The sequence below is a fragment of the Heteronotia binoei genome, chromosome 7 (assembly GCF_032191835.1).
Source record: "Heteronotia binoei isolate CCM8104 ecotype False Entrance Well chromosome 7, APGP_CSIRO_Hbin_v1, whole genome shotgun sequence".
Lineage (NCBI taxonomy): Eukaryota > Metazoa > Chordata > Lepidosauria > Squamata > Gekkonidae > Heteronotia > Heteronotia binoei.
The window spans coordinates 53454515-53576410 of NC_083229.1; the positions used below are offsets into that span (position 1 = coordinate 53454515).

The 121896-nt window shown below is 40.4% G+C and overlaps 1 protein-coding gene across 2 annotated transcripts; it reads left to right on the forward strand.

The window, feature by feature from the left end:
• Positions 1–15340: 15340 nt before the first annotated feature.
• Positions 15341–120776, forward strand: JPH1 (junctophilin 1). Of its 2 annotated transcripts, none has more exons than XM_060243626.1 (6): positions 15341–16023; positions 20107–20863; positions 91909–92027; positions 111452–112089; positions 118170–118265; positions 118395–120776. In XM_060243626.1, exons 1-5 carry the CDS (start codon positions 15645–15647, stop codon positions 118248–118250), a joined length of 1974 nt encoding a protein of 657 aa, XP_060099609.1. In that variant the 5' UTR covers positions 15341–15644; the 3' UTR covers positions 118251–118265; positions 118395–120776. The 2 variants fall into 2 exon arrangements, with proteins under 2 accessions (XP_060099609.1, XP_060099610.1); XM_060243627.1 differs by having other exon boundaries at positions 15437–16023; positions 118441–120776.
• The last annotated feature ends 1120 nt before the right edge of the window (positions 120777–121896 follow it).

The window sequence follows — 121896 nt, forward strand, 5'->3', positions numbered from 1 at the left end:
AGTTTATGTAGGTTTAACAGTCCATAAGCAATACACCACAAAATTTTAAAAATATAAAAACACTGTAAAACAAAAAATTGCTATGTCTACAATGCAGTTTTGGCAGAGGCTACTCAAAAGTAGTCTTAATCTCACAGTACCAGGAAAAGATGACTATTTCAACAACCATTTTAAAGGAATCTTTCTTGTGCTGTTTCATGTTTTTGGAGCAGAAGAAAATATGAGTCAAGTTTTTGGACTAGAAGAAAATACAGTAAGTCAAGTTCTGTCAAAGGGCAATCACAATTGCTCTGGCCTGGGGGTATCTTGAGTAAATGGCCCTTAATCTGGGCTGTTGGAAGTGCATTACAGTGGGGGGGGGGGGTTATTTAATTATCAAAACTTGTATCCTTGGATGTGAATAATGTATTTAAGGAAAGTAGCATAAAAGCCCAAGTTAAAAGTTGGCTACATTTTTTAAATTCAAAATTAGGATCTTGTCCTTCTAAGCTGCAGTCCTATTCAACAGTAAGAGACATTGGTTGCCATCAGACTTAGTCATGTGTTGTATCTCTTTAAGCCAGGGCCAGGCAAATCAGTTGGTTTTTTTCCAGACTCTCTTACTCACTTGCTTTGTAATCTGTGCAAGTCACACAAGGTCCTGTTATGTCTGCAATGCAGGAGTGGTATGTACTGGAACATCTTACACATACATCTGTGGATGCAGACTCAGCTCTGATTACTGATGCAAAAATGGTAGGTTGCTATGTTTTATGTCAATTAAAAAGCAGGAGTTTGTCAAAGTGTAATATTGAAAAGAATATTAAAACCAAATTATGTAATAGCACTTTTTAGTATACTGATAACTTTGCTGTTGTCTTCTTTAAAAAGACAACATCACATTTAAAAAGAAGACATCACTATAGTCATGCAGAATTGCGTCAAAACCTGGTTGCATTTTATCACAGAGAAATGGTGGGAAAGAGAATTGCAGGAGTAGCTTTTGTTACAGTGCCATCCTAAACAGTGCAGGTCTGTGATCACACACACTAAATAATACATTTTCAATCCACGTTCAGTGGATTGAATGCCCTTGCCAACTCGATTTTACTGTGTGAACTAGCAAAATCCAATTGGAAAGTGCATTGAAACTGGATTGAAAGTGCATTATTTAGTGTGTGTGATCACAGCCCAGGTCTACTCAGAATCCACTTTGGGATTTATTCCTGTGAAAGTGTTCCTTGGGCAGCACTGCATTCAAAACAACAGGGGATTGGGTACATTGTAAGCACTGCTGGGTCCCATGCCCCTTATTAGTAAGCATGCTTAAGGACTGCAGCCTAGGGCCGCTGAACTAAAGCTCTAGACATTCAGCCGAATTTTCAATTTTGGATAATGTGGTTGTTTTTGCACAATTTGTGTGGCAGAAAATTGTATTACTTTTTAATGATATCAGCAGAAACCATTTGGGGCAGATCTGCAACACATGTATAACTTTATTCGCTCAAGAGATGATAATTGCATCCATGCTATCACTTCTAATTTTAATTCTGCATTTCCTCGTGAGTGTGGCCACATTTCAAAAATGCATCCCTTGAGGATTCAGAACACAGCTGTTAAGTTTGAATAGTTTTATTTCATTTATTTGTTTTCATATTGATATTCTGATTAGTTACCCGTCGGAAACTTCCAAACAGCCAGTTGAACTGATGATTCAAGTGGATAACTTTGGTGCCTAATTTGATCCTCACATCTCTGCCTCTCTCATTCACATGACTATACATTCCAATTCTCTGTCAAAATATCCCAAGTGTAAAATAATAAGCAATAGCCAAAGCAATTCTACAAAATAATACTAAAGAATTTAAAAAAAAGAATGCAACTGCAACATTACATATTAATATGATCCAAACAATTGATAATTACTTACTGACATCTGGGGAAGGATGGGGGGAGGCGGGAGGAGAGAGAGGAGAGGTATATGTGTGTATCCTCTGAAATCACTTGAGTTTACAAGTACTTCTATGGACTGTGTCCTTTGTTGTTATATTCTACTGCCTATCCACAGTCACTTAGAATGGGGATGGCTACCACAAATGTATTTATTCATTTTAAAAAATTGTATCTCACTTTATCTCAAGTCAGCTAATGAAGCAATACAAGTTACGAATGCATAAAACACTGTATAACTATCAGCAACATAAAAACACCACCCAAAATGAAAAACAGTATGGACATATCTGCCAAGAACAATATACCCTCTACCAAATGTCCATTGAAATAAGACTGCATTTCTTACATACCTTCCCATTCTGGTAAGCCCAAAACTGGACTGTAACCAAATGGGCAGCTCTGAGAGAGGGCACTACAAGGAAAAGACAGCAGTTGGCATGCTGAAGTATACCAGAAAAAGTGGTTTGATATCTATTGTGATTCTAGGCCCTAAACGTTTACAGGTTTGAACAAGGTCTGGAAGCAAACAGGTAGCCATTGCAGTTGACAGAGCACTGATGTTATTTGTTCCAAATGGTTAACTATAAACAGGAAACCTGTTAATTTTGTGCCTCAAATGATAAGATATTGGTCAAAATATATTATTTAAAGTATTTTAAAAGTTTCAAAATATACCATTAAAATATCCATAAACTTACCCCTAGCCACTAGTTGCGAAAACAAAACATAAATCTTATAGAAGAGGGCTAGGACTGGAGAACATTTTCTCCTAAGAATTTCTCAAAGCTGATCATCTGCACCAGGAGTCCCCAAGCTTTTTAAGCCTGCAGGCACCTTTGGACTTCTGACACAGGGTGGTGGAGCCACCTACAACATGGCTGCCGCAGCTTACCTCCAAGCACACAGTGAAGATCCTTGTGCTGTGGTGGTAGCTGCTGCCAAATAAACTTTTTTAAAAATCTGCACAGCCAATCAGAAGCCTTGCTGGGCAAAAATGATCACTTGAGTTGTCTTTGTACTTACCCATTGACTTCTATCACATGGATAGTAAAAAGGTAGGACCTAATAGCAGGTATGGTTTCTAAAATACATAAACATGAGACCCAGTTCAAAGTCAGTACATTGACTCATGACCAGAAGATTACAAGAGACAGGGGCAAGTAAGCAGGAGCACTAATATAATCTTCTCATCAGCTCATCGTGCCCCTGGTTCCATTCAGATACTATGCAAACTATGGTTTACAGCTTATCTATAGTCAGGGATTTTCTTGTAGAAAAAGCCCAGCATCAACTCATTTGCATATTAGGCCATACCTCCTGATGCCAAGCCAGCCAGAACTGCATTCCTATGCATTCCTGCTCAAAAGAAAAAGGTGTGAGGAGAAGCCCTGCCTATAGTTTGGCATGATATCCAAAGAGAGAAAAAAGTTTCTATTCATAAACAAATCAGAATCGAGATCCATAACTGGATTTTGTAATCCTAGTCCTACTGCATTGTTTGTTGGATTTCTTACATTGTCCAGTTGCATTCTTCCCCCACCCCCCATATTTTGCAATCTGCTTTAAGTCTCAGCCAGAAAGGCAGGCTATAAATGGATTAAATAAATAAATAATAAATGCTGCACTGTGATCTGGCAAACCACTGAACTGACAAACCATTTCTGTAACCATTGCTCTTCCTTCAGAGATGACTGCATTTAGATATGTCAACACCTAGCAAGCAGAAAATAAAATCAGGCAAGCAATTCCACACCATGATTTTTCAGATTGTTTGAGCAACCATGACTAGGATCTAAACTATGGTCAGTACAAATCATGGTTGTCTCATTGTCTGAAGAAAGCCATACTCAGTTGCCAAAATCAAGGAGCTAGAGACTTTAGGTTTTCCATTCCAAATCAAATGCTAATAAAATGATTGCACTTGGTTAGTTTGCTGTGGAGACAATACCATTTCTTTGTCTGAGCCCTTTGCTCCCTTTAGTGTAAGCAATGCTTGTAACAAGAGAGTTAACTAGAGCAATAAGTCCTTTTCTGTCTTCTGTTCGCATTATGCAAGGAGTTGTGTACTTCAGCATGCCACAAATAACTGCAAGTTCCCATGCAGCATATGCCTTATATCTTGGAACACCCAGTCAGCTGCTGCTTGAATATATGGCCCCAGAAGAGCTCATACCCCTCGCTTTGAGACCAAAAGCCTGCCTCCCTTTTTGCTTGATATCAGCTTGATCTGGACAGGAATGAAGTCTCTATTAACCACAGCTACATTTGAAAATGTTTTATCAAAGCCTTTGAATGCTGGGCAGCCAATGGCTCTGCCGGGTACTGGGAATGTGATCTGGGTCTCTAAGCAAAGGAGCAGTATGACCATATTTATGGCTGTTGCTATTCTGAGGGAAGTACGATGCCTCCTCGGCACCAGCAGCACACTGCCTGCCCCTTCGTCTTTCAACACTCACTTGGAGCAAGAGGGGATGAACTAAAACTACAGTGTGCTAAAAGGAAAATTACTTGCATAGCTCTGGTTGCTTCACAGGGATGTTTCAGCTATATACAAAACCATTTTTTTAGTGTACTCAACAACATGCTTAAAAGGTAACTCAGATATGCTTCTTTTTTGTATTACATGCCTATAACTCTACCTACAAAATAGAGCTAATCTCAAGTGCTAGGTCACAGTGGCTCAAGGGTGTGTTGGGTTATCACCTCCAACTATATATATTGGCTGGCTGTCATACTCAGCAGACTCTATAGAGTAAGGATCAGCATGCTAGTTACATACTTGATGAAAGCAGCTTTGACTTTTGAACGCTTATATCCCCCAAATCTTGTTGCTTTCTTGAGGTGCTACTGGACTTGAATCTAGTCAGTTTTGTATGCAATACAAACCATCAAAGGTGATTCAAATATAGAAAAATGGCTACATGAACAGCACTTTTATGGCAGACATTTGTAAAATTACACGAGGTAGAGAAAGTGGAAAGAGAACTTTTTTTCTCTTTCCTATAACACTTGCACTAAACTAGTTGATGGTTGATAAGATTAAGGACAGCAACAGGCAAAAGGAAATACTTCAGAGAATTAAAACACAGATTTTGCTCCAAAGAAAATGTCTTACATGGCTTTAATCTGTTTTTCTTACAGATGTTTCATACACATTACTCAATGAGTAAGTGAATTGTGAAATTCACTTTCACTGATATAGTGATGACCACAAGCAACAATAGCTTTTGAAGGGGGCTAGACAGATTCAAGGAGGATTATTCCCTCAATACTTACTGGCCATGGCAACTAAAGGGAACATCCATATTTAGAAACACAAAACCTCTGAAACCCAGTGCTAGGAGGCAGCATCAGGGAAGGCCCTGGCATCTATGCCCTGTTCATTGGCCCTCCAGGGCAATTTGCTGGCCGCCATGTGAAATTAGATGGATTAGATGGACCATTGGTCTCACATAGCAGAGCTCATCTTCTGTTCCTATGTGATCTATTTTCAGATGGCCTACTAATTCCCTCAATAGATGTGCTTTACACAGAGAAAGTTTTAAAGTCTTAATTCTTTGCATTCTTTCTGCTTTATCATTCAATTCTGCATTAGAAGTGTGAATCAAATCTACTATCAAAGCCTATCTAGAGAGTAGTAAAATGAGTTAGATTGGCCCTGTGAGAGATCAAGGAGAGTCAGGCTCCATTTCTGAGGGATAAATAGGCATGCAGCTAGTGAGAGGCAAGAGGTTTGTAAGAAATGACATTTTATGGGGCTGTTCAGACACACAGTATAATCAGTTGTCGCTGCTGTTTCATACCGGATTAAAAGTGGCTGATCAGACAGCAACACCTGCCTCCCAGTATTAACTTGTAGTAGTCCCCCCAATCCTTCTCGGAACTGGAGTATTTTGTTACCTGCTCCTTTCCAGTGTTTGTTGAGATCTCCGGTTTCACCTCATAGTTTCCCCGTCTGGATAGTTCTCGACCAACTTCCAGATGTCTGAAGGCTGTCCCGGAGCAAAAGGAGCCTCAGACATCCAATTTACAGTTAACAATTTTTTTACTACTTAGCGATATGTGCATAACTGCATAACCACATGTTTTAACCTATGTGCATGCACGCATGCGCGCATAATGAGCACATAAAAGTGGAGAAAAAAACTGCATGGTGCAGTCGTGTGGACGGCAGAAGACAGTTTCATCGTGGAATGATTCAAATTGCAGTATGGAAGTCTGATAATATCCGGAACAAAGATATTCAGAACAGAACCAGGTCAGTTTAACATGGACTCAACATGCGGTGTGAACAGGGTCTATACTTATCTATCAGTATATTATCAGAATATACCATCCTTCCTGCAATCAAGGGGCATCTCTTCTGTTCCAGGAGCATTTCTGAAATAACTAAATAAGGAATAGTTCTTTGACACAAGGAACAGGTGTCAAGTCCATAGGGTGCCCTTTCCACAGGAAGTGGATCAACTGGTTTCTAAATGTTCTATGTCATCTAACCACTGAATATTCTTGTTTCTCTATATGTTCAAAGGTTTTTGAAATGTAGGAATAATTTAAGAATTGCACTTATTCAAAGTATGGAACTTTAACTTTTCATATTTTCTTTTATTAGGCAAATTGACCTGGGAATAAAATACTGAGCAAGTTTTAACCAAAAAATAAACCTATTGAAAGTGGTTATTCACCTAACAATGGGACTTGAATGAAATAGAGAGACAGAACTCAATGGAAAGCGAGTTATATATATCTGAAATGGAAAATATATCTAAATCAGCCTTTATTGGTATGTGACAATTAGGATGAACAAGATACATAAGGAATAAAAATAAAGATGTGTTATAATTATAGAACAATTAGATATCTTCAGTTATTTCTGAGGCTTCTCCTGGCGCAACTTTATGGTGAGTTGTAAGAAAACATATAGTAACAAGACACAAAGAGGCTAGTGAGTCAGCGCAAAGGACACTGCTATGTTTCAACTGGGACTGATATTATTACTGGTGCACCCTAGTTTTATGTAATACAAATATTAGGGGTTTTTCACAATCAGAATAATAAATACATAGAATGCTTTCAAAGCCTTCCTAGCAAAGTTACACCCTTCTAATTCCCTTAAAGTCAGTGCTCCTGCTTATGATAGCCCCGTTTGGCTCTTACCAATTGTTTACATCAATAGCTTTGACCATCTGTGAAAAATATTTTGAAAATTCCCATTTACTATATTAAACCAAGTCATATGCAAAGTCCAGACTAAATATGGAAAAGTATTTCATTAATATGGACTGGTTTAGTAAATAAACACATTGTGAAACTCCTAAGTAAATTCTGCTATAGAGAATCAAAATGAATGAAGTTTATACAAGTAGCTATGCTCAATAGATTTCTTTCACTAATCAGAAGTTCAGGATGTTTTTCAAACATGCAGACAATTTATTCCATAAAGAGGTTAGTTTAGATTTCAAGCTGCAAAACAGTTCTACAATCCTCACCATGCATACATATTCTTCTGGCTAAATGAAGAAAGAAATAAGCACTCTTTCAGACAGGTTGCAGCACATTTATTGGAGCCTTATGGCAGCAGAACATATTCTCCCTGTTCAACTTAATACATATTCAAGACTTCAGCTGGGAGCAAGATCTTTATTTCACTTTGGATCAGGGTCTATACTTCAGGCTTAGGATCCCTGATTTAAAAAGTCATTATTACACTCATGTAATAAAAATATATTGAAACAAATGTGCTAAGAACATGTGACACGATCAGGCACTTTTTCCCGCTAAGGAAACCACCATCATGAAAATAAACAGCAAACATAGCACTAGCACTTTTACTAATTTTAATTTAATTAATTTTTAAAACTTAAGCAGAATTTTTAATTAAAATGTTTATAATGTTTAAACATAATTTTATCTATTTCTGTATAACTAAACCTGAATTATGTTGCTAGCCGCCCTGAGCCTGCTCCGGCGGGGAGGGCGGGATACAAATAAAATTTTGTTGTTTGTTGTTGTTGTTCCCTCTTTGGTAAAAGAAAAAGTGAAAAAAAATGAAGTAGGTACAGACAATGGCTGGAATGATGGACAACATGTGACTAGTATATAATAAATAGTGGGGATCTTCAAGGACTAGCAGAGGGCACCCATTTTCTCCTCCATATTTTCTTTTCCCCTTCCTTGAAAGCCCCCATTTCCTCCTTCCTTCTCTTTTCCAGCCCCCAGCCAACCTACCATTTCCTGTTCTCAGCTTTCCCTCTCCCCAGCAGCCTCCACCAGACAAAAAAAAAACAAAACCCTGTGGCCCAGTTACATGGTGCTGGCCACTACGTTGAGCTCAGCTGCACAGTGGGCAACCCAGAAGACTTATGTATGTACCTCATTTACCACTGCATCGCCTTCTGCATACTATTTCTTCTTTCCACTCTTATGGCAATTTCCAATCTCCAGGCATATTATTACCTCCCTCTTCTTCACAGCAAGGACCCAAACCTCTCCTTCATTTCATCCTCACAATTGCTATGAGTTGAGTTAGGCTGATACTACATAAATGACCCAAGATCACATTGTAAGCCTCCATGGTAGAGTCTTGGTTTCCCAGATCCTAGTCTGAAACTCAACTACTCCACCACACTGGCTTTTGTGAGGTGCTGCTGTTGAACAGTAGCAAGCAGCAAGTCCTGAGTGAGGCATGTAAGTTGCAAGGTATAAAGTCACCCAGTGGCTGCTGCTGGCTCTGGCCTTCATAACCCCTCCCTCCAAGGCCATAAAAGCCTTGAAAAGGGCTCTGCTCTTCCCTCATGCTTTTTACTGAAAGAAACCAAGGTTTGAAGGGTGATAATATTGTGTTGTTGCCCAATAACAACCACTGAGGTACTTTGTTTCTTGAAGCTACAGATGCCACATCTATTGGTGAGGCTGTGTTTTCCATAATGGTGAGGGGCTTTGGCTCAGTGGAAGAGCATCAGCTTTGCATGCTGAATTTCCCAGATTCAATCAATACAGGAAAACCTGTATTGTATCTTCATGGCTCCAGTCTCGAAATTTACATCTCCACAGATTTGGCCATGTTAAGAATGATATATACTGCTGTCAGTGAGCAGTGTGTTCACCAATGAACACGTCACTGTTCTAGATAGATGACCAAACATCTGATATCACACCAGTATTTCTATGTAAAATATATATCAGTCAACCTTGTTTTCCCTCTGCAAGAGCTAATTGAAGCAAAAAGTATACATTTAAGTGATTCAATTCAGATTTGAAACCAGGTAAACCTGATCTGGAACAGAGGTGGGATGAAATATCCAGAGGAGTCTCCTTTCGAACCCTGTAAACCTGGTATATGAGGATAGGTAAGACAAAAAATACAAACCATTTTCTATCAAGTGTTTATGTGTCTGAAAAACAGCTATAACCTCTGATTAATGGCAGAATTCACTAAGAACTGCTGCTGTGAAAGTTCCATTCTTTTCAGCTATTCACAGAAGAATTTACCCAGGAGCTTCTCAAGGTGTTTGCCAGGCTAACTAAATATTTGTTAAGGGAGCCCTTTCAAAATTAAAATAAAAAATAAAGCCTGGATCCAGGATGTAACTCTATTTGATCAAGTCTAATTACATCTTGCTTGTATCCTCACTTGGTCATAACATCTGATGCATTACATGTTCTATGGTGGGAACTTAATTTGTAGGCGCACATGGGCCTAATATGAATCAGAACCACAGCACACAGGGAGATTGGCATAAGCCCTGGTGAACTGCTGTTTATCCCTTTGGGAAAGCTTATATGCAATACCATGGGGCAGGTTCAGGGTGGGACAATGGCACTAGGAGAAGGCTTAAGTCCCTTTTTCCTACATGCCACAATTCCAATCGAAATAGGCTGACCCTTGACTGGGAATTAAGTTCCCAGAATGTAACACACAACACACATTGCACAGACTTGTGGAGGATGCAAAGAAAACACAGTGTGCAGTTAGGTCCTATGTCAGTCAGTTTAAATGTTAGTTTAAATGTTAAATTTATGGAATACATTTTGTAAGCAGCACTGTTCTGCAGGTTAACTTTAGCTGCACTGGTGCAGACCTCAGACTCAGCAGGAACTCACAGGAGCTCAGCTCCTGAACCTTTCTGATGGTTCCCCCTCTTCCTCCCCACCTACCTTATCCATTGAATAGTAGGTGCAGCTGCATCACAATCTCTGGATTAGGAGAGCGGGACAGCCAGTCAGCCACCAGGGACTTTGCTACGCCCCTAGCAGCCCTCATTAACCCCCGGAGAAGCCCGTGCCACCCTTTCTCCACTTCTTATGTGATTTTGGGAGGTGCATGGCTTGCTGGTCTTGACTTTGCCCAATATTTTAACCCAACCTCACACAGGTTTTCTATGTAACCAGTAGATGTAAAATCAGATGCAGATGCTGAACATTATCCTTCTGTGTAACACAAGCGACTAGTTTTAAATAATGAACAGACTATCTTGTAAATGTAATTAAATTATGAAAGTAATTACAACTCCATGCTAAGAGCTTTCATGGCTCCTATTCATTAAACATAAATCAACATCCTACCAATAATATTTATAGAGTATATTTCAGACACTCAAAAATTTCCCATTCTTCATCTCAATCACTAGCATACTATAGCATCACTATGCTACGTAGAAAAAACTGTGGCTTCTCTAAGACCATATAATTCATTCATAGCTGAGGCGACTATCACCTCATAGCTCCCACTACCAGCAAATTGTAAACTAGACCATCTCTGATATTCATTCTGAAATATACACTTTGACTCAGTTATTCTGTTACACTGCTATCATTTTACTGATATTCCTTGGGTGGCAGGGGAAACTAACATTTGACTATCATTCTTCTTACAGGATTGTCATTTTAGGTGTAACTGTGATGCACTGCACTTTAAAGAAGCTTAGAAGTGCCGCACAAACAGCTGAAGGACTATGAAGGGCTAAATCTTCACAGAAACACAAAGCCTAGAGTGACAGGCTGGTCCAAGTAATCTGATTGGTTAGCATCAACTGAGCAGAGAAAGTCTGGAGAGAGCTGCATGCTAAGGAAAGAGACAGTCAGGTTTCTGCCTTGAGTGAGTTGAGTACTAAATAGAGATGAGCATGAACTGAATTATGAACCAAAAATAGTCATGAATCAACTTCAATTTGTGTAATCTCACCCCCATGAAAATTCCCAGGTGGCTTTGGGAGGTTTGTGTCAGTAGACAGGACTTGGAGAAGGCATTTAAAGAGACCACAGTCTCTTTAAATGCCTTCTCCAAGCCATGCTGCCACAGTGGCAGAAGTACGGCTTGCAAAAGCCATTTAAAGCCACCCTTTAAATGGCTTTTGCAAGCCATGCTGCATTATGAATCACGAACCTCAAACTGGTTTATTAAATGGAAAGGTTGTGGAGGTTTATGGTTTGTGAGACTCCATGAACCTTCGTGAACCTCCATTTTCCCAGTTTGTTCCCATCCCTAGTGCTGACTAGTCTGATTTCAGCCTTAGCTGAGAATAGTTGAGTACTGACAGTTTCAGAATTAATCTGAGAGCAGTTCAACACAGATGGGAGAACTGTGGGAAAGTCTGCAAGGATGAGCGGGTAGTTAGATAGAGACTCCTATCTGGGCCACTGAAAGAGGGGCGAGAAGAAATTTCCCTACTCAGTCAAACAGGGAGTTAGCTCTGAAGAGGGCAGTTCCCTGGTCTGGTATGGCTAGAAACTGCTTTTAGAGTCAGTTAAAAACTCAATACAAGTACTGGTGTTTCAAGAATAGGGGTTTGGGTACCGGAAAGAGAGTACCAGCCTTCTGGAAACTGCTTTTAGAGACCTTAGAGTCAGTTAAAAACTGAAGATGAGTACTGGTGTTTCAACAGAAGGGGTTTGTGTACTGGAAAGAGAGTACCAACCTTCTGGCAGAAAATACTCAAGGAAAATGTACTGAAATGCTTGGGAGAAACACTGGGGAAAAAACCTCCCAACATAAAAAATTAAGTAACTATGAAAAGCTTAAGAAACTCTCATTAGTTTAGAACATAAGAACTAAAGAACTGATTTTGCCTCAGAATTTCATCCCCTGATTTCACCTGTCCTTTCCTTTCTATATTAAATAAAGCATTTTGTTATTTTTGAATTTCAAAATGCTTTGAGTGCCATTTCAGTTGTTTAAGTTAAGGGGGGCTCCTGATCCCCCCCCTTAAGGTTCCTGGGCTAAGCCAACAGCCAAAATATCATACTGTGACAAGGTGAGACAGAGTGCTTCAGCAAGGAAGAAAACACATAACTAAGGTGGCTCAATCAAGAAAAAATGGAGGAAAAATCTTGCCTCTGAAGGACGGAAGTGGATAGGGCTGTCATAGTGACACTGCCATCCCACTGAACATCCAAGCCTTTTGTTCCCTTGACAACTGCATGTCATCCTATTGTTTCTTGAGGTCCCTTCCTGTAGTTTTTCATTCCAGCTTTATTCCGGTTTTCCCCATCATTGCCTATCAAATGTATCTCTCCCCTTTCCGCTTTTGGTATCCTACTGCTTCAATTGTACCATTCAATTGTTCTCAAGCTAATCCTTTTTCTCCTCTGCTAGTGTTGCATTAGCTCTCATTTACAACCCAATCTTACCTGAAAGGAAGTATCACAGAGTTGAATAGTGCTTTCTTCTCATCGTTCCAAAGGGCAGCATGTTTATTCTTACTATTTTCAGCAGTTGTTCCAACCATTCCATTTTCTATTGTTCTTCTGAGTGTGCCTTCTTATTGTAGGTTTCATTTTGAATGTTTATTAGGAGGACTTTGCTGCTGTAAATTGATGTGGCTATTTACTGTAATGTCTGTTGGAAATTTATGTGATTTTCAGTCTGATGCATTTTTATGAGGCACCCCGAGTCCTTTTTGAGCAAAAATTCTGACTAATTAAAAAAACCACACAATACAAATTATCCCATGAGCTCAATCTTTATGAAATATGATGTTACTATCACAACATAATAACACAATAATGAGATTAGATAAAAATTAAAATTCAATAACAATTTAAAACTGCCGCAAGCAGCCATATGAACATACAAAAACCTGGGTGAACAGTTTAAAAGCCTGGGTGAAAGGGGAATGTTTTGACCTTTTACACCCAAAATCAGTAAGCTGCCAGGCTGAGCTGCCAATCTCTTGGTGGGGCCTGGAGATCCCCTGGAATTAAAACTGATTGCCAGACAACAGAGACCTGACCCCTGGAGAAAATGGCAGCTTTGGGAGCCAGAGTATATAACAATGTACTCCACTGAACTCCTTTCCCACCAACCTCAGGCTCCTCCTTCCAAATCTCCAGGAATTTCCAAATCAGAGCTGGCAATCCTAGTAGCCAGGTGAATCTCCACTCAGAGGGAGTGCCTTAAATGGAGCACCACCATGGAAAATGTCCTTTGTAGTCACCCACCATACTTCAGATGGTAGAGACATCAAGACTGGGGTTTAATTCAAGATCTTCTGTTGGACAGAGCAACCAAGATAAACCTCACACCCAGGGAAATACTGATTGCCATTTTGGGGTCAGTCAGCAATTTTTCTCCAAGTCTGTTTGGCAAGGAATTATTGAGGGGTTTTGCCATATTCTGGGCCCGGAGCAAGGGGATGTATATGGCGGGGGCGAGGGGTTATTTTGTAAAGTTCCTGCATTGTGCAGGGGTTGGACTAGATGATCCTGGAGATCCCTTCCAACTCTATGATTCTATTATTCTAATAGCATTATCAGCTTTTTGTCATTTTTATACCAATGTGGGGGGCAGGCTTATGCATCTTTTAAAACATCCTACAAATACACCTCATCCCTGTATATCCATACTGGAAGAAGTCTTACCAAGTGAATTCCTGGCTGTCATGCAACCATTTACAGCCTGAGAGCTTCACCAGGGGCAGGGAGTGGTGATTCTACTCCTGGAACAAAAGAATGGCCTTCAGTCTACACATGCAGTAAAATGAAGTGCTAGAAAGACCAGTATCACTTCACATTGCAAGTATGATTTGATTTAAAAAAAATTCACTACATAAAAAGAGAACTTTCTGCAAGTAGTTTACAACAGGGCTGGGGGAGGGGAGAGTTCAGTCAATCTTCTGCAGTACTAGTTTTCAACTTGTCTGCTCTGTCTCATATTACATGTAGTACAAGGGTGTCAAATGTGTGGCCCGAGTACGGGCTCAGGCCCCCGGAGGGCTTCTATCAGGCCCACGAGCAACTCACTGTCATCCGCTTCCTTCTCTTTCTCTTGCTTCCTTCTGCAGCATATTTGCTTTGCCAGGAGCTACACAGCAATCACACAGGAGCTACACAGCAAAGCCTCTATTTTCTCCATTGGCTGACCAGCACATGAAGCAACTTATGTACAAAAGCTTGAAATGCCCAGCCATTTCATGTTTCCCCCTGGGTCTTAGGCTCAAAGCATTGATCATGAGATTTCTGTAATGAATGTCAATAAATCAAAAGTAGGCTTGCAACTTATTCCTGAACAACACCTGAATAGCATACTCAACACAGAGATATTGTCTCCTGATTTTGATGCAATAATTTAAAGCAAAAGGTGTCAGTTATAAGAAACTGTTAAATAAACAAAATATTGCAAGAATGCTAATCTTTTAAGCATATTTTATTTTAAGGAGTTTTTTTTTAAAAAAATCTTTAATTGTGTTTGTGTGTGCTCTTTATAAAGTTTATATCTCCACTACCAGGCATTACATTTAATGATACGTATACCCTGGCCTTCATGAGTTTGACACCCCGGTGTAGTACCTTAAAAACACACAAAGAATGTTCAAAAATGAGGTTGTCAGATTTCAAACTGGTCCTTCTGTCTCTTTACCACCAGTTTCAGATGCAGCAATTTCTCAGGGATGTCAATGTCATTTAGTTTTATGCCATTAAATACTTCAATTGCCTCTTCCCCTTGCTGGTTGGCAACTCAGTTAAGAACGCATCTATCACTTGAAGTAAAACAATCCACTTTTCAGACTCATTCTGCTTCTCATGTAGACCAGACGACTGGCAGAGGTTCTGGTGTACTGTAGCTGTAGAGCGACAATGGTGAGGGAAACGCACTCTGCTCATGCTCACATACAACGCCATCTTATTATACACGGTTCACAGCTGTTTCTGGACAAACCTTGCCAAGCAAGTCTGCGACTGAACCCACAACTTTCCTGTGACGAGCAGGAATCCACCCTTAAGCCCTACCCAAGCATACTTCGCTGCAGCTTACAGGCATCGCAACTCGTGCGAAAACTCTCTTCACGCCTTCGCCCAGAGTGAGCCGGGACAGCATCCTCCTCCTCCTCCTCCTCCTCCCCAGGGCGAGGGGAAGGCCCCACGCAGTCACTCGCGCGCCTTTTCTTTCGGACTTCCTGGAGCGACGAGCCTCGCATACCGCCGGCAGCACCTGCCCTCGCCGGGCTCCGCCTCACCCCTCCCCGCCATTTCCTTTCCTTGGGCGTGAGCCGGGCTGCAACGGGGCTTGGGTGTGGAAGGAGGGGACGGCGGGGCAGGCGGAGGGGTGGAGCGGAACGGCGCTGGGGGCGGGCGCCGGCGCCGAGGATCGCTGCCTGGGTCTGAGCCTTGGCATTTGTCTTGGGCGCCTTGGCGGAGAACGCAGCGCCCCGAGCCAGAGTACCCGAAGCGGCGGAGGAGCCGAGCTCGGCCCGGGCGCGCCCCGCTTCCCCTGAATGACGGGCGGCAGGTTCGATTTCGACGATGGCGGCACCTACTGCGGCGGCTGGGAGGACGGCAAAGCCCACGGGCACGGCATTTGCACCGGGCCCAAAGGGCAGGGCGAGTACGCGGGCTCGTGGGCGCACGGCTTCGAGGTGGTGGGCACCTACACTTGGCCCAGCGGCAACACCTACCACGGCTACTGGGCGCAGGGCAAGCGCCACGGGTTGGGCGTGGAGACGAAAGGCAAATGGATGTACCGGGGCGAGTGGTCGCACGGCTTCAAGGGCCGTTACGGCGTGCGCCAGAGCCTCACCACCCCTGCCCGCTATGAGGGCACCTGGAGCAATGGGTTGCAGGACGGCTACGGCGTCGAGACCTACGGGGACGGAGGTGAGGGAGGAGCCAAGGAGTGGCCGCTGGAGGGCGCCTGGGATTGGCCCACAAGTGGGCGTGCAGAGTTTAGTTCTCTGCCACACGTGCGGGTGCAAATGTGGGGGATGCACACAAAGCTGCTGCCGGTTACATTTGTATTTTCCGCCAGAATCTATTCACTCTTGACGCTCTTAGGCAGATGCATGCAGTTTGTGAAACACAGGGAAGAATGATACCCCTGCCCACTTAGCCTTTGAGCATCCGGGACCCGCCTTCCGCTTATTAATTGCTAGGTGTATTTTTGAAACGCTCGAAGTGATACACACTGATTACTCTTTTTGTCTTAAAACTGCTAAAAGGGCCAGCGTTCTCTTTCTCCATAAATATAAAGCTGCCCTAGTCTCCCCCCCCCCCCGTAGCTTTGGACTGGTTAACTTTCTGTGATCTAAGGACAGAGGATGTTGCTGCTGATACTCTTGGCTGTTACTCTCCTAATTCTGGGATCGAAACACAAGACTGTGGAGTTAATGGGCATCTTTAACATGTTTTTTAGTAATTTTCCTGCCCAGGTTTTCTGTGGCACATCCATGTGGTCTTTTGTGCTCCACAGCGTTTACTCAGGAAAGATATGGAAGCAGGTGAATTCCCAAAAGTGAATTAGAATCCCCGCTTTTCCTGCAGGCAGGTATTGTCAACAAGGTGGGGAAAAGGAAAAATGTTACCACCTGACTATGTGATGGTGTGATTAAAAACTTTAATAAAGGGGGATGTAGCCTGTATTATGCCATGTTCAGTAATGCGCTCTTGGTCCCTCCCACTTATCTGTTTGGACACACTTTCCATTTAATGATAGGGGATATGCTAGCTGCTTAGGTTTCTTTTGAAAACACTCTGAGCTAGCTTTTTGGTTTGTTCCAAAAGGCAACCAGCTCAAAGCCTTTTTCAAAACAAACCATAATGGTTTTGTAGTTTCAAGACCACCACTGTTTTTGCACAGCAGATAGGATTATTTATAAATTTTACCTTTCTGGAACAAAGTAGGATTATTGGAATTTGGAAATCTGTTGTCTCTGTTGGTGGATTCCTACATAACGTTTGTAGTAGCATTGACACTGATGTTCATAGGCACAGTATTTAGGAAATCTCACTGATTTACTGTAACTTTCTAAAATGTAGAGGTGGACGTATTGTATGAAGATAAATTTTGATGGGTAACTGTGTTGGTCTGAAGTAGCAGAACAAAGTTTCAGTCTGGTGGCACTTTTAAGACCAATACAGTTTTATTCAAGGTATAAGCTTTTGTGTACAAGCAGTATTCTTCAGATACATGTATCTGAAGAAGTGTGGACGCACATGAAAGCTTATACCTTGAATAAAACTTTGTTCATTTTAAAGATGCCGCTGGACTCAAACTTTATATTGTATGAAGGTGCAATTTGCTCTAAATCGTTTACAGTACCAAGTGATACGGAGAAGTTAACTGCTTATCAGTTGCCAGTATGAGGGCATAGATGAAATGGGGTTCCAAGTACTGAATACCGAGATGTGAAAAGCTTGTACTGCAAGGATATTAGGATAGTTGACTTGTGGTATGTTTATGGCAAAATAGTATTCTCCAAAAATAGTATTCTCCGAATGCCTATTCAAAATATTGTATATTCTGTTAAATTTGTAGCACATGTTAACAGCCTAGCTGCAATGATTAAAAAAACTGACTACTTCTTACCTTTTTTAATACTTCAACAAATGGCTGAAAAATTCTGAGTTTTAAAAATCACACGTATGGGTGTAATTGTAAGTAATAAGTCCATATTTTTAGAATAACTACTTGAAATATCCACTCTGAACCAAGCATATGCTTGTCTAGTTTCTAAAACTGTCAAGATAAATGGGCTGGACATTAATCTTTAATCTTCTGACATCAAAGTAAGCACAAGGGGTATCAGAAGTTCTTTCAGGTCAATTAGAAGTACATCTTGTCCACTTTCACTGACATACTGTACTTCTGTCATTTTGAGCACTGTACAAAAAAAAAGACAATCCCTGATTATTTATACTGAAAAAATTTCTTCGAAATGATAGAGTTGATTTAATCAGGAGAAATATGTAATTGGATTAACCCTTTCAACATTATTCAATTGCAGATGCAATCCTACCTCTTTTTGCTTTGTGAGAGGCTGCTTATGCATGTTTAAAATGCATTTTTTTTGCTTGGCAGCTAGGATGTGTGGCTGCAGTGCACTGTGAGACCTAAATCTACATATTGGTCTGCACTCTTAACATAAATGAATGTTTCAAGTGGCTCTTTAATTTCAAGAGAATTTACTTCTAGGAAACATTATTTAGGTTTGCCCAAACCTCTGCACATTTACTTGAAAGTTAATCCCCCTGATTGTGGAACAAATTTTGAGCCCAGTGGCACTTTTAAGACCAACAAAAGTTTAATCAGGATCTGAGCTTTCATATGCAGGCTCACTTCCTCAGTACCTCAGATACCTGCACACGAAAGCTCATACCTTGAATAAACTTTTGTTGTTCTTAAAGGTGCTGCTGGACTCAAAATTTGTTCTGCTGCTTCACACCAACGTAGCTGTCCACTTTGATCTACCCACTGATTGTGGTTGGACTTACTTCCAAATGTACATAGGATTAACTTCCAAGTGAACACACAGAAGATCAGAATGTCTAACCTGAAATCTAACTTGATTTCAGCATACCTCACAGTAAAATCAGTTATACTGGTAAGTATTTTTACATTTGGAAATTATAAACTGGGCTTGTTTTACTGCCAGATCTTTAAACAGAACACTGAAGTGGATTTCCCTACATAAAAATGTAGAACAAGCCATGGGTAGGGATACCTTCACTATCTTTGTTAGTTTCAGTCCAGCAGAGGTTAGCCATGCCTGTGTCCCACTGAAACCTAGCGAACATTATTTGCTAAGTTGTGCCATTGAAAGCAGTGGATGCTTCAAGAACCTTGTCCCAGACAGTGGTTTATTTTTAAAAAAGAAAGATTGATAGTATTGGGTTTAGAAGCAACAAGTAATAACTGGCTCATGGTGACCCCAGGCATGGGTTGTTCAAGCAAGAGATAAGCAGAAGTGGTTTAGCATTATCTTCCCTTGCATTTCAACCCAATCTTCTTTGGTGGTCTTCCATGCAAGTACTGGCTTGTGGCCAACTCTGGTTAGCACCTAGCCCTCCCAAGCTTGGGCCAAACTCTGCTGTTTTGGCTAATTCAAATCCCAGGTCAACCCCAAACTATCTTTATGACTAATTCATTTTACAGCATTTGAGGATAAACTAAGACATTCCTAAATACAGCATATTAAGAGCCATTAACTTTGCAAAGAAATATTCCATTTTGATCTGATTTATGACAATATTAAAGCCCTATTTTTTCATTTTAACTGGTCAGCATCTGGATATGCTAAGAGGGCCAATGGTTTAGAGCTAACCTGTGCTGCAAAACCCACAAGCAGAACCAAGCCTACTGTCCTCTACTCATCCAGTTCTGCCTTTTCCCGCTTCCCAGTTCAGCGAACTGGAGATGAAGCTCTTTCAAGGCCCAGTATATGCACTATGTCATAATTTATGCTTGGTTTGTGGCACACTTACAAAAAAGATTGACCAAACTTATAACAGTGGATTTTTTTTTTGTTCAGCAGATCCTGTTATATAATAAATTGCTGTTATGGAATTACGTGAGAGTAATATCAATAATATTAGTATTCTTAATGTTTTAAGTTTACTCTTGTATACCAGGGGTGGCCAACGGTAGCTCTCTAGATGGTTTTTTTTTTGCCTACAGCTCCCATCAGCCCCAGCCAAAAAAAATGTAGTGGCTTTGGTATTAGTGAGCGCTGGGGCTGGGGCTGTTGGGAGTTGTAGGCAAAAAAAACCATCTGGAGAGCTACCGTTGGCCACCCCTGTTGTATACATAAGAATTCTTGGGTGGTGGCTAGCTATTTCAGACTGTCCATATACTTTAGTGAAAAAAACATTGGAGTTGAATATTCATCACTGTTGAGTTACACATAAATGTAAAAAAAAATTAAGTGTTTATTCAATCCCTTTGCTTTATATTTCCTTTAAAAGGTACATACCAGGGACAGTGGACAGGAGGGATGAGACACGGTTATGGGATGCGGCAGAGTGTTCCATACGGCATGGCAACTGTGATTCGCTCACCCCTCCGGACATCTCTGGCTTCGCTCCGTAGTGAGCAGAGCAATGGCACTGTTTTACATGACATTACCTCCGACAGTCCAGCTGGTACAAGAGGAGGGTTTGTCTTGAATTTTCACAGCGATACCGAAAGTATTGGTGGTAAGAAAAAAGGAGGCTTGTTCAGAAGAGGATCCCTTCTTGGTAGTATAAAACTTAGAAAATCAGAATCAAAATCATCTATTTCTAGCAAACGTAGCTCTGTCAGGAGTGATGCTGCTATAAGCAGAATTAGTTCTAGCGATGCCAATTCTACTATTAGCTTCGGGGATGGGGACTGTGATTATTGCCCAGTGGAAGACCATGTTGATGCTACCACAACAGAAACGTACATGGGAGAGTGGAAGAATGACAAACGTAGTGGCTTTGGTATTAGTGAGCGCTCAAACGGTATGAAATATGAAGGGGAGTGGCTAAATAATAAGAGACATGGATATGGATGTACCATGTTCCCAGATGGCACCAAGGAAGAGGGAAAGTATAAAAACAACATTTTGGTCCGTGGAATAAGGAAGCAGCTAATACCGATAAGGAACACAAAAACTAAAGAGAAAGTGGAGCGAGCATTAGAAGGTGCCCAGCGTGCAGCTACCATGGCCAGAACCAAAGTGGAAATTGCAACCTCAAGGTATGTACACCCCTTCCTTTATTTTCACAAACCAAAATCCTGTTTTCAGCTGTACTTTTGCATTGGTAAAAATACAGTTATGTAAGCACAGGTTTAAATTTCACAAGTGGTGAAATTGTATTGCCTGTAGTGGAATTGCACATATGACTTGAACCAGATAATTTAGTTCAGTATTTTTGAGAAGAGAAGGATTTTAGGGTTTTGAAGTGAAACAACTTGGAATTATTGACATCTATTTTTAGGCATCTTGGTGGCATAGATGCAGTTCAGGTAGGGTCTCCAACTCCATTTTGGGAGATTCCTGGAGATATGCGGGCAGTACCTGGGGAAACCAGTGATTGAAGAGGGGAGGGAGCTCTGTGGCCATGTGATGCCATCGAGTCTATCCTTAAAAGCTGCCATTTCCTCTGGGGGATCTGATTTCTGTAGCCTGGAGATCAACTATAATGCCAGGATAACTTTAAACTCCACCTGGACATTGGCAGCCCTAGAATCTGGCCTTGTTTGCCATCCCGATCTGCTGAGTGTAATCCCCTGGCATGTGACATACACCTGTGAGAAAGAAAGGTGTCTCAGTTGGTTTGGTTAAATGCCCTGGCATATTCACCTTGTCCTAACTGGAATGGTACATAACCTCCTGTCCATAGTTATGATTTAGTGGGTTATGATTTAGGGTCTGGGTATCTTTCTGGAATTACAGAGGAATGTACTTTCAGAAGATGAAGCAAAGCAGGCATGTTACATTTTTTAAAAATACTCAATAATTGCATTGCTATAAAATATCTAGGAAAGTAAATTAATAGTTATTTTAAATGTTTCTTCAGTTTGTTGTTTTCCAAGTACCACGTCATAAGAAAGAATATGTTTCTCACAACTCAGTTGCAGCTGATACCTGGCAGTAAATGGATTTGCATGAAATGGTCTTTTAGGTTCTCTAATGTAACACCATGTGTTTAATGTTAACAAGAACATAATTTCCATCAATAGCTTCTTTCAAAGAAATGTATTAATGTTTTCAACTGGTAATGGATATTATTCTTGTGGCAAGCTGTGCAACAGAATCAAATGATTCCAGGATCATGTGAATGGGAAATGTTTGTGCAGATTGTTTAACTTTTGGATATAGTTTGTTTAGAATATTGTAAGCAATACTTAGAAAGGAGTTTTATAGAATAGATACATACATTGCAGTCTTAACAGCAAGAAAATATTACACAATATAAGCTGAAAGGAAATGTTTATATTTCACTTTTTAAAAAATGATCTTGTGCAACTGACTCTCAACTGTTTTGATTATAGGCAATAACTCTTACATTCACTGTATATACGATACTAATGTTCACTATATATTCACTGTATATGCAATACTAATGATTTTCAGAATTGTCAAGGAGCAGGGAAGAAGCTTCATATCTGAATAATATGTTTGGAAAAAAGATTTAGGCATATGCATAAATAAGTTGTATATTATAGAACTCAACTTTAAGATTGCACCTAGAGTGGGAACGTACTTGGTTACACAATTTGCCCTCCAAAGAATGTTGGTATCTGAAGTCTATTAAAAAAATAAGAACTTGGCAAGCTTATCAGCTAGCTGTGTTACATCAATAACTTACTCTCAATGTGTTCAAGGAACCATCCTATTAGACAACAGGTTAAAAACGTTTTCAAATCTCTAGAAAAATGCATCACACTTGAAAAACTAGACTGTACTTTTGGTGAGCAATCATGGCATTTTAAAAAAGCTATAACATTTTAAAGTCTTATTTAACTTTTACTGGTTTTCTTCAAGAACAGTTAGTTTGTGAACTAGTTCCTAGGAAATTGTCTTCTAATGAGTCATATTATCGGTCCATCTTGCTTAGTATCATCTACTGACTTGTGGTTCTTGAAGGCCTCAGTCCTTGTACTCAGCCAAGGGCATTGCCATCCAGCTGAGGGAGAACAAGCTAAAACTAAAGGTAAGGCTGGTGCTCTAAGTGTTGGCAAGGCTGGTGTTCTAGCTGTTACATATTTTGGATGGTTGAATCTTGTGTTAGTTGACTTGATTTAAATCTTGTGTTAGCTGACTGACTTAAAACTTAGGATTGTTTCTTGACCCAGCTGTATTATTTGAAAGGCAGGCTAATATAGTTAGCAGGTAATGCCCTTTTTAAGTGCACCTGGCCCAGAAATCCCATCTAGACACAGCTGACGTAGTCACACTGGTCCATGCTACTGTAACACCAAGGTTGGATTACTGCAGTGTAGTGGGGCTGCCCATAAAGGTGACTCAGAAATATAGTGGAATCATTCAAAACCCTGAGGAGAAATCCTTAACTAATGTTGATCATGGTCTTCATATGAATCAGTAGACTTAGAAAATGGGGCCAGGTTCAGACAGGGGGCATTCTTTGGCAGACCTGGAATACTCTCGAGGTTTGTGGGAAATGAGACAACCTACCCCACAGGACAGAGGATGATTTAAGTGCCCCCCCATCATAAAGAAAGGAAAGTTATCTGTGTTTGCACAGACAACATAAACCATCTATTATCAGAGACAGGCAAAGGAGTCCACCGCTGATGCCAGTTCTGTTGCCTCTCCTCTGCAGCTTCGCAAGGGAGGAGGAGGAGGAGCTTCTGCCCATAAAGTTCTTTCAGCTATGACTGCTCCATTCCAAATTTTTTTAAAAAGCTTGAATAGTCTGCTGTAATTAAACCACTTGGGGGGGGGGGGGGGAAGAGACCCAGAAGTGACAAATGCAATAGATAGCATTGCTGAAACAGTGAACATGGCCTTCAAAACAACTGGAGAACATAAGAAAACCTCTTCTGGATAACAACAATGGTCCGTCCATTCCAGCATCTGGTTCCCATAGTGACCAACTAGATTCACTAGAAGAAGCATGAAGCGTTTCCTGCTGTGTCCTGGTAATAGTTATTTAGAGACATATTACACCCTAGTACAGAACTCTCATTTAGCTATTAAAAGATCTTTCTTGAATGGATTTTCTAATCTCCTTTTGAGGCCGTTTTATCTAGTATACATCCAGTGGCAACAAGTTCCAAATGTTAATTAACTGTAGTATGAGATAATGTTTTCTTTTATTTTGGGCCCCCCCAAATTCTAGTATTTTAGGATTTAGTATGTTGCTTCTTGGAGGAATCCGAAGCATACAAAGTTATCTTTCCAACTTTCTTCAGATGACTTTAGCCTTTCCTCACAAGCAAGGTTTCTAGCTCCCACACATATACACCTCATTGGAATTGTTCTTTCCTGCACTTTTTCAAATATTGTGATATCATTTGAGGGGATTTCTCCTTTATTTTGTAGTGGTGAAAAAGATGCCCTTTCACCTATACTGTTCCTAATGCATGTTTACCCAGCAAAGTGGGCAGCTCATGTAGTAGTTGCTATTTTCAGCTCCAGTGAGAAAAGGCTAGGGGCTGATATACATAGCTTTGTGGATAACTGAAGCCCATTGAAGAAGCACTTGTGATTCTTGTGGACCAAACATGGATTTATAAGTGGCAATCTGCAGAAGCTTTCTTGTGGAGAGAGATGCAGTTGGAGTATGAAGATGTTGGAGGCTCGATTAGTGTGGACTGATAAATCTCATTGACACTGGGAGAAATAAACGGGGGGGGGGGGGGGTCTTGAACCTGGGTCCATATAGACAAAATTTGTAGCAATCAATGTAAGCCTGTCTTAGCATGATGTGTATCCATACCAAATCCACTGAAATAGTTGATTGCCATAATTGTTGGCAGTACAGCTGACTTCTTGGAGGAATCACATCATTTAAAGATAGCATGATATGAGCAATTTCATTCTTATCTTTGTTAACGTCAACTGCTTTTTTAATGCACATTTTCAAAGGGGGTTCCAAAAGCTTCCTTCTCTAGCAGTTGCAGCACTTTATAGAACATGGAAGCAGAAGTATGAATTGGTGAGGAAAGAGAACAACAATCAGGATAAGAATTGGTTCAGTCCACGTGTGTAGTTCAGACATGCAGACTCTATGTACCTCATACGCTCAGACCCTTAAGGCTAGAAGTGTCTTACTTTATTTTCCCATTTCTTAATAATATTCCATGTTAATTACGTGCAGAATGTGAAGTTTAGTATTTTCACCAGAGTATCTGGTAAGGAAAAATAAGCAGATTCAATACAAAGCCAAAGTGTTTCTGCTGCTGGAAACAATATTGGAAGTTACCCTTTTTTCTTTCCTCCAGAAGGTGATTAGCAGTTAAAGGGCAGAGAGAAATGCACATCCTTTCTCTGCCATCCATTCTAATCCAAAGTTAAAAATCAGAATTCCCTCTTCTTTTATAGTTGTGTTAAATGATCAAGTAACAAATTAGAAATTGTATTCTTGTGGTTCTGTTGAGCTCTGAAATAAGTCATTACATAAAAATGTGCAGTGACAACTCAAACAATATTTATTTTATGGCACTTCTGAGTAGCCCATGAATATGCGTTATCACACCTGTAAGTTTCATAATTTAAATCTGAACCCTTCTGCCTTTTGCATTATATACTGGCATGCTGGCAGTGTGAGTATTACAGTGATACGCTCATTATACAAGGTAGTAAAAATAATTTTACAGGCTATCTAAACCCAGTAATATCCAAGTAAGGTTGAAACATGACTACATACTGAAACTAAGCACTTTTAACAGGATTTTAAAAATACATTTCTCCAATCAGGGCATATATTGTTGAAGTGGGGGGTATGGTTACAAACGTATGTGAATAATAGTAGCAAAAGAGCATTTCTTCTCTAATATTTAAGTAGGTATGCTTGGGTGATGTGCTAGCCTTTGGCTGTACAGTCCTCATTCATACAAAGACCAAGGGATCCAGAGATAGTAACAGTGCAGATGTTAGCAAGTAGTGGGAGAGAGTCTATAGCCACAGCTTTTGTAGCAGAAGTCTCTGCTACATATTTGGCATACAGCATACATATAATAGAAAGCTCCTGGCAACTGCAGCTTCGTGATGAGTGTACTTCTAAGATATTTCTTTCACGTTTTACATTTTTAGATGTACACTTAAGCTGATTTGTGTATACACCTAAAATTTAGTGTGTGATGTGGCCCTTGAGCATGACATATGAAGCTCTAGTGTAATTTCAGGCATAAGTGAGTAATGATGCATCCCCAAATGTGACAGATACTTTCATGCCAAATTAATGGAGAATTTTTTCTACTTCAGGAGTTTATCTAAGAAGTGAAAAAAGATGAAATATACAGTACAACGGGAAGTAGATAGACGAGACTTTTTTCAAAATCTTTCTTTCATTCCCAGATATAGGGGACCCCAGCGTTTGAGCCTGTGAACACTATTGGAATTCTGGCAAAGAGTGGTGGGTGCAGTCACCAAATGGTTGCCATAGGAGGTTGAGACACAGAGACAAAGTCCAAAACTGTAGTGTAGAAGAGAGGAAGTTTAACCAATGCACTGGGAAAGAAAAGTGAAAAACAGAAGAAAACCAGCACTGTGGTGGCAGCTTCTACCAAAGCAGTGTTATTTTAATCTGCACAGCTAATCAGACCTTTAGTGACCAATCTAAAGCCATGCTTGTGCCCTGAGCTGCAGGACAAATCCTGCCACTAGGCAAACTGGGTGATTGCCTAGTGCACTGGCCTTCTGGGGGTGCCAATTGGCCACACCCCCCCAAGTGACTCTGTAACATTATCAGTGTGGGGGGGCACCAGAAGTTAGCCTTGCCTAGGGTGCCAGCAAGTCTAGGGCCAGCCCTGCTGACTTGGATAGCCCAGGCAAGCCCAATCTTGTCAGACCTTGGAAACTAAACAGGGATGACTGTGGTTAGTACTTGGATGGGAGACTTCCTTGAAATTGGAAGGACAGCGGCAGGCTGTATTCAGCTGCATCTCTTGAGTACCCCCCAGGCCTCCAGTAGGAGTCAGTCAACAGAGGTCGATATGACTTCCAGGTGCAGAGACACCCACCCCCACACAAATATATACCCCACTCACCCCCCCCCAATAGCCATGCTGGTGAAGACCCCTACCTAGCACAGCCAGCTTTTTGAAAACTCTTGACAGGTGCCAGGTAAGGTGTCACAATGTTGGGGACCCCTGCCCTAAACAGTACTACCGTAGGACTCAACAAATTCCAAGTGTAAGGTTGCCAGGGTATCTAGACGTTTCATATGGTGTGTAATGTATCTGCCCTGCATTCTGTGAGGCTGGAGAAAAAAAAGTTCTTCACCTGCCAGGTAAAATCAAGACATTGCAGTTGCTACAGCACCCACAACATCTTAACTTACACCAGCAGAAGGCTCAGGTGTCTTGCTGAAGAAGGCTTCTACCTGTGGAGCATCCCAGAGCCAGTAGAGATCCTATGGTTGCAACACTTCAGGCTCAACTAGTTAGCAGTAGTTTGTCCTCCAAGTTACAGTGGATTGGGTTCAGAAAGGAGAACCAGTTATGAGAAGTGTTTTGGAAGGCTTAAGCAGCAAGAATTTGAATTTTGGTGGCTGGTGGAGCCACTGTGTCACTGCCTCAGCATGCACCCAGATTGTTCATCACCACTCTTAGAACATCAAACTACCAATTTTTGGAAGGTTTACTATAGTATGCTAATGAAATACAGAGTTGTCAACTTATTTTATCTTCTCTAGAGTTATCCTTTACCCTGTGTGTCCCATGCTGCTGTAGTAAGCTCATGTAGGCCATTATTGCAGCAACTTGTGATTGCAGGAAGTCATGTTTGGCCCCTAATACTTGGATATGACATGCTACACTTGCAAATGTGTTGCAGTTTTCCATTGCCATGGACAATATACAGGGGAAATGTGCATTGGACCTACTTGTTACTAAAGTGCCTTGTGCTGAGGCCACACTTTTGCTGCAGTTCTGTGTTTGCGTGAGACTGAGTGTTAAAATGCAGAGGACTGAGTTATCCTGAGTTTACTTGAGTTATCATATTATCTTAATTATATTGGAAGTCTCTAGTTACAATTATGCAATCCTTTAATTTCAGAGTTATGGAATTTGGAGTTAACACAGTATAAACTGGTATTTTCTTATAGCTGGTTACAGTACTGTGTTCTTATTACTGCTTTATGATTTATTGCTTGAGAACTAGTAAGCAAAATCATATAGCTGTCATTTTACTTTACATTCTCCCCATGAACATTAGCAATCAACCCTTCTGAACTGTGTGGAATTATGTGCAGGGCAGACAATTTTCCACTCTGGATTAAGCTGACGCTACTAGTCTCACTTTACGCAAGACACTAAACTGGGCACTTGCAAGTCTAGTGCCTTGCAAATCTTTAAAATGCTTTACTTATTATAGATGCAATATGAACATTGTGTTTAGGAATAGGATTTGGCTGATGCCAAGTATATTAATATGTATACTAGCCTGCTTTTGTACTAAGATGATGGTACTTCTGAGTTCAACCCCTTTAGGTGACAAGCTTTAATTGGTGAGGCTTTTAACAAGCAAAATGGATCTGCATGTCTTGAAGGATCTGTCACCAAATAGGCCTCAAAGGATTGTTTATGTATAATTCGCTAAGACACCTGTTTCATTTTAAATTATTTTTAAGTCATTAAAATGAATTGTGCCAAAGACTGCCAAAATATGAGTAACAATTATCTATTAATTTTTGCATATTCAGTTGCCTGTAAGCCAGTTGTAGTCTTCCGATCTGTCAATAGTGATTTTTTTTTTACAATTCATTTATTTAATAACCGTAGAAAATTCCACTGTAGAAATCATTTGTTATTTGTTAGTTATCCATACTTTTCAGTTGTTTTCCCTGAAATTTGAGGAAAACAAATTGACCAGGGCCAATAATAAATTGTATAAATTCTGACTTAATTCACTTAATATCCACTAGATTGAGTTATTCCTGTACACATAAACTATATTAATGATGACCATGTAGCGGTGAGATATAGTAGAGTGGTAGGTAAGGATGCCAGCCTCCAGGTAGGACCTGGGGATACACCAGAATTACAGCACATCTCCAGACTGCAGAGATCAGTTCCCCTGGGAAACTGGCTGCTTTGGAAGGTGGACTCTAAGGCATTGTACCTTACCAAAATCTCCAGAACTTTCCCAGTCTGAATCTGACAACCATACCCTCCCATCACCCACTGGGGGGGGGGGGGGAACCTGGCAGTTCTAGTGGTAGGCTTGCAAGGGATTCATATGTCCTTGAATATTGTGGTATTGTAGATTATGTTGCAACTCATGATCTCCAGTCATACAATTCAGAATATCTTAACTTACTCTATCTCTAATTTTTTCCCCCTTTGAAATATCTTCTTTCCGCCTCTGTTTGTTTTAGTTGTGGTCTACATCTTGCACAAGGTGCATACTACTGTTGCAGAAGGTACACTTTATAGTAATAGTTTAGTATAGTAATAGTTTATAGTATAGTTATAGCATATGTTAATCTTTGCACTGATATTCTTTAAATTAGGTTTAGGTTTTAGGTTTTAAATTCCATAATTGATTGATTATGGCATCTTACAAAACTTGATGTTAATCTACTTGCTAGGTTTCCTATCTTTTAAGTTATTTTTTATACGTAATGTGGCTGTTATGTTCTTGTCCAATATGGTTTACAGCTTGTTTATACATACTTAGCTGTAGTCAGTATTATTTAGTGCACTGCAATGTTATTTACATCCTTGTTCCTTGGTAATGTTGTTTCTTTTTTATTGGAAAACTCCAATAAAATGTTAAATACCAGAATATTATGGTAGAGCCAGTGTGGTGTAGTACTTAGAATGTTGGACTAGGATCTGGGAGACACTGGTTCGAATCCCCACTCTGCCATGTAAGCTTCAACATAAGGATATGTTGAAAATTTTCCTAAACTTTAGCAATAAATTGGGCTGCAACTCTGCATGAAACTTTAGTTCAAGATGCACGTCTGCTGTTTTTTTCCACAGTAGCAAGCTTTTCCATATTCTTTGTCATTTTACAGGGTTTAATGCAGTTCCAGCATTAATGTCTGAAAAAAGTACCAAGTATTTCATGCTAGCTTTTACAGAACACATTTTTAGTCTAACTTTGCAGTACGAATCAGCTTAGAGATTTTATAGTATCAATCCACTGATCACTCATACAGGGATGCTCCTTTTTTGTGTCAATGAAAGTGGTTAATAATCTCCTTTCAGAAACAGTGTAAAGAGATTTTGAAAACAAAAGGCACTCTTACAGCAGTATTGCTAGCAATGGGCTCATACTTTAGGCAGACACAGATTAGCTGCGTGAGTAACTACTAGTATGCTTGTCTTATCTGCTTGCAGCCCAAAATGAAGGCCCCTAGTACATGGCTGTGAGAGACAGTAATGCCCTCAAGTAGAGCTGACATTGATTTTTGTTGAAGTTGCTCATGCATATGTGAGGACAGAATGGAACTACTGAACTGGAAGAGTAGAACAAGTTAAAAAGTATTTTCATGCCATAGATGTCCAGGAATTGACTGGTGATGGTTACATTTTCATATAATAAAGTGGGTTGGTTGCACAATTTGAGTCTATTTTACCATTTCTCTGTATGGGCTTTGGAATTCCAATCCTCTCAAACTGCCAAATCCTTATGTTCATTAAGAGCAGGGCTTTTTTTGAGCAGAAATGCACAGGAATGCAGTTCCAGCTGGCTTGGCATCAGGGGGTGTGGCAATTGAACATTGATATCATTCTATGTTACCATTCAGGACAGGTAATTACTGCATGACCATAAATTGAATAAATAAGAATCTGTAAATGCTAATGTATATATAGGTTTAGATATGATTTCAAAATTTATATAAAATAGACATTTGGTTGTCCAGCATTACATTTTCCTTCAGCTAATGACACTTCATTGATGCATCACTGAAAAAGTTATAGTTTGAATTAATAATGGATTATATCTGTGATCTTCTTATATAAAGATTTAAGTCATCACATAATGAACAAATGCTGAATCTTTCTTTTTTTTGGAGGTGGGGTAATGATTTTCACCTGCCCCAGTCTTGCTGTGTTCTTGATTACAGGAATAAACGCATGCTGTGTGACCACTCAGTGTTTCATGTACATACAAATTCATATTCAAGTTGGTTAGGTATGGTTAGAAGGCATGTACTAGCAACCTTGCTGCAAGTAAGAAGATTTGGGTCAGGTCAGTGCTTGGATAGAAGACTTCCTAATAAGCTTATGTATATGAGTTTGAGTTTTGTGTTGGAAGAATGCTAGAATATAAATAAAATACATGGTACATTGGTTTGTGTATCTTGTGTGAAAGAGCATTTAACATACAAGGTAGAAATAGTAGTAGTGTATTTTAGGACTTCATGTATTCTAGGTATACAGTTAGGATTTTTGTTTTCATAACCAGTGTTGCAAATCTGGATTAATTCGATGCTGTAATATTTTAAAAGAATCCCATTGTGAGTTGGACAGATTAAGAACCCCCATGAGTATTGCCCTCCAGTGTTGCCCACAAATGTGTGACCCATGTGACTCAAGTGAGAAGCCGCAGCTGTATAGAGGATAGCCAGTATAGAAGCTTGAGTTGTGATCGTTTGTAGAGCATCCCTCCAATTATAATATCTCTGCATCAAATTTATAACACAAAAGTACCACAGAGGTGCTTTAATGGCAGTCCTGTGATAGACTCTTGTGACATTCTTTTACTTTGGAAACCTAGCAGAATCAAAGGATTTGATCCAGCAGCTCCCTTTTGCCAAACTTGATCTGATGGCTTTGTCTGATTGAGAAATACTTTGGTGCAAGGAATCCTTGGATCGTATAATATATGTGGTTATCTTCAAGATCTGTTAGCAATTTTTATATTTCAGTATCTTAATCTTTGTGTTATGCATTTAGATTTTTCACTGACTAGATAAGCTTTCTGTTTATCTAAGAGCATCCAGATCCAGCTTTTAGCACTGATTCCAAAGGTAGCGGCTAAATCCTTCTGTGCTAATCTAAGGGGAAACAAATCAATTTAAGTTATCAAAAGAGGATTTAGAGGTCACTTTACTTAGAGCACTGCAAGTTTGGGGAATGTTTCTGAAATGCGAGATTGTATCAGTTTAGCAAATGGAAGGAAGGAATTTACTAACTGCACAAATGGAATTTCTCTTTCCTGGCTGTAGCCAAAAGTCTTTCTCTAAGGTAGATATATATGACATGTGTTAAAAAACAAACAAACCCACAGTTCATTATATTTGAGGGTTGGAATGCTTGATTAACAAGCAAATGTCTCATCAGTTTAACATAACTGTTGACATGTATATCCCATCTCTTTCATAAGAAAACTTTTAAAAATCAGTTTAAAACAATTAATTTAAAAATTAACAGAAGAACATTTTCATGAATGTACAAGAAAAATAAATGTTTAACCTACAAAGGCCAAAACAAACAAAACCATCTTTATAGACAGAAAATTTTTCAGGCTGATCTTGTTCAGCCATGGTCCTTATTTTCTGGTGCATTTGTTTGGACAGCTTACATTATTCTTCTCTCTTCTTTGTGAGGTAGTTTAGACTGAAAGTAAGTGACAGGCCCAAAACCACTCACTGAACTACCACAGCAAGATGGGAATTTGAACCTGCATCTCCTAGACCCAAATCTGAAGCTGTTTTACACCACCTTGGCTTTCATAGGATGACTGCTGTTGAACAGTAACAAGCAGCCAGGTCTCATTGAGTCATGCAAGTTGGGTCATCATTATCATCAATCATATGACATTGTGCGTAGTAGAGCCAGAAGATCCTAAGATTGTCTAGTAGCCAGAAGTTCTAGCTCTATGAACCACTAGGTGGTAAGTGAAGACAAATGACATTTCAGAGGTGATTTACCATTGCCTGTCTCTATGTCCTTGGAGTTCACCCTTCCAAGTACTAGCCAAGACTGACCCTGCTTAGCTTCTGAGATCTGACGAGATCAGGCTAGACAGGTCAGGGCTGCAAGTTGGGTGGTATCAAGTCACCCAGAGGTTGCTGCCAGATCCTAGGGTTGCCAGCCTAGGGTTGCCATCTGGAGATCTCCCAGAATTACAGCTGAACGCTAGACAATAAGTCTCCCCTGGAGAAAATAGCTGCTTTGGAGGGTGGATTCTGTGGCATTATATCCAGCTGAACCCCCTGTCCTCCCCAGACTCCACCTCAAAATCTCCAGCAGTTTCCCTCCCTGGAGTTTGCAACTCTAGGCCTGGCTCCAATGAGTCCTCCTTGTCCTCTCCCACTGCGTTTTATTGTCAAGCCTAGGATGTTTGGTTGCCCACTAACAACCACCAAGGGAATCAGTTGCTTAAAGCTACAGACAGTCCATTTGTAATTTTGAATTTTTTAAAACCCTCTCAATGTGTTTTTTTAGATTTCATATTTTTCTGCAAACCTGAGATGGTTTTCAGCTTCATAGAAAGATCTGCCTTGTCCATTCACAGCTCCAGTCATTGGATTAGAATATTATTATTAGAATATACAAGTGTAGGCCCATGAAACTCATGGGGCTGGAAATCCCATCTCCCTACATTTTCTTCCTAGGCTTACCATGGCCCCTGTGTTTCCTGCAGCCACCACTGGGTACAGCCAAGCCCTTCCATCTCTTCCCTAGTCATTCTCTATGGCTCACTCAAAGCAGCTCTGGCTGAGCCAGCTGATGCTTCCATCCCCACCACCACTCTTGGCAGTTTGCCCAGAATTGCTCTGGGCCGGCCTACCAAGGCTTCCCGCTTGCAGCTCTTGCTAGCTCACTTGGAGCTGCTGCAGGCAGACCTGCCAAGACACTACCACCTCTGCTTTCAGCGGCTCACCAAGAGCTGCTCTGGGCAGGCCCGTTGAGGCTTCCCTGCCCTTCTCACTTTTGATGGCTTGCCTGGAGCAGCTACAGGCAGGCCACGTCTTGCAATAGCTGTCAGGTTCCATCACCGCTTTAGTAGCAGCCCCCACCAGGAATCTGAAAGGTGAGTTGTCTATGTGTGTATAGACAACGCATATTTATTTTGGGGGGGGGATTTAAACTCCCATTTTAAAAAGTCAGATATTTCTGCAAACCTTGGGGGTTCTGCACATTTGCAGAAACATCGGTTCAGTAGTGTTCATTGCTCAGATATAAGCATCCACAGATGGGGTCATACTTGAAATTAATTATAGTTATATGGATGATATTTGAATTTTTGTCAATTTGTTACAGTAATTCCAAGATAAAATCTTGTGTAGCCACCTGGCTTGTGTATCAGCTAGTGTAGCCACCTGGACTCATTCTGCTGAACTCCCTGAAGTTTAGCTTAAAAATAAGATAAAAGATTATGGGTTATGTTTCTCTTTCTGTTAGCATATTTCCCAGGGTGTTTATATGGAAGAGAATCTGGATGTTAATCTCAAAGGGGTAGAAATCTAGAAACCTCCACGTTATTACTTTGTTTATTGATACTTCTAAGACTAGGGTTATTAAGTTTATTTTTTACTATGATTAAAAACACTTTGTGATGCTGCTCCATGTTTTCAGGTTTACTTTTAGGTAGAAGTAACCATCTGATTGTTTCTTGCAAAAATTAATCTCAAATTTCTCACCATGCATGAATCTTTGCAGGTTGGATAGGGTCCATTTAATTCCATCTTGTTAAGGATACAAAAATATATAGAATAATTTTTTTAAAATCTTTAAGTGTCCTTTTGTTAGAGCAAGTAGATGGGATGGGAGCATAGCTGGCAGCCATTCTTCATCAGAAGACCAAATTCACACTCTAGTTCACAGCATTGATTTTCGTCTCTGGACAGCAAAAGATGAGATGGCTGGACAGCGTTACTGATGTTACAAACACAAATTTGAGCAGACTTCGGAGGACGGTGGAAAGACAGGAGGGCCTGGTGTGACTTTGTGCATGGGGTCGCAAAGAGTCGGACTTGACTGTGCGCCTGAACAACAACAACAACAACACATGTTTTGTTTTGTTATTCACAAGATTGTTTTGTTATTCACAAGATTAGCTACCGGTTGGTTGAGTGGAAGCAGGGAAAGCGTGGTGGTACCTGGAAAAATCCAAGAGTATAACAGTGGTGAACAGTTTCCTTAATAGCAGATACTGCTTACTAAAGGTTTGTCTATTGCAGTAGTACTTCAGTAACCTTAACCTTAATACACTTATTAAGATATAGATATGTGCTTGTATGTGTATTTTATCATTGTTTAAAACAAAAGCTCTGCCTTCCTTGTGACCAGGAAATGTTCCTGGAAGGCTGCTTGAAAAATTTCCTGGGTCTTAAAAATTGTGATTTCACAAAAACCATGTTTAATTCCTGAGTTCTGTCAGAAGCACAGATAGCTCAGAGTTAGTGTCCATTTATTTATGTTAAATATATATACCTGATTTTTACTTCTATTGGGTTCCCAGTGCATATATTTTAACACTCTTGGACTTGAATCTCAACCTGAAGTGCACCTAGTTAGCCACATAAAGAGAGGGAAGGCCTTTTTATCAGCTTGTGTAGCCACCTGGACTCATTCTGTTGAACTCCCTGAAGTTTAGCTTAAAAATAAGAGCAAAGGAGAATTATTCATATTCACCACCACCACCACCACCTCATCATGGAGGAATTACATGCTGATCTAAAAAGTGTGCATGCATTTTATTTCACATTTGTTGTGCCAATAGTTATATTGATTCAATAGGATCATTAGGAACATAAAGCAGCACTCCACCCTGGAACCTATAGAGCCAGCAAGGAATCATTAACATTTGACAGATCCACTGAGAAACACCTCCCTACTTTATGCCAAAGCTGTTTATAGCAGGTGAAAATTTAACCCTGCATTGTGTGCAGTAAACCCAAAAATGTGTGTGTGTGTCAGTATATAGGTTGCAGTTGTCCATTTTATACTAGTTTAAGGCTTTAAAAAGAGCCCCGTCGCGCAGAGTGGTAAAGCTGCAGTCCTGCAGTCAGAACTCTCTGCACATGATCTGAGTCCGATCCCGGTGGAAGCTGGTTTTAGGTAGCCAGCTCAAGTTGACTCAGCCTTGCATCCTTCTGAGGTCGGTAAAATGAGTACCCAGCTTGCTGGGGGAAAAGTGTAGATGACTGGAGAAGGCAATGGCAAACCACCTTATAAAAAAGTCGGCCTTGAAAACGTTGTGAAAGCAACATCACCCCAGAGTCGGAAATGACTGGTGCTTGCACAGGGGACTACCTTTACCTTTAAGGCTTTAAAAGCCAGTTTATAAATAGAGCTATGTTACAGTAGGTTTTCATTTCCTTAAACACAATGCAAACATAATATTATGTTACTAAGCCAATGTTTTTATTTTATAATATTTGAAATATTTAATAATTTTACAGTTTATGCATATTATTAAGCTGCCTTTTCTTTCTTCCTTTTCCAGCCCACCCAGAAGCAAACCCCTTTCCCCCCCCAAAAAAACCTCTACCAGCTTTCATAAGTTTCAAAGTATACTGAGTTAAAGTTAGCCAATTGTAAAAAATAAAACAAGAGGCCAGGGAAAGAGGGTATTTCAGAGGGACCAGATGGATGTAATTCATGATAACATTTGGTGGAACATATCATTAGGCAAAAAAGAACAGAGACCATATTTCTTCTGCGTTTGCTTGTACTTCCATTTCTCTTCTGTACAAAGTTGGGTTTTTTCCTTCAATAAATTCAATAAATCTTTATTCTGTTTGAAGCATTGGAGGGTCTTCAGTACTTCAACACTGAAAAAACTAATGTTTAAGTACAAGCTGAACAGCCTGTGTGCTTGTCAGTGTTCTTTGGTGTGTCACTGGAGAAGCCTGACTAAATAAGGAAATGAATGAAATTAGCTTATCAGTGTTTGACAGGAATATAGTTCACTAGCAGCTGATACAGTTGTCCATATGCTTGCCTGATATCTTCGGCTCTGTTCCTTACACCCAAATGTATGTTTTATCTGCTTCTTTCTAGTTGAACTGAAAGTTTCCTTTTCTGCTTTTTAGAACTTAAAAAATGAAGTAATGCATCTCCTCTTAAAAGATTAGTCCATAAAAAAAAATCCAGACATTTAAAAAATCAAATATAAATCCAATAGCTGTCATCACTAGTTTTCCCTTGTATGTATTTCTAAAGAATATAAAGTGGATCAAATGTATGATTATATATATTTCAATACTGACTAAAATCAGGATACACTCAGTTTCTCTTATTTATAATATATACCACAATATGAAAGCTAGAAGTGGAAAAGATCTGTTTCTGTTTTATTCCAGCGAGTTTGATTCTTAACCAGTAACTTCCATTAAAAAGTATTAAAGAGTTTATATAAGAAACACCTTTGTTTAGTCAGCATTTGAATATTTTTGCTTTATCTTGGAGTTTTAGTCTGTGTCATAACACTGTCCCATAGGGACGCCAGATCTGTGTCAGAAAATACCTGGAGACTTTGGGGGTAGATCCAGGAGAGAGTGGGGTTGGGGAGGGGAGGGGCCGCAGCATGGTAAGTGCCATAGAATCCATCCTTCAAAGCAGCCATTTTATCCCAGGGGAGCTGATCTCTGTCAGCAGGAGATCAGTTGTAAACATGGGAGATCTCCAGGCCCCATCTGATGGCTGGCAACCCTACAGAGTGAGGCCAGACTAAAAGAAGAAGAAAAGATTGGATTTATACCCCACCCTTCACTACCCAAAGGAGTCCTAGAGAGGCTTACAATCTCCTTCCCATCCACTTCCCACAGCAGACACTCTGTGAGGTAGGTGGGGCTGCAAGAGCTCTCCCAGAACTGCTCTTGAACAGAACAGCTTTGAGAGAGCTGGTGGCTGACCCAAAGTCACATCAGTAGGTGCATGTGGAGGAGTGGTTCTCCCAGATAAGAGTCTGTGCACTTAACCACTACGCCAAACCAAGAGATTGGATTTATACCCCACCCTTTACTATCTGAAGGAGTCTCAGAGCAGTTTACTATCTCCTTTCCCTTCCCTTCCTCACAGCAGATGCCCTGTGAGGTAGGTGGGATTGAGAGAGCTCTCCCAGAACTCATCTTAAGCAGAACTTATGGCTGACCCAAGGTCACATCAGCAGATGCCTGTAGAGGAGTGCGGAATCATACCTGGTTCTCCCAGATAAGAGTCTGTGCACTTAACCACTACAAACTCCCTACTCACATTCAAAAGTTTATTACCTCTGATGCTTAACAATTTATTCTATTTATAATTACATTTTGATTTACCATAATAATAATAAAAAACATACAGTGGCAGTATAAAAATACCACGACTTGAAGCTATCCATCCTGTGTCTGATGCAGAAATACTCTATAGCAGGGGTGGCCAACGGTAGCTCTCCAGATGTTTCTTGCCTACAACTCCCATCAGCCCCAGCCAGGATTTAATGCAGGCTGCTACCTCCTCCCCCTTCCTCAGCACACACATAGGAGAATAGGAGGCCTGGTGATCTTCCTAGGTTTTTTCCTCTTACCACCACTTGATCAAAGAGTACAAATTCTGAACCTGGCAATTCTTGACTGAGAGGAGGCAGGCTTGCTGGAGTTACAGGCTTCCAGCTCTTCCAGCTCTTCTGCTGTACTGTCCATTCAAAACAGTCCTAATTAATTCAAGTGGGTAGCCATGTTGGACTGAAACAATAAAATAAAATTTGAATCCAGTAGTACCTTTAAGTTTAATTCTGGGTTTAAGCTTTTTGTGCCAGAATTAAACAGAATTATAATACCCAGAATTAAATTGTTGGCCTTAGAAGTACCACTGGACTCAAACTTAGTCCTAATTAATGTAGTTGTATAGAAAATACATTCCTCAAAATATTTTGAGAAAACAGGTCTTGTAGACCACACTTAGAAGATGACTTCTAAATACTAATACCACCAGAAGAAAAGTGTCTCTAACTGGTAAACTTTCTTATTATAGAAGTTGCGTTTGAAGTGGTGTCTATCTAGTTGATATGTGGGAAAATATACCCCAAAATCTGGACCTGTTCTAAAGTTCACACTTGGTACCTAAACTGAAGCTTGAGCACACACTTTTTTCTGTGAAGACTCACGTGTCATCGAATGACCTGCCTAAGCCTATTAGAAAGGTCCCCATGCTTCTGCTAAGCAAAATTATTTTGGAAGGCATTCTTGTCAAAATGGTGACAACTTTGATTCAGGGAATCAGAATGTGACCTGGGGAGGTCAGCAGGGATTTGTCCCCAGCTGGTCCTATCAGACCAACCTCATTTCCTTCTTCGATCAAATGACAAGTTACTAGATCAAGGGAATGCTGTTGATGTTTTTTACTTGGATTTCAGTAAAGCTTTTGACAGGCTTCCCCATGAAGTTCCGATGTGTAAACTAGAGGACTATGGACTGGACTTCTTGGATAGTTAAGTGAACTGGTTGGAGAGCCACACTCAAAGAATAGTTGCCAATGGCATTTCATCTGAATGGAGGGAATTGTCCAGTGGAGTGCCACAGGGCTCAGTTTTGGGCCCAGTGCCTTTCAATATTTCTATCAGTGATCTGGATGAGGGTGTGGCTACTCATTAAATTTGCAGATGACACCAAATTGGGAGGGGCAGTGAATACACCAGAAGATAGAACTAGAATTCATCAAGATCCGAACATGCTGGAAAAGTGGGCAGAAGTGAACAAGATGCATTTTAGCAAGGATAAGTGCCGAGTTCTATAACTGTATAACAAAAATGAGACGCACACAGGACTTCCGGGGGAGGAAAATGCCGAGCTTAGCTGCTTCTCATAATGGGAGCAGGCTGGAACTTCTGTTTGGGGTAGTGGAAGGCAAATTAATGCCTACTGCCTACTTTTCTCAGTTAGAGATTAGTCCAAGATATGCACAGAAAACTGAGGAGATTTACCTTGGCTAAAAGGGAGTCCCGGGGGGGCTCCTTTGAGGGGTCTCCGGAGAAGAGTTGCATTTTCATCATCTGCAGAAGTTCTCAGAGTCATTTATTTGACATAAGCTCGACAGAATCCTAACCTTCTTGGACATTGCTAAACATCTAAAGCTACAGAAGACTGGTGTGGATCTGAATAATTGGCAGAAAAGGTACAGATTACTATCTTTCATTCCGGGACTATTTACAGTTAAACAGAATAAACTCAGAAGGTGGGAAATGGAAATCTAGAAAGCTTGGAAGAAGAAGGGAGGAAGAGGTGAAATTTGGACTTTGTAAATTTAAAGGACAGAGCTAAAAAGTGGAAAGGAATTTATTGTTTGGTCTACTTGCAGTTTTGAAAAAAGAGCACCATCGTCACAGACCTGCAGCATTTCACTTTTTACCAGTGAAAACGAGATTTGGTGGCAAGCAAAGCAGGAAGTAGCTGACAAAAAGCCTACTCTAGGACTATAATACCATTGAGAAACATCGGCGACCATTGCAAGGAGGTCAAAATTAAAATAATATTTTTAAAGTGTTCGGGACATTAAAATTGTTGAAAATAATTGAGATGATGATAAGAGGATAAATACTATTGGGCATATTGCTTAGAATGAACTTTAGAAGCCTTTAAAAGAAAAAAGAGAGAAGCAAAAAGTTGCGACCGCCCTTTTGAAGGATTTAAAAACTTTAAAAGTTAATATCTTGGTCTGGGAAGCTCTGAGGATGGTGAAATTAGGCTTGTTGTAAAAAGCAAGCTCTAATCTTTTGAACTTGATAGTCAGATTTCAAATTGGTGAGATCAAAATTTTTGGTGTTTTTAAATGTCAGAACACAACCAAACCCATACAAGGGCTACTTCATTGGAGAAAATGCAGGACCAATTAGAGGCAATGGAGGTCAGAATGATGAAAGGCATGAGAGAGATGATAACTGCATCAAAAAAAGAAATTATAGAAGAGATTAAAAAACATATGGAAGATCTCAGAAATGAGACAGAGAAAACATCTAAAAAAGTGCAGGAGGTAGAAGGGAGAATGAAAGTACATGACTCCACCTTGTTGAAAATACAAGAAAAAGTGACAATCCATGACTGCAAACTGATGGAGACTCAGATACATCTGAGAGGAGTACCTGAAAAGGAAGATGGTGACCTGAGAGAATATATAATAAAAATAATTGTAGAATTTTTAGAGGAAGATCCTGAAGAGACCAAAAATATGTATGATTATAAGTATAGGGTGAACTCACTCTATGCTAAGAAAAATAATTTACCAAGAGATGTTGTCATAAGATATATGACAAAAGAAATGGTGGGAAAGATCATGAACAAAAACTTTGAAAAGACATTGATAGTGGGAGGCAGCAGAGTAAGAATTATAAAGGAGTTGCCAAGGCAAGTGATAAATGATAGAAGAGCATATTAAAAACTGACAAAAATTATGGGACAATGAAATGAGGTTTAGATGGATAATGCCTGGAGGTTTGAGCTTTGAACTTCAGGGGAAAAGAGTCACAATTACAAATGCACAGGAACTGCGTAGATTTTATGAAGAACATAAAGAATTTGCACCATGATGGATTACAAATTATTGTCTTGGAATGTAAATGGACTAAATTCACCACAAAAAAGAAGGGCAACATTTCATTGGATTAAAATGCAAAATTGTAATATAGTTTGTTTACAAGAAGTGCATATTAAACAAAAGGATTACAAATTTTGATGGAATAAACAATTGGGGTTAGAATTTTTTTATTGGCTGAACAGAAGAAAAGGGGAGTGATTTTTTATATTAAACAAGAATTGGAACCAAAATTAGTGTTTAAAGATAAAGATGGAAGATTTGTAGGAGTAGAAATAATATTAAATGCAAAAAAAAGTTGTTATTGGGACTAATGGTGCAAAGGATGCTTTTTTTAAAGACATCATACAACAACTTGATGAATTGACCTATGACCAAGTTCTGATAATGGGAGACTTTAATGGAACAATTAAGAACTGATTGGATAGGTCTTGGGGGGGGGGGAAATAATAATAAAGAAGGAAAATTGACAAAGTCTTTTTTTTTGAATTGGTCAAACAAGAAAATTTGGAGGATATATGGAGGAAATTTAATCCTGAAGTGCGGGACTACACCTTTTTTTCAGCAAGACATAAAACTTTTTCAAGAATTGACATGTTGTGGGGCACTAAAGACTTAGGTCTTATATCAAGGAAAATAGAGATTTTATCTAAAATTGGGTCTGACCATAACCCAATAATGTGGATTACAAAATTGTCTAAGTAGATGAGAAGATGGAGATTGAATGAAGATTTACTACAGAATAAAGAAATAGTGACATACCTAGAAAATGAAACTAAAGCTTTCTTTCAAATTAATAACAAAGAGGATATAGAATTTCAGATGGTCTGGGATGCCTGTAAAGCAGTAATGAGAGGAATATTGATTACTTTGAACAATAAAGATAAGAGAGCAAAGGAAAAAAAGTTTTGGACATTCAAAATGAAATAAAGAAAAAAGAAGGGGAGTTGAAAAAAGGCCAGGGAAAAAGAAAATTATAAAGGAAATTGCAATACTACAAACGCAAATGAGACATTTGTTTAATAAAGAATTGGAATGGAATTTGAAAAGATTGCAGCAGAAATCTTTCAGGGTGGTGAGAACCAGAGAGGATTGTGAGGAACTCCAAAGGGATCTGTTGAGGCTGGGTGAGTGGGCGTCAACGTGGCAGATGCGGTTCAATGTGGCCAAGTGCAAAGTAATGCACATTGGGGCTAAGAATCCCAGCTACAAATACAAGTTGATGGGGTGTGAACTGGCAGAGACTGATCAAGAGAGAGATCTTGGGGTCATGATAGATAACTCACTGAAAGTGTCAAGACAGTGTGCGTTTGCAATAAAAAAGGCCAATGCCATGCTGGGAATTATTAGGAAGGGAATTGAAAACAAATCAGCCAGTATCATAATGCCCCTGTATAAATCGATGGTGCGGTCTCATTTGGAGTACTGTGTGCAGTTCTGGTCGCCGCACCTCAAAAAGGATATTATAGCTTTAGAGAAGGTGCAGAGAAGGGCAACTAGAATGATTAAAGGGCTGGAGCACTTTCCCTATGAAGAAAGGTTGAAACGCTTGGGACTCTTTAGCTTGGAGAAACGTCGACTGCGGGGTGACATGATAGAGGTTTACAAGATAATGCATGGAATGGAGAAAGTAGAGAAAGAAGTACTTTTCTCCCTTTCTCACAATACAAGAACTCGTGGGCATTCGATGAAATTGCTGAGCAGACAGGTTAAGACGGATAAAAGGAAGTACTTCTTCACCCAAAGGGTGATTAACATGTGGAATTCACTGCCACAGGAGGTGGTGGCGGCCACAAGTATAGCCACCTTCAAGAGGGGTTTAGATAAAAATATGGAGCACAGGTCCATCAGTGGCTATTAGCCACAGTGTATGGAGCACAGGTCCATCAGTGGCTATTAGCCACAGTGTATGGAGCACAGGTCCATCAGTGGCTATTAGCCACAGTGTATGTGTGTATATAACATTTTTTGCCACTGTGTGACACAGAGTGTTGGACTTGATGGGCCGTTGGCCTGATCCAACATGGCTTCTCTTATGTTCTTATCTTTTGAGGGAGCAAATAAACCTGGAAAGTATTTGGCTTGGCAACTGAAGAAAAAGAGAGAAAATAAAATTATTAATAAAATTGTGGTAGATGGAAGAGAGGTGATTAAACAAGAGGGAATAAAAAGAGAATTTTTTAAGTATTATGCCAAGTTGTTTAAAGGTGTTATAATAAAGAAAGAAAAGATGGATGAATACCTACAAAAGATAAAAATAGAACCCTTAACAGAAAATATGCGAAAAGTTTTGAATGATCCAATTGAAAAAAATAGAAATTGAAGCAGTAATTAATGCAATGAAAAATGGAAAGGCACCTGGGCCAGATGGATATACAGCTAAATATTTTAAATCTTTAAAGAGGAGTTAATACCGAAATTGCAGAAGTTGATGAACTTGATAAGAATAAATGGGAAAATACCAAATACATGGAAGGAAGCTGTTATTTCGTTGATTCCAAAGGAAGATAGAGATGTCACGAATGTAAAGAGTTATAGACCAATTTCGCTATTAAACAATGACTATAAAATATATACAAGAATCTTGGCAGAACGGCTTAAACAACATTTGATAAATTTTATAAAGGAAGATCAAGTGGGGTTTCTTCCCAAAAGGCAAATAAGAGACAATATTAGAACTGCTGTAAATATTGTAGAATATTATGAAAGACATCCAGAAAAGGAAGTAGCATTATTCTTTGCAGATGCAGAGAAAGCATTTGACAATTTAAATTGGGATTTTATGTTTGCAGTAATGAAGAAAATGGAGCTGGGAGAAAGCTTTATAAGAATGATAAAAGCAATATACACTGAACAACATGCAAGGCTATGTATAAATGCAGATCTTACAGAAGATATGATAATTAGCAAAGGAACAAGACAAGGATGTCCGCTTTCCCCACTGTTGTTTATAATGACTCTTGAAATATTACTGATGCAGTTTCAAGAAGATAAAGAAATTGAAGGATTAAAAATAAAAGGATTTATTTATAATTACAGAACATTTGCAGATGATATAATGTTTATAAATGAAAATCCCATACAAGTTACACCTTTGTTGTTGGCTAAAATACAAGAATATGGGGAGTTAGTAGGACTTTGTATTAACAAAGAAAAATCAAAACTTTTTTGTAAAAATATGCAAACAAACAAGTAACAGATCTTGCAGAGAATGACGAGCTGTGAAGTTACCTCTAAGGTAAAATATTTGGGTGTGGAGATAACAATGAAAAATATTAATCTGTTTAAAAATAACTATGAGAAGCTATGGCATAAAATGGATGAAGATATGTTAAAATGGAATAAACTTAATCTGTCATTGCTGGGTAGAATAGCTGCAATTAAAATGAATATTCTACCAAGAATAGTGTATTTGTTTCAAACTATTCCCATTGTGAAAAACAGCAAACAATTTGATAAATGGCGAAGAAAAATTTCAGAATTTGTGTGGGCTGGGAAGAAACCAAGGATCAAAATGAAAATTTTGACAAATGCAAAAGAGAGAGGTGGATTTCAACTACTGAATTTAAAATTATATCAGGAAGCAGTTTGTTTAGTGTGAATAAAAGAATGGATAAATAAATAAATAAATAACTCTTAGCGCTGGAAGGTCATGGAAATAAATTTGGCTGGCACGCATATTTGTATTATGGAAAAAAGAAGATGGACTTTTTTTCTCTCACCATTACATAAGAAATAATTTGCTAAATACATGGATGAAATATAAGAAATATGGAGATGAGAGAAGACTGTTATGGATAGTGCCAGCTGAAATAATAAAAATAACGGCTGAAAAAGGTGAAGAAAAGTGGTTGTCATATAATCAACTATTAAAAATACAAAGTGGCAAAATAGAATTGAAAACTGCTGAAGAGTTGAATAATAAATATGATTGGTTCCAAATGCAACAAATAAAGAGTTTGGTGGATAATGATATCAAAACTGAAGGAATAAGAAAAGAACAAACAGAAATGGGGAAAGTTCTGCTTGGAGATAATGAAAAATTGATTTCAAAAATATATAAATTACTTTTGAAATGGTCTATGGAGGATGAAGTAATGAAATCTCAAATGATTAAATGGGCAATTAATGTAAATAAAGAAATACAGATGGAAACTTGGGAATACTTGTGGAAGAATTCTCTGAAGCTTTCTACATGTCATAGTATTAAGGAGAACTGTTTTAAAATGATGTATAGATGGTATATGACTCCTAAAAAATTGGCAAAGATGAACAATAAGATGCCAGACAGATGTTGGAAATGTAAAAAGCATGAAGGTTCTTTCTACCATATGTGGTGGACATGTGAAAGGACAAAAAAGTATTGGCAGATGATTCAACAAGATCTTGGGATATGAATTTAAGAAAATTGCAGAGACTTTTGTGTTGGGATTACAAATGGAAAAATTTCCAAAAGAAGATAGAACTGTAATTTGGTACTTGTTTTCAGCTGCTAGGACATTATATGCACAGTTGTGGAAGCAAGAAAAAATAACAGAGAAATGGGATTGGATTATAAAAGTTATGACATGGAGTGAAATGGACAAATTAACAAGAATATTAAGAGACTATGATTTGGAAGTTTTTAAGACGGAGTGGAAAAAGTTTAGAAGATACGTAGAAAAAGAGTGGAAAATAAAAGGACATTGGACAATTTTTGATAATGATTAAGTTCTAGAAAGAAGAAGAATACAAATCTTTGTTTTACTAGTTAAGGGTACCTTTAAATATTAGCATTTTAAGTAAATAATACCGGCGGGGGTCAAGTAACACGGGGAGGGGTGGGTAGAAAGTAATATATGGGATAGATAAAAGTTATTAAAGATGTAAGAAATAGATTTATTACCATATGTTACCAATAAAATTGTTTTAAAACAAAAAATGAGACGCACACATACTGGATGGGGCATACACTTCTGGGTAGCGGAGTGTGTATGAACAAAATATTGGGGTATGGGTGGATCATAAATAAGAGCAGCCAGTGTGATGCAGTGGCAAAAAAGTCAAACGCCATCTTAGGGTGTATCATCAGAGACATAACATTCAGATCACAAGATGTCATAGTTCTGCTGTACACTACATTGGTCAGGCCACACCTGGAATATTGAGTGCAGTTCTGGAGGCCTCACTTCAAGAAAGATGTGGATAGAATGGAGCAGGTGCAGAGGAGAGCAACAAGGATGATCAGGAGCCTAGAGACGGAGCCCTATGAGGAAAGGCTGAGGGACTTGGGAATGTTCAGTCTGGAGAAGACGAAGTTGAGGGGGGACATGATTGCTCTCTGTAAGTATTTGATGGGCTGTCACTTAGAGGAAGGCAAGGAGCTGTTCATTTTGGCAGCAGAGAAGAGGGCTCATAATAATGGATTTAAATTAAAGGTTGGAAGGTATCGACTGGATATTAGGAAACACTTTTTTACAGTAAGAGTTGTTCAGTGGTAGGATCAGCTACTGAGGGAGGTGTTGAGCTCTCCCTCACTGGCAATCTTTAAGCACTTATCAGGGATGCTGTAGACTGATTCTGCATTGAGCAGGGGGTTGGACTAGATGACCTGTATGGCCTCTTCCAACTCTAGGATTCTATAAGGGTAAATTGCTTTTGATTGCTTTTGCTGCCTTAGACAATTTTTGTTAGTTTGTATTATTTTTCCAGTTTTTCAGTCCCAGCCCCACAACATTATTTTGATTTATGATTAATCTTTGGTGGTAGACTGAATTTTTAAATGCACTTTGTAGTATACTTGCTGATTGACTGGATAGTTCTTAACATATTTTAATCCATCTTGAGTCCCACGGAGAAAGGCAAACTATATACAATGTTAGTAATATATTAAACTGGACAAAGCTCTGGAAGAATTCGCTCTACAAGTGAGAGATGCACAAAAGCTTTCAGAGCGCACATCACCTCCTCCATCCTCCCTATTTTCTCTTTTGCATCCCTGAAAGCCCCCATAGATTCTCCCATTTTCCTGTTTCATTCCAACCTACCAGCCAGTCTACATTTATCTACTCCGATCTTCAGTGTTACCTCCTTCTCTCCTACTGGCAACCTTTCCTTTGGAAAACTCTGTGCGGTGCTAGCAACCAGGCTGGGCACAGTTGCACAATAGGGAGAACTTACAGGGGGCACCTTTCTCCTCGATCTCCTCTCCTCACACTATTTTCTCTTTTCCTGTTCTTGGCACTCCTATATTCTTGCCTTGCTTCCTTCTATTGCTTTCTTCCAACAAGTAATCAGTTTCCATCTTCAGCCTTATTTACTGTTTATCTTAATTACACCTAAGAAGAGGGAAGTATGTCTTGCATGCGTATTTTTGACTAGAAATTGTTATTCACTGATGATGGAGAGGCCAAGCCAGGGATTCTTTTGTTGCTTTTCACTTCACATATTCCAGAACTGAGCTTCTTATACTAAAAGAAAGTTCATGGGCTATAATTTGGTAGGCAGCTTCCAAAGGAAGAGATATGAAACCCTGGAGGAGGAAAAAATCAGTTACTGAACCACTGGCTTGCCGACGCAGGGATTAGGGGGCTGGCCTTACAGTGGCTTTCCTCCTTCCTTGATGGATGGGGACAAAGGGTGGCAATTGGGGGAGAGCTGTCCCAGAGGCACTCACTAGATTGTGGGGTGCCGCAAGGGGCAGTTCTCTTTCTGATGTTATTTAACATCTACATGCACCCCCTTGCCCAGATTCCCTGGAGGTATGGGCTTGGGTGTCATCAATATGTAGATGACACCCAGCTCTATCTACTAATGGATGGTCAGCCTGACTGCATCCCACAAAATCTGGACCTAGCATTGCAAGCTGTGGCAGGTTGGCACAGGCTGAGTAGGTTGAAGTTGAATCCAATGTAGACGGAAGTCCTTTGCTTGGGTCGTGGCGCTCCAGGAAGAGAAATCCCCCTCCCAGTTTTTGACAGTGTGTCACTGAAAGCGGCACATAGAGTCAAGAGCTTGGGAGTTCTACTGGAGCCTTCATGGTTAATGGAGGCCCAGACAGCGGTCACTGCCAAATCCACGTTTTTTCATCTGAGACAGGCGAGGCAGTTGGCCCCCTTCCTGGAGTGTCATGACTTAGCAACAGTGATCCATGCAACGGTCACCTCGAGACTGGATTACTGTAATGCCCTCTACATGGGGCTGCCTCTGTGCCAAACCCGGAAGCTGCAGCTGGTGCAGAACGCGGCGGCTAGGCTGTTATTAGGGCTCCCAAAGTGGGAGCACATACAGCCGGGGCTGCGTGAGCTGCACCGGCTGCCAGTTGTATATTGGGTTCGTTACAAAGTTCTGGTTATTACCTTTAAAGCCCTATATGGTCGAGCGCCTGTCTACCTTAGGGACCGTCTCTCCCCATATGAGCCCCAGAGAGTACTGAGGTCAGTGGGGAAAAAACTGGTTGACAATCCCTGGACCGAAGGAGGCCAAATTGAAGACCACATGAGAACAGGCTTTTTCGATGGTAGCTCCATACTGGTGGAATCAACTTTTGGATGAAGTGCAAGCCCTGCGGAGTCTTGATCAATTCCGCAGGGCCTGCAAGACCACTCTTTTTAAGATGGCCTTTGTCTAAATATGGAGTTGTTAGATCCGCTATTGATGTTTCCACCACTATATTCACTGAAGGTCTGAGATGTAGCACCATAAATGTTAATGTTAATAGTAATGTTGGTTTTAAGTTATGGTTTTATTTAATGTATTATCTATTAAATTGTATGAATATTCTATTGTATGTTGAATTTACATGCTGTGAGCCGCCCTGAGCCTGCTTCGGCGGGAAGGGCGGGATATAATAATAATAATAATTATTATTATTATTATTATTATTATTATTATTATTATTATTATTATTATTATTATTATTATTATTAAAATGTGATGAAAATAGTTTTCCCCACCCCACCCACAGAACTTGAAAAATTTCTAACAGAAAATGGAAAATTGCAGGCAAGAGGAGAATTTTTATGAAACTATGAAGCATTTTGCCTTTTAGAAAGTGTGATATGCATTTTCAGATTTTATCCATTTAAAATGCGCAATGTAACAATCCATATAAAACAATATACAGTATCAGGTAATGAAAATTCTGGTACAGATAGCATATTTTAAAGGTAAGTTAATTTTTGTCCATAATTTTGCTGTATGCATGAGAACACAGTATTGAAAAGAGTTCAGCGTTTTCAATATTATAAAGCATTAATTTGTTAAGCGAATGTGTTTCTGGTTCTGTTGAGATGCATGAGATGGCTTCTGTTCAAATAAAACCCTTTTGTTTACTACAGCAGTCATTTTCAGTGCTCTTTTTTCTCCTCTCCCATATACCAGGTGACAGAAGCTTTAAAATATGTTCTAAAGTAGTGCAGGGTACAGTAGTTTGCAGCTATTTTTCAAGTTTTAGTTACATCCACAGTTTTGCTTACAGAAAACAAAGGCAGTTAAGTCTCTTAATAAAATAAGTAAACCAAATAGTGCAATATCATCTGTTGTTATTTATGAATTTTAAGTTACCATGATAAAATGGTTTATCTGTTCATTGTTCACTATGGTGCACTGTTTTGGATTACGTTGGTTGATTTATGACAGATTTATAGGTAGGTGGTCTTGCCTTTCAGCATTAGATGACCTGTATTCCACCCAGTTTATAATTATTATTTCTGTTACACAAAAAGCTCATTAGTGTAAAGGCAAAAGATGTCATCAAGCTCTGGATTCACTTTGTGTATTTCCTGTTTTTCCATACAGGAGATTTTATAGTTTTTGCCCTAACTCTTTTGGTGCAAAGGAGGAGTTATGTATATAGTAGAATATTTCAGCATGTTCACTTCTGTCTTCTCCATGTACCTTTTAGTTAGTTTAGTTGTCTTGCTCTGAGCTTGAAGGAAAGTGTGGAACAGGAAGTTTTACAAATTAGTTAACATTGAAACAATAATGTCCATTCAAACTACAGAAGGCATCAGTATATTTCGGTGACTAAGTATTTCTGGTTTTCAGCTTTTATGTTACATTTTTGCCATGTTATCCAGTTTAATGCCAAATCCAACTGAGTTCTTTTTGGTATTGGTTGTACTGTGAGCATATTTATTTATTTATGTGGCTTATTTATCTATGTTATTAGACTTCTAGCCCACCCTTCCATGTGCAGCAATGCTCATGCGGGTAACATCGTTAAAAACTGTATCATACATTAATTGTTTAAAGTCAGAAATTTAGATCAGATGGTGACTTAAGCACTAATAAATTTATCTAAAGTGAGGTTGTACAGACTGTGTGTCAGAGGAGACTGGTACAGTGACTGAGTGGATGGTGGGGAGGTGGCTGGTGACTGGGGGAAGTCAATTTAAACTGAACTTTGCAGCCTCAGCCATATGCCTGGTGAAATATTTCTGTTTTACAGGCCCTGCAGAACTGAATCAGATTCTGTAGGGCCTGAATCCCCTGGGGAACAAAAGGGTGTCTCATTGCCACCTTTTGTCTCTGGCTGTGGAAAAATGAGACAAACCATTATGATTAGGGGCCTAAAGAGTCTTAAAGCTTTTTTTATACCATTGAAGTGGGACTATTTTACTTCCAAAACATCTTAATTGTGATTCATTGTTTTCATCATTGCAGTAGCTGGTCACTTTGCTCTTATTTTAACATCACCTCTGCCATTGTTAGCACTAGGAGTCAATCTTACAAAATTTTAACACGGTATCTTACTCCCCATCAATTATTCCAAATGAAGCAGTCACCCTCACTGCTGTGTTGGAAACAATGTGGTGAAGTGGGATCCTTAAATCATTGTTGGTGGCATTGTAAAGTCATACATCAATTTTGGGTCTTGGTATTGGATAATATTTTTCAAAACAGGTTTTGAAATCTCGCTTAGACCCAAAGTATTATTCCTAAACTTTTGGCAAGATCTAGCTATACCAAAGATTAGAAGAGAACTAATTTCAATCCTATTAGCTGCGATTAAAACGGCCATTGCTTCAAAATTGAAAACCAACCGAGCTCCTAAGCTTTGGTTTAATAAAGTTTGGAATATCTACGTGATGGCTAAGATCACTAATTGTTTATTACAATCTGAACTATTTCCTAGATCTTCTGATTTCACTGGGAAATGATCTTATGTCATCTTATGATATGATTCTAGAGAAATTAAGCTATATGTTATTAAGAGACTCTTGTAATCGTGTTTGCAGCTTTTTATCTGATGCTGTTAAATTGTAAATAGGATTTTTCTTTGCACGATTATCACTACTTTCTATATTCCATTGGTCTGTATGTTTCATTAGTGTATGTTACATGTTGTTCTAATCTTATAATGTTCCTATTTTTGTACTTATTTTGAATTCAATAAACTTTTTAAATTATTTTTTTAAAAGGCTGAAATAGTGTTGTTGGCCAGAATCACTGTTGGACTTCATGGCTGTGTATAGAATTTTGAGTGTGCTGTCAACACAGAAATATGTAACTGTGGTTTTGAATTTCTCAGGTTCTATACCCTTGAAATAGAGCTGGTATTGGCACGCATTTAAGACAGTTTCTAAATAAATGAAAGCTTTGTGTTTTTTTCAATTCTAAAAATACCGGGAGTACAAACTAGTTTTCCGTTCCATGCTAGAGAACCTTGTCAGAGCTCATGTTCTGCTGATGTGTGTGTGTGTGTGTGTGTATGTGATAGCACTGAAGGTTATCAAAATATGTTTCTTACATATCAATATGAATGTTGAATTCTGTGGGTGTTAAATGAATATCTTCCTGTGTGATTATTTTGCATTTGCAAGCTCAAGCTATTGTTTTATAAGCAACTCATGAAAAGCTCCAAAGACAGGTGCTGACTGAAAATATCCAAAAATCTTTAAGTGAAAAAAGCCAGAGCATGGAGCTGTGTGCTGCAACATACAACCTGCCTAATTCTCTGGCTGGCACAATTGTTATTGCTTTCACTGTTCATGGTTTGCCACTGTGTTTTCTTTTAAATCTTACGGATGCTCTATTCATTGTCCTTTTGCATCTCTCTGCTAAATAAATCACATTTTCAGGATTTGTTTTGATTTTCTCTCCCTGTTAGTTTCAGACTTGTGTACGTGACCTTGGACTTGATTTTGCTGCGTCTGTGCTAGGGAACGCTTCATCTGTGCCAAGACTTTGCTGCAACTCCTGAAGTACAGTTGAATTAAGGTGATTCAGTGTGCAAGGAAACCATGAAGCATAAAACATACTCCATACCCAAAGAGGAATGAATGAGCTGACAGTGTGAAATGAGGGAAACTGAGATGGGGATATGCTTCATCTAATCCAGTGTCTCAAAAGTAAAGTGTTGGAGAGCTGAAAAATTGCTGCTTAAAATCATTAGAGATGATACATCTGTTCCTGTCATAATATATATACTGAGGTGAACTATGGCAGGGCTTACTGTTAAGCAGCCTTAGATCACTGTTTAGTGTAGTTCATTTGGTATTGTGGTTGATTTCTTTCCTACACCATTTTAGTGTACATGCTGCTGCTCAGGATGGGCAATAGGTTTGAGGCATGGATAGGTGAGCCTGTTAGGATCAGAGAAGGCAGTGCTTATTAGAAAACATAAACATGAGAAAACAATTGTAAAGGTTCCAAGAAACTTGAAAAGCTTGCTGCAATGGGTAAAGAGAAGCGACCAACCTCAGATTGCTCTGCAATGGGAGGAGAAGGAAACCCTGGGTCAGCAGTAGTTTTGTTGACTATAGATGTGAAGAAGTTCACTGTCAATATATTCTCTAACCTGGAGAAAGGAATTCTGTTCCTCACTTCTTGAGCGCAATCTGTTGAGCCTGTATTTACAGTCTTGGCCAACACCTGGATATTTTGTAATGCAAATAAAGTGTGTGTTTTTGAAGTAAATGTGTTCCATATTCTGGTACTATATTCTAGTTTTATACTGAATTCCAATTCTAGAAGGAATTTTTAAATACCATTTCAAATATAGTGTTCATTGTAGTAAGTGCAGTAAATACCTTTGGAAGAATTAGTCTTGTTGTGCATATATCTGTAAATGGCAGTGTAAAGAATCCTGTAGTTTGCCTCTGAAACTTGGCATGTGATCAAGATACAACACACTGTGAACACAGGCCAAGCTCTGGCATGGCCGTAAGCTAGAATTAATATAGCCTGAACGTCACAGCTGAGCTCCAGTTAAAGTAATTCAAGCTTTTTATGTTATAAAGATGAGGATCTCCAGTATCCACGGGCATCAACAGGTGAGAAGCCAAATATTTATCTAAGTACTAACTGGAAGGATTCTTTCCAAGATCCATCTTGCTGAGAGAGAGGAAAGTGTCAGTGTCCAAAATCCTGTACACCTAAGTGAGACCAAGTTCCACTAAGTTTAACCAGCTTTCCTTTTGTGGGAATATGTGCAAATTTGTGCTATAAATATGCTACAGATGCACAGCATGCACCACACGATTGTGCAGCCAACCTCCCTGTTTTGTTCTTTTACAATGGGAGTCTGAGCTGGTTGTCCCAAATCTTGGATTTTGATTTGGACCAAGCCTTGGAGCAACTTCTGTTTGACTTCCAAGCCTCAAAAAAATGGCTCTTCTTCATGGATATTACCTTTACTGCATTTATGGATTTATTTATTTCATTTGTATCTGCCTTTATTTCATTTGTACCTTGCCTTTCTCCCCAGTGGGGAACCCAAAAGCTTACATCATTTTCCTCTCCTCTATTTTAGCTTCACTGCAATCATGTGAAGTTAGACTGAGAGGGGGTAACTGGCCCAAGATCACCCAGCAAGCTTCCAAGACACAAGTTGGTATTTGAACCCAGGGCTCCCAGATACTAATCTGATATTCTTAACTATTGATTCAGGTTTTATTTCCACCACCCCAATTAAATGGTTTATTCAAGTAAGGTTTCAACAAATTATACAGATTTACAGTAATATTTCAAAATTAAACTGAAATAATACAGAAGTACAAGTGTTGAATAAATTAAACCGTTAACATTGAATAACTATCAGTTATACAGTAATACAGTCAGGTTATGCTTAGATATTAAATTTAGAATATTTGTATTGATTAATTAAACAGATAAAGATTTTGAGTTTTGTTTGATAATTGGGAGGAGTTGGATAAATGGTCAGGAAAAGCATTCAGCCATACAGACCATTTACACATTAAATTATGTGTAGTAGATATGCTCTCATGCCATACAACTCAATCCATAATTTTACCTAATAAGAAATAGTCCCAAACAATAGTCCTTGTGCTGTGGTGCCAGCTGCTGTCAAAGCAATCTTCAATGGGCAACAGCCCCAGCTGGCCTCTCCCACTTTCTAAAAACACCTGGCAGGCACCAGGGAATGTGTCAACAATGTCCACAGGCACCATATTGGTGACTTCTGCCTTACAATAACCCTCTGTCAGTTAGACAAACAATGCACAACTGACCTGAAATTACCCAGTGACTTTGTTGCAGAATAGAATAGATAGGCTACACAGCCAGAGTAAGTTTGACTCTGGATATATGGTATAATATGTATACAACTGCTTTACTGTGTTGCCAAATTTCAATCATCCTATGATCAAGGAACCATGAATCAAAGCCCTGTTTCAACTTTGCATTCAGTAATAAAGCTCATTTTAGTCACCTTGGATCAGTTACTAATGTGCAACCTACAATTTAAAATGGGGGGAAAGAACCATCCACAGGGTTTGAGTTCTTTGGAGAGGGGCAACATGAAGAAATAAAACTGATAACTGGTTATGATATTCCAAATTTTATTTTATAAAATTTATGGTCTAGGTCAACAATTCCATGTGATATTAGAGACCTTATTTCAATATTATTAACTGCAGCAAAAAGTGTCTTAGCATCACACTGGAAGAAAAAGTATAAAGTGTGACTGAAATTAAGCTCTAAGACCAGTTTTCTGTATGGCTTTGCCTCCTGTGTCATCCATTTTGTGACTGTGCCCACAACACTATGTCCAAATTCCAAAGCTGCCAACAGGCTCAAAAAGATTGGAGACTCTTGTGGTAAATATTAAAAGAGGAAGGAAAAGCCATGTGTGCTGCTCTGAGCTTTCTGGAGCGGGGGTAGATAGATTCGTGGTAATTTATCCCTTCCATCTGTGAAATTTCTGATAAAATCCAATCATTTTTAAATTTAAAAATTAGGTTCAGGTATAGGCTTTAAATCAAAACCTACTCTTACTACTTTATACATTTTGGTTTGAAAAACATTTGTATGTGAATTTACAATGGATGAAATTATATTTTTAAATCTAAAAATCAGTTTGCACCATGTTTAGTATATCTTCCTTTTAATATACAGTGTTTTTTAAAACAAGGGCATTTTTTTAGAAAAAGGTTGAATCTGAATGAAACCTTGAAGGCTGTTTTGCAATTGCTGCAGAATTACCAAGTTGTACGGTAACTAAAAGAATTATAAATATCTGAGCTAGGATTGCCAGATCTGAGTTGGGAAATACCTGGAGATTTTGTGGGTAAAGCCTGAGGGCAGCTTTTGGGGAGGGTAGGGAACCCAGCATGGGACAATGCCATAAAGGCCACCCTCCGAAGCAGCCATTTTCTCTAGGGGAACTGATCTCCATCATATGGAGATCAGTTGTAATGGCAGGACTTCTCTAGTTGCCACCAGGAGGTTGGCATTGGCAACCCTAAAAATCCTAGCTGTGTACTGCATTGCATGTATTCTTTTCTGAACTCTTTGTTGTTCCTCAAGATGGTATATTCAGTTCAGTTTTGTGTTTCTGCCTTTATAAAACTTGAAGACATGTTCATATTTTTCTACACACAACACTAAAATTAGGTTGACAATGCGCATAATGCTGGGATCTGAGTTTGGATCCCACACAAAAGCTGGTGGAACTGACAATAGGTTGTTACTACAGTGTTGGGCAAGAGTGGTGATGGTGGAAAGTGCAGTCTAGTTGCAGCTGACATATTCTGAACTCTTACAGTTCTGAAAACCTTAGAGTTTTCAAGGCAAGAAACATTTCAAGGTGGTTTGCCATTTTTTGCGTCTGTGTAGCAACCCTGGACTTCGTCAGTGGTCTCCCATCCAAGTACTAACCAGGATTGATGCTACTTAGCTTTCAGGATCAGATGAGATTGGCTGGGCTATCAATGTCAGGGCTGGGGAAGAGTAGCTTAACTTTTCTTCCAGCATTTTTTTCTACAATTGGAAAATTTACCTGAACAGATCTAAGCCCCAAGAGAGGGGAAAGAAAGCATAATAAAAATAGCAACCTTAGCCATCTGCACAGAGACCAAGGAGAAATGGGGAAGGAAATATAGCTCTAGTTTGGGTGGGGGAAAAGTAGTGGAGAACTCACTATTGCATCCTTGGGACAGTCTCACTAATTTCAAATCTAAAGTCCTTTTGCTATAAATTGGACAACTTCATAAGGTAGCTTGTCAACTGTTCTGCCTTTGCCAGCAAAGTCCTGAGAACATATTTGGAAGCATCAGTTGGTAATGCCACCCAGTAAGATTTTGCAGTGTACCCAGGGAAATTATGGCAGAGGGCAGTAATTACTAGACTCTTAGTCTGTCAAGGCAGTTATGATAGGTACCAGCCCAATCCATTCCTGGGATGATTGTGAGTATTGAAGGCTAGCACTGAGTCCCTGTGTGAGTTGACACCATAGATGTAGACTGCAAAGGAATCTGAAAGAGTAGATTGTTTCAGCCCATTTGTATAAATCTATTATTAAGTAGCTCCCCAGTTCTGCTCCCTGGGAATTTTCTTTTTATTTGGAAAGAACAGGCAAGCATATTCATTTATTTCAATGAAGCTAAGAACAATTTTCAGTAGGGACTAATTATTGTGACAGTGTGTCCTTTAATTTCTTTTTTTAATTAGTTTTTTCTACTAATGTGCAAGGCATTTTTAGTGTGTCAGCTTGGGGACCATTCCACTTCCTATTCAACAAATTCTGATCACATCTGTTACAATTATATACCAGTTTTGTTTCTGGAAATGTTCCTATTCTATTTTATTTACAATGAAGTAGGCTCTACCAGTTTTGTTGTTGCTATGTCTCATTTTAAAGATTGCATGTATTTACATTAATTACCATATGGAAATGAATAAGGATTAGGATTATTGTCACTCTAATTCTTTAAAAGAGTTAGCAGCCCTGTTTTCTACATATTATTCAAGTGACAAGACACTTTTAAATCCTTTTAAATCTACATATATAATTTAAGTGGCAAGATACTTTTTAATCCTTCCTTTCCCTGTGGTGAGAAATAATTAGAGGCTGGTTGTTTGAAAGTGTTTAAGAACTATATAGTACAGAAAGATTTTTTTCCAGATAAGCCTGGAATACACAGATTTGCTACAACTGAGGTTTGTTTGTTTTTTCTTCACTTGCTAATTAGGCTATATTTAAGCATTGCCAGAGTTTTTGGCCATATCCTGTTTGCAGTCCAGTCTAAGAAATGTACATGAATATTATAGCTTTGTCTCTTTTGCCATGCTGTATGTCTATAGTGTCTTAAAGAAAATGGGCATGATCCACTGCACTGCAGGTGGAGTATCCATGCTTAAAATATTCTTAGGGCTCAGTGGAGCTGTTAGGTCTCCCCTCCACCGATGACAGCAGAAATAATTTGCATCAGGGCAGAAAGAAGAGCTGTATGGAGTATAGAGGGAATCAGGCCTTCTTTTCTGTGTACGCAGCGGAGCAGAATTCTAAAACCTCTTTGTGGAAACAGAATTCTAAAAAAAAAAAAAAGTTTAAAGGTTCATGAGGGGACCTTTATTCTCCTTCATTCCCTCTTGAGAGTTCCAGCACCTCTTTTTCCAGAAAAAGAGCCCTGGAGAGAATCAGCTTTCTTCTATAATGGCCCACTGCCAGGCTTGAATATGTTTTCATGCATAAGCAGGGAATGCAAACAACATGGAATTCACAGAGTTAGAGAATTATGTCTCTCCAGTGATGGCATTTTTTAAAAATAATCACACATTATGTATACTATGCCCCTAAAGCTTTTATGGTCTTTAAATTCTAGAACTGTATCTTTAAGCATAAAAAAAATGAATTTTGTGACATCTTAAATAGCAGAATTCCCCAATCTTTAAAAAAAAAAAAAAGGACATGTAATGCTGGATGGGAAGGCTGATATTTTAGAGGTACTGAATCTACTTGTCTTAGAGTGATTTTGGCTTTTTCAGAGTAATTTAAAAGCCTTGCTGTTGGAAAAGCAGGTTGGCATGGTGCCCAGGAGCACATTCTGTCTGCTACATGTGATTTCTCAATGCTTTCATTACCTAGATTCAGATGATCTGGCAATGCTGATCCATGCTTCTATAACCTCACTGATTTCCTGCAATGTGCCCTATGCAGGACTGCCCTTGAAGACAGTACAGAATGTGGTAGCCCAATGACAGTCAGGGGATAGCTGCAGGGAAGCAGGGCCAGTGCCAGGGTTTTTGGCACCCTAGGCAGCAAGGGAAGGGCCAGTTCCAAGTGCACATGCCGCCCCGCTGCCCCTGCTCAGCCTTCCTGGGTCTGTGCTTCTGAAGAAGGGATGGGGCAGCACGTGTGCTCGGGGGCACTTGGAACTGTCCCTCTCTTGTTGCAGTGCACCCACCCCACACCATCCTGCTGCCTCCACTCAGCCCCTTTCTCACTGCTGCTGCCCACCTGCAGGCCAGCTGGACAGCTAGGTGGGGGAGGGCAATGGAGAGGTGGCAGCAAGGGTAATTGCAGTGGTGGCGGGGAAGGGGCCCTAGATGGCCACCTACTGGGTCGTGCCAGCCCTTTTGGGTATATTTGTTGCCCATTTTGAAACAGTTTAATTGGCTGCCAGTCTGTTTCCAAGTTCAGTTCATAGTACTGGTTTTGACTTTTAAAACTCTTAACATATTTGATGGACCAATATGGTCATCAGTCAGCCATCTGTTGGCCATCCCACTACTTATGGTTGCCCACCTAGTATTTTCTATCATGGTTACGGCTCTGTGGGATGAAATTCCTGAAGAGGTGGGTGAGGAGATCTTCACGAGGCACTGCAAGGCCTGCCACTTTGCCAGGGAGAAGAGATTTTGATATTTTATCTTTGATTTTAACTGGAAATTTTTATCTATTATTGTACCCCATATGAGCCCCAGAGAGCGCTGAGGTCAGCTGGAAAGCACCAACTGAATATCCCTGGGCCAAGGGAGGCCAGATTAAAGACCACCAGGGATCGGGCCTTCTCCATTGCGGCCCCACTGCTGTGGAATCAACTCCCGGAGGAGGTACGGGCCCTGCGATGTTTAGACCAATTCCGCAGGGCCTGTAAGACCTACCTCTTCAGAATAGCCTTCACCCATACCGAGTCAAGATAGTGTCGCTGTATATGTTTTTTCCTACTGAACTTTTCCTACTAACTTATGAAAGATCTATTTTAGCACCTTAATGTTAATTTTAATGTAACTTGTAAATTGATTTATGATGATTTTATTGCTATGTATGATTTTATTGTATTGCACTTATATGTTGTGAGCCGCCCTGAGCCTGCTTGTGCGGGGAGGGCGGGTTATAAATAAAAGGTATTATTATTATTATTACCCTGCCCAATTACACGTGTATGATATATGAAGTATCAAATGCATGCAGCTGTGTGGCCCCACTACTTCACAGGTCTGTTGTGGCAAGGGGAAGGGAAGGTGATTGTAAATCACTCCAAGATTCTTTCGGGTAGCAAAGGGAGGGATATCAAATCAACTCATAGCTATATTTATTGCTCAGATACTTATGCATCTTGACTCTTAATTAGACCAGCTGCCCCCCCCCCCCATATGTAACGTTTGAGGAAATCTGTTTCAGTCAGGCCCATAGTCAGCAGGGGGGACACTGTGGGGAGCACCCCCTTTCATCTTCCAAGCTTCTCCCCCAAATTTCTCCTTCAGGTTGCCACTGCTCCCTCTTTTTGCGGATTGCCATTTCCCCTGCTGCTTTTGGATGCAGGCTGGTGCCACAGGGCCATCAGGCTCACTGGGCCTCTTTAAAGCGCACTGAGAAAGGGGGAGAGTTGCTGGGGAGACCAAATGGATTCTGGAACATTTTTTGTGATTAACAAGCATTCACCAGGATTTCTTTTGGGAACTTAAGCCTTTAACAGGTAAATGCCAAAAAAGACGGGGCAATTTGCGACTATATGCCAAGTCACTACCACCACCTTGTTTGGGCATAAAAGTTAACCTCCAACCATGAAATCTTGCAGTCTTATGTAATTTAATTAGTGCTCCCTGAGACCCCCTCCTGAAAAAAAATCCTGGCTATAGGGCCAGTTTCAGTCTATCTGAAGGAGTGGGCATCTGCACATGCTGAGTCTCTCAGTTCTCTCTTAGTTCCCTCAGAGGTGAACTTGCTGATCTCGAAGGTGCCACTGGACTCCAACTCAGTTTTCACATCTGTTAATTCTTGTATTTGTTTTGTATGCTAATTTACTGTCATTCACAGATCCTACCAACCGCCTTAATCCACTCTCAGCTATAATTGCCCACTTACTTACGCATCTTGACTCTAACTAGTCCTTCCTGGCAACTAACCTCCTCTACCTATATGTAATGGTTGAAGAAGTTTTGTTTCACTGTATCTGAAGAAGGGTGCATGCACATGAAAGTTTATACCTTGAATAAAACTTTGTTTATTTTAAAGGTGCCACTGGACTCAAACTTTCTTATGTGATAATGTGTTGTGATTCAATATGATTCAATGTCCAGTCTTTTCAAGTTCAACAAAATCCAAATATGCTAGTAGCCCCTTTTTATTGTGTGAGACTGTAGCTGCTTCCTCACAAGTGTAGGCAATACGTCCCACTGTGGAAGCAGTGGGCAGTGGGCAGCAGCCTGAAAACAGACAGAAATGGTAACTACATGCCTCATCCCTGTGGTAGTCTCTGCTTTTATTTTATTTCCACCATCCATTCTGCTTTGCCTCTGTTGATCAGCACAGAAATGACAATATAACTACAGTAATGCCAGAATGCCCAAGGCCTTTTCCCTCCCCAGGTGAACTGCTGTGTAAAGCTGCACCATGGCTCAGCTGGGGAAAGGATAAAAGCCCTTTAAAAGGCTAAATAGAGAGCAGAGCTCCACCCCTTCCTGAATCAGCTACAGGCAGATTGGCCTGTTCTGACTAGGGTTGCCAGAATTGCAGCTGATTTTCCCTGAAGAAAATTCCAGCTCCAGATTTTGGACTCGTTTTTGTTCAGGCAGTAGAGGTTTGGGTTTGATAGGAAGGCAAGTTGCGTATATTTAAGCACTCCCCGCCCCCAAATCCAGTCCCTCCCCGCCCTCTGCAGTTTCAGAATGTCAAGAAATTTCACATAACTGGTTTTCAGAGGATAGTTGATTCTATAGGGCCACAACTGAAAAAAACTAACCCAAGTTTATAATGAATTTCACCGATGGTACGAAGGAAATTTGCATTGGAGATACCAAGAAACTTTTGCATTGTTGATAACTTGTAGATGTAGGCCAATTGAACAGCGGAAGGGCCTAGCTGTAGGTTAATTGAACAGGGGAAGATTTTTCACAGCTGTTTATGAAAATAGCAGAAGGCCAGCATCACACATACAAATTGAACTTCTTGTATTCATTTGAAAGCACAGTTGGTGGTGGTTGTCTATTATTATCTCTGTATGCTAAAATCCTTTCTTTGGAATATAGAGTAAAAACCAATTTAGTTTTCTCCTGGAGCATTCATAGATAATGTTAGGAGTATATCTCAACAAATTGTCCTTGTAAGGGCTTGTGGATTCCCTGAAGTACTTTTCCTGGATTTCAGTTTGGGAAGTACTGCCCTAAATGTCTGCGTGAAACTTGACAGACTTCCCACTGTGACTGTGTTAAGACAAATCCCTGCAGGCTAGACTTGCTTTTGTTGTGTGTTTGTAGTTTGGTTTATATTTTTAATGTATATATAAAGGAATATTCACAAACAAAAATTACAGACAAAAGAAATCAAGCACTACTGATATTAACCTGTATCTAACTATCCATATACCTTGCAAAGTCAACAGTGTTGTTGCTTGGGTTTATCAGACTCTCAGGAACACCATAGAATACACAGTTGGAATCTACTGTGGGAGGGAGAATTAGCAGTACTCTCCAGGACTGCATACATGCCAATAAAATTAAAATGTTAAATTACTTTAAACACTTTGAGTAAATAAGTAATACACTTTTTCTTCTCCCACATTGCTTATTCTTGGTTCTGAGAAATATTTCTTTGCCTCACTTCTGGCTCTGTGGAGTATAAATAAGGATTTGTATCCCTTTTTGTTTGCATCTTATCTTATGTTTATTTTTTATATTAAAGGCCTCTGCGACTACATTACTTGGCTGTCCTTCTCCTGAAATTTATAGTTTTGGTGGCATTACAGGATGCTGATGTCTAAAATGTCAGTACACACTCTAGTCCTCTTTCTATTTAACTAGTGCTACTTTAAATTGTAAACACAGAATACTAAAGGAGATTATCCAGTGGATTACAGAAATTACAATATCCATGTTTTGGGAAAATTATTGACTGAGAAATTCTGAAATTGCTGACTGCTTTCTCTGAATTGCTGCCAAGTCTGTGTCAGTATAATTATCTGCATGTGCATTATTTCATAGATGAGAGGTGGGTGTACAGTTAATTGGGCAGTTTAAAAATTCCTTTTGGTTACCTGAAGAAATAAGAAACAGTATAGTTGAACAAGATCTAAATTTCCTTTCTGACTTGGTGAATCCAAATCCCTATCTTGACCTCAGGCATCTTACAGTTATATCCACCATGTAACCACTGTCTACTGCAGTGAATGGCTAATACAATCCTCAAGGACTTGTGGGGGTTGCCTTCCTTTCCATGTATTCACCTTCCCTCACTGACAGTTAATACAGTGGATAGTTATTATGGTTAATACAATAATAACACATCCTGCAGTTAATACAGCTGTCTCCTGTAGTGATTGTTAATGGATTACTCTTTGGAATATATTCTCAAGTTCTTCCCTTTCTGTATGTAAATTTAGCACTGGTGTAGGTGAGGGCTTGTCACATACTGGTTGTGATCACATTAAATAATGCACTTTCAATACACTTTCCAACTGGATTTTACTGTGTGAGCAAAATCCAGTTGGAAAGTGCATTGAAGGGGCATTAATTAAAAATAATAATAAATTTTATTTATATCCCGCCCTCCCCACCTAGGCAGGCTCAGGGCGGCTAAGCATTTCATAAGATATACAATAATAGATAAAACCGTAAATTTAACAATATAAAACATTTCATTTAACAACATTAAAAACCAGTTAATACAATTAAAATAACTTGGTCTGACAGTGCCAATGGTGTTTGATGCTAGTTCTGTCAGTTTATACAATCTATACAGTTTACACAGCAGTATAGTCTTTGATTAGAACCGCGTTAGCGGATCCTTAGTTAACAGCCTTCTTCAGCAGTCCGAATATGCAAGTTTAAAGAGGGTAGTCTTGCAGGCCCTGCGGAACTGATCAAGGTGCATGTGATTGCAGCCACAGTGAACTACAGAAAGGGTCATATATTATCTTTTCTTACCAACTCCAGTAACTGGTCAGGGAGTTAGCAATAGTTTCAGTTAGCAGATAGTTTTCAGTTAGACATTCCAAGATTATTTCTGTTCTCAGTCCTGAGTAATTATGTGTGATATGCAAACCATATTTTTACAGATGGTTCACAGTAATGTCCTGTTCAGTGTTCATACTTGTCTGTGCATGCAAAGGGCATCTTTATCTTGCTGTAAACAGAGAGACACACTAAGTCCACATGCACCTGTGTCAGCGCACACTGAAAAAACATCTTTTCCACATGAAGTTCCTGGGAGAAAGGCCCAGTTTCTGGTGTCTCATTCTTTGTGATCTGGAAAATGGCCAGTGGAGTCTGTGGGGAAAATAACAACTTAGTCATCCTTCCTCCTCTTAAATTTTTTGTGGTTGTTGTCTGATATAACTCTGCTTAGAGAGTACAGCACCACTATCTTGTTTGTGTGAATAAACATCTTCACACAATATCTTGACATTCTGAGACCTGGCATGGGTGTAGTGTTTGGAATGTTGGACTAGGATCTAGGAGAACAAAGTCCTTGCTCTGATTGACCCAGTCACCCTGCAAGCTTCCATGGCAGACACTCTCAATCTGAACTACCTCACAGGGGTGTTGTGACACTACAACAGGAACTAGGAGAATGTTATAAATCGGTTAGCCAGTTTAGTGTGTTGGGGCAAACAGATTACATAGTCTCGAATTGAGGCAGTGCACAGGTGCTGTTTACTTTTAAAAAATTCTGATATTGGCATTTCTTCTGCTTAGACCCTGGAAACACCTTTTGAAATCAGTGAGCATTGGAAGTGAATGAAACAGACCTAGGTAGATAATAGTCATCCCTCCTAGCAGTGTGCATTACATAAATTCCAATCAAATTTTTATGGCAGTCTCACGCGCAAATCTGTTAAGCCAGTTTGGTTGGATTTATTCTGTTTTTAAGGCATTTAGTCAGTAAAACAAATCCTTGTGGCATTTGTTTTTACATGTTTTATTTTGACTAGTAGACTACAGTCATCATCTGTCACATAGAAATTTATGAAGAATTTTTTAAAAAATGGCAAACACAAAAAATGGATTAATTATATTCACAACAATATACATTTTGTATACAGCAAAGGTATTTAATCCCAGTACTCAGCAAATGTGCCATTTCCTAGTGTTTCCTGCATCACAGCTGAATGATTTGTGTATGTTGTACGTTTAATAGGATTCATGCTGTTCTGGTAAGTACAACATATACACTGTAGTGCGTGATGTCAGGCATGCCAGTGATGTGGTCTCCATCATATTTTTGTCATGCCAAAGTGGAATACTTGTTATAACATTCCTATGTGACTATGAACAGTTTATATCAACTACTTTGGGGTTTTTTCATGACAAGGTAACCACTGTCATAACACTTATGATTTCCAAATCTGGGATCCGAATGAATCTGTTTATAGAGGCAAGGACCCAAAGGCTTTGCTGCGCTTCCTCGCTTTTCTCTCCTAATAGATAAATTGTTGCTATGGTGATTCCATCTCATCAGCTATAACCTGGTTTTCCGCATCAACTGAATTGCTGCAAGCAAAACATGATCTTTATTCAATCATTAAAAATAATATTGCTTTATTACATAGTTGTCTTGGAAATTGTACTTTAAATATGTATTTTCTAGCCTGTTTTTTTTTCCTGAAAGAACCCAAATTAATGCAATGGAACTTTTAACCTAGAGTTTATGAAAATAAATTAAATGATTTCCTGTATCATAAAAATGAATCACTAGCAAACCAAGAGAAGGGGAACACTAGGCTCAGAACATTTTTCTTTAGTTTCTAAAAGGATTTGACAGCACTAAATGGAATTGTAGAAATTATACACACACATACACATATTATATACACATTACATTTTAGCTCAAATTTTATGTTACATTTATGTGTTATAAAGAACTGCTGTAGGAAAATAAACAGCAGCCTGCATGCCAATCAACATCTGTGACCTACAGCTCGAAGTCATTTCCATCAGTGTAATCTTGCCACTTGAATTGAAACACTCTATCACAGACTATTTTACTTTCAACAGTATTATAGAAGAGTTCAAGAAGGTGTACTAGTGTACTAAATATGCCCTTAATGGGAGAACTGAACAGTGAGCAAGCTCCTGGTGGGGGGGGGGGGGTGTCACTGTTTTTTCCCAAAAAAACAAAATGATGGAGCTGCTTTACTCTGATGCTGGTGTACATCTGTCTGTTGTGACTGGTAGCAGCTCATTGAGAGGCCAGATGAGGGAGAGGTCTTTCCCCCAAAATTGATTTTTTAGATTGGCACCACCAACATCTCTGCATTACATCTCCTTATGGTCGTCCAGGTGAGCTACTGAAGAAATAGGAGGTGCTTTAACAGTAGGAGCATATGACTGGTAGTAGGAAGAGCTGTCCAAACACAGCCAATTAATGGCAACACTGTAGGGCTGTCAAGGCAACAGACAAAGTGAGGTAGTTTGCCTTTATCTCCCTTGGCATAGCAATTCTGGATACTCTTGGTGGTCTCCTATCCATATACTAATTAGGGCCTACTTTGCTTAGTTTGCAAGATCTGGTGAGATTGGCCTAGCCTCAGCAGTCCAGGTTAGGACAATATCTGACTAAAGGTGTACAATTATAAATTTTGAGGCCATGGGGAAGAAAAACTTTTTAAAAGAAAAAATGGTAATTTGTGAGAAAAACAAATGAAATACTGATCTTTCTGTTAAAATTTAAACTTATTTTGCTGCTTTAGAAGCTACGCTGAGCTACAAGAAAAGGCAGGATTGTAAATATTTTAATTAACATAAAATGAACTTATACTAATTGGCATATTTATTGGACTTAAAACTACAAATGACTTAGTTTTCTACAAGCAAATTGAAAAACATGTTTGAAAATGTGTTGCACATTTCTGCAGTATATCTAGAATTATTATCTAATGCTATAAATTGTCTTAAATAAGTTTTGTATTGTGTAACTCTGAAGTGAATAAAACTTTGCCTTAAAAATGTTTCACTCATTCCAAAAGTAAAAAAAAAAGGAGTTTTTTTACCAGTACTACTTAAAACTTTTTAAAAAAAAAAAAATCCATTTGAAAACATTTTTTAAAGATTTGGAAGAGATCACTTTTTTTTTCCTCTCTAGCTTCCACCCTTCTTTCAAAAGGTAGAGTCGGTAGGACTAAATTTGAAGTGTCATGACAGAGCTTCCAAAGTTTCTGGTGACTGGATTATACTAATAAGATTGTGTCCTGCTTTTTCAATCCCTTAGTGTGTACAATCTCTCCATTGTTTTAGGAGAAAAAAAGAACAAGGTTGCAAGGTGGAGCTGTTTACTAGACCCTTTAGATCGCAACACATTTAACTATAGTCTTTGTCAGGGAATCTTAAAAAGGTAAAGGTAGTCCCCTGTGCAAGCATCAGTCATTTCCCACTCTGGGGTGACATCGCATCATGATGTTATCACAGCAGACTTTTTTATGGGGTGGTTCACCATTGCCTTCCCCAGTCATCTACATTTTCACCCCAGTAAGCTGGGTACTCATTTTACTCTAAAATAACACAGAGAATTAATCAATTGCATTTATGCTCATTAAAAGCATAACCTGTTTCCAGATCAGCTAGCATTTTTGAATGGCACATATTTCAAAGGATACAAGAGTTTGTATCTGTTAAAATGTTATTGCAGAAGTTTAGCATTCTGCAATCATTGTATAATTATTTGTTGTTGCCAGTTGTTACCAGTGTGATAGATTGCTATTTTTAAAAATCCCAGTTAATACTTATATATGATATAGTTCAGAGCTCAGCAAATTCCAGGCAATAAGACAAAATGACACCTAGAAATTTCATTGTGGCATCTAGTATTTTCAGCAGCTGTTAGCTGTAACTGATTCTTGCTGATTCTTAATAGAAACACGAAGCATATTTAGGTGAAGTTCAAGCTTTTTGTCGTAATGACATCCAGGGTTACCTCAGATTTATTTATACACTGCCTCACTTTTGTGTCAGACTTCCCTGGCAATGGGTCATAGTCCAGGGCACGGCACTCACAAGTGTTTTCTTTTCTTGGACTGGCTTTAGCTGAGCCTCAGAGAGAGGAATGGAGATTCTGAATCGTTCCAGTTTTAGTATATGTACTGCCGAAGTGAGCATGGAATGGGGATTCTAGTTCACACTGGGCCCTGACTAAATTTGAAGTGTCCCTGAGCCAGGTTTCTCTCTCCATATCTTGCAGGAGCAGTCTGACTGTTCCTGTCTGACTCTGCCTGGGCCGGCCTAACAAAGGAGTGTCTGGGGGGGGGGGACGACTCCAGGGAGGACTTGCCCTTTCATCTGGGGCAGGCCCATAGTGAATGAAGAGAAACTGGGCTAATGGCTTCCCTGGCTGGGCCCTCCCTTCTCCTGCCCCACCCTCTCTTGAGACTTGAAAAGCCTGCTTTGCTGACCTGCTCAGAACCTAGGAGGAGCCAAGTGACCACCAGTATCCTCCTCCTGTTCACTCCTGGGTGCAGCCTGTTGCCTGAGCCCTGCCTTCCCTCTAAAACTGATGCTGGGCCTACTGGGCTCTGAGGCAGCTGCTGGCTAGGTCTGCCAGGTCCCCCCAGACCACCAGCTGCCACCAGCTGGTTGGGGTGCCAGATCCAGGCTGAGAAACTCCTAGAGATTTGGGGATGAAGCCTGGGGAAGACTGGAGCCTTAGAGGGGTACAAGGCCATAGGGTCCACCCTCCAAAAAATCCATTTTCTCCAGGGAAACCAATCTCTGTAGTCTGGAGATTAGCTGTAATTCCAGGAGATCCCCAAGTCACACCTGGAGACTTGCATCCCTACTGAGTTAGCACATTTGTTGGTGTGCAACCCCAACCTTGTTTCTTTCCATTCAGCCCCTGATTGGGCTGTCTGTTTCAGTGGTGCTGGGCTGGTATGCCACTGCCAGAGTCCTGCCCACCCAGCCTTCAAGTCCTTTTGGAGCAGGTGAGTATGGTGGTAGGGTTGCCACTCGGTGACAGTTTGCAAAGCTTTAAAAAAAATGACTGTGAAGTGTTTGGTGGTAGCAATAATTAGAACATGTACTGATTAAAATATAAAACTCTGAAGGCTGAAAAATAAGTCTGACTCCTAAATTTTTGTGGTGGCTTTGAGGTGGAAAATTTATCAAGGTCTGGTATAGTTGCTGGATTAATTTATTGATGAAGTAATAATTATAACGGATTTATAACACATATATATGAACTGGTCTATGGCAAAATGTGTGTCTTTTGGATCAGTTCCACAATTCTTAACTGAAGTATGGCTGTGACATATTTTGGAAACGTGCTTTGCACTGAGGACTATCAAATAAATATTTGTGAATGATACTGCTAAGAAGGCCAGATCCTGTAATCAGTGTTCTAGTATTTTGATATCTAGCGTTAGGCTTAGAAAAACAACATCACAGCTGGTGACAATGTGTTGCAAGACTTCCTATGCCAGGGTGACTGATGCATTCTTTGTCCCATATGATTTGCAGAACTCCTTTGGCTTTAACAATTGCATGACGGATGGCAATTCCCAGGCAGATTGATGCAGTGGCAAAATATGTGGATTTCTGTTTTACTACTGAATAATATAGGTTTGCTTCCCTGTTAAAATGAATCAGTGTGCTTGTATTTTCAATTTGCTTGTATTTTCAAAATCAGTAATAATGTCACCAAATGGTTTGTTCCCATTTATTTTTATTTGCTGTGCTCAGGATGGTTAGTCACTGTTTGCCACCCCTACTTAGTATTCATCTAATCAGTCTTTGAAAAACCGTTTTGGATGTCAGTGCTGGAAAAAATACAATAGTTTTGCCTTGGGCTAGACAAAATATTGTTCTTGTTATTCCTAACTATTAGCACTTTCATGCCATCTCTTCAAACAATGGTTTAATATTGTAATTTTACCTGACCACATACAAAACTAATGCTGTGTATCCAGCTGTGCAGTTCTAAAGACTTACAGACCCTAAAGTCTTCCGATTTCTCCTGCTTCCCTCTCCCAATTGCAAACCTGCACTTTGGCTATACTGTTCCAGAGGTCCAGTGACCCACCTCCAAGAATCAAATAGCTGTGGACTGCAGTGGGAAGTAGAACTGGAGGTTTTGCTTTGCAAGATGTGTGGCTCTCTTGAATATGCAGAAGTAGTGTTTATTTGTAAAGATTTTATTATGGGAATTGCTCCTTTCTGCCCTTGATCTTCCCACCTCCTGAACTCAAGACTGTTTTCTTCCTAAAACTTTTCAGGATCAAAGATATTATAAACGTTTCCAATTAGGAATGGCCATGAACCAAAAAATGAACTGGGGTTCGAGAACGAACCAGGGCAGTTTGTGGCTTTTTTGAATGGGTTCAGTTCTTGGTGATTCACCTGGTTCATTTTTGCAGTTTGTTTTTCCAGACAGCCTGGCACCAATTCTGTCAATTCCTAGGCAATACTGGGGGTGGACTTCTGGGAGCCTTAGAAACACCCACAGCAGTTCTCCAGCTTTGAAAGGCAATCATGGAGCTCCCATTCTGCTCTATGGGAGCAGTCACCCTGACTCAGCTGCTTTCACTTTGCAGCATGAGGGGAGAAGAGTTAGTTGTCATGAGAGCTGAAGCTGAGCTTTCCTGGGGCACCTGTTTTGAGGGGTGATAACTTGGACATTCCAAATACAGTTGTTGCCAGACTTGGAGGAGGGGTGGAGGAGAGCCTGCTGAAGATTACCAGTGAATGTGACATCTCTAACTTGTGAGGGAGCAGTTCTACACCTGACCCAAACAAACCACAACAGGTTTGGGCCGTCAAATGAACCATGAACCAATATGAACCACCATTTTCCCGGTTCATGCCCATCCTTACTTCCAGTACTTGTCCTCTTGAAGTAACCCACTGAACAATAAAAATTTTATGTAGACTTTATGGTCATTAGACACTATATTTAGAATGTTGTTTGTTCATTATGGCAAATTGTGGCTTTTTAAATTAAAACCGAACAACAATAAAATGATAAAGTTATTTAACAACATCAAAAACTAAAAACAACTTAAACCAACAGATAAAACATAGCAGCGCCCTAAAACAGCAGTAAGAAGCTGCACAATGAAATAGTGATGTCTTAAAACTACAATAAAACACAGCAGGGCCATTAAGCCTTTAACATAAAATAGAGTATCCAGGTAGTTATCAAATGTCTTCTGGATTGGGCAAGTATTATGCAGGAATACCAGAAGAAATGGTATGATCCTTGTCTCAGGGCTAGTGTGAGCTTCACAAGATGGGGACAGCAGGTGAATGTGCACTCCTGGAAAACCACTCAGGCTTTTGCAGCAGAATACTACTGCCTTGTATTAAATTCATATGGGTAACTTGGCAAAACAGCAACCATATTGAGATTCCACAACAAACTTTGGTTTGTGTCAGCCAGTTAGTCGCAGGTATGATGTGTTTGCTTTTTTCATGTACTCCTACTTGCCTCGTGTGCCAAGTATGATTGAAAGCTTCTTAGCTTTGGAAATCTTCAATAAAGTTCTAGTCTTCTATGATGTTCAATACAGACAGAAATTAGAGTTTATTTGCTCCACACAGATTGGAATTTAAAACTAGGATTAAGTGTTATATATAATTGCTGTTGCTAACGTTAGAGCCTTCTTTTCATCTCTGCTTTTCCATCTCTTTCATGCTCTGGGGTGTTTATAGTTGTAGATTAACAATCCATTACTCAAAAACAAAGCATTCACCATTAGCCTCTGACAGTCTTTCATCATGGTGTTTTGTTGTAAGCCAGCAAGGCTCTGGAGATTTTATCCTTTCCAGGAATTGAATTATCTATCCTTTTCAGCTGCCTCTTGAAAATCTTTCAACTCCAGCCTTTTAAGCATGAATGGCTCGCCACAGTTTTGCAGCCATAGTAGCCCCCTCAAAATTTATTTTTTTCCTTGTTTACAAGCAACTTAAGCCTCTAAAACAGGGGTGTCAAACTCATTTGTTAGGAGGGCCGGATCTGACATAAATGGGACTTGGTGGGGCCAAGCCATGCATGTCCTAAAATGTAGTGCCAGAGAGAGGAGATGTACACTTTACAAAGGACACAGGCAAATACAAAGATATTATTTTTTAACTTAATATACAAACATGCTTAAAATTTTTGCAAAATTTTGTTTGAAAAGGAAAGGTAGGGGAATAGTGGGATTTTACAATGCAGTTTTAAAAATAAAACATCAAGGAAAAGCACAAGGATCACAAAGAAGAAAACTAAAAAACAGAACAAAACACACTCTCAGCCTGGGAAAAGAATGAAATGGCAAGGCATTGCAAGTTTTCCCCGCCCTGGTCTATTCACATTAGCAATGGCTCTGCAGTGTAATATGCCCCTTTGGCTGTGGGTTCCCAAGTTAGAATACTCACTAGACACTAGTTCTCACTCCATTTGAGAAGAGACAAAGCTGACTCAAAGCATCCACACTTGATTTGCAAAGACACAACTCCAGGAAGCTTCAGCTGGCCATAGGAATGCTGGGAAGTTAAACCTCTCCATTGAAACAAAGTTACAAGAAAAACGTGGAGTGGATTTCCCATTCCAGTCTGCTATGCTTTAGGCTTGAGTGGGCAATCCATTCCACATTTCGTTACAGCTTCGCTTTAGCCTCTGCAAAGAGAAGGCAGAAGGAGCTGGAATCATAGGAATCCTTCGAGCTTTGCAGGGTGAGGACATGTGGGGGAAGAAGAAAGCCCCTTGGGCCTGATTGAAGCCCTCCGGGGGGCAGTTTGGCCTGCAGGCCACACGTTTGACACCCCTGCTCTAAAACCTATTCTTCAAAGCTTCAGCAAGAGGTGTAACAGATCCTCCTGCTGAGATGGTGGTGTCATTCCAAGAAGGAGAGTATTGACTAAAGTCCTTTATATGAGCTCTTTAAATTTGCATTGACTTTTGAAGGCAAGTGCATTTTTAAAAAAAGATTCACATGTTGAAATTTTATATGAAGAAAACGGTGTTTTGATTTTTCTGATGATTTCTGCATTGGGTTTTCAAACGTGTGTTATACATATTTAATGAATTAAAGTTTGCAGAAGTGCATTGGAACACCTTTCCTGAGAAGAAAGATTAAAGAGCCTAGGTCTGTTTAGTTTAGCGAAATTGATTGAGTGGTGACATGATGGAGGTTTTCAGTTTAGTGGAAATTGTGAGCTTATAAACAAAAGGTGATAATAGGAAGTATTGTTTAAATATGTTGATCTTCAGCACTGCAGCACTTGCTTCTCTTAGCATTGGATTAGAACAGTGACTAATGTTGCAATCTTGTACACATTTAGGATATGTAAATCTTACAGAATAAATGTGTTAGTACACATTCTTTGACTGTGTTTGTAGATATAGATATATAATTATAGATACTCTATCAGTATCTTCTATTTATGATTGTACAAAATATTTGCGAATGATTTGAAGACTTCTGTTGTAACAAAATTATATCGGCAGAATTTGGTTCAACAACTAAATGGGTTTAGATTTTGTTAAAATAAAATGATCCATTCACAACTTTGTTAGCATATAAAATGCTACTATTTGTAGCATACTTGTAAAATATAAGCACTATTGTTTTATTTTAAAAAGTTACAAATGTATTGAATATTAGAGCCAGCAGCATTGAATATTAGAGCCAGCAGCATTGAATATTAGAGCCAGAATCCTATGCTAAATGGTTAAGTCCTTTAATCTGGAGAAGTGGGTTTCATTCCCTAGTCCTCCACATGGAGCCTGCTGGTTGACCTTGAGCCAGTCACAGTTCTCTCAAAACTCTTATCAGCTCCACCTATCTCACGAGATGCTTGTTGTGGAAGGAAAGGCTGTTGTAAGTTGCTTTGGGATCCCTTAGGGTTGAGAACCAACCAAGTCATTGTTGTTGTCTTCTTCTTCTTTGAGAGCCAGTTTGGTGTAGTGGTTAAGTGTGTGGACTCTTATCTGGGAGAACCGGGTTTGATTCCCCACTCCTCCACTTGCACCTGCTGGAATGGCCTTGGGTTAGCCATAGCCCTGGCAGGGGTTGTCCTTGAAAGGGCAGCTGCTGTAAGAGCTCTCTTAGCCCCACCCACCTCACAGGGTGTCTGTTGTGGGGGAGGAAGGTAAAGGAGATTGTGAGCCGCTCTGAGACTCTTCGGAGTGAAGGGCGGGATATAAATCCAATATCTTCTTCATCTTCTTCATCTTCTTCTTCAGCAGAAAAAATTATTGAAAACAAAAATCAACACGGGGAGCTCACCAAATTGTGTGGCGGTGCTTCATATGCCAGCTTCCCTGTGCTACTCTGCCTGCTTGTCCATATATTCACAAGTGTTTTCTAATGTCATTGATGTTCTTACATAAAAATAGTCATACCATGCAGTTTGTAGAAATTATTTTCAACAAATAGAAGCTTGTCTAGAGAGCCAGTTTGGTGTTGTGGTTTAGTGCATGGACTCTTATCTGGGAGAACTGGGTTTGATTCCCCACTCCTCCATTTGCTCTAGCTGGAATGGCCTTGGATTAGCCATAGCTATCGCAGAAGTTGTCCTTGAAAGGGCAGCTGCTGTGAGAACCCTCTCAGCCCCACCCACCTCACAGGTTGTGTGTCGTGGGGGAGGAGGTAAAGGAGATTGTGACAGTGCTGAGACTCTGAGTGGAGGGCGGTATATAAATACAATATCTTCTTCTTGAAAGCATTTCACTCATTATGAAGGAAAATATTATATGAGAGGGTCACCCTCATTCAGTTTCCCCCAAATTTTTAATTTCTCTATTGAGGGAAAAAAATTCTTCATGAAACAGTGACAGAGCTCATTGGATGAATCTCCTCCCAGCTGTAACCTATCAAGAATAAACAAATAGGAACATTGCCAACCTGATCAGAATAAGTTGATGTCAGACTCACTTAATTGTCTGAAACTTGAGAAGAAAATATTTTCTTGATATTCCTAAATATTTAAATATTTTTAAATGTATCATTTTAAAATATAAAGTTAGTAGCAGCATATTTTTGTTAGAGTAATATTATTTTTAATTTGAAAAAATAGACCATGTGTAATAATTTGGGGTTTTAATAATTGTAATGATACCAGTTTATGGGTCCACTAAATCACTATCCTGGTATTATCATTTAATGAATCAGTAGTATATCTCTCATGGTTACCCCACCTATAATTAGCCTTTGTAATCACATAGAGAGCCGTGTGGCTCAGAGTGGTAAAGCTGCACTACTGCAGCCCTAAGCTCTGCTCACGACCTGAGTTCGATCCCGGCGGAAGCTGGGTTCTGGTAGCTGGCTCAAGATTGACTCAGGCTTCCATCCTTCTGAGGTCGGTAAAATGAGTACCCAGCTTGCAGTGGCAAACCACCCTGTAAAAAGTCTGCCATGAAAACGTTGTGAAAGCAACATCACCCCAGAGATGGAAATGACTGGTGCTTGCACACGGGACTACCTTTACCTTTTTTTTTTTTAAATCTCTTAATCTGGGCCAAATTGGAAACTTTTTAAAATTCAGTTCTGTTCAGTTTCCTTTATTGGCATAAAATATATGCCAGTCAGAAGAACATTAATAAAGATACTATTGTAGTTAAAACACTTCTCAGTATAAAATACAACATTGTAAAATTAACCTGAAATTAATTTAAGAATGTCACTATCAGGGCCGACCCTCCCACTAGGCAAACTAGGAGGTTGCCTAGGGTGTCGAGAGGCAGGGGGCAGCAAATTGGGCTCTCGCCCCCCCTCCAGTGCCCTAGGCAAGTGCTTAGCTTGCCACCCTCCCCACCGCTAGCCCCCTCTGAGCCGCTGCCGGCCACCCCCCCCCAGCGCAGTGTTGCGCTCACCCGTGTCCTGCCCTGCCCCCCAGGCACTCCGCTTGCTTACCCACTAAAAGCGGTAGTGCTCTGCTCGCTCCCTTCCCCCTGCTCGCCTGTTAAAAGTAAGCTTAGCTGGCGAGCAGCTCGCGCCTGTGCGTTTTGTCTCTTAACAAAATGTGCAGGCACGGTCTGCTCGCTGGCTAAGCTTACTTTTAGCTGGCAAGCCCCAGGGGGAAGGGAGCTAGCGGAGTGGCAGGCGAGTGGTACACCAGGGGGGTGGTACACCACGTGGGGGGGGCGGGGAGGGGGCGCAGAGCCACAGGGGGGAGCTGTGGGGGGGACTTTGGGGGGCGCCAGGCAGCGTTGGATCAGCCGTGGTCGCTATGTAAATAAACAGCTGCTTGAAGAAACCTGGCCACAGTTTCAGTGACATTTATTTTAGAATTATTAAGAAAAAATAATACTTTGTTAGAATCAGGTAAATTAGAGATGCTGCTTAAAATAGGAGATATAATACTCTGCCAAATGTTGGAATAATAAAGACATTCCATTAAGACATGCAGAACTGTTTTTATGGATCCATTTAGAAGGGGTCATTGTCTATTAGAAAAGGGAATGCCTCTAAACCCATTTTTTTAAAAAAAATCTTGAAATAGCCATGGGTGCCTATATCAGATCAAGGCATGAACACAGATGGAGGAAGGATATTTATCTAGTTATGTTATGTGATTTTCCCACACTAATCTAACCAGCTTCTGTGTGCCCCATTGGGCATACATACTAAGCTCTTGCTGTTTAAAATTTAGAAAAACACAAAAATCTGATCCTAGATCATACACTACCTTGAATGCACCAGCTCTTTCCTTCTAGGTTTTATGTCTGACTCTGACCATCTCAAAACCCTCAAAAATTACATTGTATCTCATTAGTTGATATGGTTCTAAATATATTTATTTTATTGTTTAGATTTTTAACCTGCCCTTCCCTGCACACAGAGCTCAGGATGGTTCACAACAGATTTAAAATAGAATAAATAGAATAAAACAGTAAAATATACAGTGCAATAAATTAACAAGATACCAAGATGGCTCGGAGGTCTATAAAATGCCCAAGATTTAAAAAGGGCAGTGGGTGAGCACTCCCCATAATGATTGAATAAACTAGGTCAGAAGTGGGGGAGTCACGAGAAGCCAGAATGATGGGACATCCATCACCTCAACCAGAGGCCCAGCAAAACATCTCTGTTTTACAGGCCCCGTGGAACTGGAGCAGATCTGACAGAGTCTTGATCTCACTAAGGAGAGTGTTTCACCAGGCCAGAGCCAGGACCAAAAAGGCCCATTTAGTTAGTTAGTTAGTTAGGTATGTATGTATGTATGTATGTATGTATGTCTATTTATATTCCGCCCATTCCCAAATTGGGCTCAGGGCGGATTCCAACATATCAAACAGTGAAACCAATAATTACACTATTACAATAAAACAGTTAAACAATTAAAAACATTAAAAATTAAAACAGTTAAGCCAGTAACAGTGTGGATAGTTTGGACACTTAAATACACAGCCTGATGTCCAAAGATGCCAACTATATTGGCTCGATTTTCTCCTCAATCCAGATGGTAATCGGTATTGGTAGTCGGTGGTATCAGTGTTGTCAGTGTTGGGAGGCCAGTTAGATGGTATAGCAAGATAGAAGATATTGGATTTATATCGTGCCCTCCACTCCAAAGAGTCTCAGAGCGGCTCACAATCTCCTTTACCTTCCTCCCCCACAACAGACACCCTGTGAGGTGGGTGGGGCTAGAGAGGGCTCTCACAGCAGCTGCCCTTTCAAGGACAACCTCTACCAGAGCTATAGCTGACCCAAGGACATTCCAGCAGCTGCAAGTGGAGGAGTGGGGAATCAAACCCGGTTCTCCCAGATAAGAGTCCGCACACTTAACCCCTACACCAAACTGGCTCTCCAGATAAGGACGTCTGCCTGCCTCAGCCAAAGGCCTGGCGGAACAGCACCGTCTTACAGGCCCTCCAGAATGGCAACAGATCCGAGAGGGCCTGAACCTCTATGGGGAGCTGATTCCACCAGGTTGGGGCCAAGGCCGAAAAAGCCCTGGCCCTGGTTGAAGCAAGGCGAGCATCCCTTGGGTCAGCGATGGTCAGAAGATGTTTAGCGACTGATCATAATGGCCTCTGGGGCTCATATGGGAAGAGACGGTCCCTCAGGTATGCCAGTCCCAGGCCGCACAAGGCTTTGAACATCAATACTAATACTTTGAAGCGGATCCGATACTCGATTGGCAGCCAGTGCAGGCTGCGCAGCATCGGCCAACTGCTTGCTCGTAAAGGCGATTCAGTCAGCAAATGTGCTGCCGCATTCTGCACCAGCTGGAGTTTCCGGGTCAGCCGCAAGGGCAAGCCTACGTAGAGCGAGTTACAGTAGTCCAAACTAGAAGTGACTATTGCGTGGATCACTGTAGCTAAGTCCCAGGGAGCCAGATAGGGCGCTAGTTGTTTGGCCTGCTGCAGAAGGTAAAAGGCAGATTGTGCAACTGCTGTGGCCTGGGCCTCCATAGAGAGGGTGGCATCCAATATCATACCCAGACTCCTCAGCTTGGCACAAGAGACTCCTGAGCTGGCACAAGAGATGCACCATCCAAGGTGGGATGCCGAATGCCTGATCCTGGCTCCCCCCCACCCCCGACTCATATACAGGACCTCCGTCTTAGTAGGATTAAGCTTCAGCCGGCTCAGTTGCAACCAACCAGCCACTACTTCCAACGCCCTGGTTAGATGATCTGGGGCAGAGTCTGAGTGGCGGTTAAGGCTAAACGAATGTCCTTAGGGCTGGAAACCACCAGCAGCTGTTGTTCAGATGAGTCAGTGTAATGCTCTTTGAGGGACGTAGTGGGAGAGGTGGTACTGTAAATATGTAAGTCCCAGGCTGCTCAGGGATCTGAAAGTTAATACCAAAAACTTGAACTTATAATCAGTTCTGATAAGTTCAAAAACTTGAACTTATAATCAGTGCAAACATAAATGTAAATGCAAACGTTACAAAGTCTACAACATACAGTAACAATCTTTTTACAATGCATACACATTAGAAATCTATTAAAGCTCTTGAAAGTCTTCAAAACGACATACATTGATAGTTCATTGGGCTCTTAGAAACTTGGCTTTAACTTGTCTTACTCTCAAGATCTGATTGGAGTGAACATCTCAATATAAGTGGAAATTGTCTTAATATTTACTATGTGATATGCTCCTTATAGGGCTTTTGTACAACTCCATTTGGAAGGAACTATATAGTTCTGAATGGACTGTGCTTGGATTTCTATTGTATATGCATTGTGAAATTATTGTTACTTTATGTTGTAACATTTGCATTGATATTTATGTTAGCACTGATTATAAGTACAACAAACTATATACTACTGGGTATATAAAGCATGCTATAAGCAATACAAAAGGTGGCATCTTGTAAGATGTACTATGTGAACTGTGCAAAAATGTTAAATTATAAAGGTTATATTTAAAATATTTTTTCTGTCACCTCAAAACTTTGTTATATAGTTGGTATCTTTCAAGAGATTTGTATTTTTTTTATGGGCATTTTGTGTTCTCTAATCTTGACATACACCATGGTGCCTGGTATTTTTGTTAGACTCAGCACATATTACAAAACCTAAAATGATACAAACATTATTAAACAGTTAATAAACACTGCGAAAGGACTAGGATTAAAAAATTAGGACACAATGCAAACAACAAACTGTATACTACTGGGTATATAAACCCCATGGTGCAGAGTAGTAAGCTGCAGTACTGCAGTCCAAACTCTGCTCACGACCTAAGTTTGATCCCGGCGAAAGCTGGGTTCCGGTAGTTGGCTCAAGGTTGACTTAGCCTTCCATCCTTCCGAGGTCGGTAAAATGAGTACCCAGCTTGCTGGGGGGGAAGTGTAGGTGACTGGGGAAGGTAATGGCAAACCACCCCATAAAAAGTCTACCGTGAAAACATCGTGATGCAATGTCACTCCAAAGTTGGAAACAACTGGCGCTTGTACAGGGGATTACCTTTACTTTTATATAAACCATACAGAAGGTGGGATCTCGTAAGATGTACTTTTTCCTAAGAATTGTGCAAAAATGTTAAATAATAAAAGTTATATTTAAAATATTTTTCTGCCACCTCAAAACATATTTTTCAACTCATAATAGGGCTGCAATACAACTGAAGAAGAGCGATGTTTATGAATAAAATTTTGGTTTTGTCTTTGTAAACTTTTAGGCAAATTTTTCCCCATACTGCATTGCTTAAAATGTATAGGATGTATTATACTGCTTTTCTTTCCTTAATTGTGTTTCGTTTATTGGATCTGTTATGCTTATTTCATTGTTTTCTAATTGTGTCATCCAGCTTTATTTACTGTACATATTTTACTGTTCTTATTGTATCATTTTATAATTCTTAAAACTGCCTTGAGTCTCAATGAGAATGACAAATGAGGTAAGGAAATGAATCAAGTCTTTTTTATGTATACTTTTTAAAAAATAGTCCAAGTCATACAGGCAAAGTTGTATTCCAGAATTGGAAGCTGAGCAAAATCAGAGAACTGAAGGTTTTCTATTTAATTCATTTCTTTGGAACTTTGACATGAAAAGCTGGATGTGCAAAAGAGTTGTGACAACAGGACATAGCCATGTGGAGCAATATTTGTCTGAGAGTGAAACTGGACATACATTCTTGAATCAGAAGAGGTAGTACATAAGAACATAAGAGAAGCCATGTTGGATCAGGCCAATGGCCCATCCAGTACAACACTTTGTGTCACACAGTGGCCAAGAAAAATTTTTTATATATATATATATATACACATACACATACATACATACACACACACACACACTGTGGCTAATAGCCAGTGATGGACCTCTGCTCCATATTTTTATCTAACCCCCTCTTGAAGCTGTCTATGCTTGTAGCCGCCACCACCTCCTGTGGCAGTGAATTCCACATGTTAATCACCCTTTGGGTGAAGAAGTACTTCCTTTTATCCGTTTTAACCTGACCGCTCAGCAATTTCATCAAATGCCCACGAGTTCTTGTATTGTGAGAAAGGGAGAAAAGTATTTCTTTCTCTACTTTCTCCATCCCATGCCTTATCTTGTAAACCTCTATCGTGTCACCCCGCAGTCGACGTTTCTCCAAGCTCCAAGCGTTTTAACCTTTCTTCATAGGGAAAGTGTTCCAACCCTTTATTCATTCTAGTTGCCCTTTTCTGGACTTTTTCCAGTGCTATAATATCCTTTTTGAGGTGCGGTGACCAGAATTGCACACAGTATTCCAAATGAGACCGCACCATCGATTTATACAGGGGCATTATGATACTGGCTGATTTGTTTTCAGTTCCCTTCCTAATAATTCCCAGCATGGCATTGACCGTTTTTATTGCAATCGCACACTGTCTTGACATTTTCAGTGAGTTATCTAACACGACCCCAAGATCTCTCTCTTCGTCAGTCTCTGCCAGTTCACACCTCATCAACTTGTATTTGTAGCTGGGATTCTTGGCCCCAATGTACATTACTTTCCACTTGGCCACATTGAACCTCATCTGCCATGTTGACGCCCACTCACCCAGCCTCAACAGATCCCTTTGGTTCTCACCACCCTGAACAATTTAGTGTCATCTGCAAACTTGGCCACTTCACTGCTCACTCCCAACTCCAAATCATTTATGAACAAGTTAAAGAGCATGGGACCCAGTACTGAGCCCTGCGGCACCCCACTGCTTACCGTCCTCCATCGCAAAGACTGCCCATTTATACTCACTCTCTGCTTCCTATTAATTAGCTAGTTTTTGATCCACAAGAGGACCTGTCCTTTTACTCCATTACTCTCGAGCTTTCTAAGGAGCCTTTAATGAGGAACTTTATCAAAAGCTTTCTGGAAGTCAAGGTAAACAACATCTATTGGGTCTCCTTTGTCCACATGTTTATTCACCCCCTCAAAGAAATGCAACAGGTTAGTGAGGCAAGATCTTCCCTTACAAAACCCATGCTGAGTCTTCCTCAATAACCTGTGTTCATCAATGTGCCTACTCATTCTGTCCTTGATAATGGTTTCTACCAACTTCCCCAGTATTGAAGTCAGACTGACTGGCCTGTAATTTCCCGGATCTCCTCTGGAGCCCTTTTTAAAAATGGGGGTGACATTTGCTACCTTCCAGTCCTCAGGAACGGAGGCAGATTTCAATGAAAGATTACATATTTTTGTTAGAAGATCCACAAGTTCAACTTTTAGTTCTTTCAGAACTCTTGGATGTATGCCATCTGGACCTGGTGACGTATTAGTTTTTAATTCGTCTATCAGTTCTAGGACCTCCTCTCTTGTCATCTCAATCTGACTCAGGTCTTTCAACACCCCTTCCAAAATTAGTGATTCTGGAGCAGGCAAACACTTCTCGTCTTCCACAGTGAAGATGGAGGCAAAAAATGCATTCAGCTTCTCAACCATTTCCCTATCCTCTTTCAGTAATCCTTTGAGCCCTTGGTCATCCAACGGCCCCACTGCTTCCCTGTCTGGTTTCCTGCTTCTAATATATTTGAAGAAATTTTTATTGTTGGTCTTTATGTTTTTTGCAATATGCTCCTCATAGTCCCTTTTTGCCTGCCTGATCACAGTCTTGCATTTGATTTGCCACAGCCTGTGTTCCCTTTTATTAATCTCACTTGGACTAGTTTTCCACTGCTTAAATGAATCCTTCTTACCTTTTACAGCTTCCATTACTTTGTTTGTTAACCATGCAGGCCTTTTCTTATACCTGTTTGTGCCTTTCCTAACTTGTGGTGTATATTTTATCTGAGCTTCTTGGATTGTAGTTTTAAATAGCCTTCAAGCTTCCCCAAGGGTTTTGACTGTATTTACCTTTCCTTTCAGTTTCCTCTTCACATGCCTCCTCATCTCAGAAAATTTACCCCTTTTAAAGTTAAACGTGGTTGTGCCGGTCTTTTGGGGCAACTCTCTATTTATGGTGAAATCAATAACGTTATGGTCACTGCTCCCAAGCGGTGCGATCACTTTTACATCTCTCACCAAGTCTTGGGCATTACTTAGGACCAAATCCAGGATCGCCCCACCCCTGGTAGGTTCTGAGACCATCTGCTCCATAGCACAGTCATTGAGAGCATCAAGAAACTCAATCTCTTTCTCTCGACCAGAGCACATATTGACCCAATCAATCTGCGGGTAGTTAAAATCACCTATTACAACACAGTTTTTACGTTTAGCCACTATTTTTAATCCTTCCATCATATTATAATCATCCTCTATCTTTTGATTTGGTGGGCGATAACAAACTCCCATAGTTAAATTTCCTTTTGGGCCCTCTATTTCAACCCAAAGCATTTCTAGAAGGGAATCTAATTCTCTGACCTCAGTCTTACTGGACCGTATACCCTCTCTGACATACAGAGCCACCCACCTCCAACCCTTCCCTCCCTATCCTTCCGATATAATATATCCAGGAATCACTGTGTCCCACTGATTCTCCTCCAAGTTTCTGAAATTCCCACAATGTCTGTTTTCCCCCAACACTAAGCATTCCAACTCACCAATTTTACTTCAAACACTTCTAGCATTTGCATACAAACATCTATAATTTCCCAGGCAAGCTAGGCCCGCAACCTTCCTCCTGCCGCTTCAAGACTTTGGCAGACACTCCATACTGTTTGTCACCATCTCAATGGACAACTCTGATCCATTACCCAGTAGAAAAGTAACAGCTAACCCTTCATCTCTTTGAGATGAGTCCTCCCGAACCAGAGACATTTCATCTCCTGTCGGCTTTCCCCCAAGATTTAGTTTAAAAACTACTCTGCCACCTTTTTGATTTTAAGCGCCAGCAGCCTGGTTTCATCTGGGGACAAGTGGAGACCCTCTCTTTTGTACAGCTCTTGCTTGTTCCAGAAAGCATCCCAGTGCCTAACAAACTTAAACCGTTCCTCCTTACACCATCGTCTCATCCACACATTGAGACTTCTAATTTGTGCCTGTCTCTCCTGCCCTGCACATGGAACAGGTAGCACTTCTGAGAAGGCTACCTTGGAGGTCCTGGCCTTAAGTCTCCCACCTAGCAGCCTAAATTTTTCCTCCAGGACCTCACGACTGCATTTCCCCACATCGTTGGTGCCAACATGCACCACGACTACTGGCTCCTCCCCAGCACTGTCTATCAGCCTATCTACTACACAAGTAATGTCTGCTACCTTCGCACCAGGCAGGCAAGTCACCATACAGTCAGTACGTGGTTTTGCCACCCAGCTGTCTACTTGCCTAAGGATCGAATCACCAAGACCCCTCTCTCCCCGCCCAGGGATGGTTCCTTGGCATGAAAGGATTCCCGCTCACCAACTGAAGAAGAGGTCCCTTCTGAGGGGGCATTCCCCTTATCCTCAGCACGGTGCCATGTTCCTTCTCGACCCTCATGCTCCCTGGCAGCAATGGGGCTGCCATGTTCAGAGCGGGGCTCATCTAGTATACCCCCGAGAGTCTTCCCCGAGTGCCTAAATGACTGCTTCTGCTTCTCCAGGTCAGTCACCTCAAGGGTATGAACTTGTTCCTTGAGGACCAGGAGCTCCTTGCATTGAGCACACACCCAAGACTTCTGTCCTGTGGGCAGATAGTCATACATGTGACACTCAGTGCAAAACACTGGAAAGCCCCCACCCCCCTGCTGGCATTCTACCTTCATGATAGCTTTTTTCAAAAATATACAGTCCCCTTTAAATCCTCTTTGTTTATGTTGCTCCTCTTCTGGAGGGTCAACTTACCTTATTGGGAGCACAAGGAAATTAGGGATCTGGGTTCCTGGTCTTTACAGAGCCCCCAGGCTAAGAGCCACAGGCCAAGAGCCCTTTAGCTCTCACCAAAGGCTCAAGCCTCTGGCAAGGCACAGCTTAACAAAGCAAAGAGGGTGGGGAACACAGCCACTCCTAATCAATCATCACCAATCACCTTCAATCACCTTCACCTTCAGCCCACTCAACCAAACAAACAGCAGTTCCCTAGCAACCACAACTCAGAATTTTCAGCAGTCACACAAACTCAGAAATTCTCAGTAACTTCCCCAGCTGTCTCAGCTTATCTCAGAGTTTCTCTGCTCTCTCTCAGACCTAGTAGTAGAATGGTGGACTAGGATATTTGTTTCAAGGTCAAAAAATGAGTGTTTAGACTACTTCTACCACACTTTAGAATAGTTTCAGAGGACAGCCGTGTTGGTCTTCAGTAGAACAGCTAAATTTGAGTCCAGTAGCACCAAGTATCTGATAAAGGGAGTTTTGAATCTAGAAATCTCATACACTGCAAATATTGTTGGCCTCTAAGGTGCTAGTGGTCTGGTATCTAGCAGCACACTTTAGAATCTGTCAGATTTGGACCTGAATCTTTTATTTCCTATAGATCACTGAGAGGGACTGTGTAAAAGGACAGCTGAATGGGCAGCTTTCTACTTGGAAACTTAGGCTGTATAATGGCAAAACAATGAAGAGAATCTTGTAACTTTTGAAAAGCTGGAAGTGTGATCTTGATAAGAAAGTGCATTAGCAGGTACCAGTATCTCTCCTGTATATGTGCAACAGCAGGACAAATGATGGTTCATTGGGGCCATTTCAGATTGGAAAAATGGCACAAGACTAAATGGTCCTCATCAGCATAGGATCGCTGTGCAACTAATTTTTTTTAAACCCCGTTATAGCTCTATTCATAGAACTCCCAATATCTCATCTGGCTTGGCCCTAAGTGGTCTGCATAAATGATAAAAAAGTTTTCATCCTTTTTGTTCCTGGATTATCCTTTGTTAGTGACATGTGCAAAGTAGTCTTAATATTCTCAAAGTGATCTGTTAATATATTTTAATGCCAATGTTATTTTAAAAAATTGAACACTAGGGAGGTTCTTTTTATAAGAAGTGTAGTTATAATCATAATACTGATGACAGAAACAGCACATTCCTATTCCATCTGTCAGTACTTTCTGTACAAAGATGTGACGCACAAGAGTTCTGATAAATGTCCTGGTGCGTAGGAGCTTGCACTTACCAGAAGGTTGAACTGTGCTACGGAGGAGAGCGCCAGCAATACCCTTGTGGTGTTGCTAGGTCTGCTAGAGAGGCCCATGTCATACCTACTGCCACAGTGGCTAAGTGATTAGCATATAGAACTCTCTTTTCCCAAATTGTTTGCTTAGAGCATAACAAAGGCTCAAGTTATTACTTGGTCTGGTAAGGCTCATTTTGTTTTTTGTAATGCTATCCTGTAAAGTTTTGGTAAGAAATAATGGAAATTTCAGTGTGTATCACAGTTTGTAATCATAGATATCTAAAGTCATCTGTCATATATGAGAAGTCAGCATAGACTGATCTGAGTAGCTATGGAGGGGAAGAGTTTGCTTTTTTAACAGAAAATGAAAGGAACAGTACTGTAGTTATATCTTGTGTATAGAGAAATCAATTGAATTGAGGGAGCTTTGATTCAGAGTAATGCATGCATTATATCTTTAGTTAATGGCATGACATTAATGAAAGTAGATTACCTCCATGAATAGGAATTACCTACTATGGAATTCCAACAAAACTTGATTAGGTTACATCTTTGTATTTCATCCTTCTCAGTCATGAAACTCAGAATGCCAATAAAACATTACAGAAATCCTGGCAAAATATGCAATCTACTATTTATTTTGATTTTATTTATTATTTGATTTCTAAAGATCCCATTGACAAAACACAAAAATAATGGTTAATTCTTAGTTGTATAAGGCTAATTACGCAATGTACAGTTGTGTGATAATTTGCACAGCTATTCATGCAAAATGTAAGTATAAAACAATGTGTAAAGTAGCGGTTTGATGCATGTAAGTATAGAATAAATCAAAGACAAGATTTGAAATGCAGGTTTGAAATGAGTGGGGAGGTAGAAAAATAGAATAAATTCTAACAAATCTCACTACTTGCTGGTTTTGGTAGGGGACAATAGACTGTATGTCCTGAGTCAAATTGGCTTCTGCAGGCTTTAAAGGCTACTGTGTCCCTTGGAGTGAGTGGGTTAGATCCTAGGACACAGACCTAATTCATTAAAAATGTATTATGTAGTTTGGCCGTGTGAGAACCAGTTGCCATAAGAATCTGGGAGCTGGGAAGTGCCAAGCTGAAAGCAGGGACCTTAGTGCTATGGTGAAGGATAACTTATGGGGGAAGTTAAAACACACTGTGTATTATGATACACAACACTCAGCAGTTTAGTCTAAGTAAAATTGGATAAATTAATCATAAACAGAAGGGAATGGAAAAAATAGCAGAAAGGGAGAAGATAAAATCTTCAGGGGCATATGCAAAGTAGAGTTTAAAAATCAAATTTAAGACCAGAATCTGTGTGTGTTTGTGTGTGACTGTACAGGAAGCTTCCACTGCTCCTGATGTGTCAATTTGTATTGTGGATAAATGAAGAAACAAGACATGTTGTTCATGGATAATAATGAGAGCTAGTGTAGTGCTGTAGTTAAGAGCAAGAGACTCTTATCTGGAGAAAAAATAGGGTTGTCAACCCCCAGGTCCCAGTGGTGGCTCCCCTGCATTTGGGGGCTTCAGTTCATCCCCTAAACAGGGACATCACCACATGATGCCCCCAATTCAGTGACATCACTGATGTCATGATTTCACTTCTGGGTGATGTCATTGTGTCAGGGATGTTACAGTGTTCCTCCCATCCCTGGAACGCCCCCCAAAGTCTCCCATTGCGACAGCAAGGGGACCTGGCAACCCTAAGAACCAGGTTTGATTCCCCACTCATCCAAATGAAGTTTACTGGGTGACTTCTGGCCAGACACAGTTCTCTCAGAACTCTCTCAGCCCCACCTACCTCTCAAAGTGCCTGTTGTGGGGAGAGGAAAGGAGGGGAATTGTAAGCCACTTTGAGACTCCTTAAGGTAGAGAAAAGTGGGCTGTAAAAACCCACACTTCTTCTAATAACCATGCTCAAGACTCTGAAACCTTAGTGGGACAGTGTTTGAAAACATTCATTTGTATGGATAGCAAATAGGAATTTTTGTGTTGTAGGACAAGGCAGGTGAAAGTTGTTTTTCTCTCCCTGTTATAGGTGAAGGACGGCACCTAAGAGAGATTTCTGTTGACTGCATTATGTCTGTATTGTATCTGAAAACTTGTATTAACAAAGTGGATGTGTACACATTTATTAAAAGTGTATTATTACATTGCCATGCATTTTCATAGTTCTTGTTGGGGAGCTTGTATGTATTTCTGATGTTTTCATTTGCTGTTTTCTGAAATCAGATGTATCTCTAGCTAGCAATATCCAAGTGTTCTTTTTTTAAAAAAAAATGCTACTTGGTCCATGGATTTACATTAATAATGAACAAAGCAGCAAGAAACATCTCCCCCCCCCCAAAAAAAAAGATAAATAAAATATCAGGATCATGTTTTTTTTCCACATCTGCTCCTTCACACTGACACCACAACTAAAGATTCTGTTAATTTAGTCTGTAATACTTGATGTTTTATGTAATACAGTTTGCATCAAATTGATATATGATCATTTCAAACCATTCCTTTATACACTTTTACATTGCCCTGCTTTTCTGAATACCATTACATTCTCTCTTACAAAGTATACAGGTTGCTTCTTTTTTTGCATAACAGTAATCTTCGGTTTTATACGGTTGTAATGCACTTCATTCATCATACAAGGCATTAGGCTTGACATTTGTACATTTGCAGGCATTATTACCTTATAAAATAAAGTTAGTGTATTTTCTTTTTGCCATATTATATTGAACAGTATAATTTACACAAAGAATGGTAGTGATGGTGGAAACTAAGCGCTGTCAAGTCACAGCTGACTTATGGCAACTCGTAGGGTTTTCAAGGCATGAGATATTCAGAGATGGTTTGTTATTGCCTTGCTCCACATCACAACCCTGATGCTCCTTGGAGGTCTCCCATCCAAATACTAGCAAAGGTTAACCCTGCTTAGCATCCAAGATCTGGTGAAATTAGGCTTGCCTGTACTCTCCAGGTCAAGGCACACAAAGAGTAACATAGACTATAGAATGCTACTACACTCCTTTTTGGAATGTTGTTGGAAAAGTTAGCTCTGAGATTGTATTCTTTATCCAGAAATAGTTGGATTCATCTGGGTTAACTGCAGCATCATAGATAGCCCGTCAGTGGTTTGGTATTAGCCAATGGCAGAAAGTAGGTTCAAACAGCTGTACAGGAGCTAAAGCAAAAGAAATGGAAAATCAGTCATCTGGAAGAATAAAACTGTAAACAATCAAAATGTAAATTAGACTTCCAATATATTTCTAACGCAATAAGTTGCTTCTCAAGAGTCATTTTAAGTTCAGATGTAGAATATTTCTGTGTGTGAATTTACACTTTTAATATATAAGTGGACCTTGAGAAGAGAATCGTTGTACTCAAAATACATCCAAACGTTTATGTACAATTTTCCTCTTCCAGAATCTCCAGTTAATGGTAGTTGAATTCTCCTTTTGTGATTTTGAGTGTAAGTTTTGTCATTCTGATTGAAATGCACATAGTAGTGCAGTCGAGAGAGAAAGTAAATATAACTGTGGAAGAGGTGAAGAAGCTGTCATCTGGCTCATGCATAAAGGAGAGAAAACTGCATGCATGGAGAACCATTGGGTAGGGCTCCAAATATGGCAAACAGAAGAGGACAATCTGTATCCTGAAGCCATCACACAGTGGAGCATAGTGAATTTTATAAAATGCTGGTGTGGCACACTGTGACTTGACTGCATTGTGAAACTACATTGTCAGAGTTTCCTGCTTTGCCTAATTTGGTCAAAAGCTATATCACTGTTTGTCCATGAAGCAGTGATGGCTTGTAACATGGATGTTATTTTCTTTGAGAGAAGGCATATCAATTTTTTTGTTGTTAAGAACAAAACTGCAACAATAGGTTCCAAGTGGTATCTATAGGGCAGGGGGTGGGGAAACTTTTTTCTGCCAAGGGCCATTTGGATATTTACAACATCATGTGTGGACCATACAAAATCATCAGCTTAAAAAACAGTGCTCCGCTGAGGAGGAATAATTCAGGCCAGCAACATTAATGCAACTAATTGTTTTTCTATTTGAAGTCATGTGGGGAGAGCCTAATTTGGTGTGCGTGCACACATACACACACCAGCCTGCTACCCTAGGCAAATAATAAGTAAAATAAAGAAATGGGGAAAAGAAAGGGAAATAAACAAATAAAGAAAGGGGGGAGAAAGGGGAATAAAGGAAAATAAAGAAATGGGGAGAAGAAAGGTAAATAAACGGAAATAAAGAAATGGGGGAAGAAAGGGAAATGAAAGGAGAGGAAGAAACAGGAAGAAAAGGAAATAAAGAGGGGGAAGAAAGGGAGAGAATGGAAAATAAAGAAATGGGAAGAAATTGAAAGAAAGGGGAAAAGGGGGGGAAAGGGGAAATAAAGAAATGGGACAAAGAAAGGGAAATAAAGAAATGTGGGGAGGAAATGAAAAGAAAGGAAAATAAAGAAAGGGAGAAAAAAGGGGAATAAAGGGAAATAAAGAAAGGGGGAAGAAAGGCGAATAAAAAGAAATAAAGAAATAGGGGGAAAGAGGAAGAAAGAGATAAAGAAATGGGGGTGGAGAAAGGGAAATTAAGGGAAACAAAGACATATGGGGGAAACTTACCTGAATTGTGACAGTGACTTTTCCAGGCCCTGCAGCAATCCTGGCTTGCCAGCCAGGCCCCAAGGAGGCCGCTGTGCAGCATGGCTGGGCTCCAGGATCCCTGCCGGCCAGCCAGGCCCCAGGGAGACCGCTGCACAGCGTGGCTGGGCTCCATGATCCTTGCTGGCCAGCTAGGCCCCAGGGAGGCTGCCACATGTCTCAGCTAAGCCCAGCAATCCCTGAGGGCCAGACCAAGTGATCTCGTTCCCCATCCCTGCTCTAGGGTCATCAGTTTTCTCAGGATTTTTCTCCTTATATGCTTGCTCCACTTGGAGATAAAGGCTTGGATCTTGCAGCATCATTCCCTTCGCACTTCTCTCTCTAGCCATTTCAGAGCATTCCTTCACTGCAATGCTCACTTCTCCTAGTAGCACTTCTGCCATGTGTAAAGGCTACTTGAAAAACATTGATGTTGAGCTGGCAGAAGTGTTACCAGTAAAAAAGGCAATGTGCCATTTTGGAAGAAAACTTCCACTTTGGCCAGAGAATGTCATAGGATCCAAGCTAGTAATTGGTAGTGGGGCAATCATCCAAAAGCGACTGTTTCAGCTGATGACTAAGAACCTGAAATTGTGAATTTGTTAGTTTCTGTCAACAAAACTTTTTATAGATTTGTAAAGGTCCAAAATGGTTTGGGCAGTACTGCAGTCACATTTTATTTGAACAGTTGCTACTTTTTAATCTCCTAGTTCAGATGTCTGACCAAGAGTCTAATTCAACATTTGCCTATGCTGGTTAATTTTTTAAACAATAAATTTTAAAATGTCACATAATACTGAGTATATATGGTTCTGCTAATGGGAAGGATAATATTTGAAATTATGTTGAAGTTTCTCTCCTAAATCTGAAGCCTATTCATTTACTGATCATTGTGTGTCAGGTGGTTTACCTTCTGTTGCTTTCCAGGAGAGAAATTAAAGAAGTGCTCCAACTATAAAATATTATTGGCCCTAAATTTAGATCTTTGTTCTATACAGATGCAGCAGTGATACAATGCTGTTGTTTTGTGCAGATTTCATATCAGTTTTCCGCTCAAATGTATGTACCACAAGCCTTCACAACCTGCAATCAGCAAAGCCAAATACAGCTCTCCAGCAAATGTATTATAGCTTACCAGGTGACTGACAGGTGTACTTTCTAGGCATGCAGCAAAAGTTAAAAGTTTAGTGAGCCACTACAGTGCTACTGCAGTGGATTCAGCTTGGTGCATGACATATTTGCAGACCTAGTCAACTTGTGTATTTGTGCGGCATATTTTGATTCTGAAAATGGTTATAGTAGTTAGCTACAAGGTTCTTGAGATCCACCTGGACCATAATCTTATACCCTTAATGTAGATTTATAATCTGTTTTACAGAATCAGGAATACTGTGTAAATTAGTGTAACAAGAAAGGACCTTATTTTCACAACACTCTTTTATGCCATGTACAGAACTGCACATGCAAGAGCTAAAGCCGATGCTGCTGACCAGGCTGGCCAGTCTGCCCGTCAAGAGTGTGACATTGCCAGAGCAGTCGCCAGAGAACTTTCCCCAACTTTTTACCAACCAGGTAATGTTCGTGATGCTTGACTGACTTGTGTAGAAATGGTGTTTTCTGTTTCATTATGAGTTTGTCAATCTATATATAAACAGCATAGACAAGGAGTGGCCAAACTGTGACTTGGGAGCCGCATGTGGCTCTGTCACACACATTGCATGGTTCTTGAAGCCCCCACCACCCTATCGACTGGCTTGGAGAATGCATTTAAAATTAAGGTTGCTTTCTTTCCTCCTCTTCCTCGCCCTATCTATTGGTCCTCCTTCCTTCCTTCCTTCCTTCCTTCCTTCCTTCCTTCCTTCCTTCCTTCCTTCCTTCCTTGCAGCTCTCAAAAATCTGACATCCATGTCTTCAGGCTTTCAAACACCTAACGTTTGTTCTATGTGGCTTTTATGTTAAACCAGTTTAGCCACCACCACTGAAGGATTTTCAAAGTAAGAGATAACAGAGATGTTTTGCCATTGCCTGCCTCTGTGTAACAACCCTGAATTTCCTTCATGGTTTCCCATCTAAGCTGTTTAGCTTTCCTTCCTCTTAATAATAGAGAGTTATGGTGGAGATGAATTTTAGTTAGGTACTGCTGTCTGTTGCTTGTGCCCTTTGTTATACTAAAGGTGAAACTGACAGAGATTTAACAGAAAAGTATGCCCCTTCAGGAATAATCGGTGGCGTCTTTTTCACTGCAGATTGCCACATATTGTTTATGAAGTGCTTGAGATGCTTCAGCTACAGAATATTATAGCAAAGAGCTGTTCCACTGAAATAAGTACATATTTAGTTCTCACAGTTCGGTTGTTTGTTTGAACTATCGAAGAATAAAGTACAAATTTCAGCTTTTGAGAAGTAATTAATTGCACAATGGGCGTTTTCGCACTGACCTTCAAGTAGCGCGACCACCCTCTTCACACCGGAGGATCTGCCCGGATTTCGCACAAGAAGCGCCGGCGCACCCAAAAGAGCCGGCTACTTCCGTCGCGAAACCCGCTCAAACGGAAACCGCCAAGAAGCAGGAAAACGTTTGAGCGGGTTTCGCGACGGAAGTAGCCGGCTCTTTTGGGTGCGCCGGCGCTTCTTGTGCGAAATCCGGGCAGATCCTCCGGTGTGAAGAGGGTGGTCGCGCCACTTGAAGGTCAGTGCGAAAACGCCCAATATGTCATAATTAAGCAGAAGTGTGGATTTAAAACATGTAGCTATAGTGTTGAAGTGTACAGCTGCTCTCACCTAAGGACAACATATCCCACTGGTGCAATACATCATTCAGCAGCTAAATAGAATGGCAGGATTCAACCCATTTATTTAATTTTTATAAGTGCACATGTTTCTACATTATAAAATGTGAGATTTTATTAGATAAAAATTACCAGGCTTGTGTAGAATCAGAGAAAATATATTTATTTACTTTGTTTATACCTTGTCTTTTTACTCATTGGGGATCCAAGCAGCTGTCCTCCATTTTTCCTCATAACAACCCTGCTATGTGTGGCTCATGTTTCCATGGTACAGTGGGGAACAGCAGAAACAATTTCATATTTAAGCATTGATATGGACTCATTTTAGAGGCTTTGTTCATTGGCACTTGTGGCAAACACTTATTTAGATTTGCAGCTATATAATACGTACACTCATGTATCTCTGTAGTTCATGCAGCTTTTTGCCCAAGAAATATCTGTCATAATCTTTCTCAAAGGGTTTTACTTAATAAATAAATAAGAAGAATGGCAGATTTATACCCTGCCCTTCTCTCTGAATCAAATACTCAGAGCGGCTTACAATCTCCTATATCTTCTCCCCCCACAACAGACACCCTGCGACGTGGGTGGGGCTGAGAGGGCTCTCACAGCAGCTGCCCTTTCAAGGACAACCTTTGTCAGAGCTATGGCTAACCCAAGGCCATTCCAGCAGCTGGAAATGGAGGAGTGGGGAATCAAACCCAGTTCTCCCAGATAAGAGTCCACACACTTAACCACTACATCAAACCACTACACCAAATACATAAATACCCCACTTCAGGAACACCAATGAGGCTAACAAATTAATAACATACATAATAAAAGCACACTTTAAAAAGCTCTTGGAACCAAAAACAAACACATCTTTAAAACAACTAAAACCAACACTAAAATGCCAAAACATAAAAACAACAATTAAAACATAGGGCAAGAAGCAGGGATCACTGAGGGAACACCAAACAAAAGCTATTCAATGGTTGGCAGAACACAGTGACAAGGAGATACAAGAGTCTCCTTAGGGACAAAGATACAGAATCTCCCTGGGGAGAGAGTTACAGAGGTTTTGGTGCTACAACCATGAAGGTCCTCTCCCAGGATGCCTCCTCACCTAATGTCAGAAGGTGGGGTCACCCAAAGTGGTATCTCATTTTGAGATACCAGTTTGGTGTAGTGGTTAAGTGTGCAGACTCTTAATCCAGGAGTACCGGGTTTGATTCCCCACTCCTCCACTTGCAGCTGCTGGACCTTAGCCATAGCTCTTACAGAGCTGTCCTTGAAAGAGCAGCTTCTAGGAGAGCTCTCCCAGCCCCACCCACCTCACTGGGTGTTTGTTGTGGGAGAAGAAGACAAAGGAGATTGTAATTCGCTCTGAGATTCTGATTCAGAGAGAAGGGCAGGGTATAAATTTATAGTCTTCTTCTCATAAGAAGAGTGCAGTGGTTGAGTAGATTCATAAGCTCCTTTAGTTATGGTGTTACCAAGCCATATAGAGCTTTAAGGGTCAAACAACAGAACTTTCTGTTGAGTGCAGAAACAGATCAGGAGCCAATGTAGATGTGCCAAGCCTGGAGTGATGTGTTCCCTATGATTTACTCTAGTCAGCATCTTGGCTGCAGCATTCTCCACCAAATGCTTGTAACTTCTGCCATAGTTGCCACCTGCTTATCCTGAAGTAGGCATGGGTCCAGGAGCACTCCCAAATCACAAGCCTGTTTCTTCAATGAGAGTGCAACCCCATTCAGAATAGGTAACACTTTAACAACAGATTAGACTTTTTGATTACCAGTAGCACTTTTTTTTTTACCAAGATTTCACTTCTGATTATTAGCCTACATCCAGCCCATAACTGTCTCCAAGCATTGGTGGAGAGTTTCTACATCCTGCATGGGATCAGCAGAAAGCGCAAGATAGAACTGAGTGTTATCCACATATTGGTGACAATCCAGTGCCACATCAGATTATACTAAGGGCACAAAGCTGCATTTTGTGATGTATAGCCTTTAGTGAGAAAACCGAGGTTTGTCAGAAGCATGTTCTGCTCTAGCTAAAAGCAAGAGAGACTCCACCAATGCATGAGCATCCAAAGTCCACTGATGTCCTGTTGTCCTTTAACATGCACTGTCTTGAACACATTAAGTATCATACAAAGCACTATTTGTTTTATTTCTTTATTAAACCTATATCCCACCCTACCCCACAAATACGCTCAGGGTGGCATACATCATATAAAATAGCAATAAATACTGATAATATAAAAACAAACAATTTGAACAATCAAAACAGGTGACACTAAAACCACTAACAATCCAGCATCTCTAGTAGCATTTTAAATAGATGCTTTAAAGCCATTTTAAGCAGATGGTGGTAGGTACCCTGATATACAACAGTGCCCCATAGGTAATAAACAGAATCTGAAAGGCACTAGGCAGGTACGAGACACAGGGGAGGCCAAGATGGTTCAACATCCACGGCCTCAACCAAAGGCCTGGCAGAACAGCTGTGTCTTACAGGCAATGTTCCCTCTAAGCTGAGTTAGCGTGAGCTAGCTCACAAATTTTTAGCCTTCAGCTCACACATTTTTGTCTTAGCTCAGGAAGGATGACCCCAGAACACAATAATCGATGCAGTAGCTCACAACTTTAATGCCAGCAGCTCACAAAGTAGATTTTTGCTCACAAGACTCTGCAGCTTAAAGGGAACATTGCTTACAGACCCTGTGAAACTGTAATAGGTCCCATAGAGCTCTGATCTCAGGTAGGAGCATGTTCTACCAGGCCAGGGCCAGAGCCCAAAAAGCCCTGGGCCTGGTCAAGGCTAAGCAGACATCTCTCGGGCGAGGGATTACCAGGAGCTGCTGATCTGCAGAGCACAAGGTTCTCTGGGGCACATATGGAAAGAGATATGCTGGTGCCAGGCCACATAGGGCTTTGAAGGTCAATACCATAACTTTGAACTAGATTCAGTATTCAATTGGCAGCCAGTGTAGTTGCCATCAGCAGGCATGCTGCCGCATTCTGTGCTAGCTGCAGTTTCCGAATCAGGTTCAAAGGTAGCCCCACGTTGTAATCCAGACTGTAAGTGACCATGGCATGGATCACTGTAGCAAACTCCTAAGAGGTGATTTAATAATCATGCTCCCGAATTTCCCCTGTCCTTATTTTAAAGTAAAAAGTAGTCCCCTGTGCAAGCACCAGTGGTTTCCAACCCTGGGGTGACATTGCATCATGACGTTTTCACGGCAGACTTTTTGTTATAGGGTGGTTTGCCGTTTCCTTCCCCAGTCATCTACACTTTCCCCCCCACCCTGACCTCAGAAGGATGGAAGGCTGAGTCAAACTTGAGCTGGCTACCTGAACCCAGCTTCCACCAGGATTGAACAGAATTCGTTTAAAAATATTGTTTTCTGACCCTTTTGAAAAATACAGTGAACAATTTTTGTAGTCTTTTCTATGAGACTATGTATGTAATATTCTTTTTCTTTCAGAAACAAAGTCTTCAAGAAAAACATTACATATAATGTAATTGATAGTACTTTCCCATCCTTCCTCTACTAGTCCTTTGAAACAAGCATCCACCTAGGACCAAGAGAATTAGAAGTTTCTGTATAGGAACATTAACAGAACATGTTCTGCATCTTTATTATAAGTCTCTGTTTATAACTGGCATAAATATTTGTTTTTCACTGAAGCCTTGTCTGTGAAAAGGGTTCTTGTGTTCTATTCACTGAGCTTCATTTGTTTATTTTAAAGACATATCTTTTTTTGTGTGACATCCAGAATGTTCCTTTGTTTGATGAGAGCTTTTTCCTCTGTGTGTGTTCTTAGGTTATGTGGTGACAAAGATATGATACACAGTCCTATTGCTTTTGCATTCCGTCAGTATTTTCATGATATTCTTTAATTCACACTACTCAAGTAATCAGTGCATAACCTTTTAATGTTTCTGTGGCATGTTTGAAAAACAGGTAGAAGAAACAAATAGTTCATGTGAGATTCAGGTTATTTAAACAGGTGTTTGTCAGGAAAACTACACATCTGTAAAATTGAAACATCTGGAACTGTAATTACAGGAAATAAACTCTCTAGTTCTCAGTTTGCTCTGTCACCAGAAAAGCTTTGAGGATGAAAGAGGCCTACCTTGCTCAGATAGGGGTTTTTTTCAGATGTTGAGAAAGGTGCTATCACAAAATGGCTATTAAGAGAGGCAGGATCAATCACAAAAATGGCTGTTGCAGAATGTTGATATGTTACAAACTATCCAGCTGTGAGGAGTCTAGCTATTTCTAAATGGCCACTCTGTAAAGATTGACTGTGGTACCTCCTGGGGTCTTCTGAAGTACTTCCAGTTCCAGTGATGTGAATGAAATCTAGGCCAGGCAATTAAGGAAGAAGCAAGTGGAAGCAACTGTTTTTGGATCACTGCTTTGTATTATTTTTATATGAGAGGATAAATAATAATTGTATTTATGGTGGAAAGTGTGGTCAAGTTGCAGCCAAGCTGATGTATGGTGACCCCATAAGGTTTTCAAAGCAAGTGACAAACAGGTGGTTTGCCACTGCTTTCCTCAGCTCAGCAACCCTTGACTTCCTTGGTAGCCTTCCACCAAGTACTCAGCAGGGTCAACTCTGCTTAACTTCTAAGATTAGGCTAGCTTGGGCTACATAGGTCAGGATACTTGATTTACAAGATGCCTGAAACTATTTCCTTCTAATAATAATAGAGGGGAAATCTCTAGAAGTGGAAAATAAATTTTTAAAAAGAATAGAGCCACATTTCCGCCAAAGGACAAGTAGGGGTAAAAAGAATCAAAAAGTTAAAAAAAAAAAAAAGCGGAATAAGTTTTTTCAAATATCTCTGTTACTGTTTCTAGCATATACTCTTCTTCAGGATTTTTTTAAAGCAGAAAGTATTTCCAGTAGCATTACTAGCTATAAAGTGTCATCGTTTTTGATTTATTTATTTTTTAAAAAAACTTCTTCAAGGTTATCTTGAACAGGCATCCCAGTACTTCTTTCTCCAGTCTGCCTGCATGCCAGCAGACATAATGGTGTAAAATGCCAACAGTACAGGGAGGTCTGTGTTCTGTTATTGTAGATTGTGTGTGCCCTTTTTAAAATCCCTTTTTACCTAACAAAATAAAGCATTGGTTTTTCTTAGCTGATACATTTTTACTGCAGTGATACCTATACTTTTGAGTCTCTCTCTGGTTATTCACCTAGTCAGAATTGTTTACATCCAGCATATAAAAAATCAAAATGATAAAACTATCTCATGTTAAATGAATAAAACCAAAAGACAGATATTTGAAAACACTTAACAACAGGCCATAATTAGCATAATCATCTTAGATATAATAAAAGTTGAACGTGTTGGCTCGATCCTCAATTTTTATTGGAAGTTGTCGTAGGCTTGCCAATCCCCAGGTCCCAGAGGTGGTTCTCCCACTTTCCCAGGCTCCTTCCCACTCCCAGTCAACTGGCCAGGGGGCGGGGGGAGAAGCCTCGCTCCCACAGCCACCATGTGCCTTTCCACCTCCGGAGGCTTCAGACTCCACTTGGAAAGGCTTCCTCTTGGGATGGTGTGTCTGTGTCTTTAAGGCTGAATGGGGGCAGGGGGATCAGGCAGAACAAAATGGCTGCTCCCAGTGGCTGTGAAAGCAGTCCAGACCCTGTTGGTTGCATAATCTTTTCAGAGGTCGTTTGCATAGGAAAGGTAAACTTGAACCTTTGGTTGCTCTGTGTTACTTTGAAGAAGTTAGAAGTTCAGCAACTCGTGAGCAGAGATGTCAATCCCCAGGTGGGAGCAGGCCCTCCCCACTTCAGAGTCGTCAGACACAGGGGGGGAGGGAAATGTCTGCTGAGCACTTCATTATTCCCTATGGCAATCGATTTCAATAGGGTATAATGGAGAATTGATCTGGGGGTATCTGGGGCTCTGGAGGGGCTGTATTTTGAGGTAGAGGCACCAAATTTTCTGCAGAGCATCTGATGACTCTCCTCAGAATGCTCTCCAAGTTTCACAAAGATTGGACCAGAGTGTCCAATTCTATGAGCCTCAAAATAAGGTGCCCCTGTCCATTATTTTTTTAGTGGGGAAGGCATTTAAAAGGTGTGTGGTTTAAATGTGATTGCCAGAACTCCCTTTGGAGTTCAATTGTGCTTGTCACAACTTTGCTTATGGCTCCACTCCCAAAGTCTCTTGGCTCCACCCCCAAAGTCCCCAGATATTTCTTGGATTGCCTTTGGCAACCCTACATTGTGGCTACCACAGGTGTGGGCTTACACTCTGCTTGTTACTACTCCCCCCTGTCTTGCTGAGACCCACCTACTGCCGGCCCTGTCAGGCCAGAACCCCATCAGTCAGCCTCTGACCTCTGATGAAGACAGTTGTCTGCTGAGATGTTCTCCTGGAGCCTTACTGATTACTATTGTATTTCCTCAGTCCATCTCCCCACCCCAAAACAATACTGCCACCATTTTGCCACATATACTCTATATTCTCTATACTCTATAGTCTCCATACACTTTCTACCTGCAAATAGTCTTCATTCTTTCTATTCAAATTAGGCTACAGTGGGCTGCTTGCTTTAAATGTAGCTGTAGGACCGCCGTCTGAGTTTAATGTGTATGTATATAACAATTGTTTAGATTTTTAACTGTAAATTATGAAATGTTAATTTTAATGTTTAATTTTAGATTCCATGTTAGTTTTATATGTTGTAAGCCACCCTGAGCCACCTAGTGGGAAGGGCGGGATATAAATCTTAGATAAATAAATAAATAAAATAAATAAATAAGAGGCAGGAAGCTATTTGAAGGCTCCCTTTCACTCCCCTCCCCCCCACCTGCAAGTGGGAGGGGGTGAAAAGCAGGCTTCTAATGGCTGCCTACCTTCCTGCCTGCTTGCCTGTCTTCCTGTCACTTCTCTATCTCCCTGTCTTCCTTCCCCTTTATTTTATTCCTTTCTTCCAAACTTTAACATAACTCTCCATTCATTCCTTTCATTCTTTCTCTGTCTTTGTCCTTTTCTTTCATTCTGTCTATCTTCCTTCTCCTTTTTACTTCTCTCACAGGCCTCATTTTGGGCAGGAGCTCTAGGGTTGCCAAGTCCAACTCAACAAATATCTGGGGACTTTGGGGGTGGAGCCAGGTGACTTCTGTGATGTTATTTCCTGTGATATCACTTCCAGGTCAAAGGTCAAGTGATGTCACTTCCTGCACACTCCACAAAAACCCCACCTCTTCCTTTGACATCACTTTCTGGGAACTCTCCCAAACCTGCATTTTCCTCTGAAGAACTTCTTCCCACCCCCCAAACTTCAAACATACTGTTGTATATAACTTCCCACCCCCACCTTTTCCACATTTTAAATTACCTCTAGGCCAGGGGTGCTCAAAATTGCTTAATGTTAAGAATCACATAGAATAAACATCAGGTGTTTGAGAACCACAAGACATGAACATCAGCTGTTTGAAACAGGCATGTAGGCAAATAGATGGGGGCAGGGCTTGAATTCGATAGGAGCTCACGAGCACAGCACCTGAACCTCCAGCCAGGGTCTGCATTGAGTGGGCAGTTCTCTCCCCACTGCACACAGATTCCGGGGCACACACAAATGAGATATGCTACTGAGCTCCCGCACCTTTTTTTCTACAAAATGACCCCTGGATGGGGGAGGAGGGACAGAGAGGTGGAAAGAAAGCAACTTTAACTTTAAATGCATTCTCCGAGCTGCCAGCTGGCTTGGAAAAATGATTTAAAGAGAAAAATGCCTTCTCCAGACTGGCTAATGGGGCAGCAGTGGGGGCTTCGGGAGCCACACAATATGTGTGAAAGAGCCACATGTGGCTCCTGAGCCTCAGTTTGGCCACCCTTGCTCTAGACTTTTAGGCCTCCTGCCAGTGCAAAAATAACAAAAACTTTGCAAAAGCATCAAGGATGCTGTAGAACCTTATTGATGCGGAAAGTTATAGACGAAATAGCAAAACATATATTTACTTGTACCAAAATAAATAACCTAACCAAAGCACTCTGGATTGGTTTGTTTTTAAAGAAGGTCAAATTTCAGCAGAAAACAAAGCAGGCCAAAAGAAGAGAGTTTGACTTAAAGCAGCAATAGGGAACTCCAGCAGATACATTCCACTTAGCACACACACCAAGTATAATTCATAGCTTCAAAACAGACCAAAAAAACACCTCACCACCACAAAAATGCAGTGTTAATTTGAAAATTATACTGCCATCAGATTGTACTTTAACAATAAGAAATAATGCCAACAGAATACTTTCTGCACTTTCAATTACGGTTGCTAGATCCAGTTCAAGAAATATCTGGGGGCTTTGGGCATGGGGTCAGGAGACTTTGGAGGTGGAGCCAGGAGGCATCGGGGTGGGCCAGGAGCAAAGATGTGACAACAAGCATAAATGAACTGCAAAGGGAGTTCTGGCCATCACATTTAAAGGGACCACACACCTTTTAAATGTCTTCCCTCCATTGGAAATAATGAAATATAGGGTCATCTTTTGAGGAGCTCAGAGAATTGAACCCCCTGGTTGAATCTTTTTGAAACTTGGACACTTTTTTGAGGAGAGGCACCAGATGCTATGCTGCAAATTTGCTGCCTCTATCTCAAAAAACAACTCCCCTAGAGCCCCAGATACCCACAGATCAATTCTCCATTATATTCCCTGCCCCCACTGGGGATTAGCAACCCTACTTTCAATCCACTTCCAGCAAACTGTATGAACCGGCAAAATCCAAATAGAAAGTGCTTTGAAACTGGATTGAAACTGCATTATTTAACGCATGTGATTGCAGCCTCTGTCTGTCTACCTTCTTTCCATTTCTCTTTGGCTGTTTCTACACTTGGCAGAAAATCCTATCTTTGTGCGTATTTAAAAGTAATCGTCTACATTGCATATCACGGTCACTTCTGTTTTGCTTTGCATTTTCTTAAGACTTCTACATACATTTTTTGAATGGCCAACGAAAATGCTTTTGTAACGTACTCGATGCGGAGACGAGAGTAGGGCAACATAGTTTATTAGGACCACGTTGCAAGAGAGAGAACACGCGGGCCGGGTCCCACTTATATACAATTCCCGGTACAGCCTACTGGGCCGGTCAGGCCAATCCTGACCGGTTAAACTTCCCGCCACAGCTGTTGATTGGCAGGGGATTCCGCGCCCGGCGCTGGGGCGTCTGGGACAGCCCAGTTGCCCCCGCGCCTGGTCGCATGTTGTTACTGATACACTACAGCTTTCATCCTGGAGTTGCCCTGCAGTTCTCAAGAGTACTTTTGAACAGGAGTTTTCCTGAACATGCGGATCTAAATTTGTAATTGTAGAACTTTCCCTCCGAGTTTTAAAAATCCCCAAAGCCCCATCCATTGTTCACTTGCGAGAGCAGTGATTCAGGAAGTCGCTAAGTGCACTGCTCATAAGTGCGTCAACATGTGCTCTCCTCTAAGCAGGGCTTCCCTCACAAGGAAAGCCAGCTCAGAGAAGAATGCACCCTGCCCGGCTGCTTTCGCCTTCAAGGCGAAGGCAGCTGGGTGGGGCATCAGTGCAGCTTCTCAAAGCCAGGCTTCCCCTGCAAGGGAGGCCCAACTCAAAGAATGCACCCCGCCTGGCTGTTCTTGCCTTCAAGGTGAATGCAGCCAGGTGAACATATGAACATACGAAGCTGCCTTATACTGAAACAGACCCTTGGTCCATCAAAGTCAGTATTGTCTACTCAGACTGGCAGCGGCTCTCCAGGGTCTCAAGCTGAGGTTTTTCACACCCAGTTGCCTGGACCCTTTTTTGGAGATGCCAGGGATTGAACCTGGGACCTTCTGCTTACCAAGCAGATGCTCTACCACTGAGCCACCGTCCCTCCCCTTGGTGGGGCATCAGTGTGGCTTCTCTGAGCATGACTTGGAGAACGCTTCCGCAGTGCGCTCTCAGAGGTGCTCTGCGCTTCTGAGAGTGCACTGCGCAAACCCAGCTCAGCCAGAGCCTGCCCATCCCTCCTTCTACACTGCTGCGCCTGCTCTCCCCATGGGTGGGGGTGTGGCAGCAGGGCAGACGCAGGTGGGGGGCACAGGACAGGTGCCGGCCTGGGATTCCCAAGGCCCTAGCACCAGGCCTGCCAGGGTCCTGGGCAGGTGAAAGAGGTGGTAGCAAAGGAAGGCAAATGATGGAGAGGTGTCCCGCCATCCCCTTCAGCTGCCTGGGTCCCAGGCAGGTGAAAGAGGCAGCACATGGCAGCAATGTATGCACTGCCACTCGGGGGGCAGGAACACTTGCCTGGGGCTTCCTTCTTTTCAAATATAGAAGTAAAACTCCGCAAAACGTAAGGAGCATATTTTTAAATGTAGAAGCATTTTAAATTATGCAAGCTTGTAGTAGGTGGATTCACTGTTCAGTAGATCTGGAGCAAAGCCGAATGGAGAAAGAGCCTTTCTCTCACTCTTCTCCCCAGCTTTTCCCTACCATTCTTTTTCTGTCTCTCTCTCTTTCTTTCATTCTGTTTTTCTTCCTTCCTGCCTGCCACATACACATTCATCACCCCCTCCCTTCTAGGGCCTGTTGCATTTCTTCCTACAATGGGCTTTACTGCTATTGAGAACATAAAACAGCAGCATATACCAACCTTAGCAAGCTCAGGGCACAGTGCTTAAAAACAATGAAAGGAAGGGTACTGTGGGTTAAACTGATCAAGAGGAATCATCTCAATAAAAGGCCTTGGGAAATGTTGTTGTTTTTTTAATAACCTAATATCTAAAGTATCTCAAATTTTGGTACCAGGCAATCTTTTATAGGGAATTTAAACAACTTTCACACCATGACAGAAAAGTGTTTGGTGCTCACCCACCTTGCATTTGATACAGTGTCACACAGCAGAGCCATGCTTCCCAAGGGCATGTAGGCCTTCGCAAGCAGATGAGAGCCAGTATGGTGTAATGATTAGAGTTAAGTTGCCAGGTCTGAAGAAATATCTGGGGACTTTAGGGGTGGAGCTAGGAGATTTTGGAGGTGGAGCCAGGAGCAAGGGTGTGACAAACATATTGAACTCCTATGGGAGTTCTGGCAATCACATTTAAAGGGACTGCACACCTTTTAAATGCCTTCTCTCCGCTTGGAAATAATGAAGGATAGGGACACCTTCTTTGGGGGCTCATAGAATTGGAACCCCTGGTCCAGTCTTTTTGAAATTTGGGGAGAGGGTGTTTCAGGGAGAGGCACTGTATGCTATGCTAAAAAAATTGGTTCCTCTACCTCAAAAAACAGTTCCCCCCAGATACCCACGGATCAATTCTCCATTATACCCTATAGGAATCGGTCTCCATAGAGTATAATGGAGTGCCCAGCAGATATTTCCCTCCCCCCTTCCACTTTAGATGATCCTGAAGCTGGGGGAGGGCCACCAACCCAGAGGATCCCCTGCCCCCAGCTGGGGATTGGCAACCGTAGTTAGAGTATTTAAGTAGGACCTGGAAGACCAGATTTTCAAACTACTGTGGAAGCTTGCTGAGTGACCTTGGACCAATGACACACTCATCTACTTCCCCTAGTTAGTTAGCCTGCCTCACTCACGGGTTGTTGTGAAGATAAAATGGAGGAGAGGAGACATACGTGAGCCACTTTAGGGGGGAAGTTGAGCATAAATGCAACAAAATAAATAAATTTGATCAGGACTGCAGCATGCAGAGAGAGGGTCTTCAAGTCCACATCACCCACATGCCATTTTCCTGAGCTGAAACAGTTGTTGCTTCATTGAGAGAGTCACAATCAGTATGTGTTAGGTTTCCCCAGTAGGACAAACCTCATTCCCCAGTGGCTGTCCAAGACCATTTCATGTTGGCAAACCATTGCAAAGAGATGTGTTTAGTCTCCCTCCCAGTGCATGTCTGAGAGTCATGGAACTCCTAGACCATGTCTATTGACTGGACTTTGAGGAACATAGCTGGGAAATGTGTGTCATGTAATTAGGCTTGGGACAATCAAAACCGTTGCACAGACTTTTAACCAGGAGAAACTGTCTTTCCACTATGTATTGTATGTGCTTACTTGTAAGTAACAACACCTTAAATTTAACTGAAAGCAGATAGGCAGCCAGTGTAGATAGCATAAATTAGATTTACATTATCACAAGCTTTCCTAGGTAAATACTGATTTATTAGATGTATGAAATGAATCCTCATTCAACAAATATAACTACACAAATGGATATATGATGAATTACGGGTTAACGTAACAATTCTGCGAAAAACTCATGAGTAAAAGGGTAACTTCTGTTGAACCCATGTCTTGCTTTTTAGAAAGTAGCAGTAGGTGTAGGGGAGAGGCAAAATTGTATCTTGCTTGTGAAGATAAAATACCTTGAGTTTACCAACTCTGGACCAGATTTCCAGAGCAGTAAGCATTTAATCTTGACTTTGGACTCATGCCTGCCTTATGCACCATTCTTTCCCCTCCAGTGTATTTATTTTGCAGCTACAGTGTAAAAATAAAACCACTTTTCTAAATTGGGTGGAACATAACTTGTACTGGGGGGGGGGGGGTGGCATCCATTTTTAAAACATTTACACAGTTGCCCTATCACTGCTGTGCAGGAATGTCCAGCAAGCACCTTCCATTTAAATCCCCCTGGTACAGGTATTGTGCATGCAGTTTGGTGTTGGATTGTTGACTGAAAGGGAACAGAAAGGAACTCAGACAAAGGGGGGAAATCCAGTGTTGAAGCTGACCAGAACTTTTCTTGAAACTGACAAGCAGCTGATTAGCCCCATTTTTGATTTTGAGCATTAGGGGATTTTCTGCTATGTTACCACTGTGAAGAATGGGAAGAGTCATATGATCTCATAATATGAGGAAACATGTTGAGTGTACAGAATGCACAGTATCACCCATTGATGCTATCATTGCGAGCTGTGATTGTTGGCAATGTGTATGTGTGTGCACGCATGCGCCTGTGCAAAGTTGGCTGCAACTCCACCATGCTTTGCACAGGGCTATAGTTTGTATGGGGCAAGAGCCCTCTGGCAGAAGCTCTGGAGACATTTTTTAGTGTTGTGACACTACATTGGGAAAAAAATGGGGGAGGGATATTTTCATTAATGCCCTAGCACAGCTGCATAGTAATGCTAATTTCCTGCCATTACTTGCAAATTTGCATCACTTTCTCTTTGATATTTTTAATTTGATCCTGCCCACTGGTTATGTGATTTTGGCAGTTTTTTTAAGCCTGTCCTGTATGGATTGCACTCTGTGGTCCAAATGGATCGATCCCAAGCAATTCTTAAGTTCAACAGTTTGCAGAAGGTTCATGTGGCTTAGCTGCCATTTAATGTTAGGCTTCCAGTGACTGTCAAAACAGTTCCCTCCAAAAACTTTGCTCACTAAAGCATTAAATGTAAAAATGTTTTCAAAGTTCTCTCTCTCTTTCTCTTTAAATCTCTTATCAGTTTCATTCTGTGCTGACATTTTCCCCCTTTGTTTTGTTTGCATGCAGCACCGAAATCCTTCCTCCTACTCCCACTGGGGATGCTGCCATTTGCCGCTGCCTCCTCCTTTTCAAGTCAATACCAGCAGGGAGTTAAAACTTGTGCAGCTTCTTTTAAAACTCCCCCAGTCATTTTAATTTTTTAAATTCAACTATCCGAGGCAAGCAGTAGTCTCAAATATCCTGTTAATTTGGTACTGCTAGACTCATGCTGCTTGTCAAAAAAACCCAAAAAAATTTAAATGAGGAGCTTGTACACCAATAAAGGGAGGAGGATGGGGGAAGGTGCAGAGTGGGTGGAACAACCTTGATGTGGGCGACAAAAGGGCAGGGGAGAAATCAGGCCCGTAGCCACAGGGGGGCCCAGGGTGCATTTCCCCCACCCAACCCCCCTTGGACCTTTATGGCCCCTCCTTTCCTCAGCCCCCGATCTCCGTGGGTGCCTCCCCCCTCCCAACTCATCACCAACCTGACAAAACTGTAAAGAGCGGGCTCCTGGGGCTCTTTCAAGGCGCCACCACCAAGCATGTGATTGGCGGGAAAAACCGCTCCAGGTCTGGCGCTTCCTATGCCAGCTTTCCAATGCGCTCAGCAAGTTCAGCACTGGCTGACCAAGTGCTGAATGTCCTGAGCACGCCGGAAAGCCGGCATAGGAAACGGGGCATAGAAAGGGGGTGCCAGAAAAGTGGTGGCGGAGAGAGTGGGGGCTGCCAGAGGTGGGCCCTGCATCCCAAAAAATATTTCTGTGGGCCCCCCCACTGGAATTTTCTGGCTACGGGCCTGGGGGAAAATCCAATGAAATCTGTACGCTTTTGAATTACCTTCAGCTTGGAAGAAAAATAGGAAATTGGCACAAAACTTCAGAAAGCCCAGCGAAACAGCAACCAGAAAGCGAACTGAGCACTGAAGGGAGGAAAATCAATGCAGAATGACAAAGAAAACCAATGGACGTAGTGAAAACAAGGGGAAACACCTGTCCATAATAAGCCTCTATTTCACCACCAGTGTCACCTCTCTTTTTTTCTAGATTCAGATTATCTAAATTAGGAGTTAAAGTAAATGTTTCAACTTCTGAAGGGGAAAAAACATAATTTAATACAAATTGGGCACCACAAAATTCTGCAATGAGAATGTTCCATATGGTGTTTATTTTGGGGATCAGATGTGACAATACAATGCATCTTGTTCTTAATGCCTTATGGATGCATTTTCTAGACTATATAGCTGATAGAGGAAAAGTTTTTATGCTGTTATTGCAGAGCTAACCAAGACAGCAAGGTAACTGATCAACTCCAGGAACATTTTCCATGTGCGTATGCATGCACGTGCGTGTGTATGTGTCTGTGCTTTACTGTTGTGCATAATCAAGAACACAGGCAGTTGTACAAATATCCTGTTAATTTGGTACTGATGGAGGACAACTACTAAATTCCCTAATCTAATTCCTGCTGCAAAACGTATGTCATGATTATACACAAAACTTGAAAGTAAGCTGTTCCTGCTGTGTATGTATAGTGCACCATCAGATCACATGCAGGGAATTAATTCCCTGCCTTTTACAACTGTATATCACAGTGTTGCAGTACTGTTATAGCGGATTAGAGCAACATTAGTCCCAGACCCAAACCTACCTGTACTGGGACCATTTTTTCTTTTATTTGAGCAAAAACAGTAGTACTCTTTCACATCTAGTATCCCAGTTACGTTTCCATGGAGATAAACAGTAGTTTGGTTTTCAGAGGCATTTATTTAGGTATTTAGATACTTAAAAGCAGAAACTCGGTTTCTTGTACCAGCTAGTCATAAGCCAGCCGGAAGAGGGTTGTCTTACAGGCCCTGCGGAACTGGGCAAGGTCCCGTAGGGCCCTCACCTCTTCCGGCAGCTGGTTCCACCAGGAGGGGGCCGTAACAGAAAAAGCCCGGTCCCTGGTAGATTTTAAGCGGGCTTCTTTTGGCCCGGGGATAACTAGGAGATTTCGAGTTCCCGATCTCAGTACTCTCTGGGGAACATGTGGGGAGAGACGGTCCTTCAAGTAGGCAGGTCCTAGGCCATATAGGGCTTTAAAGGTAATAACCAGCACCTTGTACCGGACTCGGTAAGCTGTTGGCAGCCAGTGCAGATCCCGGAGCCCTGGCCGGATGTGCTCCCTTCTTGGGAGTCCTAACAGCAGCCGGGCCGCGGCATTCTGCACTAGCTGCAGCTTTCGGGTTCGGCACAAAGGCAGCCCCATGTAGAGAGCATTGCAATAGTCCAACCTCGAGGTGACCGTGGCATGGATCACTGTTGCTAGATCGTCGCACTCCAGGAAGGGGGCCAACTGCCTTGCCCACCTAAGATGAAAAAATGCGGACTTGGCAGTGGCTGCTATCTGAGCCTCCATCGTTAAGGAGGACTCCAATAGTACCCCCAGGCTTTTGACCCTGTCCGCCGCTATCAGCGGCGCACCCTCAAAAGCTGAAGTAAGGGAAGTAAGGCCCTGTACCAGGTTGTCAGAGCAGGCTCAGTAGGACAGTGGGAAACTTTGTAAGGACTTGGGAGGGGTCCCCTATTTTCCCATGTCTCACCTTCCTCATGCTATTGCCTCTTTCCCTGCACCCAGCAACCATCATATCCTCACCTTTCTCTGCTTCCTTCTCAAGTATCTACATATTAGGCCGCGCTTATTAGATATATGATGATGATACCCTTATTTTCTTGCCAGTGGAGATCCAAAACAGATTCTAACCTTGTTCTTCCTTCCCCATTTTGTCATCACAACAAGAACCCTAAGAAAAAGTGACTGTTCCAAAAGTCACCCAATGTCAAAGTGGGGATTTGAATCTGGTTTCTCAGATCCAGCCCTACTGGCTGTGACTTCTGCTGGAGATGTTTATTCTATTTACAGATTCTATTCTATTTGGCTTTTTCCTTATGAATGATTTTTTTGTTGGAGAGATAGAAACCTAATAGAGGCTGCTAGATTATAGGAAGTAATTTTTGGTTCTATGTATTTTGTAACTTTTTCTTCCTCATATGTCCCTCTGTCCCTAAGGATAAACAATTGATTACTTTAGACTTGATAACTTTAGACTCAGGGCTTTTTTTGAGCAGGAACACACAGGAACACAGTTCCATCTGGCTTGGTGACAGGGGGTGTGGCCTAATATGCAAATGAGTTCTTGTTGGACTTTTTCTGCAGAATGCCCTGTGTGAAACAATGGTGATATCAAGGGTGTGTGACCTAATATGCAAATGTTCCTGCTGGACTTTTTATACCAAAAAAGCCCTGGCTAGACTATTTTTGGCCAGGATATAAAGACTGATTAGTAAAATTTAAAGATCTATTTGACCTATATAAATGAACTGCTTTTCAAATATATAAAGCTGTAAGTAGACAAGTGGGTATTTGGAGTGATATTATTATTCATTTGAAAGATATGTAATCAGTGTATAGGAGTTATGCCAAGTGTAACATTTCTGTATGTGTGTGTGTGTGTGTGTAAATTATTTATTATAATGGTATATTCTAACTATAAAATTTAAAAAGTTTTTAAAAGGAAGTTAATTTTTAAAACTACTTTGCTGGAGATTGAATTACAAAGTAAAGTTAGATTGGGCTGTCCTTCCATTATTTTTAAAGATAGAAATGTCTTCAGGAATTCTTCTAGTTCCAGTTAGTATTCTCTGAGATATATAGAATTACAACTGGAATTAAAAGTATTCCTTATGATTGAAGAATAATTGCCTAAGGGTTCAAGCCCTTTTTTGTTCATGTTGTAGCTTCAGAAAGGTAGAGTTTGCAGAATCTGTCTTAAAATGGCAAGGTAAGAAAATGGAAGGAAGAAACTTGATCAAAAGTAATGCTGTGAAACAAACTTAGAGGTGATAGGAGTCAGCAAATTAGAAGAGAGACCTGATCCCACACCCATTGAAGTGAACTGCCAAACCCTGCAGGCTCAGCCCATGTATTTGAAATGCGATATAGCAGCAGAAGTGCTAATGCTATTTTAGGCTGTGTATGCAAAGGAAGAACGTAATGGAGAAGCAAGGTGATAGTCCCTCGTTTGCATATGTCTACAGGCATTGCATTGGGAACTGGAAAGATGCAGGCAAGCTGAAAGGAATTCAATGCATGATTTTTCTTTTGAGAGTTATTCACAAAAGCTGATTTTGCAACTTGACTATGTCATTGTAAGGACAATTGCAAATAGTGAAAAGTTGGAGTCTAAAAGCATTGGAGATACTACTCTGAAGTTCTGTTTCAGTGGTGTCCTCATTTCACTTCTTTGAAGGCCTCTCCTGACATAACACTTGGCCTTTATGGCTCACATTTTGAAAGGATATGTATGTAGAACTATCCTGTCGGAATTGGTTTATCTTTTGCTTTCCTGGGATGAAATAGTGTGAACAGGACCTCTGGTCATGATGGCTGACCTTGTTTCAGAATACAGATTCTGGTGTAAGGCATGCGCACACAGTGACAGAGTTCACTGGGGAAACAGTGGGATTGTAAAAATTGTGTTTGTAAAGAGCTGCACAAAAACAACACCTCCCGTATTGAGCTAAATCTGCTTTTATTTCACCTATCTAAAGAAAAAAAAATCAGTTTCTGAATACAGAAATTAACTATCATAATTGCAAAACATGGGGGAGAAAGAAAAGCATTGGGTGGAAAATGCAACTCATACATTCTTGTTCCTGCAGTCATTTAAGCAAATGCATGCTTTAACTGTTTCAGGCCCTGATTATATAAAGCAAAAATTTCAAGATGGTATGGAGGTTAAGGAAAATCCTGAAGAAAAAGCTCCAGAAAAACCACCTACACCAAAAGAGTCTCCCCATTTTTATCGAAAAGGGACTACACCTCCGGGGACCCCAGAAGAGAGCCCGAGGCAGAGTCCTCAACTGTCTGCTGAGCCTTCTCCTGCAAAACAAGTCAAAAAGCAGAATTCCACCTCACAAAGACTCGTACAAGAAAAAAAGAATATAACCAGTGAAAACACAATACCTTCAATTAACAAGCCTCTTCCTTCAAAATCACCTGTGAAAGAGGAAATATTGGTTAAACAGCAGCCAAAGTTCTCACCCCGCAACAATCCTACCAGCAAAAATGATGGGGAGTTGCATGATCATTACCATGGCTACTATGTGAAAATGAATCCAACATTGTATCCATATGAGCTTGGGGAAGATGACGACCATGCCAACCCATCATCTTCAGCCCTTGCACTAGTAGCATCAGCTCCAAAGCCAAGTCCTGTCAAATCTGGGGTTCAGGTAGATGCCAAAGAATCATTTAAGAAACCTGAATTTGCTGCACCAAAGAATCCAGCTAGTAACAACTTCCATTCTTCAGTGGAACGAGAGGTCAGTTTGGTAGGTATTACTGTTTTTAAAGCTAAAGTCCGCATTAGAAACAATTATAAACTCTTTGTTTGGATGTTAGCTATTTAATGGCCAATGAAGCTCATGTTTGCCAGACAATCAAAGATGCATGTGGTGGTTGCTTGTTCAGGTTAATATTTTCAGTGTTTTTCAACCAATTTAGAATTTTGTTGCTTTTAGGATTCAAATAATAAGCATTACATTTAAAACAAAATCTAATTTAGGAAATTTAGGGATCAGCCTCTCAGATTTGCATGAAAATCTGAAAACAAAGACAAAGGGGCTTTTAAATCCCTTACAAACAAAAGAAGAAGCATACCATTGCAATATCTCAGTACCATATCGAGGGTTTCCAGCAATTCCCAAGATGTGTTGAAAGGGTTCAGAAGAAGGGACTTCTCAGTGGTTGCAACCAAAGCCACAACCACAAGGGCGGGGGAGAAGAAAAAGAAAATATTGGATTTATATCCCGCCCTCCACTCCGAAGAGTCTCAGAGCAGCTCACAATCTCCTTTACCTTCCTCCCCCACAACAGACACCCTGTGAGGTGGGTGGGGCTGGAGAGGGCTCTCACAGCAGCTGCTCTTTCAAGGACAACCTCTGCCAGAGCTATGGCTGACCCAAGGCCATTCCAGCAGGTGCAAGTGGAGGAGTGGGGAATCAAACCCGGTTCTCCCAGATAAGAGTCCGCACACTTAACCACTACACCGAATTGGCTCTCCGGGACAGGGAGAAAAGACAACACCTAGAGTCAGTCAGTCCCTGGAGTTTTGGAGCTACAGTGCTGTAAGCTCCCAAGTTCTAGGAGGAAAGGGACTGATGGAAGGAGGTTGTGCCTGAGTGCTGGCAGTGTTTGAGTTCTAGTCCAAGAAGACTTCCTCTTTTCTTGTTGGCAGTGGGGAGGACAAAAGAAGGGTTAGGAAGAGAAAATCAGTGGACAGGACCAGAAATGCAGGAGAAGATTTTGGAGGAGAAACCAACAAGATAATGTGTATCCATCCAACCTGATTTTTTATCATCTGTAGAATCACACAGAGATGTTTCAGACATTATGGGTTGGATACCACCAGATTTTACCACTGGTGAAAGAAGGAGCCTGTGGATCACATGATAACCCCCTAAAAGGCAGTGTCAGGCATTATAGGGCTTATATAGAAGAAAAGCCACATGGAATAGGGGCTGCACCAAGGAGGGATATTAGGCATGATCTTCGCTCCTGTGCCCAGCAAAAAGGCAGTAGGATCCAAAGTCTTGTTTTTATAGCACAGTGAAGAGAATTTTGGGGAACACAAACACCTGAACATACTAATCACAGCCAATATTTACAAGTGTTGGAGAACAGGAATATAACCTTGCAATTAATTTTGGTCATATTAACAGGGAAGGTTTTTCCTACCTGGCTATTAAAGCTGTGTAGGAAGAAGCAAACTGTAGGCTATGCATCTAACTTCTTCATGGTGTATTTGTATGGCAGAGCAGTCATAATTACCATTATCAGTGTACTCTTTTTTTCCTTATGAACGGAGCAAATTGACACAAGTTATTCTTTCTGCTCTATAAACCCATTGAAACAACATGGGACCCAGCACAAGAAGTGGAGCCAGTAGAGAAATTGTCAGAAATTACACACACATCTCTTGCATGACTCATGGAAGAGGTTGTGGGGCTGTCCTTATTTGGGAAGTGTGAGATATAATCTAGTAATTGCATTTGCATGGCAATTATTGTGTAATCAAGTGATATCAAGGAGGGCAGGTGAAACTCAATATTTCAAACTAAACCAGAGATTGTGTGTACTTAAGATTTCAAAACTTGTCATCTAGGCAGCTCATATTTTTTGTTTTTTACCTTTCCGAATTGAGAAATTGAATGTGGAACAAATGTGATAACTCTTTTCTCTGTTTAACTGTTTCAAAGAAAGGGAAAGTCTTTCAGTTTGAGAAGCTCCTATAAATGCTGTGTTGTTTTTCTGCAGTAGAACAGATTCCCAGTGGATTTGTGTCCTTAAAGAATCCATTTGGCACAGAGCTTTTGCATAAAGCTGCCTGCAGATACTCCTCTGTTCTTTTCACCACTATCATTTGAGCCACAGGGGAGAATATGATCTTCTATCTCTTAGCCTTCTATCTATCTTAGCCTTTTCAGAACAAACAGATCATCCTGTGTGCCAGTCCACAGAAGTGAAAACTACAAAGCTATTGGAGATATAATCTGATGAGGTTTGATGGATTAATCTGAAGCACCAGAAAATGTTTTGAACTAAACTCTTGAAATAGTAAAATGATTTTTGGCTTAACAAATATATTCTTATATTCTGTGGCAAAAAGCTTATTTGCAATAATGGGAATAAAGTTCACTTTTGAGCAATGGGAGCTGATTTATACCAAGTCACTTTAGGCCTGAATTTTAATTCTCAGTGGCTGCCTAAGATCTCAGGGAGGCAAGTTGTCCACCACTCAGCTACGGCTTTCTCTTTTAACTGCTGTTGTAGTAGAGCCTAATTTTGCCCGTTGCTGATTAGAACTTGATACAAAATTCCATAATATTTACTGGATACATCCCTGTTCAGCCTCTCAAGGGTTTGTTAGTTTTATGTCTCTCTACGTTTACTATTTAATGGGGCTTTCCCCCTTAAACTTCACTGTTATATGTGTTAGGTTTCACTGTTATATAAGAGCTGATGAGGCAGTTCTGAGCTTTTCTATTACGGCTTCTTTATACCACCTGTTCAAATCTGTCATGGAATATAGAGACTAATGTTGCTTCCTTCTATTTTAAGCCACTGCCTTATTTATGGTGCTTCTCCCTGAAGCATTTTAGAGTCACACTATTTGTGATTTAAAAGCCAGCATCAGTCACATAGGGTTGCCAATCTCCAGGGAGCATCGGGAGATCTCCTGCTATTACAGTTGATCTCCAGATGACCAAGATCAGTTGCCCTGGAAAAAACGGCTGCTCTGGAGTGTGAACTCTGTGGCATTACACCATGCTGAGTTCCTCAAGGCTCTGCTCCCAAAAGCCCCAGCCCAGAGCTACCAACCCTAGAGTCACAGGCCAAGTTCCATAAGCTGTACAAAGTTCTCTGCTTGGTAATTGCTAGTATAATAAAACGCTTCAGCAGCTCTATATTTTCTCAGATACACCATGAAGTAACTTACCCTATCCTTCCTTCCTTTGCTTGAAATTATCTGTCATGTGTTGTCCTGCCTGGTGGAGAAATGAGCAGAGCATTATTTTTTTAATCCATAAACTTAATTTGAATGTTTGGCTCATGTTTATCAGGCAATGTGGGGAAATTGTGGTGTAATAGAGGTCCACAGCCCTCAATTTAGGGCAGGAGCACACATTACAAATATCACTTGTTGCTTTGAGACAATTGCCACAGCTATGACACATAGCACATATTATTACATCATTCTGAAAGCTGATTTGGAGAATTCCCATGAAACATCAGATGCTTGTATCCTAGATATTGCAGCTCTACTACTGGAATTCTTCATGCCAGACTTCAGAATAACATGATGGTTGATACTGCACATTATTATCTGCAACAGGGTAGGTCATCACACTGAGTCCATTTCCAGAAGTCCCTGCATATATTCATAACATGTTCTGGTCTAACAACAGAAGATACAAACAGGAAAAGAACAAAACCAAGATTACAAAAATCTACTGTCAACCCAGGTATTTAAAATAACCTGAAGTCTTGTAAGCCCCATTATTTGATCTGAATCACAAGAACACTGTGCTTTATTTGTGTCTGTTCATTTGCTGTGGTAAGTGTATGAAATAAAGTATTTTTAAAAAATATTATGTTTTTTTTTTAAAGTCAGGAATTTACATAGACTATTGCTCAGTAGACAAGCCAACTTCAAAACAGGTTCATTATTTGCCATGCATCTAAACCAGTTGTCTCCAGCGGATTTAGAAGGGTGTAACTTTGCTTTGGATTGCAGTGGTAGACTCTGATCATAAAGCTGAGAAGTTAAGAAATGCATACTAGCATTTTTATTGCACTTACTAGGAATAAGTCCCATTGTGAAGAAAAATACAATGGGCTCTAGAAAGAGGCTCTAGGTGAGTGCTCCCCTTGCTGTCTTCCCATCCAAGTGAAGGCATTCATTCTCCCACCACCACCTCCAGGGGAGCTGATCTCTGCCATCTGGAGAGCAGTTGTGATTCTGAGTGACCTCCAGCCCTCAGCTGGAGATTGGCAACAATAGTTCCCCAAGAGGAAATGGCTAATTTAGAGGGTGGATTTTATGGCAGTGTACCTGTCTGAGATTCCACCCTCCTCAAACTCATCCTCTCCTGGCTCCACCCCTCAAATCTCCAGGAATTTCCCAACCTGGAGTTGGCAACTGGTAGGTCACACTGGCTGTTATGGGGGTGCTGCTGCTGAACAGGAGCAAGCAGCCAGCCCTAGTTAAGTCATGCCAGTCAGGTGGCATCGAGTCACCCAGAGGGTGCTGCTACGCCTAGGATAGCCAACCTTCAGGTGGAGCCTGAAGATCTCCTGGGATCACAACTAAACTCCAGACAACAAATCTCTCTTCCCATCCTGGAGAAAAGAACTGCTTTGGATGGTGAACTGTATCCAATTCTATTCAGCTGAGGCCTCTCCCTTTACTGACAGAAGCTGGTTGCTTCGCAACAACCTCTGGCTAGGGGTGAGACTGAGGGGAGGAGGGAGAGAGGGAGTGATAGTAAAGAGGCAGCAGCCATGCCTCTGAGGAAATGCTCCCAGCAGGGCCAGGCCTTGTCACCTAGTTCCATTATGGTGGTGGCAGCTCCCTGGCTATTTCTGCCGCCTTTGGAGGCTGCATGTGCTGGGAAGCTGTCTGTGTGAGCTGTAGATGGAGTGGCAAAGATCTGTTGCTGGCAATGCTTTTTGTGAGGCCAGTTAACAGAGAGAACACAGAGAAGAGTTGGAGCTGTGGCTGACTCTGAGGTAAGACTGTTTTGGTGGTTTGTTCAACATTCCCGGGCCTGCGGTAGGCAGGGGCAAGGGAGTCAACCAATGGGAGGCCAGAGATGCTGACTGAACCATGATGGGCCATTGGTTTGTAGTGTGCATTTCTTAAGCCAATGAGAGCACTCCATTTGGCCACCACCATACGGGAATTGTTATCTATGATAAGGAAGTTAGTGTGGGAGCCAATCTGATATTCCTGAGAATTCATATGTTCAGTTATGCTAGTTTCATTTCCCTTAAGATAAAATGCCTAGGCACTTGCAAGTAGAAATTAACAAGAAATTCCTGCCTTCATAATGTGTTAAATGAAGCAAGAGAAGAGACACAGAAAATCTCCTTGCTTTGGCAGCAGTCCTACGATATATAGATCTCAGTCTAAATTGAATGTTTAAATATGGAAATGTGTTTTCCTCTCATTTTTTTCATACATCTCTATTATAAAACAACCATCGCAAAATTAAAAATGTAAATGACAAATGAGGGGGGAAATACAAAGGGGCAATCATTTCAGTTTAGTGCTTGCTAATTTTTACTTTCTTTGAAGGGACAAATAACTATTGGGATACTTCTGCTTTTACTTGTCATGAAAGCAGATTGTAGGTTGCTTCTAAACTGCATTACAGTTTTTATAGAACAAATAGATAATTATTGCAGACAGCTTGGAGGCCAAGAAGCCTGTCACACTTTTCATCTGAATATGATTTTGAAGAGCCTATAGCTATGTTTGAAATTGTAATGCTGTTCTGTTTACCCCTGTAAAACTGCATATCCAGGGGGAAATAGTTCAGTCCATTAAATTATATCCATACAACACAGTTCATAATCTCATGTCTTTATTTTTTCTGTTGCATTTTATTATATGGCTCTTGAGTGGAACATTTTTTTAAAGCCAAGGAAAATTTTAATCAAGTGCAAAATCTATTGCTTTCAAATTAATTTATTTTCTAGCAATGTGGTAAAAATACAAGGAGGATAGTATCTAATTCTGCTTGTTGTGATTATAATTTGTGGGCAGCATATTTATGATCCAATATTATTTATTCCTTATCTTGCTTTTTAATGAATGTAATCAGAACCCATTTTATTTCATTTTCAGGGTCCTAATTCAATCATGATTGTCCTGGTAATGCTGTTGAATGTTGGTTTAGCCATCCTTTTTGTCCATTTTTTAACTTGATTGGAATTAGGAAAGGTAAGAATAGTATTATTCTTGTATTATTCATATTAAATCCTACCCCGCCTCCAATTTTGATGTTCTCCCATTTTGAATTACAACACTTTATTATTGCAAATTTTAATGATGCCCCCATTTCAATTTTAGCTATGCCTGAAAGTGATTCAACATGCTTACTGTTTTGATCCTTCAGTGAAGTCATGACAGCTTGTGGCGTAAACCCACAGTTCTCGGCAGTTGTGTCATCAGCCTTTAAATGGCATGAGTCATGTTCAGACACAGGGAAAGGAGGCTTGGAATTAGGATGGGACACAAGAGAGAGATGAAACTTGGAAAACTCAGCCAGGGGCCTGAACTGTTCCTCTGTTGAGGATTTGTAGCTTTGGGGTTCTCCGAAACCTGAAGCAAGCAGCCATGATGGGGGAGAAGACATGCGGATGCACACACAAGCTTGTTGAAGCAGCCCAGCCAGTGAAGTGCGTTGGTTACTCCATCTGTTCTAGCAGAGAGTGTGACTAAACTGGAAATGTACGGAGCTGCACTTTTGTTGATGGAAGCAAACAGCTGCCTTACTATTTTGTCGTCTGATGGTTTTGGTGGGGGAGACGGGAAAGTGACTGCCAGAGGAATGTGGTCCGAGGATTCTGTTGCTGTGGAAGTGATTCCAGTGTTCACTCCTATCTCATTAGAAGAAATAGTTAGCGGCATCACTCACCAGTCTTATTCCATTACCTGCTGCTTTTAAGATCTCCTTGCAGTTTTCTAGGAGATTGTGTTTCATTTGCTTATGCATGAATCTGTTCATTTACTATTTATTTAAACCCTATGTACAGTCGTTATATCGTCATGTAGACCTGCCTGGAAACTTCGCTAGTTTTCACCCTGCATCAGAAAGTCAAAAATAAAGCTTGTACTATATGTGCAGTATATATATACATTTATTTTTTCTTGGATCAATTTCTTCAGAACATTTTCCCCCCCTAAGCCGGTAAAGTTATTTTACATTAAGGTTTGGTAGGCAATATGCAACTATGTTTGAAGCCATTGCTTATTATCTTCCTTGTGACAGTAGCAAGCAGAATTATTTTAAATCCTTCAAGATACATCAGGTTGTATGAGCGTATTTGGAAAGCAAAGTAGAAATAGTCTAAAAAGCCTTGTGTCATTCATTGGTTTGGGTGTTTTTACTAGCATTTAAGTCTTGCCTGAGTGCACAGTGGAAGCTGTTCTTTAATACTTAGACTAAATAATAATTTTCTTTAAAAAAGGAAATGTCAAGCTTTTTGTTGAATACATTCAGGTAGAGCATTTAAGTCTGTTAATAATGACTGATTATCAGTCTGATGCCTTTAATGTTGTTTAAAAATGAGTCTGTAATCTTACCTCAGCCAGTTAAAACTTAAGCCTCAACTTTTTATTTTGGACTATTTGTCTTAACTAGAATTGCTGTCCTGTTTGTTGATGATGTGATCTATGTAATTTTTTTCTCCCCGTTGCAGTTACTGTATCCCTCATTACTCAAAAGCATGTTTATTTGTTTATTTATAGGAAAATTGTACATCGTGTGGTCATTTTGAAAGTCCGCATTTCAAAATTTAGAAGCAAAGGGTTTTTAAAGGGCTTGGATTTTGGTTTATTTTATTTCTTAGAAAAGAATGCATTTTGGGGTTTTATCATGTTTGTACATTACTTATTGTTACTGTTTGCATGGTTTACTGGGGGGGAGAGAGAGTGAGTGAGAGAGAGATTTATGACTGTATTAACAATTGTAAAGGGCAGCCCATCAAAGGAAATGGGTATAGATCAGTTCTTGCAGTCTGGGGCAAAGCAATGCAAGGCACATAGTAGAATTTTTTTTTTTTTTTGCAGATGTATGTTAAGAATCTCGGGTTTTGACCAGTGTAGAATTGAAAAGAAAACAGAAAAGGCAACAAATAAAAATTTTAATAACTTTCCTATTTACTTTTTAAAACAACATGCTTTGCTCTTAAATTTAAAAATGTAATTCTTAATTGAGAATCAGGTTTTTAAATTGTAACATGACACAATGTCATAAACACTCTTTCATTGTCTACAATTCACTCGTTATTCCTTAAACTAATTTTATAACTGACATTTAAATATTATTACATGTTTATTTAAATTATTTAAATATGGTTTTTGAAAATATAAATTTAAGTGAGCATGTTAGTTCCATTTATGTATGATTTATGTATGATTTATAAGCTTTTTTAAAAACAAAGGCTCCAATCAAAAATTGTTGATATTTTTCTAAAATGTGCACAGCTGTATTTTGCATAAAAAGCTATTTATAGTTGTTATACTGTACACTACATTTTGGACAGCAGATTAAGTCTGCCAATGTACTTAATGATATGTCACTTTGTCTATTTAAAATTTCTTGATGTGAATGAACTCTTTATCTAATGAGCTTCTTTATTTATAATTCTGAAACCCAAAATAGATAATGTACAGTTTTCATAACTGTATTTGAATTAATAAAAAGTAATTGGTTGCTAATGTGCAAAAGGCCTTTCTCTTTAATATAAATAAAGTATTATTTTTCTTCCCTGTTCAGGAAATGAAAAATTTATAAGAAAAGTTGTGGTTGTATTCTTTGTGTGCTAAGCTTTCCGCCTTTATTTTACATAAAAGCTGCTTTTTATATAGTTTCTTTCATTTCCATTCTATGAACAGTAACTGCTAGAATTAGTAAATGAATTGTTTTTATAAAGTGATAACAGAAGCACCACAACTTTTTGGTGGAACTAAACACATGTAACTGCCTTATAAGGAGACAAACCATTGGTCAAACTCTGAGGTCAGTATTACCTATTCTGATTGGCAGCAGCTCTTCAGGGACTTTCACATCACCTACTACTTAGTCCTTTTAATGGGAGATGTCAAAGATCTTTGGTATGCAAAGGAGATACTCTACCACTGAGTCATGGCCCTACTCCTCAGACCAAGCACCAGTGTACCCATATCGAGGCAACACACATTATCTATGAGTTGCTCTGTTATCATTTAAAGACATCAAAGATTGAAAAACAAAACCTATGGGAATCTTCCTTTAATAGAAATATTTAATAAAAACATGGATTTTATTGCACTTGGATAAAATCCCAGTCATATTTGAAAAGTTAATAGCAACAGTGAAAGCTGTCAGTTTAAGGCTGCGATCTTCAAACCACCTAAATTGTGAAATACAGTATACATGATTGTTGATCATATACAGTTATAGCCAGGATAGCAACTTCAGAATGAGTGCCTCTAGGAAAAGATAGTTAAGCTATCCTATCCAGTTGATTATATTTGACTTATACTCTGTAATCTGCCTTGAGACTCAGTGAGAAAGGCGAACTGTAAGTACTGTAAATAAATGTATGTCAAAGTATTTAGATATTTATTATTATAAGGAACAGTAGTAGTACAGGGTTTTATGCTATGGAAATAGTAGCCAGAGCATATATTAAGAAAAGAGGTTTGTAAACTATGTAAGAATGAAACAGCATTCAATTAGTGCTACGATTTGAGTAAACAAAAAGCATAGTCTGAAATCAATGGCAGATGTTTAATCCACTCTACCATTAGGGTTTTACAATTCCTTTTCAATAAAATGGAGAATTGCAAGTTTTACTGAGCTTGT

Excerpts from the sequence above, each read along its gene's own strand:
- JPH1 (XM_060243626.1), top strand. The coding sequence starts at position 15,645 with ATGACGGGCGGCAGGTTCGATTTCGACGATGGCGGCACCTACTGCGGC. Across the intron at positions 20,864-91,908 it reads GTGGAAATTGCAACCTCAAG|AACTGCACATGCAAGAGCTA; the intron begins GTATGTACACCC and ends TGCCATGTACAG. Across the intron at positions 112,090-118,169 it reads TGGAACGAGAGGTCAGTTTG|GGTCCTAATTCAATCATGAT; the intron begins GTAGGTATTACT and ends TTTCATTTTCAG.